The 142803-nt window shown below is 48.1% G+C and overlaps 3 protein-coding genes across 4 annotated transcripts; all 3 read right to left on the reverse strand.

Annotated features, from left to right (window-relative positions):
* Positions 1–4021: 4021 nt before the first annotated feature.
* RNF216 (ring finger protein 216) lies at positions 4022–81811 on the reverse strand. Its single transcript, XM_088527736.1, has 18 exons — positions 81793–81811; positions 67480–67607; positions 66118–66248; positions 65046–65049; positions 63723–64669; positions 61890–61966; positions 57682–57784; positions 56722–56886; positions 55608–55722; positions 55194–55333; positions 54169–54219; positions 53004–53141; positions 51798–51946; positions 51222–51300; positions 14695–14792; positions 12087–12309; positions 4817–4886; positions 4022–4344 (listed from the first exon to the last, which is right to left on the reverse strand). The coding sequence occupies exons 2-18, from the start codon at positions 67544–67546 to the stop codon at positions 4025–4027; spliced, it is 2877 nt and encodes a 958-aa protein (XP_088383862.1). The 5' UTR covers positions 67547–67607; positions 81793–81811; the 3' UTR covers positions 4022–4024.
* Positions 81812–84362: 2551 nt separating this feature from the next.
* SMURF1 (SMAD specific E3 ubiquitin protein ligase 1) lies at positions 84363–127488 on the reverse strand. Of its 2 annotated transcripts, none has more exons than XM_088527738.1 (18): positions 127355–127488; positions 102644–102682; positions 101890–101998; positions 101184–101317; positions 100993–101058; positions 100035–100110; positions 99321–99559; positions 98374–98458; positions 95976–96122; positions 94499–94703; positions 93707–93810; positions 92061–92175; positions 91100–91278; positions 90079–90216; positions 89566–89686; positions 88649–88850; positions 87753–87828; positions 84363–87023 (listed from the first exon to the last, which is right to left on the reverse strand). In XM_088527738.1, exons 1-18 carry the CDS (start codon positions 127407–127409, stop codon positions 86924–86926), a joined length of 2190 nt encoding a protein of 729 aa, XP_088383864.1. In that variant the 5' UTR covers positions 127410–127488; the 3' UTR covers positions 84363–86923. The 2 variants fall into 2 exon arrangements, with proteins under 2 accessions (XP_088383864.1, XP_088383863.1); XM_088527737.1 differs by having other exon boundaries at positions 87753–87837.
* Positions 127489–130449: 2961 nt separating this feature from the next.
* On the reverse strand, positions 130450–138745 carry KPNA7 (karyopherin subunit alpha 7). The gene is made up of 10 exons (XM_010215806.2): positions 138680–138745; positions 137879–138010; positions 137230–137315; positions 135705–135973; positions 135107–135189; positions 133632–133895; positions 133024–133257; positions 132487–132669; positions 131651–131800; positions 130450–130659 (listed from the first exon to the last, which is right to left on the reverse strand). The coding sequence occupies exons 1-10, from the start codon at positions 138743–138745 to the stop codon at positions 130582–130584; spliced, it is 1545 nt and encodes a 514-aa protein (XP_010214108.1). The 3' UTR covers positions 130450–130581.
* Positions 138746–142803: the final 4058 nt, after the last annotated feature.

Raw genomic sequence — 142803 nt, forward strand, 5'->3', positions numbered from 1 at the left:
CCCGTGTGCTTTGTCAGCCCTCGTTGGGAGCACGGCCGCACGGGGCACCTGGGTGGCACCTGCGACCTGGGGTGGCTCTGGGGACTTCAGGTGACAATTCCGGTGCATTGGGGAGGGCAGCAGCAGGTTCATTGCTGCCTCGTGTGGGCTCAGACCTCAGCACGCGACATGAAGCCTCAACGGGGAACTGGCTTGTTAGGGAACCACTTGTACCCGAATCCAACCACGTGGCCGGATCCAACCACACGGCCGGATCCAACCACGCGGTGCAGGGGCTGCCCCGTGAGCACCCGGCACCGCTGCTCGACGCTGCTGGAGCCGCTCGGGGCACTGAGTGACCAGGGGGTCGTGCGGCTGCGACGCAGCCAGGTTGGCTCTGGGGACGCAGGACGGTGCAGGGTGACCCCAGGCAAAGGCCGGCTGCTCCCGCCATCCTTCCCTCACCTGCCTCCTGCTCCTTGTTCTTCACAATTCCTCCTGCCTCCTGCTCCTTGTTCTTCCTCCTGCTCCTTGTTCTTCCATTCTTCCTGCTCTTGCTCCTGCTCCTCCCTGATCGGCAATAGGAGGCACCTGGGGGGCAATCAGGACCCTGCGGGGTTTCCATCTGGGGCCACTTTACCCGCTCTCCCCAACCCCAGGACTCCCAGCCTAGGGAAAGGGCCGTGATTTAACTCTCCTTTCACCAGGGAGCAGCTGCCTGTGACATCCCAGGCTCCAAACCTGCTCCCTGTCCCACGGATGCAGCAAACGTGGGAGCAGGGGCAGCGCAGGGGCTGCCGCCGCCTCCCCTCGTCCCTCCCGCTGCTGCTTTTGCTCCTGGTTCCAGTTCTAGGGCAGGAGCCGCTGGGGCCAGCAGCCACATCCAGGCACCCAGATGGAGTCCGGGGAAAAAAAAACAAGGAAAAACCAACGGCTGCTGGTTCAGCTTTTGGGACCGAGAGGAGCTGGAGCAGCCCTGCCCTGCACCCATCTCTGCAACCCCCACGCTGCCAAGACCCATTTCCCTCCTTTAAGGTCCAAGGATCCATTTCCCTCCTTTTCTAAGACCCAGAGCCTGTATTTATCATCAGTCCCACAAAAAGGAAAGTCCCACATCCCTTCCCCCTCCTTGGAAATAAAAAAATTCCTACCTCTGCAGCCCTGGTTTCCATTTAAAGGAGCAACTGGAAACCATTTTATGTTCCACTCAGTTTTTCCTCAAAAGCATTTGGAACACATTAAGCTTTTACAGGAGGGTCAAATGTTTTTGCCTTGCAGCTCTTACGGTTTCCAGGCGCTGGGGCTGAGCCCTGGCGAAGCCACCGCAGCGGCTGCCGCCCGTCATCGTCGTCCCCGCAGCAGCCGACACGCGGAGGTGAAAGCCAGAGTGCACAAATTTATTTACAAAAAAATCCAAATTACAATATAATACAAGGAGCTTTTTACACACAGAATATTAGAACGGCTTACTACCAGAAGGTAAAGAAAAATATTTTTTTTTTAATAAACCACCTATTTATTTTCAGCTATTGTTATACAAAGTTGCAGAACATGCACATCTTTACAGGGTTTCTTTTAATATAATGCTTTGCTAAGTGCAAATACTAAGTTTCTCTCTCCACCTTTAAGGCAAGTAAAACGGGACACTGCAATTAAACCACATCAAGTACCTGCTGGGAGAGCCACGACCTCCCGTCTCCGTTGCAGGGGCTCCAGGAAGGGCTGCAGGGCCGGGCAGGGCAGGCTGAGCCCAAACGCAGGTTTTTCCCCATTGGGTTTCTTTAAACATGGACACGAACCCCTCTGAGCCCCATGTGTCTGCAGGAAGGAGCCGCCGGGCTCTCCCCGGCCGCGGGGCTGGTTTTAGCCAAAGCTTTGGACAACGCGACGGTTTGGAGCGTTTCCCTGGCACGAGGCACCGCGGGGCCTTGGGCAGCCCCCGCGCCAGCCAAACTAGCGCTTTGCCAGGGATCCGCGGGAAAGCTCCGCTCGTCCGGAGGGGCTGCACCCGGAGCCGCCTTCGGCAAAGGCCCCGCATCCCCGACGGCTCTACCTGCCGCTCCGTCCCTCGCCAAGGCCCAGCTCCCCGAGCTCTGCGTGCACAGACGGACACACGGACGGGCTGAGCGGGTCCAACGGAGCCGCCCGTCCCTGCAGGACGCGGCTCTTCCACGCGGGCTCCGGCGGCACCGGCCCAACGCGGCCTCTCCAAGGGCTCCCGCTACGAGGGCGCTTTCCCCACGTGCTGTTTGAGGACAGGGCTCTCCTCCTCCGACCACAGCTCCGGCCACGATCCCTGCCCTGCTCCCGGCCAAAACGTGACCCTCCTGCTCCCGGCCACCCCAGGCAGCCGCCGGTGCCGGGCGGGATCCAAACCCGGCTCAACCCCAGCTGAGCAGCAAGCGAGAAGCTGCTACAGACTCTGGACTGCTTCCAGAAATAAATTAAAAGGGGGAAAAAAATAGCAGCAAGTGAATAACCACCTGGTTATTAATGCTAGAGAAAAGAGGGAATGGAAGGGGAGGCTCCGCTGGCTGCCCCGCGTGTCCTCTCCCTTGGGGACAGCCCAGCCTGTCCCCTGCCCGCGGGACAGGGCCGCCTGGGTCCATCACCTGCCTCGTGCCCGGTGGCCGCGGTGCCTTGACACAAGTCCCGGGACAGGGAGTTTGACCCGAAACACAAATGAAACCATCAGCCCTGGGTGTCCGTGCCCAGGGAAACGCAGGGGACGCGCTGGGCTGCTCGGCGGGGACGAGCGGGGCAAACGCTGCTCCGCCGAAAACGCATCCGGCAGGAGGCTGCTCCCTCCGGGCCCTTCTCTTCCGAAGGGGCTGGAACGGGCGGCACGGAAACGGCGCGGAAAGGGCCTCGCAGGACTGCTCCTCTCCCAGGCCGGCGCTTCCTGCGAGCTCAGGCAGCAATTCCACCCCCTGCTTCTTACGAGGAAGTTTTTCCCTAAATCCTCACTTCCTAAGCCCAGCGACACTTACGTTTGCCTTTTAACGCAGCCTCTGGAAGCCAACGAAACCAAAATACACCTTTTCTGAAGTTATTAAAAGCAGCGGAAGCAGCCGGCTCCCTAGGGCCCGAGACGGCAGCCGCCTGCTCGGCTGCAGCAATTCTAACTGCAGGAAGGTTCCCACGTGCACAACCGCCCGGGCCGTCACCGCGCCGGTGCCCCGGCACACGCGGCCACGGCGCCGCGATGCTGTTTTGGTGACGCTTCTATCACCGCTTTGAGGACTCCGGGCAGAAACACGCCGGGATCGGGGATGCCCAGATCAGAACGAACCTAAGGCCACGTTTTGGAAGTCGAGAGGCACCCATCTTGGGGAAAAAATGCATTTTGGTTCCCCAGATTTAAGGTGCCTGAGTCTTCTGCTACTTCTGAAAGCCCTGAGACAGAACATGGCTCTGGGCCTCCTACACCGATCCGAGCACGACCTGGAAACAAGGTACTTGTGCAGCTCATGCCTCCCCTGGCAGGGCAATAAGATGTCAAATGTGCTAAATCTAGATGTTTCAACACTTCTTTCTTGCTGGGGAATGGCAACAGGGTCACTGCAAAACATTAAATTATCACATCTCTGAACCTCAGCCTCATGCTGCTTCCCGGGCAGCCAAGTCCTGGCATTTTGTTCCCAAAGGTCTCACTCAGATGCCAGGTCTCCCTTGCCCAAGGGCCTTGACCACGCAGCAGCTGCTCTAGGTGACAGGAAAGCAAGATTTGGGGAAAGCCCTGCAGTCTCGGAGGAACATCCGCATCCCCGTGCTCGCCAGCGCTGCCGGCTGGACAGGCTCTGTCAACCCAAAACCTCTGGATGCCCAACACAGGAAGAGCCTCTTGGAAAAGCACCCCAAGCCCTGCTGCAGCACAGGTTGGAAATCCGGGCTGCAAAGGTCCAGGGAAGCCAGAGCCCAGAGTGCGTGTGAGACGGAGCCGTCCTCCTTGCAGATGGATAACGGGAGCGTCCGAAGCGGGAAGAGGGCTGGGAGCACAGGGTGGCTTCGCCCCGCAGCGGCGCCGAGCGCTGCCGGAACTGGGTCAGAACCGGTGCCGCGGCTGAGGGCCAAAGTGCATGGGCAAGTTGTGCTCCAGCTGAACGTTGATCTGGGGAAAATCGTAGTTCACCCTCATGTTGGGCAAGGGGGGCACGTAGGGAGCAGGGATGGGGCCGATGTTGAGGGGAATGTTGTTGTACATGGGACGGACAGGAGGGAGCGCGAAGGGAGGGTGCACGAAGGGGTAAGGAGGCATTCGGGGCTGATGGAGGTTCTGAGGAACAGGCCTGGGGATGACTTCCACTCTCTGGATCTTCTCCAGGGGCTTATCCACAGGAGGGCCAATGCGCTTGAAGCTGTTCTCTGCAGAGGGAGGAAAGCAAAGAAACAGTCGTCCCACAGGTAAAACTCTCCAGGCTTGGCCCGTGGTCCTAAGCTTGCTGGAGGCACCATCTCCTCCTCCAGCACACGCCGTGCAGCATCTCAACCTGCCCCTCACACCCTGGACTTTGCTGCTCTTTCCTCCTCCAGCCCAGGGCAGGGGCCAGGCTGGCTACTTTCAGCAGCACAAACGGGGAGAAAAAACCTGCTTCTCTAGGGGTGCAGGTGCCCCCTGAATGCCCTGGCACCCCACCACAAAGCACAGGGCTTCCATGGCATGTGGAGAGGAGACCCAGGCCTGCTCATCCCCAACACCATGGGGATGGCCTCGAGCAAGCAGCCAGGCCTGGGGAAGGAGGCAACGGGGAAGCAGAGATGCTCCACGAGCCGGGCACCCTCTGCTCCCCCGTCGTCTTGAGCTGTTCTCTAATCCCAGGTAAAGATCGGGACTTACCTCCGTTCTTCTTCCTTTGCTCCTCTTCAGCCTCTTTCTGAATCTCTTGGATTATCTTCTCATCATCTTCCTACGATTAAAGGTGGATACAAAGTCAGTGGGGTAATTTCTGCCAGTTTCTGCTCTCTTAACCCTGCTGCTGCATTTTCAGCCTGTGTTTGCCCACCCCTTGCGCCCTCCCCTGAAAATGAATTGGGCCAAACATTTCTCATTTGGGATTCACCAATATTTAGTAAAAAGGCAAGACTACAATGAGGGGCTGCAGCAAAAGTAACTTGCACAGAGCCAAGCACACTGCACGGCTAAGAGGCTTAGATCAGCTTTCCAGGAGATCAGTGCTAAAATTCATTGACTTGATAGAAACCAGAGAACAGCAACCCAGCTCCACCCAGCCAAAGAGCTGCTGGAGAGCTGTTAATCTTTTAAATGGCAATAGTCTATTAAATATTTACACTGTGCTAGCACTTCGAGAGGTTTTGGCCCAACAGCTGGAATTAACACAACTTAAATCCTGGCTCTAGTAGCTAAACGGTGCTGTAACGAGGCCATTTAGATCTTATCTAAGCTTTGAGGAGGACATAAATCCCAATGTTTCTTTTAATGTCCATCTAGAATACTAAAAATATTCAAACCTGCTGTGCAAAGAGAACTCAAGGGCAAGCCAGGACCCGAAGGCATCCTCCAGCCCCTCATTTTCTGCATTTTCCTTCAACCCAAGCTGGGACCAAATAACACAGGTCATCTCAGGTGGCTGGAGGCATCTCCAGAGCTTGCATTTACACCACCTTTTACGAGATCAAGAGAGCAGGATGGACAAAGACAGCCTTGGAAGTCCAAGGCAAGTCCTGAGCTGGAAATGCATCCCTAAAAAGATGGTCCTGGACACCAACCATTCACAGGTCTCAGAATTCACAGAAAAAGTCATTCTAGTCTTGGCAGGAAGCCAGGGAATTGCTCCGAGTTGCGTTTCCACATCACCTGCTCCCAAGAATGGCTGTGGAAATAAGTTTCCTTGCTGCAGCGCACGCGACAGCTAACGGGGTAACACAAATTGCACCGAGTCACTAAAGCCACAACTCCCTGCCCGTGCCAGCTGCTTTTGTTGGCCACAAACGCACGGATGGCAAGGGGACCTTCTGGTCTTGGTGGGGCTGCATTTGCTGCTCGGCGTCCATCGGGATGAAACCCGACCTGGCGCTGTCTGCAAGTGGAAAAAGCCTCCTGGACAGCGTCTCTGGATGCGAGCTGGGAACAGAGGCCGGGAACAGGAGCCGCTCGGTGACACTCAACACCCGCACGAGCAGCGAGCGCGCGCGCTCACCTGCGTACGGAAGAGCCCTGGGTCTGCGTCGAGCAGCTCCTTTGCAAGCGCCGAGAGGGGAACGGAGGGAAATTCCAAGCCCTACGAGCGCGCAAGCCTCTGCCTTGGTTTTATTCATCCCCTTTCCACGGATTGCCAAAACCCATAAATTTCTTCCCGAACGCTCTCAATGTGGAAAATATCCCCTGTTTCGCGGAGTGCTCTGGGACTCGCTTGTGCAACGCGCTCCGTGCGCGCGGCTTCGCTGACATGACTAAGTCTAGCCAGCTTCCCACTTCCCATCTCCCGGCCTTGCACATGTCTAGCAGGCAGCCCGGGAAGCCTGCGGAGACGCCCCCTCCTCCCCCAGCAGATAAGGTTTCCCTGGGAGACCAAAGTTATCTTAATCTGCAGAAAGCCCTCAAACCCAATACTTCCCCCTCTTTGATTATTCTTCGAGTCAACGGTTAAAATTAAGACTTTCCAGCACGTGCTTTTCTCCCTCCCCACGCAGCCTGCTTCCACGGACTGTTAATTACAGCCTATCTATCTCCATGAAAAGCGCTCAGGAACAGCTCTTCGGAGCCCGTGCGGCATTTCTAATTACCCTCCTGGTATCACGTTGCTGGTTTCCCTGGCTGGAGAACAAGGCAGCAACCAAACACCCCGCAGCCCCCTGCTCTCCAGCAGCGCTCGCCATGGGTGGCCCCAAAGCTTCCCAGTCCCCCCCTCCAGCCGTATTTTGTTCAAGATAGTTGAGAGGGAGAACAGAAATAGCCACCTCTCCTGCATTATTTCCACTCAGTAGGAAAAAAATGCACTTGCATGTATTATTATTGTATTTTTTTAAGCAATAAAACAGCCCCAGGGGTGCCCTGACTTCAATCTCTGCAGCTCTCAACTTGATGTCTGTCTTAACATAAAAATGAAATTATACTGTCCTGTGCACAAATCAAAGCCTGGCCTTACATTTGGCGAGTCACCAACACAGTTCAATACCTGCAGGACTCAGGAGAGATCCACATCTAGCTGGAATAAAAAAGCTGGTGATACAGGCAAATCGGAGGATAATTTTAGGACATTATTCATGAGCAAAGGCTGATGCCACAAGTTCTGTCTCTTCCATATTACACTGCTATGGGTCAGATTTACAAAATAAGTCTCAGTGCTGCAAAGGTTCCCCAGGTACAACCGTGATATTTTTGCAATGAAAACGTAGTATTTTGAGAAGCAAAGATTGTTTTCTGAGCCCAAAGTGATGAGAAGACACAGAGAGGGATAACGGTTAGAGCCTTCTGCAGGCAAAGCAGCTGCACCAGAACTGCAGCTCTCACTGGTGTCACTGTGGCTCGCGGTTGTGGTAAGAAACCACCTAATGTCACTCGGAGCAGAAGCCGCAGAAGAGCCTGGAAAGCCTCCGTGTCCCCTTTCCTGAGGGGGTTCAAGTCCTTTAGTGAGGGGTCAGGTTGCAATTTTAATGGCTTGTCCACAGGCTGCGTGGATTGAAGGGATCTCTCCTGTCAAGCGAGCGGACATCTTCCTGCCAGCTGCCTGTCTATGGAAAAAAAAAAAGGGAAAAAGCAACCCTCAAACCCTTTCATACCCCGGGGGCTTGGCCCTGGCCAGACTGCCCACCCCAGCACGAGGAGGTGACCTGGTCCCCTTCCTACAAGGGACAGCACAGGGCGAGGTGGCATCGAGGTCCTTCCCGCAGCATCGCGGGGAGGGGGCCCCGCGCGGAACGCACAGGAGATGGGTTCATTCCGTATCCGCAGGCTCAGCATGGAGGAACAGGATTACTCAAGTCTGCTTTTTAAGCAGCAATAGGGGACCGTGTTTGCCCCCAGGGGGACAGCGAGATGCTCTCTGCAGCCCCACCCCGAATCCCGGGAGTCGAGACGCACGTGCCCCCGGGAATGGCTAGGACACGGAATGGCCCTTAGCCGACTGCTCTTCCCTTGCGATCCAAGGATTGCCAAAGGATCTGGTTACATCTCGGGGTCCAGAAGGGTGGTGGTCTTTTTTTTTTTTTTCTTCTTTTTTTTTTCTCCTCCTTTCAGCCATCTCCCATTGAATTCAGGGAATGCGGAGAGCGCGGAGCCAATCGGAGGCGGCGGGCGGCTCCTCCTCGGCTCGCGCTCCGTGAATGGATTCAATAAAGAGCCCGGCTCGTTGCTAAGCGGCCCGGGCACCTTTTCCTGCAGCCAACAGCAGGCAAATCCCAGCCCTGCTCACAGAGAGTGGCGGGCAGCCCCTGGGAAGGGGCAAAGGGAGCAGCGGGAGAACAGGGAGCTCGACGAGTTGCTCCAAGATAACGCCCTCAACTAAAACCTCGGCTGCATAGGACAAAAAGCCATCAATAAAGCTTCCCAAAGCTCTCATTTTATCTATTAGGCTTCTTGGCATCTTCCTTAATAATTAAGTGTTGCAGGAGAAGGGCTGCCGGCCTCCTGGAATAGGGGGAACAAGGGACACGGCAGCTGTTCTGGACAAGGGCTCTTGCTGCCGCCGCCTCCCCCTTCCCGGATTTTTACTGCTCATTTTTCTTCCCCAGCCACACGTGCGGCCACAGCCGTTCCTAATCAACTGGAAAGGATTTGCACGACGCAGACTTGCAGCAGTGGGCAGAGGGGGTTTGGTCCAAATCATTCCCAGTTTCAGGAATGAGGAGAGCCAGGGAGCAGGATGAGAGCCGCGGGGAACGCGCGGATGGGGCATCCGCAGGGATGTGGTGACAGGGGCAGCGCGGGACGCAGGATGCTCAGGGGCTCCAGAGGTTCCGAGGCATTTTAGCAGACGTTTCCCTAGCGCTGGCTTCGGTGAGGAGCGGGAATTCGCCATGTGCTTACGATTAAGAGCACGGCACAAAGAAACCAGATCCAGGGGGGAGCTTCCCCTCCCTCTGCACGCTGAAGTCGGTGTCGGGCACTTCGTGCATTCCCTGAATGCATTTGAATGCAATTGAATCAACATCTTCAATTCACGGTGCTGGGAAGACAGATATTTGCAAACACCTTTTAATGGCCAGTTTCCTGCTCTGATGGCTGTCTGGGAGCGTTTTAAGCTTGTAAAAGATTCTGCAAAAATACCAGTCTCTAAAGCCAAAAGCGAAGGCTGCTCTACAGTATTGTCGATAGACTGAAGAGGAGTATTAAAGCAGAAATAATAACACACGTGATAGCATAAGCTGGTTTACCAGAGCAATGGAAATGCATTAGAGGAGCTGCATCCCGGGACTGGCACAAAGCGGCCGGGGGACACGGATGGGCCCGGGGTTCGTCACGGGGGTTCGGACGCCAGAGGAGGCTCAGCCCTTGAGGCCCGGGTTTGCAGAGGCCGTTCGCAGCCCTGCACCGCGTTGCCGGATTACATCAGCCTACGGAATAACCCGCCCAAGCTATCCCGGCTGCCGAGCGCGCGGCGGGAATATCCGGAGCTCTGGACACGCGTTCACCTCCTGGAGAGCTGCAGGGCACCCAGGGAGAAGCGGGAACACACAGCGATCGCTGCCTGCTTGCCCCACGCTGCAAACACTGCACCAGTGCTTTTTAATTAAAAAAAGCCTGATCACAGCACAGGGACAAGATTCTGATTTTTAACTAACCTTTATTTTGGGCAATTTTGAAGTGTCTGCTTTATTCCCTCAAGATCATCTGAGACAAAGACCAGCAGATGCTGCAGTTCCTACAAGACTGCCTTTAACTTGTTTTTAACCCGGGCTAATGAATAGATCTGCTTGTACATCCTCAAGAATCACTGCAGACTCGCAGAAAGTTTTACACATTTGGAGAAGAACAAAGGTGCCCTGTTTTAAAGGGAACCGAATTCTGCCTTAAGCAGCAGAGAGGACGACCCAGCCGGATTCTTAAGGAAGGCGCAGGATTATCCAGGCCTGACAGGAAGCTAACATCTACACCCACAAAATAAGAACAGACAAGGCAGGGTGACCATGCTGCAGGCCTGCTCGAAGGGGGCGTCCAGCTGAGATTAGACATAAATTCGTCAGAAGCCAGAGCAAAAATGCCCTGTCACCCTATAAAACCCCACGGTTTGGTGCCACGTTGGCCCTCGCCGGTTTTGCACCGAGCTTAATGCATGGAGATGAGTGGAAGCTCCTAAGAGATGGGCTGAAAACGGCCCAGATGGAGACGATCCCGTCTTCCCCCTCTGCTTTCCAGACCTGCAAATCCGCCTCCCATCGAGGCTCGTCCCGTACCGCGCAGCACTGCCCTGCTGCTGCCGCCAACAGAACGGGGAGTTCGAGCAAGGAGGAAACAGGTGTCGAGAGAAACACAGGACCGGGGCCAGCGGGGCCTGAGGGCAGCAGGCAGCTGGGTGGGCACCTTTCCTGGCCAAGCACACGGTGTTTCTGGCACAACGGCCCTTTGTTCCTCTCTATCCCATGTCAAGATTCAAGCCGCCCCGCGCTGGGGTGCGGATTAACCAGGTTAGGAACGGTCACGATCCCATCCTTGCACCCACACTGTTCTCCACTTGGAGCTTCGTGTTATTCTTTGCCCTGCGGGCAGGACAGTCACCCAACCTCAACTCCTCAGCCCACCAAGGCTCCGTCCTCCAAACCTTGCAGCGGTGCCAGCTCGCTGCTGACAGTGGGGAATTTTTCTTTGCCGCAGCATTGGTTAATTAGAGAGCAGGAGAGGGCCTGGTGACAGTGCACTCTTTGTGTTGTTTATTTATTTATTTTTAAAATACAGCATGAGCTTTTTGAGAGGCCTCATGTTTTCTCTGGCTCGGCACAAATGCCATTAGGGAACCCAAAGAGCAGCGCGACGGGGACAAAAGACTCTTGCGCTGCCGAACGTCGGATCGCGGCCTGAGGGACAAGGGGACGAGTGGAAGGGGACGCCGGGGCCGGCATAACCAGGGCTCTGAAAAGCGGGACTGCAGGAATGTCTAGAAGCAGGTGGCTGTTTAGTTTAACCCTTCTCCGTGATAGAATAATTTGGGAATAAAAGAAAGCAAACAGAATCTGAACGTTTACACTAGTTAGGATACCGCTGGGAAATCCCCAGGAGCCTCCGGGTAGAAAGGAGAGATTTAGAGTGGATTTTTTTTTTCTTTATGTAAGCAAAGGACTGTGCACATTCCCTGCAGAAAGACGTGCCGGTAGCAGCCTGGCAAGCTCCACTTGCCCTAGACAAAGGAACGTTGGGAAGCAAACGAAGCTCAGGCAAGCCCCGGGAAGGCAGACTCACATTCACATTGCTCTACATTGCTGCAGTCAGGAAATTCAACCCTTGCTCCTTCCTGGGATTGAAGACCTCTGCAGAGATACTGCACTGGGTTATCCCACGCTCATCACAGCTCCGAGCTGTTTTACAGCTCTAAGTATTAAGTTACTTACTACGGCCTCCCTTACAACCCTCTCTGCATTTCAGCTCTTTGCAAATGCTGACACCAGCTGTGAGCACCAACATAACTTTGTGCTGGGGGCTTTGGACCTTTGACTTGCAGGCATTTTTCTCAGGGGCTCTGTCTCTGCTCACTCTGCACCCTTCAATGTCAGACGAGCAGAAAAAAACCAAGAGTTATTGGGCACCACAAAGACACGACTCCTCTTGCCCTCACATGCAAAGCCAGACCGTACAGCACTCAGCTGCAAAACTAGGAACAAATACCAGGAATCCCAAAGCCTGCTGCTAGCACACGCTCCCTGCTAGCTCTTTTCACAAGCTCCACACCCCGGAGCAGCACACGAAGCACTTCCAACCAGAGACCACATCCAACAGGGACTATTTGCAAAGGAACATCAGTTCCTTGCCATCTGCAGTCAGATGTGACCCTGATGGAACGGGTTTCCAATGCGTTTTAGCCGTCCTGGTAGACAAAACACTTGTGCAGCCTAAAACAAACAGCTTTCCTTTGGTGGGCAGCACGTATTCCAGCGCGCTGGCACGGAAGAGTGCCGGAAAGCAGGGCGAGCCATTCAGAAAATCCCTAATTCCTTACCGTGGGGTCCGTCCAGAGCGAGCACTTGGCGCAGTCCTGGCAGGGCGCCCCGGGCGAGCGCGGGTGCTGGCAGAAGTGGTCGTAGCCGTTGATGGCAGCTCGGCAGAGGTAGCACATCTGGGCACCGCAGCGGCACGACATGCGGTTGCAGCCCTCCGATTTAATGAGGCCCGTCCCACACTTGTGGCATTTTCTAATGCGGGCGGCTGTCATTTTTTCTTCTCTGCAACACAAGAGGAGGGATGAGAATTAGAAGAAGTGTTTGTCTTTGCCAGGCCACGGTAAATGCACTCTTACACGGTGCTTTAACCCCCCTTTCCCCAGCGCACCCCTTTCCAGTCCAACGTTGTTCCAAGGAGGTCTGGGCTCCACTCCACTTGGAGTCAACCCAAGACAACCCAAGAACAAATTAAGTGAAAGAAAGTCAATCACTGACTGCATTCTACAAACTCAATTCTGGTTTCCATGCGAGCCAAAACACAGCAGGCCCAGGCTCTGGTTTGGAAGGAATTTAACCCAAAAGTCAAAGGGCCAAAGGCCACGTGGATGCTTGACTTGGCTGTGGAGAAATACGGTCTAGGAGATAAAGTTCAGGAAAAGCCAACTGTTTGCTGTCATCTGCTAGTTAATTTTATGTTTGGCTGTTGCTTTGGTTACCAAGTTGCCACGACCATGTTTTTTTTTTTTTTCTTCTCCAAGTCAGCCGCAATGCTCTATTATTTTTTGTTGTTAAATTTAAATCAGTAAGTGAAAAATAATCATATCTTTCCCATAGAGACTGGGCTTTTCCTCTCTCTCAAGAGCACGCTCCAGTGCAAGAGCTCAGCTCACAGCAACATCATTTTGGCCCAGAAATGGAGCAAAGCCACGGCCATTTAAATAAAAGACTTAAGAGTATAAGTTGTCATCCTGAGGGCCAATTTTCTGACCACGGGAGATCGTGTTACAATTTAATTCACAACGAAGGAGCTCAGAAACTTGATGACAGAAGAGTAAGGGAACTGCATTTGGACTGAGGGAATAAAGTCCTTTGGCTGGGCTGACCTGACAGTGGGGAATGATCTTCCTTCCTAGCCAGCATCTCCACCCAGCTGCTTTAGCAGGCCTGCAATCCCAGCATATGGATGGGAGCAGATAGGGAAGTATTTTAAGGAGGATCACAGCAGCAACCAGTGCAGCTCCACAAACCGATCTAGCAGCAGAGCCAAAGGAGGAGTGAATAATAAGGCAGGGAAAAAAAATAAAAAGGCAGCTAGAGGTAGAAACCCAGGCTGACCTGCAGCTACACAAAACTTCCATGCCGTTATAGCTGGCATGGTCTGCATCCAGCTGCTTGGTTACATGCTAGGAATGGAGAGGAGAAAAGTCAACTTGAGATTGACTCTGCTCTGAGCTGCAGCTGCTCTTCCCTCCTCTGCTCCACAGGATGCTGCTGATACAGGGCTTCTTTTCCTTTTTTTTTTTTTTTTTTGGAAACTCTGAGCAAGGCAGGAAGTTTGGCCTGAACTCCAGCTGTGCTTCCCTTTCCCTATGCAGGGCTTCAAAAGGAAGTTTTTATTGTATCATGCAGTAAAACTCATCCACCTACAGTAACATTCTGCTAAAGGTTTTCAAACTGTTTTTTTTTTTCTCTTTATTAGGGCCATGGTACTTCCTCCTCCTCCCTCTCACCTCCTTTTTCTATGGGGAAAGGAGTGGCACAGAAAGAAGCCATATCAGGAGTGCAAAAATGTTTTGTTTTAAATTATGGGCTGTGGGATGAGCAAGTAGCACTCATCCAGTCCCAGTGGTAGAGCTTTCCAACCTCTGCTCGTAGCACATAGACTTTAAATCAGAGCAGAACGGATCAGGCAACACAGGCAGGTCCCATTTCACTGCACTAGACATGCAGATCCACGGCTGAACCCCAGCTCGTTTCCTAGTGCCAAATGATTCTGTCATTTACAGCAGCAGTAAGAGATCAGAGTTCAAAAGATTTTATGGAAACACTCAGGATTTCACACGAGTATTCAATTCTGTACAGATTTCTGGAAAAAAAGGGGTATGACTGGTTATGCCAGATACAAATGTACGCGAGAAAAGAGAAAACACATCCCCCTCTACGAAACTAGAGAACAGCAGCTGAGCAAACCATGCCTGAGCACTCGGGCACCAGGACAGATTTTCAATAATAAACCAGTTACTGACTCAATATGCTTCCGTGCAACACCTCCCTTCTGCCCTGACCAAGGGGGAAGCGACACGTAACGGAAAGGGAAGCGACACGTAACGGAGGTTTCTCACTTCTGAGCACGACCAGGTGCCAGTCTGCGAGACACCGGGCTGGCCGCAGAGCAGCCTGGGCTGGTGACAACTCTCCCATGTTCTTGTGTTACCGCTCAGATCCACTGCCAAGTATTTTTCACAGAAAGAAACCCGAGAAGCCTTCCAATCGCTCGGCTCGTATCCCTGGGACCTCCCTGATGGAAGGGAATGACACGCAGGGAATTTTCGGGCTCCATTAGTCACGAGCAGTGAGGTTCCTTACTTCCACCCATCCCAGAGTTTGTCCCGGGCCGTGACAAGTTTATCAATCCCCCTGTTTTTGCCAGCTGCAGGATTCACTTACATGGACGTCCTGTACTTGATGTCATCTTTCTCAGCCAGTTGCTCGCAGGTGAGGTTCATGTGCTCCTTCCACAGCCCCTGACACTTTCGACATGTTTCCTGGGGAAGAGAACACATATTAAAGGAAGAGAAGACCCAGCATATCCTGCAGGAATTAGGGACTGGAGGAATTCCCTTATCTTCTCCCACCTAACCACAGATTCTCATTTTGGAGCAAGTTGGCAGCGCTGTTAGGAGGCCCCAGGAGGTCTGTGCTCTGCTAGAGAGCAGAAGACGGTACAAAATGCCTCTAGAAGCCCCAGTTCAACTAAAATTCACCAAACAACTAGTCACCAGGTTAGCACAGCATGTCTAGGAGGAGATGGCAAGGCTCAAGCCATGATCCTACAGCACATCACCTTCATCTGTGCCCTTGGCAAAAGGCTGGGGCTTCACGCAAAGGGCTGTGTGACGGCGGGGGACAGGAAGCTTGCCACTGCTCTGCAGCTGCATCTGAAATCCTGTTCCACCTTGCACACCAGAAAAAAAATCTATATTCTGCTTTGTTTAACCTCACAAAATATACATTTGCCTACCTAAACTGCTTAAAAGGCAGGATGTGGACAAATGGCCATGAAACTGAGGTGGGATATGAACAAATATTTATGAATTTAACCAGACTGGAAGTAATACCCGAACTAAACTTAGAGCAAGTCCCTGAACTCTCCTGTTCTTGTAAACACTTCAGGAACGTGACAAGCCTGTGTCTGGTGAAGCCACGCGGAGCAGGAGAGCTGTGGAGACGCTGCTGGCAAGGGAACCTGGCTTGGCACTGCAAGGAGAGCTGATTTTTTTTTTTTTGTTTGGCTGTCCAAAGAAAACATAATTTTGTTTTGAGTCAAACAAGAGATTTTCCTTTAATTTGAGGAAGATTAAAAGCCATCCAAATCAAACTTGGAAAAAATACACGTTTCATAATCCAACCGTTTCATCTTTAGAACTGCCAGGACTCGGGCTCTCAAACCCAACATCTCCCTCCGGCAAGAAAGCCTGTGGGCCGGGAAGCATCGTTCCCCCTCCGTGCCAAAGCAGGTCCCCAAAGCCACCTTTGGTCACACCACTGCTAAAAGGTGACAATTGCGCAAAGGTTTTTTTTTGGTGGTCTTTTTGATGGCATTACCTCCCTTTGATTCTTAAGGAGGACATGGGGCATAGGAGATAGGTGATAGAAGCAGCTATTGTCTAATCAAGAGCTCTCCCTGAGGCCCCACATTTCTCTGCCTCGAGCCGCACGCAAGCAGCAAGACCCTTTGATCAGCGCTCAAACAAACACAAGGCCGAAGCTGCCAAGTCGAGGAGGGGCTGCGACGGGCGACCTGTTTGTGTTTGTGTTTGCTGCGAGGTGGTTAACAGCTCGGCCTTTCGCCCACAGGGCCGAGCCCGCTGCGTTTCGGCGCCGCAAGGCCCGGGGCACGGCGGGCACCGAGCGCGCGGGGGCACGTCCCGAGCGCGGGCAGCGCCGCCGCGCGCTCACCTGCACCCACCACGCGCACCCCAAGCAGCCACGAGTTTCAGGGGGCAATAACTACGTCGCTGTGATCAATCCTCGCGAGCCGCTCGTCGCACGGCTGGTTTTCCAAGCGTCGCATCCCGCACGCCTTCGCCTCCCGCTTTCGTTCTCGACGCCCAACCCGATGCTGTGCCAAGAGCAAAAGCGCTGCGTGTCTCCCAAGCACCTCAAGGGTTAAACCATCTCAGGAGTCCTAACGCACAGACTTGCTTTCACACGCCAGCAGCGGAGGCTTAGCAGCTTTTTGCCAGAAGGGCTGGCACTCTTTCCAGCCAGGAGCCTACTATTCCCAATTACCAAACTCCAGGAGCCTCCTTTGCCGCTGAATTGGAGATGATGCCCTGGCGAAGCAGATGGTGCCACTTATATCTCCGCACCGAGCCATTCCCTTTGGATACTACCTCCATCCTTGCTTTGAACCCTGCAGTTATTTAAAAATAAAACATTCTCCCTTGAGCTGGGGTTGCCTTTATTTGTCAAGGGGCATCTTGCACACCCAGGAAAGCCCATTGCTCCACAGCTGAAAGGAAAACGGAGCAAGTAGAGCCAAGCTGATTCCCAACAGCGGTAGCACCCCAGGGTAAGGGGTGTCCCGTCCTCTGGTTTACTAGGATATTCCCAAGATCCTCCCCAGGATGCGCTTGCCGTGGCGAGCGGCAAACCCAAGGAGAGCCCTGCAGTTTGCCTGCCACGTTCTCCCAAAGAAGCCATCTCTGGGGATTCTAAACCATGAATTTCACCCCACGAGCTGCCTGCAGCCAAGTCACATCCTCTACAAAATGGATACCAGGGAAAACGGACAACATGTGTGCCGTTACTGCGGCTCAACGCGGCTTTTCTCCCCGATCCAGCCAAGACAACGGCACATTTTTAACAGTTTCAGGATGTTAAATTGGAGCCTGGCAGACAAAGGCAGAGAGGAGGCCTATGATTCACACACAAATGCAGCTGCTCCAGCGCTGCACCCAAGCACTAAGATCACAGCTGTCTCCCAAGAAAAATGACCTTTTCAATTTCTTCTCTTATTTGAATCGAACCCGCTAGGCTGATGAGGGTTTTACATATCCGACCTGATTGCAATTCCGATCTCTGCACAAGTTCCACAGAGGGCTCTTTTATTGCAGAAACAGCTTTTTGTTTGATAAAGCAGCGTCCTCTGCCATTACCATATTAATTTACCTAAACACACAATGGGATGGCTGATTTTTTGCAGCCAGCCTAGATTATTTCTATTATAAGAGCAGCACTTGGCGCCAAGAGTTGCTACCACAATAGCAGGCAGCCTGGAAATCCATGCGGAGAGGGACCACCTCCTTCCCACCCCCTGGAAGCTGCTCCTCAAACTGCAACAGTCAAAAGCAAGTCCACAAAAAATAAAATCCCATCCAAGGTTTTGGCCAGCACCTCATCTGCCGAGCGCTCTGGTATAACCACACTGGGGAAGCTAACGTGGGAAAGCATATTTTGTTTTAATTTAGCTGCTTTTCAGCTCAAGCACTCATTTCTGGGTGGTGTGAGCTCCATATGGTTCTTTGCACGTCCCTCCTGCCAGGCAGGCCCTGTTCGCACAGGGGCAGCGCGTCCGGAGCCGCCTTGGCTCCGGCGAGCGGTTCCCAAACCGGCACGGATGCGGGAGATTAAGTATCTCCCGCCTGTTACATCTGCCCAGGCTTGGCACGCAGCCTGGGACAGGCCACGAGCGTGCCGGGCCGGGAGAGCCGCGAGGAGGACGTGATGGAGAGGGTGTTTAATCACGCGCCGTAATCTCCTCGCCCCGCATCTGGTAGAGGCAGCGGCTGCGCTTCCGCTCGCCGGCCGACGGGAAGCGGCCGTGATTAACACAAACATGTTTGGGTTCGGGAGGATCCTCTGTTCCCAGGGTCAGCGATGGGCTCTCCGCAGGCCGCTTGCTTTAGCCACGGGCACCTCGATGCTTGGAGGTCCTTTGCGCTCCCGCAGCGCCTGCTGACGAGGGTGAAGAGTTTCCCAAGGGCCTGCGAGCATCCTGGGCACCTCCAAGCCTTGCAGGGGATGCTGCAGCTGCAGAGCACTCTGCACATATTTTTTTGACTCCACCCTCCACTACAAGACAAAAAGCCACCAAACACAAAACTGTCTTCAAGGCTCAGCCCACATATCAAGGAGAAGGGATAAAAAAACCCAAAACACAAAGACCCAACGCGTCCTTGCCAGGCTCCCCGTCCCTCAGGCTGCTGTTTGTTGCCGTTTCAGCCCAGACAAAGGCCGCGGGGACGCAAACATCAGGTGGCAGAGCCGGCTCCGCGGGCAAATCCGCGTGCCCGGCTCTGCGCTAGGAGCAGAGATGAAGCCGTTCACTGACTAAGCACCACGAAGGAGGGGGGAAAGAAGCAGCCCCCACATCCAACAGGCAATCCGTGAGGCAGCCATGGTGCGGCTCGGGGGCGGCTCCGAGCACGGTCCGGCCCCAGCTCTCCATGTGCCGGTTAATTAAATCCCGGTGCAGCTGCGTCCCCGAGGACGCGGCCTTCCCGCCGATCGCGCACGGGATGGAGGGTTTCTCCCCGCGCCCCTGCAAGGCTCGTGCCGAGGTCAAAGCTACGGCACGGCCACGCGGTGCCCGGCGGGACGCGGCGCGGAGACGGCCGCTCCGCTGCTTCCTGCCCTCGGGAAAGCCGCGCGGGCCGAGTCTTACCCCAAAGCAGATGTGGCCGCAACGGCACCGCGGGGCCGGCCCTGCTGCGCTGCGTAATTAAAGAGCTGCAATTCCTGGCTAATGGGAAGGCACCCGCAGCCCTGCTCCCTGCGGCAGGTCTGCGGCTTGCGGAGCCGCGCTGACCTCGGCTAGAGGGGATGCAGAACGAGCCAAACGAGCGCAGTTTTAAGCGGAGATTAACTCTCACGAGCAAACCCCTTCAGGCCCGTTCCTGCGATTTCTTACTTCAAGCTTGGGCTAAACAGACGCAGTCCCGTTCAACCCATTTTGGTGGGAGAACCCTTTTGTTTGTGCGTTTTACAGAAAGGCACCGAGATGCAATGCAAGGAAAGGGGACCCCAGGGCCAGCCCGCTCCATCCGCAGCGAAAGGCACCGCGGCGGCGCGAGGGGCCAGCGCGGGGCTCCGGGCCAGCTGGCAGGAAAGTGGCGCTTGCTCCGGCGCTTCCCGGCCCTCGGGAAGCGGCCGTTCCCCGGGCAGCGCTGCCGCTCAGCGGCCGCCGGCCTCAGCGCACCCCTTCCCGCCCCAAGGAGGGCCCGAGCCCCGGGAAGCCCAGGAAAACCAAAGGAAAACCTCACTCATGGCGGGAATGGAGCAAGGACGCGGCCCCGCTTTAGCCTCCAAGATGTGTCTGTATGGAAACACAAGTGCAGATCTGCAAGGGTGAAGAGTTAAAACTAGATAAGGAAGATTCACGTTCATATCTGACACTTATCAAAAAGGCTGGTTAAAGTTTTCACTGCCAGGTATTAAAGCTAGTTACTAAAAACATGAGCCTGACCAAAAATTCCTCTTTTTTACATGCTAATTTTGTTAAATTGAGCCTGTTGTACTCCCTGCCTTCTTCCTTGATGCTGGAAACCTGCAATATCCATTTGCTTTCAGAAACAGTGAGGGAAAAAACCTTCAAGAGGCAGGGGGGCAGGTCCCACGAAGGTTTGGGCCACCTGAAATTCAGCAACCCCAGACACTCTGGTCCCCCTGCCTGCAAGCTGGGCTTTTCTTTTTAAGCCTGTTTTTAAGCCAGAAGCCCTACCTCTCCTCTGTGCGATACACAAGTCCCAGCAACACATCTAGAAAACCAAAGCAGGCTTTTCCCCTCCCCGGAGCTTGACTTTGAAAGGCCAGATTAACCGCTGTTCTCGCTGCAGTGGCTAGAGATCTACAGCACAAAAAATATAAATATCTGCAGCTTCATGCACGGAAATCCTGCTTGCTGTCGGCATGAGCCCACCTCTGGCCAAGGCAGAAACTGCACTTGCAGGAGAGATGCTTGCTGGGCTCTCCCTCCCTCACTGGAATATAACTGGAATATAAGAGAAATGGAGATTTTTTTTTTTCTGGAAAGGACTGTGCTTTGATTTGAACTTGTACAAAGCTTGAAAGAATGTTGCTATTTGGGCTGTTTTGAACCAAATAGCTGTTTCACAACGTCTTCCCCTCAAGCACCGCAGACGCCTGGGGCAGATCTCAAGCGGGTGGTGCAAACAGGCACAGCAGCGTTTGCATCACACGTGTGACACCAGGACACCTTCCCCCGGAATGAGCAACAAGTTGGTCTCCTAGGGATGACTCTTCCCCTAAAGAGCCGTTTTCTCCAAAGCCGCCCCCCAGCCCCAGCAGCCGGGTGCTGCATTTAGCCTCTTTGCAGCCCCGTGGGCAGTTAAGGAGGGAGACGACAGGACGGAGCAGCTTGGGGACCCTTCCCAAGGCCACCATCCGCCACCCCGAGCCGTCTCGCCGTGCAGCAGAGGAAACCAAGCCGCTCGGTTAACTTATATAGTGGGTTAAATATAGCCCGTGACCTCACGCTGAAAACTTTGCTTAAATTAGCATACCTGAAGTCATTTTTTGTGCTTTACTACGGCAGGAAGCTGGAGAAACAGTATCTGCTAGTCGAGTCCCATATGTAGTTGTAAACCGTGGCTTGTAGATTCGCTAGACTGATAGCAGGTAACGGCTATAAGTTTTATCAGCTGAAGTAAATAATTAAACACCCGCTGGCTAGTTCAAAGCACTCGAGGGCTGAGCACGCTGCATGTCCCTCCTAAATGCAGATTGTTTTACAGAGGAGCACGGCGCTGTCTGTTGAGTCCTCCATACAACCCGTGCAAAGAGGGAGGCTGTTTGCAAGAGCTAAATCCCTAAACTGGGAAGTTATCAGGGCCTGGGGACAGTGGCACTCACTGGGGAAGGCACGTGGTGGAAACGGTGTCAGACTAGATAGGCCCTTGGGTACCCGATCCAGCTTGCAACACGATGTGATTTTTAACGGCTACATCTGGAAGGCCACTCGAGAGGCAGCACCCAAGGATATCAGGGAGGTCGAGGAGTAGCTAAAGCCCCGTATCTCGTTCACGAGCACAATTCACATCGGCTAATGACGCATTGTAAGACTGGGCCGAGCAATGATGACTGAGCTCGTTTTGAAACTTCCCTCTTGCACCATCAGATGCTAAGTGATTTCTGCCCTCAGACAAACCCATAGCACTGCTTTACATGGCAAGAACCGGAGAAAGTCTCTCGGAATAAGCAGACTGGGGATGCCCTGTATTACTCCTCTCTCTCCCTGCTGTTTCCTGTATTTCATGAGATTATGAAAGAATTGCACGAGGAACTCAATTCCAGATGTCCCCTCTTCCATCACCAGGAGCATGGAGACTAGGTTTATGTAACACACACATGAGCAAACCTAGTCGAGGAGAAACCCTGCAGGCAAAACACTCGTTTTAGGCTGACCATAACGACACAGGACCTCACCAAACCAACAGTGCGACAGAAAAACGAAAGCAAAGTAATACCTGACCTCTCCAACATCTCCAAAGTTCAGACCATTTTAAACGCTTGCGTGGTGCTGTATCCCCCTTTACCTGCTCCTCCCCAGGAAAAACCTGGGCTGACAGGAGGAGAGGGGACAACTTTTGTCCCCGGGTTAAGAAGCTCTTGGTTTGAGCTGCCTTGCCCGGGAGGCGAAGCAGCCTTGCAGCTGTAGCATTTAGGGCAGACAAACCGAAAACAGCTCTCTGACCTGCTAACCTCTGTTGCAGCTTGGAGCGGGTCAGGAATGCCAGACATCAACTTCATAGAAGCTGGAACTGACTTCGTTTATTAGCTTTTCATGCAGTACATTTATATGATTCTTAACAATTAGTGATGTAATTACACAGGCTCCTAATTGGTAGACAATGATCTAACTCAGACCCTTACAGCCCCCCTTACTTGTTTAGCTCATCCTTTTAGTTCAACAGCTCTTTTATTCCCTCTGACCTTGGTCTACTTTCTTATCTCCTAGTTAGCACTCCCTTTGTTCTTTCACTGAAACCTGAAGGCTGGAATTGAGCAGGCCTGCTGGGCAGCCATGTACGCGGCTCTCTAGCCATCCCTCTACAATTCCCCCTTTTTCTTTTGTACCAGCAAGGCCTGCTTAGTAGTACAGGACACTTCTTCCTCTCATGATGTTCTGCAGGCTCACACTTCCCACCGCTAGGGTACCAGCTGTTTGCCTGCTACATCTGATGTATGTGAGTTTGTTTCCAGCCAAGGTCTCACCCATTTTGCTGGCACCCATCTGGTTCCAGCATCTGTAATGATACAAGCATACCCTTTTTCCCAGGTTATCAAGTCCAAAGGTCCCATCCATTTTCCCATGTTCCAGTCTCTCAGCATCATCTTACACGGACCCGACTTTACTTCTGTCAGGGCTCCCTTTAGCCCAGCCCTGTGTTTGACCATCAGAGGGACTAGGCTGTCCTGGGGTAATCTCAAAAATTTTAAAACATATTCTGCTCTTGCCAATTTTTCTGCAGGCATAATTCCCAATTCTCCTCTCTTTTTTTTTTTTTTTTTTTTTTTTTTCCCCTTTTTTCCCCTTTTTTCTTTTTTTTTTCTTTTTTTTTCTTTTTTTTTCTTTTTCTTTTTTTTCTCTTTTTCTTTTCCTTTTTTTTCTCTCTTTTCTTTTTTTTTTCTTTCTTTTTTTTTTTTTTTCTTATAGCTGGCATTTCAGCGTTTGGTTCATACGTTCCACTATGTCATGGTCCTCAGGATGCAATAGTATGGTGAAAAAACAATCTTTCAAATCGATTATTAAGATGTCCCAATCATTTTGAAAGGTTCACGATTTCCATTTCTATTTATGTTTGCATAGCTTCAATTTGGTTTCCTCCCCAGAAATTGCTTGGGATTTCTATATATTAAGGAGGCCCCCGCTCCAGTAGCATTGAGGCTTTTACAATTTGTAAGGACTGTTGCAGGTCCTTCCGTGCCAGTTGCACTGGAGCTTGGCCGTCGCTTTATTCTTGTTTCCCATGCTGAAGTACTTCCCTAGTCTCTTTCCAAGGATACAAGTCAGAGTACGGCTCCCAGTCCTCCACTGGTTGGGGGGGGGGGAACGCCATAGTCTGAGTTATTCCTGGCTTTCCCTCTTTCAAATTCTGCACTTTCCTGTTGTGCTTATTCAGCCCTCTCTGCTGATATATATATTACACAATAAAGATCTAAAGACCACACACACAAACAGCACAAACACAATTTCTGTCCAGTGGCACGACCTCACGTAGCTGTGCACTCCACTAGTGAGTTCCACTGTCTCAATTGCCAAGTCCCATCCTCGTTGCCAATTAGGTTGCGAATGGGTTTGGGATTCGGCAATAATCACACAGAACAAAGTGGCTACGGCTATTCAGGTGAAAGCACGTTAAAGAAGCAAAGTATGCCTAATTACTCATGAGGTAATACTTGTTGGCAGGATACTGAGACTGAGTATTCTCTTGAGTTAGCAGATTAGAGGGTTGCTGACAGACTCCCAACTCGGCAGGCGTCCCCGCAGAGACAACGTGGGTCTCAGTGTTAGGAGTCTCACCGCCCCCCCCCTTTACGCTCTGCTTTATCTGTTTATGCCCGGTGCATCCTGCCACGTAGGGCCAGTACGTGCCAGCAGGCAGACCAGGGGGGTGGACAAACTCCGCCTTCAATCACATAACCTTCCCTCCTGGGTGCGCAGGTGCGCATCCCAGTAAATTGTCGCAGTCGTCAGTCTGAGGGTCCTGCCTTTCTCATCTCCTCCCTCTCGGTGTTTTGACCTTCAAATTAGTTTAGAGGATGTTTGCCATTAAGTTGGCTACAAGCCCGGTCAAGCAGCCGCCTTCAGCTGCTTTTGGAGGAGGTCGGCTGTGAGCCTGGCTGAGCAGCCGCCTCCATGCTCCTTATCACTCAGCCTGGGCAGGCAAACATCTTCTTTCTCAAGGTCTTGGATTCTGTTTCGCACAACAATTTTATGACTCTACAGATCATACAAATTTCCACCTTTCAACCATACCTCGTGTCGGCATCAATATACAAAGGATACAACACATAATAGAGATGAACATAGCAAACAGAAACAATAGCCCTAATAACAGTTTCTGTCCTCACTTAAAGCATTACAATTCTCCAACCCCCACTTTAAAAGACAGATCAAATCCCCCTGCACCTCCCTCCTGGCTGTTGTCAAGCCCTCAGCAACATAAGTCTCCTTGATCTCATTCGCCTTCTCTTCCCCGGCCCTCCTTCTCCTTTTTTCAAGGTGATCTAACAAGTCCTGGACCCAGCCGGGCCGTTCTTAGGCACGTTGGGGTGGTCCGGGAGTGGGGGCACAGACAGTGCAGGCGCCACAGGCACAGATGAGGACGCGGGCGGGGGGGGTTGGCAATGGATCTCCAGACACCAGCGGTTTTCGGTGGCGTGGCGGTCCCGTTCCTGAAGTGCTCGCAAAGGCTTTTACAGGTACACTGCTCGCAGCTTCGGGAGGCTCACGATCCGGCGGTGGCCCTGTGATGTCCTTTGGGCGATGGTGGGGCTCAGAACCCCCTCGCTTCAGCTTGGGTCTTTGCAAGTGTCCCTTGTCTCTAGCCCATTTATACAGCTCATACAGCTTCTTCATGCTCACTGCTGCCTCCCTCTTTGCTAATAAGTCCCGCAGCAATTGTACAGCAGCTTCTCGCTCCATTTTGTACGTACACCGGGGTCTCTGCTTCTAGCCCTTCCCTGACGACGTCTTTCCGTCACGGGCCCCAGCTTCTTGCCCCCCAACGCCGTCTTCTCCGTGTGCGCAATCACGGCCGGCTTACCCGCTCCGGTCCCCGTCTTGGTCGGATCACTCGGCTGCACCCGTATGTCGTCCTCCGGAATCCCGCACCGTTGTGCCAGGTCCCTGTTCGGAATCTTGTCCCTGTTCGGAATCTTGTCCCTGTTCGGGCGCCACTTGTTGCAGCTTGGAGCGGGTCAGGAATGCCAGACATCAACTTCATAGAAGCTGGAACTGACTTCGTTTATTAGCTTTTCATGCAGTACATTTATATGATTCTTAACAATTAGTGATGTAATTACACAGGCTCCTAATTGGTAGACAATGATCTAACTCAGACCCTTACAGCCCCCCTTACTTGTTTAGCTCATCCTTTTAGTTCAACAGCTCTTTTATTCCCTCTGACCTTGGTCTACTTTCTTATCTCCTAGTTAGCACTCCCTTTGTTCTTTCACTGAAACCTGAAGGCTGGAATTGAGCAGGCCTGCTGGGCAGCCATGTACGCGGCTCTCTAGCCATCCCTCTACAAACCTCCATCTTCCACATCCTCCAGCATGACACTGAGTCATCTGCCACTCGTTTGCTAGGCTAAAATAAGCTGGTAGTAAAAGCGGAGCCGATGGTCCCTGCTAGCAGCCTGCTGAAATACCCTGGGCAGAAAGAGCAACATGTTCACATTTAAAAAGAGAAAAAAGCAGAACCACCGAGAAGTGCTGCATGGAAAGAGCAGCTTATACCCTCATTTCTAATGCAAACACACCGGCTTTCCTTCCGCGCAGTGTAAACGCTGCAAAGGCTTGTTTAAAGAACGGGAGATACCGGAGGAATGAGCTTACACCAAAACACAGCAGAGCGCCCACACGTCGCTGCTGTTTCCTTTGGTGCCCAAAACACCCGTGGGGCCCAGGCCGAGCCCAGCTGGGATAGCGGCAGCTTCGGGATGGTTTTCCGAGCCCTCCGAAGGGTGGTTGCCAACCCCGGGGCTCCGTCGGAAGCCACACACTTCCCCTGGGCCAGAGGGAGCAGATGAGCCCAGGAAACAGCTGCTCTGAGGGCAAAAAGACACAGGAGAGGGCAGAATGGGAGCATACAGAGAGCCAAGACCTCCTCTTACCTCGAGGAGGCCTCGCAAGGTGGAAAAACACCCCGACCACCTTTGCCCCGTGTGTGTCATTGCTCCCTGCAGCCGTGGCCCAACCGGCACCGAGACCCCCAACGCCAGGCACTGACAGAGCAGCCTCAAAACTGCCGGAGGCCTGAAACGATACAGAAACACCAAGGGAAAAACCTAACAGCTCTAGAGCTGGAGGCATCGCTGCGACATCGGGGCCTACCCAGCTCCCAGGGAAGCCGCTGCGTTACCTCTTCCCCGTGGCAGCGCTCGGCCGACGACTCCCTGATCCACCCCACGCTTCCCACGGGACCTGCTGGCGGCCTGTTCTGCCAGGACGACACGGATCAAACCCAAACGCTGCCGCAGCCTCCGCTCGGTCCTGCTGCCACGAAGGCTCCGCGGCCACGGGAGCCCCACGGAGGGCCCCGAGGGAGGACGAGACCGGCCCCACGGCGGGTGCAAGTCCCTCCTTGTCCCCTAGACATCCAGACTGGTCTAACCTTGACCAAAGTCGATGAGCCGGGACACGCAGCAGTGTTACAAGTGCTGGTGCTGCAATAGCCAGGCTATTTGGGAATAAAGGTTAATTCGGCATAAATGTAAAATAGCAATTAAATTACAGATTAACTGGATTAAGTCTTATAATTCCTTTTAAATCCTTGTTTTTTTTTTTTTTTTTTAAAAAAACTCTCAGAAAAATCCAGCGTTTGGAAACACTTTGCAAAAAGAGGACTGCCATTTCGGATCATTGTAAATTACTCAATTGAGAATAAATTAGCAATCCCAAGGGGAGCTTCTCCTTGCTCTGAAGCAGGAGATGGGCAGCAAGACGCCCTTGCTCCTGCACAAGCAAATGAGACCAGGCAGGAGGCAGGGAAAGCCGAGATAAAAACCAAGCGTCGCCAACACCGAGACATTCGTGTAGTTTCCGCATTGCTAAGGCAGCTCACGTGAACAGAAGCGAGACGGGAAGAAAAAGCTGCAATGCTTTTTGCTTTCTACTCTGTTGCACAACCCCTGCAGAGCGGTTCCCTTTCTGCTACCAACACTGATGCGAGATCATTACTGCTGTTCTCCCCATGCTCCAGCATAGCACCAAATGAGCTTAATTAAACGCACTGTCCAATTTTTTTCATGGCATGACTAGCTGACAGACTAGAGATGTTGCAAGTCTATTTTCTGTAACAGACAAGGAAAAAAAAAGTCTCCAGGGATCTGCTTGAGAAATGACAGTAATTCCTGAGTAGCACCAGTAATTTCTGCTCTGACCTAACCACAAAGCAAAACAAACCCGAATATTTTGCACTGTGCCACTGGTGTCAATTTGATTTCAAGGGGGAGAACCCGGGCTCATTTGGCAGGGGGAAAGGAAGGAATGAGGAAAACTCCTCGTGCTGCGGATTCGGGGGACTGCAGGATGCTTGGAGGGATGGAGTGCAGCCCTTCCCCTCGCTGCAAACCAAGCCGACGGCTGTCGGTACCTTAAATAACATCAGCTTCATCCATTCCCCTTTGAAAAACGCTCTTCAGGTCCCAAATCTGGCACCTGCTGGGCATGGGGTACATGCTGCCTCCCTGCAGCCCTGCTCAGGGCTCTGCTCCGTGTCACGCAGGAAAAAATAAAGCAAAAATCAAGCAGAGAGCACTTTGAACGTACATAAGAATCCAGATAGGATAATCCTAAACAGCAAGCAAAAGGCTGGATTAAGGTTATCATGTCCGTGGAGCTCCTTCTAGAGGAAGGGGTAACACACCCTCAGCCGATACCCAGTCCCAAAGGGAAAAACTCCTGGGACTCCAAGAGCTGAAATCAGTAACTTTGGCAGCACAATGAACAAAGGAAATTTCTAAATACAAGTCTGGCTTTGACTACTTCCCCAAGCCCAGAACTGTTTTTAGACTCTGTATTTATTTCCCTGGGCCAGTAAGCTTTCTGGAGACCTTTCTTAGTGTTGGAACAGGACCTCTTGTGTAAAGATGGGGGGGAAGAGCAACCACAAACACACCACTGTTAAATCACAGCTGAAGAATGTGCAGTTGCTACTGAAAACCATTTCCAAACTGCTTCCCCATGACGTGGGGGAGCATTCCAGCTCCTACTGCCCCGCCAGCAGCCCTAGGGCAAAGGCTTTTATCCAAGGGAAAGGGGCTGCTCTTCCTACAGACAAAAACACAGCAAAGAGGACCTCTTCTCTAGAAGAGGAGCCCCAGTCAGACACCCATGGGTGAAAGTTATTAGAGAAGGGGTGGTTAGAATTAAACACCAGCCCTACAACTCACCAAAGCAGTCTTACGAGCCCATATCCACCACACTGAGTGTCCAAGTCATTAGTTCAAAGGTGTAGGTAGGAAAATAACAACCAGTTTGACCAGGGTATGAACAATCTTTCAATTGCCTGCCAGGGGAAAGAGTGGAGGGAGCTGTAAATGAACCATTCCGTGCAGCTCAGCAGCTCCTAAAAGCCAAGCAAAGCTTACAACCCTTGGGAGAACATCACAAGGGCCTCTCCTAACCAGCTCCTTTCTGTCTCCTTGTCTCAGAGCTAAAGTGCTGAACAGCACCTGGAACTACAGCAGCAGCCAACGGGTTTCATAGGTAAGAAACAAGAGCTGAGCTACTTCTAAATCAAGCAATTTAAATGACTTGCCAAACCAGCCATTTGCATTAAAGTCGTGAAACAGGATATGAAGCACTTTGTAGCAAGAAATTGGAGAGAGGTTTTTTTTTTTTTTTCTTCTTAAGAGTACTTCTAAGTACTTCTAAGGTTCAGATTCACCTAAACGTTTGAAGCCACGGATGATTTGTGAAAGGCCTTTTTGGCTGACAAAGTTGGCTTTTGGCTTCCTAACACCCTCTGCAATTACCACCCAGATGGGCATTACCTGTTCTTAGCTAATGAGTGAAGCCAGTGCCAAGTGTTAAGCACTAAGACCACATTAGCTGCAGTATAAAATGGCTCATTAGGTTCCAGGAAGAAAACTACTCCAAGACAGCCATAAACGGCCAAGATGCTTCACTTTGTAAAAAACACTAAAGAGAAATCAGAAAGCGGCTATCGCCCCTGCTTATCTAGCTCCATCAGCCCATCTGAAAATCATCCTCCGCAGGGCTTGGGCTGGATAAACCTCTTCCCAATAAAGTTAAGGATGGTCACGCTTCCCGATACCCTCTTAAGCCTTTGGGAGGATGTTGCAACTCGTTTATTTTAGCTGAGAATTTACTATGTCGCAAATGACATCCCCACCCATTGAGAGCTGGGAAGACCAGCCCCTTCCTCCTGACCGAGCTCTCGGTTCCACTTCTGACCCGGGATTTTATTGCAAAGGGAAACCAGCATTATTAGCCATAAAAGGAAAAAAGACCCATCTGCTGCATTTCTGCAGAGGAGAGGCAACAATGAGGAACTTCAGCGACTTCCTTAAAACTCCGGAAACCCGGCACGCCGGCCACGGCCGGCACCCCTGGAAGAATTAAAGGGTCTTCTGCTTCCACCAGGGATGCACGTGGGCAAGGACATCTGTGCCTTTCTGCAGTCTGATGTCTTGTTTCAAAGGAAGAAAAACAACAAAGAAACAGAGGAGGAAAAAAAAAGCTGCAAAATTCCAGCCAAAATCAGGCACTCTTCGGAAAACTGTATCCTGGGCTTGTGCCACGGTCCTGGAAAGCTCAGTGAGGGCACTCGGGCTGCACAATGCACTGCACTGAATACACTCCTTTCCAGACAACCTTAATTATGCATCTACTGGAACGCGATGCCTAACAAGCTGAGAATTTCATTTTGATCAGGAATGCATTTGCCCTTTCGGTTGGGACATGTTTATGTTTGCTTAACAAACCCCCACGTCTCTCCCATCTGAGCAGATTCTGAATTCCTGAGCTTCGATGCGGACATGCTCATTCCAAAAATAAGAGCAGCCAGAAGTGATTTTATTCAGGAATAGTAACTTAAAACAAAAAGTAGGAAGAGAAAAGCATTCACTTACCTTTATGCTATTGAACACTGCACTTAGAGACACGTACATAAAGATTAAGGCCAAATGGCCTTGTGCTTAAAATTGCTTACTGGCTGTGGCCGGTGCTGCACACCTTGCATTTCACCTACACTCTGCTGACAGGACAATTTTATTATTTTGTGCTGGTTTCACTTTCAGAATCACATATTAAAAAAAATGCAGCGGTATTGGGGTCACAACCGCGAAACTGATTATGACTACAGAAGAATAAAACATGAATGCGAGCTTCAACAACAAACTTGAAAGGAAAACAGCGCAACGCTTGCAGAACCGGATAAAATCCCAAGACATTTCTCATAGATTTTTGGGAGGAGGTTGCCGATATAGAGGCAACAGCATAGAGAAGAAGAAGAAGGAAAGAAAAGTATTTTAAAGAAAGTGAAAGCAGCACAATTTCTTTCTCAGAAGGCCTCTTAAGTTTCTTCCTTACTGTGGTTGTCATGTGCATGACTGTATGGTGTGGGCAACCCTTACCAGCATCAGTGTCTTGAAACCAAAGACTTGTAGCAAGAAAAAGACAGCAACCCTCAGAAGCTCTGTTCTCAAAAACACTTATTTGTCCTGAATTCTGTGCCACACACTGCGAAAAGGCACCTTTATGAGCTGGCATGGGGTGACAGCTTCGATTCTGCCCGGCAGCTGGAGCGAGCGACTGTACAGACCACCCTACAGTCAGGCCTTTTGATTCCCATCTGCGTGTGTATATGCACACACGTCCCAGGATTGCAAAGAGGATACACTATATTAGAACGAAAACCTTCCCTTCCTGTTTTTGCCCCCAGCCTGGAAGCTCTTGCTTGGAAGGGCGGCCGGCAGAGCAGCGCGATCAACACCATGAACTTTGTCCCGGGTGAGAGCTTCCCTGCAGGACAGGCAGATAGGAACAAGTGTGAACCTCCCCGAGACCCGACCAAACACCAAAGTCAAACCTTGGTTCACCCAGACAAACACCGGATAGCTTCAAGGTGTCTTTGGACACCTTCTCTGAGGCATATTCTTCTCAAAATGGGGTTCTACTCCCTGCTAAGCCAAGCTCAACCAGGTGCTGATGCCCCCTCCTAAACAAGACAGAGGAGATGCCATGTCAGTGACTTCCAAAGCCAAGTGTTTCATGAAGCAAGATCCTAATTGCACATCATATTCACAGGAAAAGGAAGAAAAACAGGTGTGGGACCTCATTCTACTGTTTTCTGATGCAGAAAAAAAAAATAGCTTTTGACATGAGGCTGCTAAAAAAAATCCGTACAAAGTTCTATTTTTACACAGTCACAAGAGTCACTGGATTGCTTCTAATTATCCTCTCCTTCCTTGGAGTTTCTATTTGTGCTGAACAAGACACAACAGGCTACTGCACCAGCGCAATCATCACACATTTTGAATTATAGGCAGCTGGATAAATTTAGGCCTTTCCTACCAAACAGTTCTGGGAGAATGAGAGTGAAAACAGTTTGCTTTGCTGTCTTCTGCACAGCACAGAAATCTGACTTTTTGTCCCCTTCAAAAAAGGGACAAACTCACCAGTAAGTGTCCGATCAGAGTAGAAAACTTCAGATACCATTCTGAGCATGTCTCAAAATAAAACCAATCCCTAACAAGAATTCACACATCAAGATCAGAAATGTTCTGTCTAAACAAGATAACACAGGGATTACTACAAAGCCACTCGAACGGGACGAGGTCAACTGGACTTCACGATTCTTCCTGTAAAAATGTCCTGATAATTTCTAGCTGCCAGTGGACATTTACTTTTCCCCAGATAGTGCAATGCAGAGGAGTCTGCTCTAGGCACAACAGTAATATAAATAGCAGGCCATCTGCACTGTGCTTGGAGTACCAGACTGGCAGCTGTATCTGCACTGGTAAACATACTATCAGTGCATATTCTTGCAATATCTGGGATGTGAGGAGTCAGCGGGGAGCTATTACTGGAACTCATTACCGCATGTCCAAAAATTTGCATGGAAAACTTGCTGGATGCTTACTCATAAGATGCCTGGCTCCTACAGGATATTCTAGTTGTTCCCTTAACCCCCAAGGGGAAGAAGATTGCCAGCATTAATATTTATGTCCCTACTTTCTTTTTTTAAGTGGCTTCACCTCTACTGAACCTAAAATTCATACCATATTTTTGACTAATAGTACTTTGCTTTTCCTTTTTTTTTTTCCCTTTATTTTTCTCTTAAATGATGCTTTCATCTGAAGAGTCATCCCTTGCAATCTGTATTGTCATGGTAACATCTGACTCTCGACTCTGCCCCCAAAATCCATTTCAGAGCCTCCCTGTGCTGCTACCAACAGCTCACAGCACCCTACAGAAACATGAACAACTCCCCTCAATCTCTCCTCCCACAGACACAGTTCCTACTAGAGGGGTATATTTATAGTAGTGAATTATTACTATTATTTTTACAAGAAAATGAAGCTTTACAAAGTCAAATTTCTGTGCTCAGGCAAAGAAACAAGCTTAAAAAGTATGGGGCATTTCCGTACTCATGGGGTATTTCAGTACTGTGCATAAACGTTCTGGTCAAAATAAAAAGACCAGGTTCAAAACAAGTCTGAGCAGTAAAAGAAAATATTTGGACCATGTGCAAGAGGGTTTTGCTGCAGCAGCTCGGATAACCTGATAAAGAGAAAGGGGAAGACCAGCCCACAAAAGACCGTGTTCAAGAACGGGGCTCTGGAGCCCTCTTATGGCAGCTCGCTAACCCTGAAAACCAGGCCCACTTCATAGTATCTCTTTGTAGATGAGGGTGGTTTGATAAAATAATAAAAAAGGAAAAGAAAAAAGGGGAGATGAGCAAGGGGTGCACTGAGGAGACTACGGAGAGCGTTAATGCTCCTGTACCGACGGTTGCTCCATGTGGATTCCCGGCTGCCCAGCACCGTGTGGAGCATCTGGGTTGGTTTTGTGCAAACCCTTCTGGACTCCTCCCCAGCCAGAAGGGTCCAGGGCCACCGAGCCCAGTTCTCAATGGCCCAAAACCTCTGCCCTGCAGATCCTGTGCCCAGGCTGGCTGCAGGCCGCAACGGGCACAGCTGCTGAGCACCGAAGGGGTTACAGATTGCACAGCGAGGAAATATTTATGGAGGGAAGATGCTGAGCTGTGCATGTTTCCCAGGCAAGCCACGGTTTTAATTTACCTCTTGCAAGGCTGTGATTACTTGCTGCTGGCTTTTGTTGAAAGCAACCATTTCAGGCTCACTTGCTCCCTCTGGTGTCCCTAGCTCCGCAGCGGATTCCGAACAAAACACTGAGGAATCACCAGGAATCCTGCCTCCATTTCCTCCCCTTACGGCAAAGGGGTGGCAATAGCTACATACCTGGCCCGGCCATGGTAAGCATGGGTGCATAAATCCATCTCTGGCTGTGACATGTTAAAGATGCTACAAAGGTCTCCGACATGGTGTAAAGCTACAGCAAGAAGGATGTTCCTGCCCCTTCAGCTCTGTCCTTGAGAGGGGTCTCTCTGCCCAGTTTTGCAAAGCTGCGACATCCACCCTTAGGTCCTGCTCCACAGCAGTCTCCAACTTGGTATTCTGAGCAGACAGACATGCTGGCATTAAAACATTTAGTTTACACTGTTTTCTGAGAGATTTTAAAATCAGAAGATCCTGGGCATACTAGATCTGGTGCCTAATTACCTTGGCCCTAACCCTGCTCTTCTGGGAGAGGAAAACACCCTTCCTAATCCCTGCCACATTGCTGCCCAGGGCCCCAGACCTGCCCCACAGCCGCAGAGGGACGAGTTTTCATCCCATGATTAAAGCTGTCACCTCCTACTGAATACTGCCACCCCAGGCACTGAATATTAGATGCCACCTTGCTGCATAGCTCTTCTGTTTCTGCCTTTTGCATCACTTTTCTCCTCCTTGCTTGCGTGTTCCTTCTCCCCTACCCTCATTACAGAGTTGCTGCTTGGTGCCAATGTGGCACAGAAGGCAACGGAGACAACCCTGTTCTTGTTCCCTACTGCTCTTCCAAGCCCATCCCAGGCAGGGTTGCCCTGTCCTTCCTCCCTACACACTCATAACGGAGCAGGGGGATCGGATGCTCTGGGTCTCCGCTTCAAGCAGGCGGCAGCAGCTCACCCAGCCTGGCACAATTCATCCAGTCCCCGAATTAAGGTTTTCAGGCTCTCCTAATGTGTCCACCCCACTTCATGTTCTTGGATTAACGCATACCTTGGAAGGAACCGTAATTATTTGCAGGAATTTTCTGTTAATCTTGCTGTGACATAGCCGTGAGCACTCCTGCAGGAAGGGCTGGTAGGAGATGGTGGGGGTGCTGGAGCTTTACAGAAGATGACAGTAACAGCTCACTGCATTTTACCAGGTGGCTGCCTCAGTGACCTACATTAATCCACCTGGAAAATAACTAAGAAGGACTGACTCTTAAATATAAAGCAGGACGTGGAATGCTGCAAAGAATTTTCTTCCAGATGGTCCAAGTATATTCATAAGCATTTGTATCCAGCACTAAGTGGAGGGTCTCAGAAGGAAATATTTGCACAGAAACGACTGCAGAGCAAGACCTTGCTGCATGCCCACCTGCAGCAAACAATTCTGTAACAAGAGAAGGCAGCAAACTCTAGGGCTACCATAACCTTCCTCTCCACGTACATGTATAGAAACTGCTACCTGAGGCCTGGAACAACAGAGCAGAATACCAGGCTTCAACATGGCTATTCTGGAGTAAAGGCCACAAGTGGAGTTTTCATAGAATCATAGAATGCTGAAGGTTGGAAGGGACCTCTCGAGGTCATCTAGTCCAACCCCCTGCACACGCAGGGTCACCTAGAGCACGTGGCACAGGACTTCGTCCAAGCGGGTTTGAAGATCTCCAGAGAAGGAGACTCCACAACCTCTCTGGGCAGCCTGTTCCAGTGCTCTGTCACCCTCACTGGTAAAAATTTTTTTCTTTAAGTTCCTGTGGAACTTTTGGTGCTTCAGTTTGTGGCCATTACCTCTAGTTCTGTCGGTGGCCACCAGTGACAAGAGACCAGCCCCATCCTCCTCACTGCCTCCCTTGAGGTACTTCTAGACACTGCTCAGGTCCCCTCTCAGCCTTCTCTTCTCCAGCTGAACAGGCCCAGCTCCCTCAGCCTCTCCTCATAGGGCAGATGTTCCAGGCCCCTGATCATCCTTGTGGCCCTGCGCTGGACTCTCTCCTACGCTCCTTTCCATATATTCCCAAATATCACGACATTTGGGCCAAGATCAGCCTGACAATGTTGCATTTCTTACATGAAAAGTCCAGCTCACACCGTATTGCGCTTCCATTATAGGAGGAAAGGGGACACACGGGACACATCACAAGGACCAGGCAGGCACGCTGCTCCCACATGCTGCTATGTATCAGCAAGGGCCTTTCTGCACCACTGGTGGTATTTTTGTCTAAGGGTTTTCTGCATTTTTCTTCTGCAAGCTTCTCCTGGGGCTTTTCAACCAGACAAATTGCAAGGTTGTCTCCCCTGTGGTAGTGCTAATTTACACCCGATGCAATCCTGGGTGACAGCAGCACCTACGGAATCCAGGCTGCCTCTTCTGGCACCCCTGGCAGTCACCCAGCCACGTCCGCTCACACCTAGCGTGGCTCAATCTAGCTGAAACACAGCTTGAAATGATGGGGCTACAGATTGTAGTGATGCTAAAAAGCAGCAGGTTTCAACACAGAATGAAGCTGAAAGGGACCATTAAATTAGGGGTCACATGAAAGCATCTGCTTCCTGCACCAAGAATGCAATTTATGATTAAATCTCAAAGCTATCCTCTTCCTTCTGAATCATGTCCAACTTGAGTGAAAAACTCCAGACCTTCTACCAATTATTTCACAGACTCAAAATCCAGATTTTCATTCAATTTTAACTTTTAGACTCTTATTGCCACCTTTTCTTCTCCTATAAAAGATGTTGCATACTTTTCTGAAAAATGTACATTTATAGATTCACCACATGAAGTCACCCTATCTCTTGAGTTAGCTTTAATTTCTCAGAATGAGACAAAATTTCTAGACCTCAGAATACATTTAACTTTTCCTAAGCATTTTCTAGGACCCTGTTGTCAATCCTGAATAAAAGCCAGCACGAAACAGTTGGTATCACTATTGCCACAATACAGGGAAAAGAATAGGACTCGTCTCCCTGATTCTACCTGCTGCAGCACACAAGTCCAAGGACTACAGCTGCCTTCCTGGTAATTGCAATGTATTTTTTCACTTCTCCACAGTGACGTGAGACACTTCAGGGGAAGTGACCAGCCCAGGCCAAGGACAGCATCTCTAATCAAGCTTGCAGAAAGCAGGAAGGCGGTTCACTAATACTCCAAGCATAAATCAAGCAGGTTATCTAGACAGAAGCAACATGGAATAAGGCATGCAAATAGACCATGGGAATTTCACACCTTCCTGACAAGTGTTTGTGATGAGCCCATTCCGAAGACAAGTCAGGAGGCCTCAGTCTGCTCGGGTGCAGCTGTGCAGTTGCACAACTCATTACACACAAGTGCAGTCCACCCAAAGTGTTGAGTAAACACCCTTCAGTGTTTGCATATCCAAGTTGCCAGGCCAGCTTTGCCCCTTACTCCAACTCCCCAGTGCCTTTGGGCTGCTCCGTGTAGGAGCTGTTTATCCAGTCTCACAGGCAACGAGAAGCTGTAGACATAGCACAGAGACAGCAGGGGTGTGGGTACCTGCAGGCACAGGGAGCGCACTCACCTAACATTTTTGCTGATACTCTCCTTTCTACAGAAAAAAAAAAAAAAACAGCTAAGGAATAATGCTTGAGGTCAAAATAACATCAAATTGGTGTCTAGCCACAGTAACTTCTTGCACATAACAGAATGGAGGCAAAGGGTAACCTGTTTCTCATTCAGCAGCAACTTCACTCCCATTTAACTTTCAAAGCTCTCAGGAGGGAATAGGAAAACTAACAGCTACAACTAATGCATTGCAGCTTTTGCCTGGTCTGGTCATATCATTCTTTATTACAGCTCTATTTTCAGCTGGACTTTATGTTTGCCCCTTGGGGTGACAGAGATTTGAGCCAAACACAGCTTGAGAAAGCATATATCCTTTTACACGCACGGCAACGCAGGGATCCTGCTTCCCAGTTATTCTCCTCTGCTACAAGTCCCCCACACTGGAATTGAAATAACTGATTTTATCCTACATGTTCTAATTCACTTACACATGGAAGCTAAGGGAGGCGGTTGTGAGTGTTGCAATAATAAGAGTTCAAGTTTCAGACGAGGAACCTGATCCACATGTTTCATGAGTACCTGGGGCTTCTCAGTCCTTAGGGGATCGCCTGCATTTCTCCATAAGACCCCTGCTTTTCCTCATTTGCCTCCGAGTTCATCACCGTGCTCGCACCAGGAAAAGGAAAGCAAATACATTACAGATAAGGTGCTGCCTTTTGAAAGGCCACCTTAAGAGCAATTTTCTTTTTATATATTCAAGATCAGCTTTTACTAGGTAAAGGGTTTCCATTACCGTGGACTACTTTGATTTTAAAGGACCAACTCAAACAGCTGTGTTAAGTCTCCTATGCAGGACACAGTTTAGTCTGGCAGATGGAGATGCTGAGTAAAACTCATTAATCTGTTATCACACTCACCCACCCACAAAAATCCCAGTGGTCTGAAGTCATGTTTTCTGACACAAATCTAGAAATCTATAGCTTGTACAACAGCTGCAAGTAGCATAAAGTTCCAGGAGGGAAGAAAAAAAGTATGCTTCATTTGATTACACAAGTAGGACAGATTTATTCGAGAAAAAAAGATCTTTTACAGGAAGACAAAGTCGCCTCTGAAACCATTTCAATGGTTGTTTGTAGTAGAAAACTGGCAAGTTACCTAATGACCCTTGTAAAGTGCCAATTTCTTCCTCTATGCTCCTGAAACGCAAAATAAGGGGTTAAAGCCACAACAAAATATGCCAGAAGTTTTCCTAAAATACCCTAGCTGTGATATACAGAGCAAACTCCTTTAAAAAAAAAAAAAAAGACACCATTTACATAACTTTATTATCCTCCATCCCAACAGCAGGAAAGGCAAGAAACCAGCCTAAAATCAACTACAAAGCTGAGAAGTTGGCAAGCCGTTGTTTGGTGCTAGTTGGTGTTGTGCCTATCTCCATATCTAGAAAGGTTTAATGTGTTCATTCTGGGACACTAAGAGAAACTAAATATAGTAGCAGCAGCCGGCTACTGCTGAACACAAGACCTGGCAAGGGCTCCAGCTACCTGAAAGCTCTGTCCTTCTTTCAGCATGCGGCTCCAACAGCTGCAATCCTTTCCCTTCTTTGGGGAAAAAGATGCCATAACAAGGCACCTTCAGATCTTACTTATATGGATAATTATATATACAAACTTTAGGGTGATGGTAACCTGCCAGCAACATCAATATGACATCCTTGCCCCACTTCTGAGCATCACCTCTCTCTTCCAGGTTGATTTTGAGCAGGGCTGGTGGGCAGGAAGGAGCATCCTCGTTTCACAAGTGAGGAGCCAAGGCAAGACCTCATAGCCCGAGACACTTGGATATTCCAGCACGGCTTTCCAAGGTGGAAAAGCCCTCAGGGTGGGGGAATATGCTTGCCCTCTTTTCCTGAATGGCATCTCTGCCCCTAACAGCCCTTGGATACTGGGCTTTGAGCAGCAACTGGGTTTGAGATGTAGCTCGGAGGCATGCATGCTCCCACCACTGAACGAAAGGAGGTCAAAGCAGCCTCTTTTAAAAAAATAAATAGAGCAATAAAGCATTCTTTCAGATTAGCCTCACAGAGGATAAATCACTGAAGAAATACGACCATTTTATCTTGGTGGCCAATGTTAGTTACAGGGTCCAGCTTTCAGGCAAGACACTGGTCGGTCAGTCTGGATGGCTGAGCAACCTCTCATTGTTAAGAAAAACACTGCTAGGGGGAGAGAAAAAAAAAAGATTTGTTTTTAAAACCATGTGATCTCCTGACAGTGCCAAGTGTGCTTTGTCTCCTACCTTGCAAAGCTTTCCTGGATGTCTTCAGGGCTCCTAGCAACCCTCAGGGCAGAAATACAATGGATTTTATCAGAAGGATGACTTGCTTACAAAAAAAAAAAAAAACGAATAAAAAAATTGAACCACTGCCTCTCATTCCCTAGACAGGCAGCAGTAAGAGAACCTAGGGATGAACCCATAGACACTCAGGGAAGCACTGCTCGCTCGGCAAACTGAGGCATGGTCTTCCCTTAAGCCACTGTTGTCCCTCAAAGCCAAATGCTGATGTGAAACAAGTCAGGGAGGGAGGTGGGTGTCCCTTAAGCCATCCTGGTGGATGGGAGGCATTTGGCAGCGGAGAAAAAGATGATTTGCTACAGCTACAGAAGGTGTGAGACGGGACAGGGATGAGTGGGAAGCATGCACAATGTCTCCGGCTGGAGAGGAGACCAAGAGCTGGACTGAGAATGGAGGAGACCATCTGAAAGCAACCAAATGTTTTCATTCCAGATGTTTTATGAATTCATCTGCTTCAGGAATGAGCCAACAAGCACCTGAGAACTCACATGGCACTGTCGAGGGCACCCTGGAGCCCTCTCGGTCCCCCCAAAAGCATCCGCGGGGCACAGGACCCCAAGTGACACTGGCCGTCCTCCCTCCACTTTATCCTGCAGCTTCCCACAGTCATGGCTGGGCAGCACCTGCAGGTTTATCAGCACCTCACGCTGCCCCCTGCAGCAAGGGGATGCAGTACTTGCTATTCCCAAAGATTTTTGGCAGCTAGGAACTCCAAAGCTATAGCAAAACCCTGGAACACTTGTTACTTGCACTGGTTCTGCATTAGAGATGGGCACTAACCCTGGTGTCTTCTGTTCCTGCTGGAAGCTCTCTTTATATCATCCCTCTAGCCAAGGCTAACAAGCCCGTAAGGATAAATAAAAATGTACAGTAGCCTTGGAATATCCGAGAGCATCTGTCAGAGATAAAGACAGAGATGGCCGCATACGGCGGCATTCAGCATGGGCCATAAGTTTTTATTATAACGAAGTCAGGAACATGATCCTGCTGTTTCCATCACAGCAACACACTGCTGGCACGTGGCTCTTGTGCAGTTTAAAATTTCAGCTTCCAGAGCTCTGCAGGGCGAGCACAAGCGGGGCAGAGGAGGACCACATAAGGGTCTGAATCCCCAAGGACGTCACAGGCACTAAAACTGCTGTTCAAAAGTCCCCATAAACAAACTAAAAGCCTTTTTTTTTCTTCCCCAAACTGCATGCTTAATGAAGACTAGGGCTGATGTGGGCAGTTTAAACCTACCGATCCTGACTGCAGGGGCAGGTAGTGGGTGGAAGAACAACTTTACTTGCTCTTAATCAGCCAGTAAAACAGCAGGAAAGAGGGACGATCTGCAAACAAACCTTCCCATTTGCCACCTTGCTCCTGGTGCCGCAGGTGCCTGCTCAGCAGCTCACAGCTTTGCCAGTTCCAGCAGAAGCATAAAGCTAAAATACTGATTTAAGAGGATCAGATAAACAAAATACATTCTAAGACAGATGGAAAAAAAGGTGTAAGAGGAAGAAGTTGGAACCAAGAAAAAATTTAAGTCATCCCTTTCCAGTTCCTTAATCACATGTTAGGGGACAACCATAGCTGGGAATTTCAATCTCTGGAGCAATTAAAATAAAATTAAATTCAGCAAATAAGGCCTTATGCATTCAAAGCTTCATTAACCTTGTCGCCTTTTAATTAAATAAGTGCACATGAAATTTGGGGCAGAGGAAGCATTTGCCTTACCGAAGGTGTTCGATCTTAACGACAAATCAATACTTACTTTTTAAAAGGAGAATGGGGGTTATAAGCTTTAGACCTCTGCAGTTCCACACCGACTTTATTAAAAGCATGGTAGAAATGACTGCCTATCCCCGGCTCCCACCTAATGGCAGTTCCTGCTCTCCCTCAATTACTCCAAGCTGCACTAGCAAGTTCTGCGTTGGGATCACTTCTGGGTAGCAGATACTCCCACCTAGGGCTAGAGAAAACAGGAGCCAGGATTTAAAAACCTTACACATATTATGATCGATTAGAGACATAAAGTGGGCCAGCTACAGCAGGATAGATTTTTCAACCCACAGAGAAGAGATTAGAGGAGCCAGCCTCTCTTTTAAATACTGTTTGTCGGTACAAAAGACTCGGGCCAGTGCCAAAGGCAGCGTGTGACGAGGACAGTTTAAAGGATAATCTTTGAAAGGGGATATTGTGGAGTGTGGCCAGCCCGAATTTCTGCTCGTGTGAGAGTTACCGCCCGCCCTGGGAAGGAGTCACGCTGCTCGCGCGCGGGCGCGAAGGAAGCGGCTCTGCTCTATCTGGAGGTTAGATGGGCTGCGAGACGGAGCACAAACTGCCCTCTGAATGCCCGTATTCCCCTCGAAACGACGCGACTCGGCGGCCTTGCGGGCACAGGGTCACCCTGGGCTGTGCGAGAGGCTCCAACGCGTGACTTCGCGGGCGGGAGAACTCGCTGAGATGACGCAGGACTATTTGTGTCGTGCAAAGGGCACACCTTTGTCCCCAGCGTGGACAGACCTTGAAACACGCCTGTTTCTGCACCCCGCAAGGCAGCTACAAGGTTCATTGCTGTATCCAAGAGTACGGGACCAGGCTGCCACACTGGGTGACCAGCAATGCTGGGAAAACTGAATCCACAATCCCTTCCCTTGCCTCCGAGAGAAGGTACCTGCCACCTGAGCTGTCCCACTGCGACATGCTCTCTTCCTCCTAGCACTAGCAAATGCAGAAGAGCCTCCCACCTTGCTCACATAGAGCATTTTGCAACGACTCTGCTGGGAGGGCACATACTTCAGTACTTTTGCCAGTATACACTACTTAATTTTGTATCTGTGTTACACTGCTATGCATTTTAGCCATTTTAACTATTTCACAGAAGCAAACAACAAAGACATGTTTAAAGAGATAACTTTAAACTGTCGCTTATCTTAAGTGACAATATATTCTGCAGTAAATGACACTTCCCTTTTCTCACTTGCCCCTCGTTCAAGGAGCAAGCTAACATGACAGCACAAATGTTCACAGCAAGGCCTCCAAGGGATGCCAGGTTCCTAAGTGGATGCTCTGCCCAATTGAGTGAAAAGGCACAGCTCCATTAACCAGAAACAGGATAGACAGGCAATTCCTTATGCTTACAGGAGCCCAGGATCCACAGGTTAATTGCTTCATCCCCAAAATAATGGCCTAATTTTGATTTCATAGTACCCATATTCTTTTATATGGAGCATGGAGAGCTGTTTGTTGCTGTAGGATGCCCTTGGCACTATGAAGGACAATCTGAACGCACAGAGTGTGACAGGCTCTCGCCAAATGCAAAAATAAAGCCAGTCACTAATGTTTCCTCAGCGTTTGACACTAATAAGAGAGAGGCCTTCGCACTGCAGCACCACACTGAAGAGCACATGAATTTTGTGATGCTTGAAATGCTACCAGGCAGAGCACGACAGACCGCTCCATTCCTCAGCTCCGGAAGATTAAAGGTCCATTAACCATTTTACTTCATTTGTAAGCAGCAAACGAGCACGGAGGGCCCACGTCCTGAGCATGCACAGGTAATGCCTGGGGGTGAAGGAGCCCATTTTCAACACAAACCTGCTTGTACAGAGAGTTCTGCTCCGCAGTCCTGATGACAGCATTTCCTGACCCAGTTTTATCTTGCTCCTCATTCCTCTGCTACAAGTAGTAATTAGTAATGTCAGTGTTCTGGCTGGATTGCTACAGCCCCATTAATAATGCAAGAGTAGTAACACAGCCAGAGCAAAAGAAAAGAGGCTTGAAGGTTAAAAGCAATAAGAGAATGGATTTTAGGGGGCACTGCAAGAGCAGGGAGGAAGAGGAGAAGCAGCAGCGGCCCACTGAGATTACAAACCACACACTTCAAAACACATCATTCCTTTCAGGTGGAAATGGTAGGCGAGTCAGTCAGGACTAATTAGAAGATAATATGCAAATACAGAATGACACACAGAGGTGACTTTTACAAAAAAAAGTCAGAAAAACTTCCGTTTCTACCTTCTTTTTCCTCCCAAATTTGATGACTCCCATGTTCGCGTTTCTCCGTTACTCACGTATCAGAGGTCAGCAGTATCCAGGCATCCGGCGCATGACTCACATACGAGGTTTCATTGCGCACAGGAACGCCTGCCAAGACCAACCCATACCTGCCCAGCGACTTCCAAACCTTTAAGGCCAAGAACTAATCAGTTCAAGGTTCATTCTGAGCTGTGACTCTGCTGGAACCACCTAAGATACGTAAAGCCCTGGACCAGCAGCTCAGAATGAAGCTGAGAGCTGCACTCACAACGGGATCAGCTGGAAACATTTGTTCCCTCTTTTCCCAGTAAGCATAGCATAGAGGGGAAAAAAAGAAAAAGGCTTCAGGTTTAGTAATTATTTGTCAGCCATTTCTGTTGCCCATTGGAAAGACACTTTGACAGTTCTCAGCTGCCTCCTGCACGCCAGGAACCAAAGGCAGCTTCACCAGGGCTAACTCGGGTCCGCTACCAAAAGGCCCTCTTCAAGGAGGCTTGTGGTCCTTAATTTTCTTGAGGATTTGCAAGATATTAGCTCATTTTTAAAGGTCGTTTAGCAGAACCGACCAGTCATATTTTCTCTCCCAGTGTTTGGCATTTTCAGCTTCCTAAATGGTGCCAGAACTCTTGTTAGTGATGATGCATGAAGCAAAACACTCTCTCCATTAGTGAGGCAAGATTTACATCACACATCTCTGCTTATCAATTTTATTGCTCAGCTTCAGTGCAGCTCCCTCATTCCCCTAAGAGACTTATTCCACAGAGCCCTTCCAGCACTAAGAGCTCAAATAGGTACCCAGAATGGGTAGAAAAGCAGCAAGCTCACTGAGATGAGGTCATTAAAGAGCAGCAAAGAATGAAGGAAAAGCAAAGAAGAAAAGGAAAAAAGATCAAGTTCAGAACTGCACTGCTGTGTCAAAGGCACCATTCAAGTATCACTTCCTCCACACGGAGGAAGTAAGAAGAGCTGGAGGTTCCCCGATACAAACAGCTTCCCCTCCACTACAATGATATAAAAGGACGAGTGTTTTTAAAAAAAGAAAAGCAGGGCAGCTCTAAGCACGCCGTGACCAAATTAGGAAGCAAACTCAACTGACAGCCTCCAAAATGGACATCATCTGCAGCAGCCTGGTGTTAGCCCAGGAAGTCCGATGACTGTGTCATCTGCTCCAATCTGTTTACGTGAGACCAGAAAGCAGCAAAACACCTCCTGTAACTGCACAGGGGAGGTTATGCCATGGCCCGAAGGAGCAGGCAGGCAGCAGCAACCCTGACACTAAGTTATTCAAAACTTTTCCTGCTGACTCATATCCCTCCCAAGATAACTTTGCCCTGGAAGTACCAGGGTACAAGACAAGGTGTGTGCAGAAAGTCTGGTTTTAAGTGCATATAAGTGGTTAGCTGTGGCAGATGAAGCTGAGGTTAGAGATCAATGATTACTACGACAGGAATGTGAGGGGGAGGAAAGAGAGGGAAGATGTAGCTTCTTGAATAAGGTCAGAACAATGTTTTTAAATTGGCTTGGGAACAGTCTTTTTTTCCATCCTTTCCAACCTCCACTTCCACTGCAGTGGCAAAACATTAACCCTGCTCTGCTGCTCTGCAGATCCAAGTAGCACTGGGCAGAGGAAAAGCCTCAAACTTGCCCAAGCAGCTGTAATTGCTGCTGTGGAAAGCGCCCGTACTCGGTGCCCACGACAGCCCCGGGACAGCTCGCCAGCATCGCTACCTGCTGTGAGGACCTGCAGAAATAAAGGGCAACTTAAGTTACCTCATTGCTAAAGAAAAACAGCACATTGAGCAAAAGTAGGAACCCTCTGTAGAAGGTTAGGGTTTCCTCCTCGATGTTAGGGTGCTTGCATCACTTCATTCCCTTTCTGCCCTGCGTGAAATGCAAGAAACTGGAATAACGCCCCTCGCTTTCTCTTTCAAGGGACCTTTGCCTTTCCTTTTTAAGTTTACAGCTAATGTCAGGCTGCCATGGGCCCCTGTCCTGCCTCTGCTCTCAGCACAGCCACAACCTGCAGGGCTTTTCCCAGCAGCAGCAGTTCCAGTTGGATTAGGGATTGACTCCAGCAACTGCTGAGCTCAAAAGCAGCTGAGGACATTTCTGAGCCAGCATCCATCGCTCTTCACCAGAGGGATCTTATCCAGCCCCTCACAGGCTCTGCCACTGATCCCCAAAGCCGCTGTCTCCGCTCATCTGCGGTGACCGCAGCAGCTCTCGGGATAGCGCTTCCACCCAAGGGTGTCACTGGAGCAGGGAAGGAGAGACCCGAGTGCCGGGGCACCCAGGGGAGGCTGATGTTTCCATCCCAGGTGGAGTCACACTTACAGCTCGTTACCTCCAGACCTTTCGCTAGCAGAGGACAAAGCGAGGAGGGAGGCACAGCACTACCTCTTATGGACCTGACAAAGAGGTATTCACTGGTCAGCAAGCACTGAAAATGCTTTTTCACTGAATGGATATTGCTATATATGGCAGAAACCAAGCACAGAAGTAACCTTTGTTCCTTGAATTGCACTGACTTACATGGTCTATTTTTAAAGAGACTAGCTTGAGTTTTCCTTCAGCAACTTTTTTTCCTCCAACAGACAGATACCCCATTTAATCTGACCTCTTTCCTCAGGTCCATTTCCAAGCCAGGCTTTGCTCTCTTCCTCTGTCAGCCTCATTTATCAAGTGAAGCATTTCCACGTACCTCTGCATAAACAGACCTGACCTTGTGAAAGCAGCAGCACCTGAGCTCCCACCCATGGGCTCCCTGCATCCCACTGCAGCACCACGTTCTCCAGGAGATCCTTTTGTGGCACCCACAGGCACAAAAGTGCTTCCTTGGGGCATTCCTACTACCTGCCCCAAGGAAGGAGGGCAGGTAATGAATCACAGGGCAGGGAGACGCGATCACCCAGAAAACCATGTTCCTCCCAGAAAAGCAACATTTAACGGGTAGCTAACGCTTGCACCAGTCAATATTTGTAGCTGCTCCTGGCCATGATGGAGGAGACACTTGGAAACAAGGCCTGGGATTGCTCTGGAGGTGACACTTTATTCCCGCTCGCTGCCTTTCCTGGAGAGCAAACGAGCTGCCAGCGGCAGCCGTGCCCAGCACAGCTGGGAGCCTCCTGGGAACGCGGCCGGGAGCCTCCTGGGAACGCGGCCTTTTCCTCGAGCCTCCAGGGAAGCCGAGCAGCAGAAAGCCGGGATTGCAAAAGCCGGCAGCGCCTCACGGGCGGATCTCCGGCGCGCAGCTTCGCCCCGCGCGCCGCAGCGGGGACCCGTCACGTGGCTCGGCACACGCGCACGCACGCTTGTACTTTTAAGGCTTTGCTGCCTTGGGAGCGCCCTCCTGGCTCCCTCTTCCCTTCCCATTTGGCAGGAAAGTCCAACGGGGAGTTACCTGCGGCCTCCGCTCACCTCCACGGCACCTTCGCCTCGTCCCTCCCTCCTGCCCATCCGCCGAGCGCAGATGCTATCGGCAGCGCCGCCGCCGCCGGAGCCGATGGCTCCGGCGGCGGCGGCGCTTGCGATAGCATCTGCGCTCGGCGGCTGCCGGCACACGGGCTCCAATCGCCTTTTATGGAAGAAAAATGAATCGCCTGCCCGGGCGCCGAGTGCCTCCGAGCCCAGATGACAGACGGAAACTTGCCATTTGTTGTGGTTTTGGCAGCGCTGCGGCGGAGCGTGTTCCCATGCGCACCGCGCGGTTAGGAAGGGCGCAAAGGCAGCGAGCGGGAGGAGAGGGCTGGCGGAGCCGGCTTCCCGCCCGGGATCACACGGAGCATCACGGCGGCTTCGGGATTGCTCTGTTGGATGAGACGAGCTGCAAATGGGCCCGTGGATAGGGCCCTGTATGAGCATGAGGGCTCCATCCCCAAGCTCCGCCAGGACACGATCTTCCACCCTGCATTTCCGTTTCCTTCTCATCCCAACAAACCCTAAGCCACACTCACATAGACACAGGATGGAAATTTAATCTTGGATTTGGGTGCCAAGTTTAGTGCCATCAAAAACAAGTGACAGGGGTTTGTCATAAGCAGCCGCTGTCCTCGGCTCTGCACGACAGCAGAGAGGTAAGCGCTAAGTGACAACCACATCCAAATAAATATGCCTAAGGAAAAGCATAAGGGAAAAAATAGGGATAAGAACTGCCGCACAGAGACGGGACCACAAGACCTTCAAAATGTTTGCACTGCTGTCAGGAAGCTGACTGAGACACTTCAGCAGCTGGGAAAACATGTTGCAAAACAAGGAGAATTAAGTAATTCTCCATACGCACAGCCTGCACCGAGACGTTCTGTTGGAGCTCAGTTTCTGCAGCCAGACTGATTTTCTCGCTCCCCCGGTGTCGCGCACACCCTGCCAGGTCTCCATGCAGCTTCCGCCCGGCACCGCGGAGCGCTGGGTGTTCGGGAAGGGCAGCTCCCGCCTGGCACCCTGCGACGCACGGGAGGGCACCCTCGGAGGGATTATGGCACCCTCGGAGGGATTATGGCACCCTCGGAGGGATTATGGCACCCTAAGCACATGCGTTGCCACTGCTGGCTATTTGATTACACAAATGTTTCCCTTGCACCCTATAAAACACTCGTAACTGGATCATAGGTGGCTGGGGCTGCCTCATTACCCTGCTCTGACCCAGGCGCAGCTGCTCGCTCCATTGCCAGGTACACTCATCACACGGGCCTTGCAGAACGACCCATTAGCTGCTTTTATAACTTTAAATATGTCATGCGACAATTTGTCGTTCTAGCAAGAAAGGCCACTTGTATTGAAGTTGCTGCAAACTATCCAACACGACTTTTATTCATTTATGTCCTGGATGCCGTGTTAGCACCCTGCTAAGAGCCGTGTTCAGACACAACTTAGCAGGCAGAGCTCCATGCAAGCTTATATCTGTTCATCCTTCACAAGGAAATGAAGGTTAAAAGCAGCTGGGTGCATCTGTTCACAGCCAGCACCTTGAAACCCATCCTAAGTAATTCCAGCAGCCCCAAAAAGTCCCCTAAAACACCACCTCTTAGTCCTGCAAATTAAAAGTACACACAAGGACTGCTTTGGCCATCCTTGAGATGAAAAGGCAACGCAGCAAAAGGTTTAATCCCCCTCACACAGGCACATCAGAGCTCATTTTTCCAGCACAACAGCTCCGATGCCCAGCAGGCATCCTCCTTCCCGACGGCAGCCTCATTAGCGGGATGCACAACGTGGTTCCCAACGAGAGCAGCGGCCGCCTCCTTGGCGCAGCGATCGCTTTTGCATCCAGCCTGCAGCCCAGCCCTGCAAGCTCCGCAGTGCAGCCTGGTTTTTGGAAATGCAGGTGCCTGCGAGGTGGCTGCAGGTTGCAGCCGGGCTGCAAAAAGGGGTTTAGCTCCCCGGCACCTGGAGGGATCGCACGGCATCGGCTTGGTGCTGGATTCCCATGGAAACACCATGGCTTTCCCTCCTCCTTCCCTCCCTCCCTCGCAGCTGGGAGCCCTGCAGCGCTTTGTGCCCAGACTGCAAAGAGGGGAGCAGCGACCGCCGCGGCCGCGAGCGGCCTCGGAACAAAAGCCGAGACTTTGTGCACGATACGGGATACAGGGAGGGGGGAGATGGAGTGGGAATGACTTCCTTTCCTGGGGGCAACAGCATTTCCCAGATACATGAAAGCACTTGCACAGTGTCTAGTCCTTAAGAAATCAATGCGTCTTTCATAGCTGTACCAGAATGGGTGGCTTTAGTGTGGGAAATCTTAGTGATGTGAGAAGATGCCGAGGCAAAACGCGCATCCTCAGGCACGAGGAATCCAAGCCCCGCTTCCACACGGAGATCCGCGCCCGGACAGCGAGATGGAGCCGGCGAGCCGGGAATGCTCCCGTGCCATGGGAGAGCAACCCATGAAACTTCGAGAGCCGGTGCCGGCCAGCTAAGCAAGAGCCCGTTCTCCTCCAGCACCCGCTCGGGTTGCAAATACCCAGGGAATGCCCCGGCGGGGTCGCTCCGACAACCTTTCCCTGGGGCTCACTGAGCTTCTCCTCCAGCCAGCACGAGCTGGTGACATTAAGAGGCAGGGTCTGGCCACGCCACCAAGGTGCTGGCTGCTTCACGTGCTCTTCCTGCATCCTCAGCCTCCAAAAGGGTGACCGAAGCACCTACTGGGGCCCTGCGCAGTGCCAAGAGCTCCTCCTTTACCAGGCCCCATCCACACACGGGCAGAGCCAAAATCAAGGTTTCCTTCACACACTTTGCTCAAGCTCTCGGCAAGATTTACCAGAAGGCCAGGGGACACTGACAGGAGCTCTGGAAGAGGATCCAGGTAACGGAGCACTGGAATACGACAGGAGAACGTCCGCTGTCCCCGCGCACTGGAATACGACAGGAGAACGTCCGCTGTCCCCGCGCTGAGCCTGGAGCTCGAGATGCACGTTCCGACCGAGCCCTTTCCGCGCTTCCCCTCGCTCTGGGTTCAGCTGTGCAAACACGGGAGCTCCCTGCAGGATCACTCATCACTGCCGCGGCTCTGCCGGAGGCACTGCTCGGAAAACCAAGGCGTCCTTCCCGGCCTTCCATGGAGCTCCCCCGGAGAGGAAGGGGCTAGATTAGCCCCTTCCTCCCTACGGGCAAACTGCCTGCAAGCCAGAACATTAACCAGAATGTTTCGATCTGAAAAGAAACCAGGTAGCAGGAATACAAAAGGCCGCTGCAGCTGCAAGAGGAGACAGTGCCACATCCTGCTAGCTCAGTCTGTCATCCTAGGCTTCAAATCCTCAAGTCTTTTAGATTGCTAAAGAGCCCTAAGCGACTCAGCAGATTTTCAGCTAATGAATCAACACAAGCTGTCCAGGAAACCAGGAATCCAGCCCACTGGAATGCTGCAGCCACAGGGAGGGGGGCAAACAGCACCCAAGGAAGGAAACGAAGAGCAGAGGGAAGGAAACGTGCAGCACTGACCCTATTCCCACATTTACTGTGCCATGCTACACATTAAAATATATACATTTTTTTTTACACATTGAAGCATTCGCGTTGTTTAAGCCTAAATTCTGCTCTATGGTGCTGACACTTTGCAAACAGCTTTTTTCCCCCTCAAAAATGGGAAAGGAAAAAAGATCCATTTAAACCTGAACCAACAGTGCCACCTAACGGCACTCCAACCTCCTTGCTCCTGAAATCTGCAGCATCCAGAACTGGGAGTTTTCTCCCTGTAATGGTAGTGTTAGCAAAACATGGCTGGAGATTAAAGATCAAAACCAGAATTGTGCATCTTTCATAAATGGCTTTCCCTCACGGGATATTTTTTCATAACAGAACATAAATGGCATTACTAGCAACTTCAGTTTTTCCAGACAACAAAATTTGGTTTCTTATACGCAGCTTTCCCAATACAGCCAAACAGTGGTATAGCTTCAAAATAAGAACCCAGCGCTTGGGCAGTTACATGCACACTGTCCACACATCCAAAAGGAATTTCTGTGATTAGCAGAAATCTCTGCCAGGGGATCAGCAGCTCTGAATATTGTGTGAGAGTTCGTCCTTGTGGCTAACGCTTTGCACGATGCCCCATATTACTGGTGCCAAGCACTGATACTACGTCAGCCTCTATGTGCTGTTACCAGATGCGAGCAGGGTTTAACACACATTCGAGAGGCTGCGAAACATTTCTGCAAGAAAAACAAACCTGTAGAAGCAGCAGCAGTCAAGCTTCCCCCTTCTGCTCAGCCCTTGGACCTGATGATTCTCATGCCATGGCTGTCAGCAAACTTGAAAAGCACAAAGATCTTCTGCCCTTCCAACGGGCACACTGAGTTCTCCAAACAAATTTTGTTCACTACCAGCCCAATCTGTATTCCAGTAGGGGCTTAAAAGGAAAATGCATCATGCCAGATTCTGCCAAGGACAGCAGTTGAGGTTTGCTCAGCTCGCGTTCTCCAGAGTTTATTAGAAAACAGATTACAATTTGTTTCTGTGCCTCATATACCCTGCTCCCTGTTCACCTAAAGCACTTCTAAAGAGACCGAATGCTGAGGGGGACCCAATTACCTTTCTGCAGCGGGGATTAGGACAGCTGAACCGCTTCACATCGTTGTCCAGGAGAGCTGGGAAGTTACAGAAGGGACACCTGCAGCCCAGAAAAAGATGCTGTTAATTGGCTAAACAAACACAGGGCCAAACAAATCTTTGCAGAAAGGGGATTTAAACAATTATGTGGCTGTTAATAAGGCTGCCAGCCAAACGCCTGCCACAAGGATTTGCCGACTACTGTCTTTTTGCTTATATTTCTTCGTATCACTTCCCTGTTTGCAATCAAAATAATATATGCTCAGCACTGCTTCTGACCATGTGATTTAAGGGATCAGCACGAGGCTGGCAAGTGATGGGGGGAAATCAGCCTTACTGAATTTTAATCTCCTCCTAGTCAATGGAGGACAAACCGTGCTAAACAACAACAGTCACAGGAAAGCAGAAGCCCTAAACTTAAAGGCAGCTCTATGACAGCTACCCACCCCACAGTCAGCACATAGTTACGGTTCCGGAGGGCTATTTTCTAAAACAGAAAGTACAGGATTTCCTCTAGCTCATCCTTTCTGACGCATGTATCCTGCACTGCAGAATTACCTGACAAGCTCATCGGCACAGGCGGCAGCCACCTCCTCCTCAGCTTTCCGCTCGTAGTATTTACAGAGGATGTTCTCTGGAAGCACCTTCTCCAGCTCGCTGGTGGGGAAGGAACACGTGCAGCTCCCTTCCATGCAGCTGAGCTCTGACTGCAAATGGAAGAGGAGAGCTCCATTTCAGTATGTTTTTAGTGACACACAAGACAAGTCAGCCTCCAGAACATTTCCAAACACAGTATTGCAGAGCTTTGCTTGAAGAGAGGAGAGCTTAAATCAACAGATGACTGACAGGGAAGAGAGCAGGGGCTTGCTATGCTATGAACAAGGCTAGTGAGTCAGGTAGATGAGGTCTCAGACAAGCACCCGTAGGAAGTTGATAGCTGGGATTACAGATCACCCGCTTCAAAGCCGCTGTGACCACAAAGCAGCCTGTTACCGCTGCACGTTCCCCACCGGGAGCTGGCACCACATCAGGAACCATATTCTGTTCTTGGCAGTACACTCATATTAAGCACAGCTGTCAGTTTATATGGTCACATGAAATACAGACCCTAGAGTACCCCCAAAAATTAACCCTGGGGTTCGATCATCATAACCCAAGGCAAACGAGCGTGCATACCTCACAGCAGATTAATAACTTTATAGCTCAGTTAAGTAGAAGGATAACTGCTAACTGCTGCTTCCTTACCATTTGGATCAACTCTGGAAAGCATGTCCTGCTAGTATCAGCATTTCTATACAAGATTGAGAAGGTTAGGAATCCTGTAGAGGAACTAACCCTCAAATTAGATTGGGATCACAAAGAATTTAAGGCCAAGCCTTTAGTTAGGAAAAAGACTGGCCAATTTCGCACTGGTTCTCTGTGCAGATAACATTGATTTATCAATGAATAAATTAAAACCAAAACAAATACAACTTGTTACTATGAACGTTATAAAAAAATTCCTAATAATCCATTAAAAGTTGTTAAGCACAGAGCAAGTTAGAGGCCAGGAAGACAGAAATCCTATTCAAAGATCGTCTTGTGAAGTTCTTTGCTATCCATTTGATGGTGAGGCAGACTCCTCAGATGTGGATTTTGTTCCACTCAAACACTTCCTGGGTAAAGTGCAGTTACATTTGGTCTCAGCGACAACACTCTGAACAGCAATGTGATCTTCCAACAGCAATCTGCCCCTTTTCCCCGTGTCCAGGTGGGAATCCTTACCTTCCCAGAGCCAAAGACTGCCTCCTGAGCGTATTTAATTAGGCACTCCTTGCAGAACAAGTGACCATCTGCACACTGCGTTAGCTCTTCAAAGGCGAACTCCCCATAGCAGCAACGGCACTCTATCATCTGACCATCCTGCAGCCATAAACAGACATATTAGCAACATCCCAAAAAATAGCTATAGCAACATACCAACAAACACTGCTGGAATGAAGAAAGAATGCTGTGATGTGGGTACGTACAACTGCAATCCATTTAAAAAGTCAGCATTAATTATAAGAGAAATCCAAGCTATGGACATACGTTATTCTGTAGATAACCTCTTTGGTGGTCGAAGCTCACCATGAGGGAGCAAACTCAGAAACCCAGTTTTAACTAATTTAACATCTTCATGTCCTCCGTAACACATTCCCTCCCTTCTCCTCCAACCCCCAAAGAACACTATGCTTGACTAATCCTTAGCTCACAGGCAGAACCCCTCATGGGTTAGAGGGCTGTACTTGCAAGGAAGCAGCAGAGGATATGCACAATTTCTAGAGGGAAAAAGGAAGATTCAAATCTATTGCCCTCTAAGGGAACATTTACCCATGTGCCTGGACAGAACCTGTCTAGAGTACTTCACTGCAGAGGTAGAGAAGTTTGTTAAGAGTAAATACACTGACATCTCCAAAGTCAGAGGAGAAATAGGCATCAGGAAAGGTAATCCACAGCTGAACGGACCTCTTTCTTCATTTAAAGGGAAATACTTTTTATTTATTTATTTTTTAAAGAGTCCTTTTTGCAAATGAAAATGACCTTTCCACTAGCAGTGCTCCAAAAATAGCCAATCTGTTTTAAACAGCCGTAACGTAGGTAGCAAGAGCAAAACTGGTACAATTCTATGGCAGTGTTTGTTCTGGTCAGTAAAGATGCAGGCAGCAGCTGGCTGAATTACTACAGATCACTCCACACATCCATGCTGCCTTGCTGGACTCAGCTCTTATCCACCTTTGCTAAGAGGCAGCCAACACAGAGTGCAGGCTCTGCTGCCTCGGCACACGCAGCACGGGGCACACAGCCCTGCAGAAAATCAACTCTATTCCAGAGGAGTCTGCAAAGCAGTAAGTGCAAAACAGTGGCAATACCTAAGCTGAACTCCAGGAACCATACTGCCAATACTGACCTTCTGATACTGCTCCTCGTTCATCTGCAAAGCAAGGAGAAAGTCGGCGTGCTGGAAGAGACACATGCATCTGTATTTGTAGAATGCAGAATCCAGTTTTCCATCCCCTAAACACTTTTGCAATATCTCAAGATTTACAACCGACTGTGTTCTGCCCACAGCACCACTCAGCCCAGCCTTCCAATCCATTAAATTATTTCTGATTCAGCTAAAACGGACTGTAGAAGCAAAGGCAGAAGAGCAAAGAACCACGTTCTGGGTTACAGAGAGTCATGAGTTCAGGTTTCTATGGGCAGGCAAGATCTCACTCAATAGGTCTCTCTAGAGAAAGCCCCAAGGGGAACACGAGCTTTGTGTTTAAAAAGAAACAGTCATCTGCTTAAGAGGCAGTGATCTTCAGGACACTACTCCAGAAAGGCCTGTAGCTGCAGAGCTGTTAGTTTGATTTTCTGTTGGATTGTCAGGGGAAGAAGCCACCCCAGGAAGTGCTGCAAAGTTCTGCTTTGATGCATGCACCTCAACACGGGACAAGGAATTTGAGACAGGACTGCCAGCTTTCAAAAGAAAAAAGAGTGGATGGTCTGCCTTGACTAAGTTGTTACTAAGCACCACCTCTGAGCTATAATTACAAGTCTAAAAGCAGAAAAGGAGACTGCTACTTATGGGAGGAAGTAATTCATTAATACAGCTTTTACTTTGTAGCAAAAAAAAAAGTCCAGAAAGGTGTTTTATCACAGACTACAAATCAACATCAGCAGATATATGCAAGTTTTTCAGCAGCAGAAGTGACAGCTATATATTTAAGTAAATACAAAGTTCCTTGTGGCTTTTACCCCAAGTAATTCATTTTTGAAAAAGCCCTACATGTTAATAGCTAGTAAAGGTGCACAAAGCATCAGCTTTTCAACATTTTGTTCAGCGTTTTGACTTCCAAAAGAGACAGATTTCCACACGTAAGGCCAAGACCTCCGCAGTAGCTGAAATCATGTGCCCCACAAGACGGAAGCAGCTCCTACCACTCTCACCTCTGCCATCTCTTTAACTTTCTGCTCATAGAATTCCTGCTCTAGAAGCACCGGCGGGAGAAGCGAGAGCCGGTCGTAGGACCTCCAGTGCCGCCTCTTGTTCTCCAGGAAGAACATCCGCTTCTCAATTTTCACATCACCTAAAACAGTGTTAAAATACAATGAAATGGGATAGCGCAGCAAGAGCAAAGCTTAATCCCTGCCTCCTCTCTGCATTACCAGCTACATAACCTCAGCATTGCAGGCAGCATTGCACCAAGCAGATGCACTGGTGAAGAGCATTTCCAAAGCAGATTCTAGACAGTGACAGACACACAGATGGGCACCAGAGCCCTCTCCAACAGCAGCACTGTCTGCAGCAATCCAGCTCTGCTTGCAGTATCCATACAGAGAGCATCAAATATTGGTATTTACCTTGCTCAAATTTGAAATCTATATATGAAAATTGATTCATTTCTTTCCTCTTTTTTCTTTTCCCACTGGTTTCTGGAGACAGCTCCTGCCATTTCTTGATGGCATCAGAAAAGGCCTAGAAAACAACACACAGGCATAAATCCTTTCTGCTCTCTGGAAGGAAGCAGAGACAAACACATTAAATTAAAGCACTGCATGAAAGCTCGTGCGTAAGAACCATTTAGAAGCAGGACAGCTAGATAACCTATAAAGGCAGGTCTATCTCTCTACCCTTTATCCATCTTGTTGCATTATGAATTTATAACGATCACAAACAAAAGAACCACCTGTTGTTCAGGCAGAGTTGAATGATGCTTTGCAACAGCCCAGCTTATCTCTAACACAGCTGGCGTCCACTCTGATGCAACAGAGCTCGATTTTTTTAAAGCTTTTTTTCTGATGGTTTAGAGCTAGAACCACCTGGTTTTGCTCAATTCAATTACTCAACACTCAATCACTCGAAAGAAAAACATCACCTTGCCCCTTGTTTGTTTTTGCCTTTTGAAAGTTAAGTCTTGGAAAGACACTTAAGCAAGAGAGCGTATCAGAAGAATAGCTCCAGGTCGACAACTTGAGACCGCGTTCACGTTTAGCTTGTTGATACTTGAGAACATGTTTCTGCACAGCTCCATTCCGTTGACATTCTTTTACAAGGAATATATGCTTCATTTTGAAAACCATAAAAATGAGAAGGCCAGCGAGAGACTCTGGCTCCTCTTCAAATGTGGAGTCATTTAAAAACGAATGACAGCAGTTAGATGTCTTAAAAGTTGGCTAGTTTAAACAGTATTAGCAATTATATCCCCTTCAGCATAGGGGGCATTATAGCAGCGTTACGCAGTTTAATGTATGGCCACCATCAACTAGCTAGTGCCTCTAAATTTCCTAGGCCAAAGCACAAGAACAGAGTGCAGGTCTCTTGACTAAATGGACATCAAACACTCTTTGAAAGGAAAGGCAGATCATAGAAACACAACCACACACAAGCAGATGGTGCCCTAAGGCAAAAGACATCACACCGCTCTCCTCCATAGGGGAGGGGGATGACCCTAGTAAGAAGATTTAAATGAAGAACCTTCCGTGTGATTGCATAGTGTCCTTTGAGTTCATGTAGCGCCCACTTAATGTCCTGGCTGCTCAGCATTTTGAAGTCTGCCATAAGGAGGTCAGCTGCTTGAATGAAGCACCGCTGATCAAGTGGAGCAAGTTTGGAAAAATCAAAGTAGTCCACTTTAGGCACCTGAGGGGAAGAATGCAAGAGACAACTGAGAATATTAAAAGGCTTCTACAGATATACAAGAGCATCCCGAACAACGCATCTTTCACAGTCAGGAACTTCTGCCGGGCCACACAACTCATTTTCCATTTTTCCAACCTTGTCCTGAGCATGGTGTGACACATGAAGCTAACTGGTGCACACACTCGTGCAGGGAGCCTGCCCCAAGCTGCACCACCTCATCAATAGCTTCACAGGCTTAAATCTGAGGGATACTTCTCAGAGCAGAAAGAGGTATTCAGTACCCCCATCTCCCAAGTCACATAAGCTTTCTTCAAGTAAATCGAAATAGTTGTATCTGGGAGAAAAATCTTTGTCAAAGAGATTAGGAAAACAGGGGGAAAAATACCAAGAAACTTCAGGGAGAGCCTCAGTTAGAAAGTTAAAAGGCAATAACTAGATGTCATGCAAGAGACTAGATGGCCAAGTGTACTTTATGCAGCACAGGGACCAAAGAGTTCTTAGATCAGTGACCAAAACGAACAAGCCAGATGGGAGGTAGCCAAAAAGCAGGCAGGGTACAGGGGGAAAAAAGCAGAAAAGGCAAACCTGTACAGTAGCAAGACATGAGCCTCTTGAAACCATCTTACAAGCAACTATTGTTATTTAACAGCAGTTTAACGGCACCCAGAGGCCAGCTCTAAGAGCGCAGCGCAGTCAGGTGTGCCACAAATATGCACTAATAGAGCAAGGCAACCCACGCCGAGCTCGGGTCGAACACGGTCCCGGGAGGCGCGCGAGGAGGAGGCTCTCACTTGCCTTGGTCTCATCTTGGCTGGCAAGCAGGCTGGTGCTGGGATTTACAACCACTCTGCCTTCCTCCTTTGGGTAATCGGGATTTTCCAGGAGAAAGTTACAAAGTCTGAAAAGATAAATGTAGTTACTTAAGGATCTGGGAGCTCAGGTTCATTCCTCATTAAGTTTTCAGTATTCACCAACCCAGGGGCTGGGCAGGCAAGATATGATGTATCCTATGAGATCAAGAAAGGTCTCAGGCCAGAGCAAACTGAAGCCAGAGGACTCAGAATTAAGACTGACCTGCTGTATGACAGTAACAAAAAGGAAAGCAAATACATTTGTCTTTCAACGGCTGCACTTATATAACAGAAGTTTGCACACAGCTCTCATGTCAGTGGGAAAACAGGTTCACTTCTAACGTCAGCCCGCGCAGAGGAACACTTCCCTTGCAGTCAGGCAAGATTTGACTTGTCCTCAAGTCAAAGCGCACCAGCTTTCTGCTACTCTGGAATTAATGTTATGAAGACCATACAAGAAAGAACCGCCAGAGCACAGCAGCTTTGAACTCAAACCCAGCTGACAAACGCACCCTTGGAAGAATAAGCTTAAAACCTCCTGCAAAATCTGTGAAAGGATGATGTGTTCCTGCATGTGTTATGAGAAACCCCAAAAGAGAATGCACCCAAGGACATATTTTTGCTGTTGTTGCTGGTACATTTTGAGAAAACACAGACGAAACAGCAGGTGTTACTGGGACATCAGGAGAGAATACGGACAAAACAGCAAACACTGGTTGAAGACGAAGATAAGGACCACCGTATCTCCAAGGAACGGTCTGAAACTGGGCAGCAGGACCAAAACAGGGCCTCTTAGCCAGAACGGGGCCATATATGGAAGTGAGTTACTAGACATCAGGGAATGGACACGGCAAGATGACCACGAAGGGTCTCAAAAGACCACCAGAGACCCCCAAAGGGACAGAGCACGCAGCGAGGGTGGGCTATATTGTAATTAGTTCCAGGAAATACAATGAATATGTATGATCATTCCTAGATTTTAATGCATATGTAGATAATAGATAAATAAAAGCTCTAGCAAACACACCTTAGGGCATGCACGATAAGTGGAGCTGCCCCCTGTGCACCCAGCGCTGCAATAAAGTGAGTGCCTGCTGCTTAATAATACTACATTGGTGTTAAGAGGTTTGTTCCCGGTTTTTGGTGATACACGGATTACAGATTCCAATTTTAATCAAGTTCCAGTCTCCATCTATTTTCACAATAAAGCTGAGACAAAAACACGTTTAACCTGGGCTTACGTAAGGTATGTACTGAGCACAGGTTTATGTAATAAGGCTTGAAATCAGACAGGCATTATCCAGCTCACCCTAGGAACTGCTCTCACCGGAACGATATTTAAAAATAATCATCAAGTTGGAAAATTACATGCTTACTACCCTCTAAATCCAGGACTGCTACGGTTCAATCACACAGAAAACATTTTGTCAGTTAGGTTTGGCTTTACAGAGTGTTTCAGCATGCAGGAGACAAGTAGTTGAAGGAAATGGTGCCTTGCCAGGGCTCTACAGATCCTTCAGAAGCCCCTTTGAAGGGGAAAGGCTGTTGCAGCCTGTTTGAATCAAACTTTCACAGCTTATTCTCAGCTCTGTCACCAACCAGCTGTGCTAGTTGGGTCAAGTCACAAACTGTTCCTCAGTTTCCCCAGCTGAGCATAAAACCTTTCTGAAAGGGGCTATGAGGAGCAATTAACATTTGTAAAACTTTTTGAATGAAAAGGTGCTAGAGGGAACACAGACATAATTGCTGCTAATTTACATTCCTGATGTCAGAAATCAGTCCTTAATTAAGAAATCTGAACTGCCTTGAAGCATTAACCCACTATCACGGCACAATTGCTTTAGCCCTGCTTTTACATTCAAAGCAGAGGCATTTCTTTTTGTTTAATCAGGTATTGACATATTGAACCAGAAGCTTTTGACTGAATGCGAATGCTTCTGCACACAAAAGCTGAATAGATGATACCCTGCTAAGAAGGGTTCTCACATCTTATCCTTCACATCAGTGGAAAGTTTTAAGACAACCATTTCTGAAAACAACAAAGTATCTCCGAGCATTTAACAGCATCCAGCCTTTCCCCCCTCCCTTTTGTAAAGGGTAACTGTTCTAATCCAGCAAAACCAGGACTTCAAGGACCGCAAGTCACTGAAGCTCCAACACAAGGGTTTCAGCTGTGGCACAGTCAGGATGCACTGAACTCTTCTGCCAGTCGTGTAGCTGCTCAGGATTTGCAGAGATGTCAACCTTCAGGATGTCTGAAATCAGTTAAGTGTGTCCCGGGGTGCAGCACCCAGCATTAATATCTGCACCCCAGGACACGGAGGCAGCTAAAAGCCGCATCCCTGTCCAAGCCCAACCAGCCTTATTAATTATATTTCAAGCCTGATTCAGCTTGACGTACCACGGGCATCAGAGAGATCCTGCCAGCGAGGCTGACCAGTGCTTTGACCCATTTGTTCCCATACAAAAGATGCAGTGACAACTCAGATGATAGTTTGGTTAAAGAAGGAAAAATATAGGGAAGAAACCTCTGTCACCCAGTACGTGTGTAACGCACCACTGAGCAGACACTGTAGACAGCCTGGGGGAAGTCTCTAAGTGTCTTTTCATCCCAGTGGTTCTGTGCTGGACAATAGAAAGGATTTCAGGAGCAAGAAAGGAAGGAACACATTAAGGCTGATAGAGACAGATACTGGGATTTAATTCTTTCAGGCTTTGCCAGATCCACCCGGGATACTCTAATGAGTTTCTTCCACACCATCTGTGAGGGATCCTGCAGCTGGATGCCCATCTGTAATGGCCCAGCCACCCTGAGGAACAGCCTAGGGCTCCAGCAGCCTTCCACAACCCCAAATAAACATCCAGTCCCCCGTGCATCAAGCACACAGCACCAGCATCCAAAAGCCCCTCACGTTAAACAGGCCAGCGCTGCAGGGAATGCACATTTGGAAGGAAGAAATTTAAATCTTACACATTTCTAACCAACAAACCCTGCTCTGAAGACATGACTTTGCAACATAGACATCAGACAGCAAGCCCCAATGGATGGGCTCACCCTTAGTTCCCTGCCAGTTAACCAATTTATGGTGCAATAAATAACTGTAAGCCTTACATACTGCAATACTGCTTAATTAGTGTCCTGATAATTGCCAAAGGCATCAGATTGCTACACATTAGAGTGAATTCTCTAATAACCTACACCTATTCTTCATTCTCATATCACACAACTAGTTTCAACATGTTTCAGACAGCAGCAACAGCTGCAGAGAGCACAGAGTTTTCAGGTAACTCCCTCCCCAGCTGGTCCCTTTGCAAATGTGCAAACTTTATCCAAAAGGGTAGGAAGTAGACAGAACCTAACAAGGTAAAGTTAAAGGCTGAATTATTATTTTTTGTTTCTAACATGATTCACAGAGATATCAAATACAATTGCTAACATGGGGGGCTTCTCAAGCTGTCAGCACAGCTGGAAAAGTGACAGTTCTTAAACTTTCCTCTATTGCTTACTTTCCTTCCAGCTCACACTTCTGCTCAAACCAGTCTACTGGCAGCTATCTAGACCCATGAATCCAGAATCTCCTGAAATGTTTGCTCTCTTCTATCTGCAAAGAGTGACTTGAAAGAAAAGCCAACAGTACCGTTGCTACTTAATTAAGCAGAGTATGGAGAAAAAAAATCATCATGCACCCAATTTTATAAAAAAGTCACCTCAATATCTTATCCTATGGAATCTAGCAATAGTTAGCAGAAATTTTAAGTGACATTCTTAAATAACCAAATAATCAGAGCACTTACCAGTGACCTTAACAAAAGCAGAGAAACTGAAGCTTCTCTTCTTTTTTATCACTGAAGTGATGGCAGAACTACAAAGCCAAAGAACTAAGTGTTGCTTTATGCTGTGGATGAATGAGGAGTGATGCACTTCACCCATGAGAAAGCAGCAGCAATTATGTTTTATTGAGGTAGGAGAGAGGAAGAACTTCATTAGAAGGGAAAAAAAAATATATATATAGGCTCTTTGGCATTACCAAGGCAGCACTGACTCCCACCCTTCATATGCTGTGAAAGAGCAGCATTAGCAAGAGGAGGGCTGAAGTGTGACCGTAGCCAGGCTGCTGTGGGACATGCTGTGGCCCTCAGCTCCATACTTACACATTTAAGTCATAGCAGTTCCTGATGCTGATTAGCTCTTCAATATATTCCTTCTTCACGTCAGGGAATCTTGCTTCCTATAGTAGGAAAAGCTAAAGGTTATGTAGGTATTAGAAGAGCTGTGCTATAGCACCAAAGGCAGAAGTTTATATAATTATCGAGTCAGTCCCTGAGACAGAGGCCAGAAGGGGCTTCAGGAGACCAGGTACATCCAGCCACCCTGGACACTCAATCCACTGGCTTTCCTTTCCTCCACAAAAGGACTAACAGCTCCTTCTTACAAGGAGCATAAGCAGCTGGCTTGAAAAACGGTGCAGGGTGCACAGAAAAAGGAGACATGAGCACGATCTACAGCACGAGCAGAGCTAATATTTACTTTCAGAGGACTAAGGAGTTTCAGATTGTCTGCTGAAAGACAACATTCCAAAGCAAAAAGGAGAAAAAAGATACATCCACCCATTCAAAGCAACCAGACACAGCGGTGATAAGGCCAGACAGAAACAAACCTTTCCTGGTATTTCTGTAAAAGACTTTCCAGCACTGACCACATGGAAGGAGCAGCAAAGGGGTGCCCTCTGCTCCTTGGGTTTCTGTACAGATATTGCGGTTGTTGGTGCCAGGTGGTATTTTATTTTGCAAGACTGAACTGGTCAGGGTTATCGAGCAACTCTGGTAACATGAGAGTATCTATCTGTCCATCTTACCAGGGCTGGTCACTGGTCAACAAGGTCTTACTCAAGAAGCACAGGATTTTGCTGGGCTGCTCTCTTGAGAATAAGAACAAGAGTGCTTTCTCAAGCTTGATTTTCACACATAGAATCAGATATGGGATGGGGAGGGATGACTTGAGGGGAGACATGGAACTTCACATTTGTTTAGGGAAAATTATACCTAAAAGCATCATGGAAAGACCTTTCCTGTCTAACAATCAACAAGAAGGGTGCTGGAGGAGAGGGGAGGAGGGCAGACATGTGAGGCATCACTACAGTACCTTACATAGGCCACAATACTCATGTTTGTGGATGTAAAAGGCAAAAGCACCTGCCTTAGGCATTCAGCAACTGTGGCTAGTGCCTCTCTGTGCAGCTTTGCACGCGCGGTTGGAAGCCCCCCGGCCTAGTGGGGTCTGGGAGCACGTGTGCATGGGGAAATCAAACCTGGCATTCGTCCTGCCTACCCTGTGTCCCCTCGGAGCTACTGCTTCGAGCTCCACACTGCAAGGGAAATCAGGAGCCCTGAACTAGGGGAGCTTTTACATGGCCACAGTGCAGCCTGTTGTGGCTGGCAGAGCCAGCTGAAGGTGGCCATGGCTCCCAGCAACATGTCCCTAAGCTTTCTCTATCCCTTTACCTCCACCTGCATTTAGTGTCTCATTTTTAGCTATTTAGTTCTAAACCAGCTGTACAAACTTGCGTAAGAGATCAGCCAGACAAAAAAACATAGATACAGAGTTGGGAGGGAAGTAACCTTTAAGGGAACAGATCTGCAAACAAGTCATTAAGAGCACACTCGTGTTATTTGCCTCACTCTGCCTTTGAAACCATACAATGAATGATGCTGAATTCTGTAGACCCATATCCAGCCCCAAGCCAAATGGTGCCCTCCAAGTTCACCTTCTCTCCTCACTTCTGCCACAAGACAGGCTAGTCCTTCAAACCAAGCTTGTCCCAGAAGTTCATTACTTGCTCTTCACCTTGCACCCATCGGACACTTGGTTGAGTGCAGAGTGTCAACAGGAGCTGTGCTTTGAGCTCACGAAACGCTACATACCTTGAAAAAAATATTTTAAAAAATGTGTACACAGAAGACCAGCAAGCACGGGGGAACACTTACGGTCTCTCTGATGAGCAGTGCAGTGAGGTCTTGTTCCTGCCCAGCAGCTCCTTGTTCCGGCACGTTACCAGAGCCAAGTTCATGTGAGCCCTGTCCGGGGAAGGCCGGACCCGGCTGCTCGTTGTCCATTGCTGCCTCCTGACCTCCCGCTTCTTCTGGCGGATGAGCCGGCTGGGGCGAAGCAGGACCTGGAATCCCATCTTGCTGCGGCTCAGGTCTCGGGAACGCCGGCTCCGGAGCCTCCTCTCCATAGGCCTGCAGAGAGGCCGGGGCTGCTCCAGGCTGTCCCTGCGCAGGGGCACAGCTGTTTGCTGCAGCCCCCGGCTCGCTTTCCGATGGCTGGACACAGGGGCGATCCAACCGGTTGTCCTCTGGGATCACCTGCCCCTGTGTGGGGGTTTCAGCAGCTCCTCTGAGGTTCTGCACGGCCTCTGGCTCCACGTCCTCTCCTTGCCAAGCCTCGGCTCCCACCTTTTCCTCTGCTTGTGGTGGGAAGTCTGCTTTCTCCACATTAATGACACCCCTGTCAGGAGGCTGCAGGTCTGTTTTTTTTGCTGAAAAAGAATTTGGTCCAGGCTCCTGGTTGCTCTTAATTTCAAATCTGGGGCCATTAGGCTCAGAGGGTCCAGGCTGCTGCAAGACAAGGTTCATATTCTCATCCCTGCTTCCTCCAGCACTGTTCTCCACCACACAACTATCCCGATCTCTCTGGCACAGCGGAGCTGAGATCTCATCTTGCAGATATACGTTCCTCAAGGGCCCTACAGCACCTTTAGATTCTCCTTCTCCCACAGCGTTCACACTCTGCCACTGAGCAGCAGGTCTGATGACATTAGGGCGCAGAAGCTGCTGGTGCTTTGGGGTCTGAAAATAAGACAGACAAGAGTAAGCAGAGGGAGCTCCTTTCTGCATATCAGATTCCTTGCTCCAAATGATCTTTTGATCATCTCAAACTTCTGATGGGAAATAGATGAAAAGTGCACTGAGCACCAGGCATAAACCTGCACTCTATACATCTTTATGTCATTGAATCCTCATCAGTTTTACTTCATCCTTTACTTCACTCCAAGTGTTAACAGTAGAGAATATTTGGCAAACTGAGGATGCACAGGACTTTCAGCCTGGAATTCTGAGCTTTTCCCAACCTCCACTCCCAGTAAAATGCTCTGGGAAGTAGGAACTAGCTGACAGCACATTTGCAGCTCATCAATACATTTAAACAGGTAGCAGGAACCTAAGCTCAAAGTGGTAATCTCTGGACACCTTCCTGCTGCTGGCAGGCTGGCTTCTGTAGACAGATAGGTTGTGAAAAGTCTCTGCTACTTTTCTTTTAAAAGGAAAAAAGAAACAAAGACTTCAAAACTCATCTTCTCAATGCCTCTTGTTACTTTAATGAAAACTTCAAATATATTCTTAATACTGCTTAAATGTGAAATTGGATAGCAGCAATCACCAAGGTAAGCAGAAACACCCTGCCCACCTATGTGACTGTCTGCTGGCAGAAAGAGTTTGTCAAGGGGGGTGGCTTTGTAAAGCAACAGCAATTCAAGCGTCTGCAACACCCTCGAAACCCAAGCAGAATAGTGGAACATAAGGGATATGGGTTTAGGCAAAGTTTGTTTCAAGACACATTTTTGATGTTCTATAAAATGTGTATTTGTTTAGAACCTTTCAGCTTCTTGCAGTCACTTCAACTTCATAGTTTCTACCATGAACAGTTTGAAAAGTGCCAGAGCTACCTCTGAAGTTCTAATTCTGGTGAAAACATGTAATTTAAAGAATTAGATTTTCTACTGTGGGAGGTTGAACACACTTAGGACATGGCTACAGGCCACTATGCAGTAAACCAGAATTAAGAACTAGCAGCGCAACAGCCGCTCTGTTGCAAATGCCCACATGAAAGTGGAATGCAGGAGAAGACAGTTGCTTTTCAACCTACTGCATCATACACCCAAAGAATGAGGGGTTAGACACCCACGCAAGACTGCTCGGGATCAGCATCGAGGACAAAAGTTTATTGCAAATAGCAGACAATAGATGTTTGCTACTAGCAGCCTCGTTAACTAGCGCAGCAACTCAAGCAGGCTACAGGTCCTCTTGCAAAGTGCTTCACCTTGCTGGGACAGCATAATTTTATGGAAGCTGCAGCCTTTGAGAGACATAAAATACAGTTTGCCAACCTAAGATTCCCCTGTCATACTCCAAACAGGGTTTGTTTTAGCCAGTTAATTGAACTCAAACCCAGCAAAACGCCATCACTTCAACATTCATTTCAGACATCCCAAGTAAATAAACTCCTGTAACTGGATGTGACCCTGAAGAACATAGATAATAGTACAAAAACCTGCTATAAATGCAGCACAAAGCAGCAAATTGCACAAAAATGAAAGAATACCTCCGCCAAGATGACGACATCATCATCATCTTCCTCACGCTGTGTTTGGGCTGGTGCTTCCAGCAAAGGTAATTCTTCATCCGAGGAATCCGATATTGTGATAAGACCTTCGTCTCTGTGGTTAATCCAGTCTGCAGCAAAGCAGGGAAAGAGAGCGATTTTCTAAAGGTATGCAGAGGAGGTAAAAAAAAACAGCGAAACATCTGAAAAAGTTACATTTGCATTTCAGCAACAGGGAAGTGCTCAAAGGTCCCTGGCTCCTCTTGTATTTGTGGGACAGCCACTCCCCTGTCCCTCAGCCCTCCGAGGGAAGGGTCTGCACAAGCTCTAGCTCAAGAAGCTACAACAGCATAGACATGAGGCAGGCATTCACTACTTAATATTGCACTACTTAATATTCTGCTATTCCAGAACTTGCAGGAGTCCACCTACTGCAAAAAAACAATTTCAATCAAGCCAGGTACAGAGCACCTACTAATTTTTGCAGAGAAGTCATGAACTTTGAGTATCTCAAGGCCTATACACTTTAATGCAATGTGGTGTAGTGGAGAGGCAAGGTCCCCAGTGCAATCTGGCCTCTTCTGAAAGGTGTGACCTTGCAGAAATACCTTATGCAAGACAGAGAGAGAGCCCCTGGCTGTGGGTGCAGCAGAGACCCTGTTATTAAGATGACAACCTTGTCTCTTATGGCTTGTCAAGAGGGAAATATAGATGCTAATGAACAAAACTTCTGGAACGCAGAAGTTCCAGACAGAAACTCAGGCCTTCTGTGCTGAAGAGACTCTATACACCCATGCTTTGTCTCTATGATTTTTGAAGTGCTTTGGTTTGTACTTTACTATGGTAAATCAACACACAACTGTATTGCTCAATAGGTTTAATGTGCACAACTTTGGAGTATTTATTTAGCATCCTTCACCTGTATGGAGAGAGCACCCTGAGCTCCATGGGGAAACGAGCGCCAACACACACAGTCCTACTAGGATAGGGACTCCAAGGCTGCCTCTTCCTGAGGCCCTTAGGAGGCTCAACCAGAGCAGCTGGAATAGCTCTACGTGGCTATGGCATTTCCAACAAGTTGCCTGTCTGCCTAAAGGCAACAGCAACAACAAAAAACCCAGGAGGGGAGGGCAAAATATTTCAAGTGTCCGTTTAGATCGACAGATTTCAACTACCCACAGAAAATCAGGTATAACCTTATTTTCCGTCGGAGGGGTCAGAGATGCTTTGCAGCTCATTTCCAGCAAAATACTTCCAGAACTTTCAGCACTTTCCCATTAACACCACTTGCCAGTTTAATATTTAATCCTACATTAAGAGTTTATATGACAGTTTTGGAGTTACTCAGAGAACAGCACTCACCTTTCCCTCTGTGGCCAGGGAAACCGTGCAGGTGAATTACTTCTTCATTCCCACCTCTCTCTGCCATTTTAAACAGTTGCAGCAGCAGCGTCAATGCCCAGACAGGGCAGTCAGGTCAGCAAGAGGAACTAGAACACAAAATGGAAAAAATCCATGGATTGAGCAACATCCTAATCAGGCTTTTCCACAACTCGGTCACTAGAACACCACTGGGATTCTCCTGACTTTCCTACCACATCCTCTCCAAGGCAATGTTTTTGCTAAAGAGCTTCTTAGAAAGACATATTTCAATTTTGTGTTCTGGCAGTCAGGCACAGCATGGCTGAAGAATGAAAATGGGCCTAAAAACCTTTTATGGAAAACAACATGACGATGCTCATAGCTCTGCAATGACAGGAAGGGAGGAGATGCCAAGGTTTTGCATCCTGGCTGGACAACGCGCTCCTGTAGATCCAAACTCTTCGTTTCCAAGAAGTCAAAACCCGATGCAGCAACCTGCAGAGTGCTGCTTCTGCCACCATCTACTGGCCAGAGAAGCACGAGCGAGGAGGACACTGCACAAGTGAGGAGGACACTGCACGAGCGGCGCCTGGGGCTCGGTGTCATTCACAGCCTCCCTGCCCATGTGCACACAACATCAGGAAGCAGGTCCTGATGCTTCAAAGGGAAAGGCCAACGCTGCCACCAAGGTGCTCAGGCAGCAGTGAGACTGGCAAGAAGCTGAGCTATAAAAACAAGTTACTCGGTGCAGAGGGGTCTTTAACAAACCCTGAATTCCCACTGAGAGCGCTCAGAGGGCTCCGAGCGGCTTCGCAGCTTCCCGGGATGTTGACGCTACTGGAGGCCCTAAGCGTGTGTCTCTGCTCCCACTGCGCTCATGGATGAAGTCCCTTTTACAGAACAGACTTCTCTGCCTTCAGCTGCTGCTTCAAAGATGAGATCCACCCCCCGACTTACGAGACATTCCCCCTTTGATGAGGGTTGGGTATAAACTCCCAGATAGGCCACCTGCTCCGGAACGGAAAAGGCAGCACAACAGGGATCAAGCTTCTCAAGCTTTTGGGACTTAACATTTTCGGCCACCACCTGTTTCTGGGCAGGCACCAAGTGCTGGCTGGAGGCTCCACAGCGGGATTAGGAGATCAGAGGAATCCCTGCAGCCCGCACGGTGTTCCCATTTTCTGCTCCATCAGCCTGGAGCTCCCTGCCCACCCTCGTGCACATCCATGAGGCCTGAGCACAGTCGGATCACTGGAACAAGGCTGCCTTTTTATAGGGAAGTGCTGGGCTCATTACTGGAGCACTGCTGTCTGCGTTATGAAATATTCACTGCTGTATAAGTCAGGAGGAAGTGGCAAGTCTGCCATAAAATCCTGTTAGCTAGTCCAGAAGAGCAGCACAAATTCCTCCTCGGTAATTCTACGTAACCTCCTCCGCAGGGAACAGGATTTGCAGTCTGCAGAGCAAGATTTAAATAAATAAATAAAGAATCAATTTAAAAGCAGAGTAGCTACATACCCAACATCAGGAACTAGTCATCACTACCATCTTCAAAACAGCTTAATGCAAGATAAAGTACAGGTGTAGAATCTAAAATATACAAAAAAGCCAAAGCCAAACCAAAACCACACTCTGCCTGTCAACACTGGCATCCTCGACAGCTTCGAGATAGGAAAACATCCCTGTTCCGCAGAGCCGGGACCGGGATGAGTGAGCCAGGGCTTTCCCATCTGTGGGGCAGAACACTCGCTGAGCGCCTGGAAAAGTCTCTTCAACCACCATTTCTATAAATGTGCCACTGTCCCTACACAAGCCCTGAAACTTCAGAACACCCGGTATCCAGGATGCACCCCATGGATATCACAGGAATATTGCTGCTTTTTAGTATCCGTGTGCTTCTCAGTGGCCACACTTCAGGGAGACGTTTAGACTGTTTCTACCAGGTTCCTCAGCTCCTCAATTTCCTTACAATCAAGGGGAAAAAAATAAATAAACAAAGAAATAAATCACTCTTCCTCTGGATACACCTGGTTTGCAGGAATGGTAGGGAAGCACCGGTCTCTTGTTGCAGGCAGGCAGCTCGGTGGCTGCTCAGCAGCTGGGTAATTACAAGCAGAGCTAGTGAGAATGTTGCCCTTTTTACAGGTCACCTCCCTATTAGCATCATTCCATTTCCCTGGTACTTGTGCAGAGCTCTCGCCCGGTCCTTTCACCCAGAGTCCTCCAAGCGCTGTAGAAAATAGGATCAATGTTGTTCTTGCTATTCAGAAAAGGGAAAAGTGGAAGCACGGGAGGGAGCAGCTCCCAGGGCATGGAGCAAAGCCAGGAAGAGAGCCCAGGCTCCTGCAGATCCGGGCAGGTGGATCCATGCCAAGCACTTCTTGTTTGGTACTTTGCCCAAGGCCAAAGAAACCAGTGCTGTCCAAATCCACAGCTGTAAGACTGCTATAAAGCCAGGGTTCTCCAGGGGCAAACCTGGTTCATCTGGAAAGGGACTTGTACAACCTCCACCTTGAACACCAAGAAAAGGGGCAGGAAATAATCTGAAGAGAAATTTGAGAGCAGACGGTCTGCCCCCGTGTAGAAGGAAGAGATGCACGTACATCAACACAAGACTCGCGACGGTTTAAGCGCAGAAATGTAATAAATAGCACTTTAACTGTAATAAAAGGCAAGGCAACATAAAAAAATAAAAGCCAAACCTGGAAGAAACCGGCAGCGTAACCACTCCTGTTTCAAAGCACATTGCATTAAAAACAAAACGAAGCTGCTATAAAGCACCGCTCACAGGGTAAAAGTCAAGCCTTCACAGAGCTGGTAATTCATTTTGTCACTCCTCAATGGGGAATTCACATTAAACAAATATCTATAAGCACAGGCCAGTTCCATCTAGTGGCATGAATCAGGAATTTATTCATGTTCATTACACTGGGCCGCAAAGAACGTGCGGTAACAAGATCAAAGTTGCCCTAGGGTCCTGCCCTACATAAACAGCATAATAAAAAGCAAAGCAGGTGGAAAGGAGCTACCCCACTTCACACCACCTCAGTGATGCTATTTACAGTTAAAAATAAGGCTACCTATAACTGAGCTCCCACACTGCTATCACCTTCTTTGCAATACAGCCAAGTGTTGGATACAGACAAGAACCAGGGCTTTTTTCTCCCCCCTTTTAAGAAAAGGGGATCTCAGAGCATTCAGACACACGCTTGGCAAGCAGTTCTACCCCCAGTTCAGCACATCCAATGGGATTTGGGACTTGAATCTCTATAGGGTAACAGGATCATGCAGAATTCTCAGCCTGACTTTGAAGCCAGCTGCTGACAGCAAAGAACACTGCAGAAGATGGGATTCTACTAAATTTCCCCTCCATTTTTCGCATTACTTCGTATATTCATGATTTACGCATCCAAGTCATTTCACTGCACAGGCAATAAAATACTTTGTGGCAGGTGTCTCTTACAGCAGGCTGAGGAGAAAAACCCATTAACAGAATAGTTATTGTGGGGAAAAAAATCATGGACCATCAAGGACTTGTGTAACTGTTCTCTGAACTTACCCGATCCCAGGCCGACTGACAGTGCAGGGTGCAGGTTTCCCAGCAAGGTTCTTGCACAAAGTCTATTCTACAAAGTCACTGGCCCCAATAGCTACTACGAGGTGAAGAATGTGCCACTAATAGCTCAAGTGGGTATCTCGGTTGCAGAGATCGCTTAGAAACAAAAATTTCTGAAACAGGTTCAAAAATCCCTAAATATCACACTGCATATTTTTAGTCCAGTCTAAAAATAGCAAGTGTCTGTACTGTGCATATATTTAAACTCCGGGTATATGCAGGACTTTCTTTGTTGCAGTAATTGGAGCAGAACTCAAATGCCCTCCCTCTACTTTACATTTGTGTCAGAACGAATCTTTGCATGACACTAGAAATTAAAGGGACTGCCTAGGAGACTTCCCTCCAAGGGATTTCAATGTATTTTTTCCTACTTATTTGAAATCTTGAACTCCCAAGCACCCAAAATGGGACTAGGCACCAAAGGGCTCTCTCTAGCTACAGCTCAAAGCAGGAGGACTAAAGGAAAAGCACCACTGGGAAGGTAAGAGAATAAAATCCCAACCAAAATGCAGCGGAGGGAAGACAGCAGCTCAAGCTGTGTCAATGACACCAAATCGTGGCACATTTTAGTGTCTTCCCCCCTACATCAACAGCACTGCTGCTCACCTACATTGACAGAAGAGCTTCAGTCCTCACCTCCTGCCTGCAGGCACTTAGCTTGTCTGCTGGTAAGCTGAGAGCAAGGTAAATTTTGGGCTGGTTTCAAAGCGCTAAAATAAAGAGAAGCTACTTAAATAATGCATGGTTTGTGACAACTAGCGACATGAGAAGCAAAAAACACAGCTCTTAAAAAAAGAGAGCCAGGGAAATCAAATAAACCAGCCTCATTGTCAAGCATCACAGAGATTTCGTGAGAGGGCTCATGATTTGCTGGGGGCTGCTGCGTGTGACAGCCATGAGCAAAGCAGAGCCAGCTCCAGAGCTGCCGATTGCACCAAGCAGCAGCATCCCCGGGGAAAATTAGGAATCCCCTCATCACAAGCCCAATGAGTAACGCGTTTGTGCAAACCAGCCCCATCCACTACGCACGAGGCAGCTCCCTCCTCCACGGCTCTACACCCTGCAGAAGGCAAAGCCGGGGGTTACGTTGTGTTTCCTGCAAGAGCTTCCATGAACAGGCTGCTGCAGAGGCCTCCTAACCACCTAAGCTAAGGGAGGAAGCCACCCCAAAAGGAAAACATCACCCCAGAGCCTTGTCCCCGTTCTCCAAGGGATGGGACGTGCAGGCAGGATGTCCCCAACGCTCCTCTGCTCTCTCCCGAGGAGCACGGAGAGGCTCGGGATCGCTGTGGCCACGCAGCTCGGTCCACGCGTTTCAGGCCCATCACATTTGCACGTTACTGCACAACACAGCAGAAGAGCATTTAATACCAGGAGGCGCTTGTAACTTTCAAGGCATTTCCTAAGCATTTAACAGTGCGTCGGCAGCGATCAGCTTAGGTTAACAAAGGATTTTAAGACAGACAAGTGAGCCCTCAGGAGGAGAGCAGGATCCATGATCTGACAAAAAGCAAGGAATAAACGCAGGGGTGAGTAACTCTGCAGCAAAAGAGCAGTAAAACAGTTATATGGCATAAAACATGCTAGAGAATTGATTTCATTATACCAGAGGAGATGAAACATATCATAAAACACCAATTCACCCCTACCAGCATGTGAAGCATTAGGTAAATCAAAACTGAAGGTTACCTCCCTATACATGCACCAAAATGTGCATTTTCCTGCAAGCCGTTAGAGCAGCACCGGGTACCTCTGCAGCGATCCCAGCACTGTAAGTGGTCAGGAATATTGTTCTTAATCACTCCTGAGTAAATCCTGCTACCAAGAACACACTGCAAGACATTTTGATGGATTAATAGGAGATACAAACATAACCGGATGGGAGCTATCTACCCATCATTACTTGTCCCATGAAAGGTGGTTGGGAAGCAGCAGCTGAGGGCTGATTTTCAGGGATGAACTGGAATAGAAACCACTAAGCATGTGTTTCTACACTGCAGATCAGCTTAGGACTTCCAGGAAACATCCTGACTGTGTTTTCCGGACACTTCTAGCTAACTTGATGTTCTTCATTCCATTAGGGTGAGAATATCGCTTAATCATAATTCTTGGAAGTGTTCTACCTCCATTTTTATTATATTTATTAATATTTCAAGTACAAGAAAGAAATTTGCCCAGTTATATCTCAGCTAACCACTTGGAGTGGGACTAGCCTTCCCAGTGATTAACAATTCCTGCTATTTGTGAGCTTGTCTCTAAAAGATAAGATTGTTTAAGATAAGATTGTTTACGAACAGGTACATTTATCTTCCAAGCTGTGGCTGTAGAAATGGGCAGATCCAACTTCTAAAAATTCTTAATTCAGCTCAAAATGGAAAGTTTCTGGTGCTCTCAAGCAACTTCAACTGCTAAACATTCCAGTCTTTCCATGACCCCATCAATTTTTTTGCTAAGTCGCACAGGTTACCACTTTTCCATCCCTAGATTGCTAGTGTTTTAATAAGCAAAAAGCACAATTCAGGTCAAAAGGTATAGGAGCTTCAGGTCACTTATTTGCCACCAAATCAAATTCAGTCCTGAGAAAGGAAGAGTTAAATTTAAAAGTCTGCCTGAAAAGAGGGTTAATGCCATTGCCTTGAGCTACTTATTTTCAGAGAAGGGAAAATTCAAGGCTCTGAGAAGGGAGGAGGAGCTGCTGCAAGGGCTGTTGTTACCTGGCAGATGGGACATACAAGGCCACAGAGCAGTGTCCCCAAAGCCTCCCTCAGTCACTAGGGAAGCAGGTGGAATTTGGCATTTCTTGTTAGAGGGACGTTCAGATCCTGAATCTCAGCACTTGGTTGTGGCCGGACATAACACCCAGAGCCAAACTCTGCAGGCCCCGGAAACAGCTCAGGGGCTATTTCCCAAGACACCGTTTTCAAGAACTGCTCTGATTTTGTGGTAGAAGGGTGGGGATGAGCAGAAGGGCACACAAATCACATCATTTGCTGTTCTGCCTCTTCCAGAGCGAGTTGTGCCTCTAGTTTCCTAGCCCTACTCACACACACTCCAACAAAAGGCAGGAGGAGACTTCTTCCCTTTGAGGAACGCGGTTCTTGAGCCCACCAGTGTCTGAAAAAGGAAGACTCGTGGACCATGAGGAACCACGTCCACCCTACACCTTCCCTGCTGCTAATCCCCACAGGCTTCTCTCCCCAGCAACCCAGAGACCCCCGGAAAGGAACCCGAGACAACCTAGTTGATCTAGGAAAGACTCAAGTGCTCCCCTCATCACTTCATAGCACTCCCCAGGATTTCCCCTCCCTTTTTTCCCCCCAGTGTTTCCTCTTCAAACTGAGTTGTCTTCCCTTTTTTAAAATCCTTTTGAGAGAACCCCAAGTGTCACCTTTAAAAAGGTCTAAGAGAACAAAGAAGAAACCTACTCGAAACGCTGCATTTTGCTATTTAACGAGCTCGACGCATGCCCTTCGGGAGCCTTCAGGTTAGCGTCCTGGCACAGTTTTTCCACTGGAGAGGGATCAAAGAAAGGAATTGGAGGTTGCTGGTTAGAGTAACCCACAGTACCGATGCTCAAACAGATGAGAAACTACCAGCCTGGTCTGTCATCAGCTCCGTTTGCAGAGGACACCAAGAACATGAGAAGAAATGGGCTGCACCGCTGTCAAACTCCTATTAGGAACAGCAGCAAGTGACTAACTAGACCAAAGTCAAGAGGGCTGGAAAGCACCAAGAGCAGCTTTACTGCAGCCACAGCCGCAGGACATGAAAACTGAGAGCTTGGTGGCTTCTTACAGCACCCTAGATGTCAAGTTGCTACCCAGCAGACAAGGCTGGAAACAGAGATCCGCGCTGCGCTTGGGAAGTTACGATCCAGCAAAGCCACAGGCACCACAAACAGACCCGGGAGAGGGTGAGAGGCTGTTGCTTTTTTTCTTTTTTTTTTTTTTAATCCCAAGAAGTTTTGCTTTCCTACATGGCTGAAGTCTGCAGTGAACCTCTCACCTCATTTCAGAGAAGCTGCTGACCGTAATAAGTAGGAGGACTTGACCTTGGGGTGGTAAGAAGTAAAAAATGAGGGAGAAAATATATCTTAGCTATACTTACTGCTGTAGCCCACCTTAGGGAAAAGGAAGGTTTCTATGACAATCCACATAGTACTTTGGCAAGCAAAAACTTAGAAGTTTGCCACCAACCATTCCTCTGCAGCGTGTGGATGTCAAACATCCCGGAATCAGGTGCTTCCAGACAAGGCTGACTTCAACGGTTACCCGTCCTGCTTGTTCCAGCTGTACCTTTTGGAGCCACATTTGAGCCGGTCATCTGCGCTCCTCATAATTCCAAAGGTCACTGGTGGTAACGCGAAGCCAGCACTTGGGGCTGGTTCCCTGCGATTCCTGCCTAACAGACGGTCCCTTTTCCCCCCGCTCAGGCTGGTCGGCTCCTCCTGCATCGAGCTCTGCCAGGAATTGGTCCAGCTTTAAAAGGAAAATCCCTGGAAATGGTCTTGAATCAGATATCTTTGCTTTTCCCACATCAGCTGTGGCATAACTGGGAGAAATCAGATGCTAAAATAAACTGCAAGCGGGGGGAAGATCTTGCTGCTGTATAACAACAGCCTAGGCATGATTAGCACCCGAACAAGCCAAGCTCCTAGTCCAGGATCAAGCACCCGTTTGGGAAGAAGTTTTTACACATTCAGCTGAGGGGCAAACAGGTACCAGGGCCAGCTCTGAGCCACACTAAGGCCCCAGACCCAAGTTCCTTCACAATGAAGTAGATAGAGCTCCCCTAAGCACCAAAGTGAAATACAGACAGAATGCTCAGAAGACACAAGCAGGACTCGAGCACCACGTGCTGCAGTGCTCAATATTGCTGCTTGCTAGAAAGTGCACAAAAGCCACTTTTGCAGCTAAAATCCAGTGCACAGTAAGGATTGCCTGCACCCGACGTGAGGAATGGGAACGCATCACTTGAGTGCCACAGGTGACCAGCTGGTAGAAGATTTTCCAAGCCAGCCAGGGACTGGGTTTATAAAAACAGGCTTCTCTGTGTGCAGGCAAAGCTCTGACCTTGGGAACAACCAAATTTGGAGGTCTGTCCTCCAAGTCAAACACATCCGTGCAGTGGGGCAATGGCCATTGCAAGGGTTAAGGAAAACTTACTGAAATGCCAACAAAGCAAAGGGCTCGTATTTGGAATAATTATACTGCCATATCAAACCTGAAAACAGTCAGATTGGATTCTGGCCAGATTTAGACGTGCTTTATGCTCAGTGTTAACAGAGAGATTCAGGAAATGAGATGAAATTAAAAAAAGCTTTTGAGGACAGAATGAATGTTTAGTTGGTCAGTCATAAAGCAGGGAAGGACGCACTGCAGATTAGTGCTCCGGGTCCAGAAACCTCAGTATTTAGGGGATGACACTGAGTGGAACCATGTCACCTCTTGCACGTGACAAACTACAGGGACCGCTCTGGACTGTATCTAAGAGGACAGACAGGCTGTGAGGGCACTGTTTGCTTGGGGCCACAAGCCTCTGCTTTAGCCACAGCTTAGCCAGACGTCCAGCACGGTTTAAGCCTTCACACAGCAGAATGCAAATTCTTCTGCTGGGTGCTGCAGCAGTACAGCATCAAACAGCTCATTTAACCACCTGGGATGGAGGGTCAGCAAAAGCAGCCCCAAACTGCTAACCAGGCAGAAGCAGGTTGAGCTGACGGCGCTGCTCGGCGCGGTGCTGAAGCCGGGGATTCGCTGCAGCTGATCCAAGGACACCTCCTCTCTGCACACAACGAAGGCTGCTCCGCTACAATGGGATTCCGGTTTAACTGCCCAGGGGACACGAACTATTTGCGCTGGCCAAGTTAATGCCAACGGATCTTGCACGTCTGGTTCATCCGTAGCTGGAAATCCTCCTAGCAGGGGAGGTATAAAATGCCCTGTGCTGCTGATTTCCTGCAAAGGAAAAAATCTCTTTTCCTGCCTTCCCAGCACATTGCTGCTGTCACATTCCTCGTATCGCAAGAGACCGAGCAAGAGCAGGGACAGGAGGGGAGGCTTCTAGGCAGCGTCACCGCTGCTGCAGGCGGCTGTCAGCATCGCTGCCCACCTCACCCAACAGGAACATGAACAACCACCGGAATGCGGCTGGCTAACGAGCACGTTTTGTACTTGCCACTGTCTGGGCAAAAACTCCTCTCACTAACAGCCCTCAAGGACCTTCACAGAATCTGAATGGTTGAGGCTGGAAGGGACGTCTAGAGATCACCTAGTCCAACCACCTTCAAGTGCAAGTGATCTGCAAGAAGCATCAGGGAGCAGTTTCCTCCTGCACCAAACGTGAAAATGCATCAGATCCCCGAGGGAGCATTTGGAAGCAGAAGAGGAAATCAGGTCCTAACTGTGATCCTGCAAGGACTGCAAGCAAGGCACTGCACCTGAGTTTCTCCAGCTGAAATAAGCTGGAGTGCCCACAGCTTGGAGAGAAGGTGTCAGCATTGACAGCACCCTTGCACGAGAAGGCTTCAGATATAAAACACTTGAGGCCATTTTCCATCCCCTTACTCCCGAAACAAAAATTTCCAGCTAGCACAGACTCCAATCACCTTATATTCACAGTAATATCACATGATGTCTCCACGGATCTTGTCCAAATGCTCACCCAAATAACACAGCCTGAAGTGCACCCGTGCAGGGGCAGTGCAGCACCAGCCTCAGCACCAGCCACAAACCCTCCAGGTCACCCGGGTACCTGCAGACACTCCCAGATTTACTCCAGATCCCCGTTTCCGCTCCTCAGGACGAGTGACAGTGGCAGTTGCCTTGCAGAGGCATCACGGGCAGCATGGAAAGGGTCAGGACACGGAGGAATCTGCGTTTCAGTTAGTTTCCCCGACGTGATTTGAGGACTCCAAGCAGCTCTGCCACCCACCTGATGCCCGTGGCCACCGCCAAGCTCCGTGACGACGTGCAGCCCTCATCCCCCCTCGTTAAAAGCTCCTTCCCAAGCCCAACACTTTCTCCGCTTACTCGGACGCTGACGGTTCCCTGCACGGATGCAAGGAGTGGATGGCAAAGGTGCCACTCGACAGAAACATGATTGTGTGATCCTTGAGAATTAAGCTTCCTCGGGGATCATCATGAGTTTAAAACCACTGCAAGCTCTCAAGCACTGACCCAGAAGAAAACCATCGCTCTTGAGATATTTCAAAATAAACATGAAATCCTATAAAAGCAACGTGAAGGCAGCAACAGCTGAGAACAAGATTATCTCAGCTCAATAAAACATTCCCCATTATCTCACACCTCAGTACTTTGGCAACCGTAGCTTATTCAAGCCTCCCCGAACACTTAAATGTCCTTTTCTCTTTCCTCCTCATCCCGTCTTCCCCTCTCGGATCTCCCAGAGCTGAGGACTCCATGGCAGAACTGCCTGAAAACAACAAACCCACCCGGTGCTGGCTCAGCAGCCGGTTACTAGCCCCACTTCACACACAGGACCTCAGTCACCACGTCAGGGCAGATAACGTTGCATCCTGAGCCACTACGAGAACATAACTGGCATTCAAAACACGTGGCACCTCTCCTGGCTTTCACTGAGCACTACTGAAGAAAGAAAGGGAAAAAAGGCACCTTTACTTCCAGGGATGGATCCATTAAGGGTAACTGAAATTACACCTAGCAGCTTGAAAAGCCCACCCATATATCAAGGTGTATGATACACCAGGCTATATTATTATTTTAGCAAGTCCACAGGCTTCTGAGCCTACTGGAGCCTCTCCTTTAAGCAGGTAGGGACAGAGTCCCGCATCTGAATTCAATAGTTTAAACTGAGACTTAAAAATATCTCCAGATCAAATCCATGTGCAAAAAAACCCCAAGTTTCTGCCTCGAAGGATTCACAGCGCAGCGCGAGCGACCCGAAAAGATGCAGCCTGCGGTGGCACTGATGCTACCGGGCCAAGCTGCTCGCGGTGGTGTCAGAAAACACTGGATAACCAGGTCCAAAGTAATGGATGAGAGCCTCTTTCCAGCACTAAAAACACCCCAAGAGCTTCTCTTTGCACTGCCCTGGGGTTGCGCTGCTCACGTTGCTCATCAGCGCGCCCGGGCCGCTCCACCTACTGCTGCTGGGGCCTTCCTAGAGATTTGGGTCCAACTGACAAGCACAGCAGCCACAGGCAGCGACATTCCCACTGCATTCCCAGGCGGACAACGCGGTGGCCTGCCCAGGAATTCGGAGCTGCCAGGCTGCTCCTGCAGCCCCAGGACAGGCTGCCAGCACCTCTGGGGAACGCGGGATGCACCTGGGCACGGGCCGACCTGCCCGGCCGCAACTTCCACAAGCGGCTACTTGACTCCGGGTGAGGCTGCTGCCGCAGAAAGGCGCCTGCAGCCAACAGGAAAACGTTCTAGGAAGGAGAGAAGAGGGAGGGAGGCCCGTTACCAAAACACAGCGCGACAGCCCCGGCCAACGGCACTGCGGGGCTGCAGGAAGCGGGGCTGAACTTGTGCCAAGTTTCAGTATTTGTGTCACAACCTCCTGTCAGGGCAAGTGTTTATTAACACCCAGTCTCACCGCGCAGGGGCCCTGCACACGAGACGTATGAAGGCATTTGCAGCACCCAAAGGCCCAACATGAGGCAGGGGAATGAGACGAGAAGCTCGTGTTAAAGCTGCAAACGCCACAGTTTGATAGCTAAAGCTGCCCCCTCGACTCTGCTAGTCCTGAAGCAACAGGGAGCTACGATGCAGCGCAGAAGGCTCCGGTTTTGCGTGTCCCTGCTCTGGGAACGAGCCCTTGCTCGGGCAGCACAAGGAGCCCCTTGCTAAAGGGCCAGGGAGAGTCTGTCCACGCGGCCGGCGACGCTGCCTTCCCATCCCTGCAGCTCCAGGAGGCATCGATCTGGGTGGCAGAAACCGTGCGACAGAACAAAACACAAGGAAGGACAGAGAAAAGCCAGGAAATAACGGCCTGCTTAGAGGTTTTAGCATCACACCCGGTTCTTTAGCTGCTAGAGCAGCTAGTCAGTGCTTTTCAGCTTGCTGGTTGAAATAAAGCAGGAAGAAACTGCTGTCTTGCATCTTGCTTTAAACCTACCTACAACAACTGCCCTGGGAGAAGGGCAATCAAAACTGAGTTGGGTTCTGACAGCACTCAGCATTAGGCCTCGCTAAAATAAAGATGTAAAGTTTTAACTACAATAGCAGTTTAAAACAATAATAAAATCGGAGGTCACAAGTCAGCAATCAAACCCCAGCCCTTCATTTAAGAAACTGAACTGTGCTTGACAAGTATTAAGAAAACTGAAGAGAAATTTAGACTATTAATTGCCTTTGTATGAAAGCTGTTTTTCACTTAAGTATTTTCCACTAAGTCTAATTAAGATACAAAAACACATTTGAAGACAAAGCATTACGCCTTCACGCAAGAGGAAAAGTCACCCAAGCCTGAGTTCTCTAACAGCAATTATCTGACCAACTACCACTGTGTTTAAAGCCCCAAAACCAGCACATCTGCAAGATGATGATTATTCTTTTAGGCTGACCTTAGTTTTATCAATTCCCCGACAGCACGAGGGCTGCTGCGTTAATCAGCTTCCTTCAGACACATGGTAAAAGTTTGCTAAAACTCTTCAGTCTCAGAGTTTTGAGAAAATGCCCAACCCTCCCTGCAGTCACTCGCTGGAACAAGTGTGATTCCAAAAACAGGAACTCGGAGATTTCTATTGCATAAGCACTGTGTATATTTGCACTTTGAGGGTTCGCTGGCCCTCACCACGCCGAGCCGGCACTCGGATCAACGGAGAAACGGGGGAAGAGGGCGAAGGAGGGATCTGAGCAGATCCCTGAGGACAGCTGTGTTTTGGGTTGCTCTTCCGTGGCAGCGCCCACAGCAGATGCCCGAAGCGTTTCCGTAACGGGACGCGAGGCCAGAGGAGAAGCACGAGCTCCGGGCCGTGTTTTCCGAGGGTCTCCTGAACCTGCTCGTTTGCCCTTTCCCCGGGGACCGTGAACACGGGGCCTGGCGAGGAGGGAGCTGAGGAGCCTCAGGGAGGCAACGAGGGGCCGCGGAGCCTCCTGGGCTGCCACCCGCGCAGGCCCCGGTCCCCCGGCTCCCCCAGGGGGACAGGCAGCAAAAAAACCCGCTGGAGAAGGGAGCAATGAAAGGGACACCGGTGGGAAGAAGGGGGGAACCGGGCAGAGGAACAGAAGGGCCGTCAGTGCCGGGGTGAGGGGCGGACAACGGGGAGGAGGTTAAAGGGAGGCCGGGAACTTACTGAGGTGAGAAGAGGACACCGGCGCGGGGGGAACGCACCGAAGGGGCCCCGGGACCCCGTCGGGGAGAAGGAGGAGCTACAGAAGGGTCCCCGGTTCCTCATGAGGCGAGGAGGGGACACTGGGGAGGGGGTAAAAGGGAGGCCGGGACCTCAGTGGGCTGAGGAGGCGACCCGGAAGGGACCGAGGGACCTCCCCGGGGTGGAGAGGGGACACGAGAGGGGGACAGGGAGTCCGGTAGCTCGGCCGGGAAGGGGGCAACGGAGGCCGGGGCGGGTGGCGGCGCCTCCGGGCCAAGGTCAGGGGGAGGCAGGAGAACCCGAGCGGCCGCGAGAGGCCCCTCCCCCGCGGCGCTTCCCCCTCCGCGGGGAGGGCCCCGGCCCCGGCCCCGGCCCCGGCCCCGGCCCCGCTCCTCACCGGCCCGGCCGCCCCGCGCCGCGCGGGCCCCGCTCCATTTAGCCGCCGCTGCCCGGCTCCTTCCGGCCGCCGCGCGCCACGTGACCACGCCGCCCCGCACCATCGAGAGGAGGAGAGCGGCGAGGGAGGGAAGGGCGGCTCGAGCGGTCCCGTCGCGGCGAACTTACCATAGAGGCGGCGCGGCGGTCCTCCAGCGGGCTGGCCCCGCCCCCGCCGGAGCCTCGGGGGAGGGGCGGGGCCTCCGCGGAGGGGGCGGGGCGACAAGAGCTTTGCGGGGGGGGCAGGTCCCCAATGCGGGGGGGGGGCTGGTCCCCTATAGGGGTGCAGGTCGCAAGGGCGTGCGGGTCCCCATATAGGGGTGCAAGGGCCCTATGGAGCTGCCTTAAAGATAGCGGGGGAGAGGGGGACACCCCCATGGGGCAGAACGCGGCAGCCCCCGGCCCCTTCCCGGGGCTCTGCTCCCTGGGCTGCAAATCAGCCCGTTCCGCTTAGGGGACAAAAAGAGCAATTTTCCCCGCTGGCAAAAACCAACTCAGGCCGCCAGACACCCCCGCCAGGCACCGCAATTAGCTCTATTTGCATCCACGCAAAACACAGCGCTGTGCAGCAGGCGGGCGCTGTGGAAGTCCCACCGGTAAAAAGCTGCCACCAACTGGGCTCTAATATAAGTTACAGAATGGAGGAGCCTCGTGCTAGTGTTTCTTACAGCGTTTCCTGGAATTTTGGAGGGCCAGGAAAAATAAGTTCCCAGGCACAGATGTTTGGAGGAGGCCGGGGGCTGCTCGCGCTTCCTGCGTTTGCTCCGAGGCGGCCGCGGTTTTGCTGAAGCCATCAGGATTTTACATGAGATGCAGAAGCCCGCGGCTTTCAGAGCGGCCAAAAGGACAGGAAGAGAAGAAAAAGGACGAGAAGAGACAAAAAGGAAGGAAGAAACAAACTGAAAACAGGACAAAGATGCAAAATGACAAAAGTAGCTGCAAAGGGATGAGAATGAATGAGAAGGGATGAGATGAGACAAGGAAAGGCACAAAAAGATGAGAGACGATGGAAAAGGACAACAAGAGACACAAAGGGATGGGTAGAGCTGCAAAGGGGCAGCGGAGACAAGTCGCATCTTGTGCCACCCGTCCTCTCTGGGTGCAGACGCACAGGAACGGGGGCTCTGGCCCTTCCACCCGGCCGTCCTGCTGCCGTTTCGTGTCCCGAACGCGGAGCTGGCAGCTCCTGCAGGCTGCAGCGAGCGCTCGGCCAGCCCTGCGCCCTCCGGTCGCTGCTCATGACACGTTGACGCGCTCGGCCCTCCGGTGAGGGCGGCGGAGAAGGGATCGCTGCACAATTCCCTCCTATAGCACGGGACACGGCGCGTGCGGCTGCAGCACGCAGGGATGGCCGGCCCCGACGGACTCGGCCCTCCCCTCTCAGCACTTGCAAAACATCCCTAATTAGAGAAATCAGAGGTGCAGGAAAGCAGCTTCATCAGCATTAGTCTTTCCCTGATGATCATTAAGCAAGTTTTCCTGAAACAAATGAAATGGTGGATAGCAAGGGTTTAAAGTTGTGAGTTTATTGCATATGTAACAAAAATGAACATGACCTCCTGGGTCCAGCCTACTATACAATCACTGTTTATTCCAGCTGGTTCCATAACCACATTAAATAGAACTAGTATTTCTTTAAATACTTTGATTTAGACATAAAATGAAACATTAGTGTACAACTTTCACAAAATAAATCTGCAATAAAAACAGTGGGAAGAATAACAAGGATAGCAGCAATACTTAAACATGACATTACAAAATAATAAATTAAAAAAAATACATTATAAAGTGGTTGAGGAACAAAAATTAACAAATTAAAAACAGATCCATACTGTGTTTCTGGGAACTTGCTGTGCCACACGGCCCTGAACCCGGGCACTGGCTACGGAGGGCACGGCGGCCGGATCACTAATTTACAAAATCTGCTGGATTTCAAAACCACCTCGACTTGAACTAAGCACACACACTGCGGAGCAAACTCCCACGTCACCGTCTGGAGCTTCAAGCAGCCTTTTGGAAACAGGGTCTCGTCTAACGTAATGCCCAAGTTAACGCTAACACTCCGAACAGGCTCCTTTCTTCCCGCTGCAACACGCAAGCAGAGTGGTGGTCTCCTACATCCCTGAGCATATAGTATAGGCTGATGAGCAGTACCAGGGCAAGTCCTGGAGGTCTGGGCCACCGGAGCAGCTTCTGGGTTTGCCTTTAGAACAAGAGACGCGTGGTACCTTGCGCTTCCTTCGGGTCCGATCCACGACGTATCCGTGTACAAGGTGGAACGTGTAATGACAAAACGAGAACCGGACTTTTCCAGGTTATTCTTTGGGCAAGCTTGAGAAAAGATGGACCAGTTCAAATGCTGGCAGACCAAATGGGAACGAACACGCTCGCAGTTTGTGATAGCTGAGCTTACCAGAACAGCCCCCGAAACCTCGGGGAATCGGCGTCTCCAGCCTGGCGAGCGCTCGCTTGCGTTTTGTCCTTCTCCTTGAAACCAGTTGTGAGAAGAACAAATTATCACTTAAACCCATACTACCTCGCTTCTTTATTTTCTCCGTCCATCCAACCAGCTTTAAGGCCTGCCTCAAATGCACGTACAGAATACAAAAAATGTCTTCATCATCACTGAAGTGGCACAAAATTGCAAAGACAACACGATGGGAGAAGTGGTGAAGCCATTTAAAAGAGAACTAAAGTAATTAAAAAGACGGTGCCCTACTCTCGTTACTGTCAGCATGGAGGAGGTACCTTGACAAGGGCTTTTCAATACAGCAAAAAACATACGGACTTTTCAAAACAACAATCCTTGCCTATTCTTATTTTGTGCATTCAACAAAACACTGACCTAGCAAAGACATTAGGGACTATCTTATGTCAACTGGGTCATTGACATAGAGCTACTTGACCTATAGATCTCAGAATCAAAGGCTTTTCTTTACCTTTACCTCGCTTGCTTTTTACAGAGCCAGTTGCGCTGCACGTCGAGCTTGTGCGATAGGATTTTTGTTAGTGGTGGGTTTCAGTATTTGTTTTCTAAACTCCTTTAGCAAAAATTCCACATAAGCCTGCGTGAAGAGGAAAAAAACACACTTTTGGGTGATAATCCATTTCGGATTCTTCCTATCTGACTGGTTTATTGCACATTCAAATGTACTGAAAGGATTAGGTGCACTCTATGAACAGTTGAGACTTTGCAGCCGTTTTGAAAAGCCGGGACAAGGGGAATTTGACTCCTCAGCCCAACACCGCACAGACGGTCGCCTGCAGACAGCTGCATTTTCCCTCTTTGCTGCAGCAGAGTCGCACAATTTCCTTTCCGTCCCAATAACCAGGGCTGCAGAAACTGGTCCCCAAGTGCCAGAAGATTCCTACAGAACACGGGTCTAAATAAGTCTCTCCTGTTTAGTTTTGCAGTATAAGCATCTTTAGCCACCCTGTGCAAATCTCACAATATGGTACAATTTTATACCTCCAATGCAATCCTCGCTCCCAACATCAAATCACAGGAATCATGGTCAATGGAAAAACAAAAAGAGAAAGATGCCAGGATTTTGACAAGTATCTAACTTTCTGTCCTATCACAGTTTAAAGCTATTATCAAATTCAATTAAAAAAAGACAAAATAGAAGTATTCCAGTAGACATCTTCTAAGAACAATCTCTTACCCACAGCTGAATTTCGATGCACTATTCCATAAACATAACATCTGTTAAATGTTTCAGTAATGAGTCTCTCTAAAAATCAGGCCTGCCAAAGAAGAAACAGCCTATACAACCAAGTCTGCTTTACTTAAGTTTAGACATGTTTGATAGATAACTGGGTCTTTCTAAAGTCGTGTTATTTATTAAAATACTGTCTTATCATGGTGTGCAAACTGGAAGAAATTGTTAGTGATTCAGGTATTTGATTTGCTTTTGTTTCCCCTGGGAAGTCATTTTAGCAATGTGTTAGAGAACAAACCTCTTAATATTAGTTTCAGATATTTGAAAAAAGAGCCTTATGTGGCTCTCGAAAAATCTTGATCCCTAAGGAACTGAAGTCATAAGTCCTTCCAATAGCTTTACATTACATTTTAAATGTACTCGCTATATAGTTAGCCTTTTACATTATCCTCCAAATAAACCTTTTCCAAGACCCAAACTTCAGAACAGAATTTTGTTCTGTTAACTTTGCTTTTAGCAATTTCCACGAGAGTCTTGGAATTTCAAATCACACAAACACATCTCAGATAAAACAGTGGCACAGAAATCACAGCTTTGGGATTGAATTAATTTTGTCCTTTGACTCCTCCTTAAAAGGCTTGTCTGCAAGGTACTTAAATATGAACAAACCACGGAAAGCAAATCTGCAGGAGGAAATATTGTTTTCATGTGCAAAACAATTAGAATTTAACCAGGACAACCAAAAAGAAACCATACAACACCATTTAAGCTGTCCCAGATTCCTTCACTTTTCTTAATGTGAGCCACAGTTTTCACTGGGAGCTTCCTGCTAAGGCAGAACGTCATTTCTTTGCCTTTCAGTTAAATGTTACATGGAGTTATTTTCTGCTAGACATTTACTTTTTAAACGGGTGTTTAAAATGTGCAATGTGAACTCTAGTGCCAGTCAGCCACGCAGCACTTGCTGAACTCTACGAGGGCTCAAGCTTGATTTAAGACAAACCGGCCCCGTTCACCTACACCAGCTGCAGGTCCTCCACAAATCAAGCTCATTCTCATCTACGCTTTGATTCTCCTATTAAAAAAAAAACCCACAGGTCACTGACCCTATCACAATATGTGTTACAAATCTAGCAGAATATCCTGTGTAACCAAGGCCAAATGCTGAACTTGGCTGCATTTCTTTTTATGGGGGATGGAGGAAGGCGGAAGGGGTTATTGTAACAAAGGGGAGAAAAGACAGTTGGAAACCACCAACAAAAGCCCCTACCCCCACCCTCATCCACCAACAACGGAAGGGAGACAACCCCGTCCCTAAGTTGTCTAGAGCTCCGACGCTTCAGACAGCTTAGCAGGAAGTTCACAGCAAGCTGCTTCTAGCTTTTGATTTGGTGGTCCATGAGCTAGCATCTGTTTCCTTTGGTTGCTTTTTCACTCCACGGCAAACCCACATGTCTCTTCCACAGCTGTCAACAGCTTCTCGTAAAGCTTCTCGTACGACTCGTAAGGCGGAATGTCAATCCGGTTAAAGCTGGAGGCAAAACAACAGCACATTGCAGCAGATGAGTCTAAAATGTCTCTGGAAAAGGCGATTTACATGGGCTACATGCAGATAAAACTTGTAGAATCGTTGGCAAAGAGAGCACGAGCCACCTTCATGGCCAAAGGAGACCAGCTAAAACAGCCCGTTGAGGCAGCTGGAACGCACAAGGGCTGCGTTTGGGGGCTCGAGGGAAGGAGGGAGGGCAGATCAGCTAGACCTGCTGCCTCCTCTGCCCACAGAAAATTTGTGCCTCTACTGAAGCGGTTTCCTGTCCCTGCTGGAATGTGTCAGATCTACAGGAACTTAATTCTGTGCTTATACTCTACCAATAACCCACCTTTCCTAAATGCTAAATCTGAAAGCTATTTTTCATCATCCTGGATGCAACAGTATGATGACATTTTTATGCGCTTCACATTGCTAGAAGTCATTTATTGGTCAATTCTGGAACACGTGGAAACACATCCTGTGCAAACGCCTCGTTATCCAAAATAATCAACCTTGGGATAGGCCAAAACCACAGATAACACAGAAGCCAAATCGAACTACAAGAAGAGAAGTTAATTACACTGCTACCTGCAGAGCACAGCTAGCAGAGTCCACTTGGATTATACTCCTAACCCAGTTAATCCATAACCAGGATCAACGGAGTTGAGTGTACTTTAAAGCAAGGCGAAAGGAAAGCAAGCTCTGATGTGCAGAGTGTTTTCATCTTACCAAGTGTGGGCCTTCGGAAGGTTGTCTGTGTTTGCATCTATTAAATGGATGGTAAACAGTCTGGGTCCTGCAGCGCCTGTAGAACCTTACAGACAGACATTCTAGTTAATGCACTTCAGCGAAACACCATCCATGCACATGGAATTTGCTACTTATAAAAACACGAGAGGAAATTACAGCCCCAGCTGCAAATACAAGTATGCCACAGCCAAATGTGTGTATCAGCTTTGGAGCTGATGAAGGGATGACAGAAGTGGGGGGCTGCTGATGACAAAGAGCTTGCAGATTACAGTTTGGAAATCAGCCAGGGTTTATGTTAACAAAGCTGCCCCTTCAGAAAAGAGGAGACTTCAGTCAAAGCAGCCTCCCTTGTAAAACAGAATTATATATCTTAATCTGCAAGATCAAGTTGATCGTGAGCCAGACAGAGCATTATCAGGAGAATCACAACAGCCTTGGACACCGCCAGCTTTTCTGATGGCAAGATCACATTTTTTGGGGAACTTGTTATAGAGTCTAAAGGTTTGTTGCCAAATAATGCAGTACAATTTTCATGTGCAAGAAAATTGTTTGGTCAGCTCTATAAACCTGCGTGCACTTACATGCAATGATTTTAACAACATCAGTCCCCACCATTGTAAGAGACTGATGTGCTAATATTGACACCAGGCAAAGTGCTACGTGATGACAGATTTGCCAGCTCACATAGTGACATGAGCTAAAGTGTTCCTCGCCAGGAGAGCTGCTGACAAATGTAAAGCTGCTCTTGGGATCAAAAACACTAAGCAACTGGCTTATCCAGCAACACACTGATATTCTGCTCGGGTCTAGTAAATAGCACACAATTTTTATCACTTTCTTCCACTGCGGATTAACTCGGCCTCCTCGTCAGTCACCTTGTAAAGCCTTGAAACCTTGAAGTGGGACACGTGTCGAGCCCGTCACAAACTGCAAGAGCCTGGCCCTTCTTTCCTCATCAAACGTTTCCACCGCTTGCCAGAACCACTTTACAATATTGCTATCTGCCATGCAGTGCTTTAGACGTGTGTTTGACTTCCAGTCGTTCAGGTCTATCTTATCCAGGCCGCCTATGATGAGCTGTTAAAGGATTAAAAAAAAGTTTTAACATTCAAAGTCATTTCAGGTTTGCTGCTATAATAACATACATCAAACTCTTTAATGAAGTGTAACATTCTTTGCACACTTTAACCTCCTTTATGGTTCACAGAAATGCTGAAGAACAGCTCAGCACAAGAGGTAACTCTCTCCAGTTAAACTGAAATGAAACTTTGGCAGAGGAGTACACTTAACAGAATATAAATTTTCCCAGGAAATTAGAATCAAAAGTTCCTGAAAGGCCTGGTTTTAAAATCTATCTTAACTGAAAAGTACAGCTTTGTATACATACCAATCTATATGTAGTATAATGTGTCTTTGTGAGGGTACAGATCTGGAAGACAGAGTGGCCTCTACCAAGCTACGCACAGCAGCATTTCCCCCACACAGGCTTCTCTGGAGGTGCCAATCCCAACTACCACCAAATCCCACTTAGTTTATCCCAAAAGAGTTTTGGTTTGTTGTACCATAACAGACAACAACTACTGAGCAGTTTGCACCCACATTAGAGGCTCTGACATAGACAGGACATACTGCTGCAACCTCTCTCCCAGATAAAATAGCTGAAAGGGTGGCCATGAGTCCATACACCTAACCACTTTGGTATATAAACTGTAATAACTTGGGTTGTTGATCAGCTCTTGATTACCGGTCATACAGATCACAAAATAGTCTTCTACCTGAATGAAGTACATACCTCGAGTTCCTTCTGGTCAAAAGGCTTTAGCAGATGTTGAGGAATAAGTTCATTAAAACCCTTCTGCAGAGCCAGGAACTGTGCCTCTATTCCTCTCATAAATCGCCAGTTTACATACAGCCTAGAAAATAAAAAATAAGTAGGGGTAATGAGATAGATGGGCTTGGACTTTTTTTTTTTTAATATCAAAGTTGGAAAATACCTATTTTACAGAAGAGCTAGGCTTAATATATACATTTTGGTTTATAAGAAGTGCTTACTAGTTCTTTTTTCCATCAACAGTTAATTCTTGCACCATCAACAGAAAAGCAAAGGAAAAAAAAATCACAATTTAAAATAATCTTCCCAGGTCTTACAGCAGTCTGTTGTGTGAGAATAGTCATGTAATTCCTGAGTCAGGTATTTCCTTCTGAAATACAGATTTCATTAATTCCACTGTATTAAAAAAATAATAATCTGCTCGCTACCTTCTTTCCACTACGTTTGCAGAATATTTTTTCCACTCTGCAATACCTGACATATTCTTTCTTGTTCTCTTCTGTCACTGGAATATTCCTGCCATTTGGTTTGAGTTCATGCTGCAAAATCCTCCCAAAGGCGTTGTGCTCCACACAAAAAGTATGGTCCAAAACTGGGGTGATATCATTCTCTCTGGCAATGAAAAGACAGAAAATAAACCTTTTATTTTTGATATTTAGATCAATCTGAATAGTCATCCAGGCAATTTGTTACATGAATGCTTAGTCTTTGGAATGAACCCAGTAGCTAACCAGCTACAATTCTCCCAACCACTAAAAGAATGATTCTACAATCACTATTTTTTGTATAGTTTAATACATTTTGAAGAGTTCAAACACATGTAATGTTTTTTGTGTTTTTTTCTTTTTTTCTTTTTCTAATCGTGGTATTATGCACTGCTCATAAAGAATTAATTCAGCGCTATCTACACACACACATACAGCAATAAGCCGATTTGCTACCAGGTAAATTCATCACTTAAAAAACTTTAGCAGCAATAATAACATTAAAGGCCAAAATTAAAACTGCTTTTAGGGAAAAAAAATGATGATATTGCAAACCAAAAGTAAAACCTTGCAAACATACCCTGAATGCCAAATCTTGTTCTGAGTAGTATAGTTTTAGAGCAGCCCAGACTAATTCTATTTATTTTCATTTTAATCAAAGTTGGTGCCTGACCTGCATCATTTCTCTTTGAACATGGCCATATTTCCTTGGAATTTTGTCCTGGGTTTGGATTTTGAGGGGGGGACATTCCACCACACCCATGCAACACTTACTGATTTAGTATCTACTTTACAGCAAAGAGGGCTAACAAATAGCTCCATTTATAAAAGAACTTTTCCTCAAGTACCTTGGACTTTTTTAGCACAGAAATAATAGTCCAGTGATTTCGTACAGATCTACCCCATTGCAAGATTTCTGCAAACATTCTCTTCACAGCACTGTCTCACTGCTGCCACATACTCTAACCCCATCTCCTCTATAGCTAGGAATTGATAAATACAGTACTTACAAAATCCAAACTAGACTTTTGTGTAATTCTGGGTCAACGGATTCCAGATCAGAGAGCTGAATGGGTTTCCCCAGAAGCTGTTTGTAAAAGGGAACCGTGAACCCCCCGTTGATATAGTGTCCATGGAACACAGCCAAACCCATTATCCGACCAACAAAATGGAAATAAGACAAATGGTCCTGTGGAAAGAGAGGGGAGAGGATCATGCACCGAGGAGACACTCCGACACTGACATCTTGTGGCTGTATCTGCAAGTACCTGCAATCCTCTGGGCACCGGGAGCCACAATTCCTCCTCACAACATAGCGAGGAGCATTTAATGATTAAACACCTCAAAAAAATGTCTGTGCATTAGCTAGCTAATATATTGGATGCAGGTCCTCGAGACCTTCCAAGAGGTCAAACTCAGGAAGAGAAAAACCCAGGCAATCCAAGAAGACAGGTCAATGCAAACAAATAAGCAATTTATTCTTTGTTTAACCACTCAGATTTTTTTTTAACCACTTTTACAGAAAATATTTTATTTTCTGTAATTTACTCTAGAAGCAGCAGGCCACATGCTTCTTTCAATCACATGCCTTTAATGCTGTTTCTATGCTTCAGTTTTCAAAAATCAGTTTAAGTGCTATGGTCAAGATTCCCCCAATTTATCCTCCCATTTTGCAGAGCAAATTAATGAGCTCTGAAAAAAATCCAGTTGAAAAAAATCCAGCTGAAAAAATCCAGCTGCACTACTATAGAATTGCTGCTGCTTCCTAGGGTCTGCATTGATACAAATCCTCCAGTAAGAAGAGAAACTCCAAACCTTCTACTCTGTGCTACATCAATAGAGGATTCATTAGCACATCTTACTGCACTTCAATGTCTGTTTACTCTCCTGTAATGGAAGAACAGCTGGAGCAAAGAGGATTGCACAGAACCTCTGTTAAAGCAGGTACATTGCTCAGAAGTCAATACTTACGGGATTAATAGAAGAGTCTGGATTGATTTGCAGCATGTAAATATTATCTGTGGAGTACTGGAAGAGCCCATAATAGGGATTCAACATTTCATGGCACAGTAAATACAACCATTCTCTGCCAAAAAAGCAGTATTTTAGAATGATGCAAATTTCACTGATGTGTCAGACAACACAATTATTGTGAACCACCAATATGGTCAGCAGTTTACATGAATTATTCTTTGCAAATAAAATAACGTTGTATTGCCTTAAATTGCAGCCCCTACCCTGAATGTTAGGAGAGACCTGCTTAACAAAAAACAAATTAAGGGCGAACAAGATCTTTTTTCTAAAAGCCTTGACTTTGTACAGAATTCAGATATTTAGAGTGCAAGAGATCTGCTCCTCTGCAACCTTTATACTAAACGGATTATTAAAACAAACAAAAACCTCTCTGTTGATTAAAGCTAGTCCAAACATTGGAGAGGTCTTTAAAAAAAAGCCATTTTTCAGAAAATGCTCAATGACTAGAGAATCTCTGTAACTAATGAGGCCAAAAGGGCCTGAGAGACCAAACCCATTAGCAGTCAGGTATGTTCTCTGAGCTCAGTAATATCCATGGACAGGAATGGAATTGAAGCTGTATCCATCTCCCCTTTATTACTGAAGTTTGTCAAGGAAAGCCAATGCAAGGAGTGCAATGCAATGCTCTGAGAACTAGGAACTTCGGTGCTTTCAAATGGAGCTGTCCTGATTTAAACAGCCTGTTGCCCCAGATGGGCAATTAGCAAAGCCATCAGGGCAGTAAGGATGTTAACAGCAGAGACACTCCGGGTTGCCCTGGGTAAGGCACCTCACAGGGATTCAACTTCTTTCCTTTGTCCAGAGATGAGTTTCAGCAAGATGTCTAGCCTGGCAATGCAGCTGTTGTGGATTTGGGAAATCACCCAGCGAATTTACGAGATGCACCTGAACTGCTCTAAAGAGCAGGGTTTTGGTGGTGGTGGTATTTCAGTCTAGAGCTGTTGTTGGATCTGATGCAACTCCTAGGGGATTATAATTATTTTAAGAGGAAGAAAGGTTTTCAATATTTTAAACTTTGTTTAGGATTAGTTTGTCTCCACTCCTGTTCCAACAGATCACAGATCTGAAAACAAAAAGGAACCTTTCTCATTTTGAAAATCTTTTGATGGAAATCCGACAGTGAATCCAACCAAACTTCCACTGGGATTTACTTTTTACTATATGCTCACAGTTCGAGCTGCTCACACTTTCAGCTGTGAAACAAGATCCTGTTGCTGAGACCTGCATTTTCTGCAATAAGATCAATACCACATCCTGAACAAGCCTTCTGCATTCTCTGAGTGCACAATGGTGCTAAATACAGGGCAACTTTAATTCCAACCAATAACACTCCCAAATCCAAGGTATATAAAAACATTTGGTATGAGCTTTTGACACCAAGAGGGCTGCGAGACACATTTTAAGTCACATCCTTCCACCTTCCAATTAGAAATTTTAGAAAATATTAGAAAATGAATATTAGAAAATGAAGACTGAACCCAAGACCCTCTTGATAAACTAGATCACAAATTACAAAAGCTATAGGCCACTTTAAGGGCAGTTTTACAGTTAAAACAATTTTGGAGGCACAAATCAGATCTTACCTTGCTACTCCTCCATAATCCAGGCCCTCCTCGCCTCGAAATTTTACCATAAGCCTCTTCTTCAAATCTTTCGGCCTCATCTTCATTATCTGACGGTAGGATTCCTATATATGCATATTGTTACAAATTAGACATTTTATTTCCTTCCAATCAAGTCTGTGTAATAATACATATTGTTACTCAAATAAAAAACAATTATTTATCTGGCTAAAGTGCTAATCTAGGTTGCAGCAACACCTCTGTAACATTAGGTGATATCTTTAATTCCATTTTGCTATAAAAGTTTACTGGAAATAATCCATTCCCGAGAACAGCAGAATTCTCAGTTACAATTACCTTTACATGCCTAAATGCAGAAGTGGTAATAACAACCAACCAGATGCCCTTCTATCTAAATTCTCATATGCTGCCCTTTCTAAATGAGAAAAAAAAACATTCAAACTTAACAACAAAACCATGAAAAGTTTATGCAATGTAGCTGTCCTTATTTCGGGCACAGAAACTTTAGAAAATAAACACTCGGAAAGGATATATATACATATATACACACAGGCTTTAGTCCCACAGCATTCTGTATTCAGTGCCTGAACACAGAGAAATTAACTTTTTCCTTACTCTTACTTTTTCTCTAAATTATGCTTGAAAAGCCTGCTTGGGCAACAATTTTTGATCTACCTATGTGTTTGAGGGTAACAAAACACCTATGTTAATAGCTGCTATAATCAGAAGTCAGATTTACTTATCTCAGAAGGGGCAAATGCTACTATTCCTAGCCATATGCCAGTCAAATACCTCAAATATCTCCTCTCTGGACACTTCAATGCGGCAGTGACCAGCTTGTGGCTGCTGAAGGGAGAGCTCATGTCTAAGAACCTTCAGTTTTTGCACCAAGTCTCTTTCGTATCTCTGTGCAGGCAGCTCCTCGCCGTCCTCTAGTGAGCCCTCGCTCGGTGCTGGCAGAGGCTGCTGGCTGGGCTCTTTGAGCTGGCATTGATGGCTTTGAAGGAAAATGAGTTAAATGAATTAAAATGTTTATTTTAGAAGTAAAATAAGACAGGTATTAAAAAAGTGATGGAAAGAATTATATAAACTCCTTCTGAAGCACTTGGGGTGAAATACAGAATTAAGCTGGGTAACTTCTATACCATCATTACCTTTCAGACAGAGACGGAAGGAATACAGACGTTTGCACAAGCCAAGGAAGTCTCAACAATTCCCAGCTTGGCTTTTATGTGGCAATACACAGTCGGAAGACGCTCTTGGTTACTGCAGAGCATGGTCACCAAATGCTGACTGAGCAGTAATTGAAACCGCTGGGGTATTTCTCCAACGTGGAGACAACTTTCAGGAGCGTAACATGAAAAAAGCTCTCTGACGGAAGAGCAGCTTTATAAATAGCAATAATCTAACAACCACTATGAATTTTATTTCAGCTCCATGCAAAAATAAGGCAGAGGACTCGTGACAGAGTAATGCATATTGTATCTACAGCTATTAAGAGTGAAAGGAATGCTTGTCTCACATAGTTACGGCTTTATGCATTCATTTACCCCTATCTATCAGTGCTATATTTGGATTGGATCAATTATTTGTTAGAACCGGAGATTCCCCAGCTGGCGTCAAGCAGAGACTACTCGGATCAAGTCAAGGCTGAGCTCAGGCTGCTTCCAGGCTCAGCTCTGCTGTGTTCAGCTGCCTCTGCACGATACAGAGCTTGGGCTTCCCAAACCCCGCTGCAGCCAGGCTGGCTGGGCAGAGCACCAGGCTCCGGGTGGCTTCACGCTCCTCTGATCTGCAGCATGAAGGCAGTTCGGGTCTAGCAGAGCTAGCACAAAGCTCAGCTGCGAAGCCAAGAGGCCTGTGCTGAACCATCTGGCAGAGCCTCTACCTCACAGCCCTGCATCTGGGCTCCAGAACAACATATTAGATCCAACACAGATCACAGAAATTTAGTGGAACCAGCTTAAGTCCTGTCCTGTGTGGAGATAAACAAGTCCTTCCCTACACCAGAGCTCTGCAAAGCACAGTAAAAACAGTTTTGAAGAGCCTGTGCAAAGGCAGGCAGGTCAGCTGCAGCCAGCACAGGAGACTGAGGCTCAAAGCCTCACTAGACCTACCCAGGGACCCATCCAGATGTGTCCATTCCCCCAGATCCTTACAACCCCATTCCAACCCCTCACAACTCCCAAAATGCACTTAAAATTAGATAAAATTAAACAGTTTAAGAATCCATATTTGTGATGAATTATTTATCATGCAAGGTCCTTACTTCATGATGTGATGTAGTCTTGGATCTGTGAATTGTGTGGTTCTGTTATTATGATCTACAAAATATATTCTTCCTGAAACTGTACTTCTAACTTCCCAGCCTGGAGGCAGAGGTCCAAGTTCATCACAATTCACACTGTTAAGGTCTCTAAGGAGAAAAGCAAATAAAAGCTTAAAGCACTCTTGAAGCTAGATAAAACCAACTTATTCAGGGGATTGGTGGAGTGAATTTGGTGCTGTGTGATTCTAGGCTATGAAAGGCTTAGGAGGAAGGACAGAAGAGCTATTTTTATGCTATCTTTTAAAATCCTCAGTCTAAGCAGTACAACTCCCTACGCATGCACTGTAAATGGATAAGAAGATGATAAAACTGCAGAGCACTGTCTTTGAAAACATTAAAGCCATACAGCTCAATATGCATCATGGCTGTAAAAGGAGGAAAAGACAATTTTACATATCAAAGATTTCACACAAAAATTCCCTTTAGCACAAATGTGATCTACATACACAAAACTGAACAATTAAGAAATCAAGGCCTCTGCATCAACCACTGGCCATGCAACTGCTTAGCTGTCTATGCAGCTAAGACATGAAAAACCAAGATGACCACATGGTAAGAGCATGTGAAAAGAAAAACAAACTAAAGAGACACAACAAAAACCCCATCTCCAGTTAGCAAGGTCAGAATCCTAACTTTTTGACTGGCAAATCCTTCAGGGTAAGCATTGATGTGTTCAACCCTATCATGCTAGATAGTTTTAAGAATCATTCTTCAGAAGTGCTATTAAAGGTATTCACTTACTTTCAGTTAGTGTTTGAATTCAATACACAGGACATATTTACACTTAGGGAATTTCAGACGCTTAAGGTCTCAGGTTATGGGTTAGACAGAAAAAGTGTTGTTGTTAAGTGAAATTTTCTCTAGACAGCTGACACTGGCTTCATCTGTTATCCAGGGTGGAAAATGCTACTCTATACATTTTCTTACCTAAATGAAACTACTCAACATCAGCATAAAACAGTAAACTGAGAGGCTTTACAAGAGGTAGAAAACACTTGTACACCAAAGGCTTCATCAATGTCAGAGGCAGTACAAGCTGCAAGGAATATGCAGGGAGACAGACGGCCTTGTTAGGCTGCTTAAAAGGAGATTATGATTGTAACCATTTGTTTCAATCAGCTGTGCATCTGAAAGTACTTTAGACATCTTATTACATCAAGTTTTAACCTATATCTGTGCTAAATTGCCAAGGTTATTTTTTTGCACTGCAAAAAAGTATTTTTTCCTCCTGCAAACTGATGGGAGAGGAAACCACCTTTGACTAAAGCAAGACAGTGCTACCTGGGACCCGTGCTGCATCGCTTAATGTTCCTGATCCTGAGAGCTTGGCTCTAAACTCTTACATATGTAGTGAGAAGAATCAATACTTCTTATTAGGCCAACTGGCATAACTGGAAGAAGAGACAAGGTTTTGGGCACACAGAGCTGACAAAAGTGACCCAAAGAAAGGGCATCGTCATTTCTTCTTGGCTACATCAGCTAATCTAACACCAGTGACTTGTTCTCTCTACAAACTTATCTTTCATATCCCTGCACATCCTGCAGTTACATCAATGGTCTATCCTACACTGCTTCATTATCGTTTTGCTCGTATCCTGTACCCCATTAATCAATAATACACAGAGCAGAAGCTGAAGAGTTTCAAACTTTGTGTTTTTCTCCTGAATCTGGCATGCAGGTGGCCCAATGCAACAGCACAGGTTCAGTTCTGCTCAAGGAAAGCAACCAGACCATGGGCACAGTGAACCGATTACCTGCACATTCAGTTTTAAAGAGGCTTTGCTGCATAAAATCATGCAGAGGATTCAAATCTTTCTAACTCAAATCATTGGTCCATAACACTATTCCGGGTTTTAGGATGACGAGTAACTGCTGCTTCTATACAAGTGGGCTCTTTTAAAGCAGTGGGCATTTTTGAAGTTACCAGTTCAGTATTCAGGAAACAATGATCTCAAGGTAGTAGTCACGTTTTCCTCCAGTTTGCAGTTCTCACTGTTCTCACGCACAAACATTTTAGGTCAGAATCAGAAAGATCAACTTTATCAAAAATAAAGTCACCTCAAGATTTGACAAGGAATTTGAAAAACGGGATCTCCGGAAGGGCTATGTTTTGTTGTTGTTGTTGTTTCTCTATGATTCACAAGTAAATGTTTTTCTTTCAAGCAAGAGTAATCCTTAATGTTTGGTGAAAAGCTAACTAAAGAGATTCAAAATTATTCCATTGCTGGTATCACTTCCTTTACATTTAGACAAGCCATTTCATCGATTTTTCCTTTTAAAGATTCAGCTTACTGCAATACATAAAAAAGATACCTGCTCTGGAACTATAAATACATACCGTGGTATCCTGGGGTCATGCCAAGTGCTAACTCCAGTCTGTGTGTGCAAAAAATAAACCTGTCCCTGTACCGTTGTCCTTTGTTCTACAAAAGGGAAGAAAGATATGGTAAATTACAAATCTGTAAAAAAAAAAAAAAAAAAAAGGAATAAACAGTTTATTTAAGTCCATTAGCATCTTATTTTGTCAGAGCTAGGAGAAAATACTTGAGCTACCCCATCTGATCTCCTGCAGTGTGGGCTACTTTGGCCTTAAACACTTATGTCCTTCACACACTTGACTGTATGGATCAATTTTTTTGGCAACTCAAATCTAATATCAATATGTTCAAATTTGTATTCAATGTTTTAATCTGTATTTCTACTTTTAGATTTTGAAGCAACCCAAAACTCAGTTCTTGATTTCTTTACTCCTAGATGTGGCATGCTCTTTCCCAAGATTTTTTTTTCTTAATCTTATCCTCCTTAATCTTCTTCCACACTACCAGCTTCCTTGTTGCTTTTTTATTTTCCTGCTCTTTCCTCAAATGTGGACTCAAACCTACATGACATGCCAAGGGGGAAGGAAAAAATAGCATTACTGCTCTAGTTTAAAGAGCTCTTTACATGCATTACTGCTCTAGTTTAAAGAGCTCTTTACATTCGCTCTCCCTGGATACGCAGCCAAGATTAGCAGTGAATTTTCTATAACAGCATCACAGCACAAACTCATGTTTAATTTACCATCAACCTCTCAGCACATCCTGGAGTAGCCAGCTGCTAATTAGCCAGTCTCAAACTTACATCTGCACCGCTTAACTCCTTTCCCAAATAGCAGGCTATTACAGGTGCATCAATACTGCATGTTTTAACAAGTAAACCACACCTAGGTATTAAAAAGAGAGATTTTTTTTCTTGGAAGCCCTTGGAAAAACGTGAACAAATGGTGCAGTGCTGGAAAACTCTTACCATAGCCTTCCGGGAGGTCAGGCGACTGGTGGCCGTGCGGCCTGTTCTGAGGGGTCTGTGCGTGGCCTCGGACCTCAGGCGTGCGCAGACGCTGGGCCTGGAGCCTCTGGTCTTGGCTGGGGGATTCCACAAAGCGACAGTTCCCCCCGCCCGCGGCCCCGGTCGTGTCCGTGTACGGCGCCGGCTCCTCCATGAAACAGCTCAGCGGCCTTCCCGGTCCGGAGTCTTCATAAACCGTTCTGAAAAGAGAGAAACTTCAAGAGTTTCCATCACAGAGAAGGGAATGCAGAAGTAGCAAGTTTTCTCTCTCTCCATTACTGCAAGTACAGCAGCTTTTAACACAAGATATGCCTCCTTCTGATACTTTTATATTCTACACACTTGTATAAGCTGTACACTTTTATGTCTTCAATTTCTTGGCTGTACCAATTCTAGAAGCACTGGCACAAAAAATATCAAGTCCTACCTAGTTTAATTTATCCATATACCATTTTTCAGACAAGTATCCAGCATAACCTCAATATCTGTTACATACTCCCAGACAAGATATATTAGTCACACTGATGTTAAACATTTCTCTTGTGTTCATTTCATTGCTATCTTATATATATATATATATATATATGTATATATTATATATATATATGTATATATATAAAAACCTTTATAAACTCTTTTTTTCCTCTAATCAAGTGCAAAGAAAGCAATCCTTACCCTTCATTCTCCAAAAGCCCCCGGCAATCTACTACAGAACCTCCTGTGCCTATCCTGTCCCGCGTCTGTAAACTGACTGAAAGAAGAAAAAAATAAACCAAAATTAATAGGAAAAGAATGAATACGCCTTAAAAATAAACCAAAGCCCACCAATAATCATATAAGATGAAATATTAAGGAACACTATAAGCTATGCGTGACAGCAGATCGTTTATCTGCTGTCCCCTTTATAGCCACAGAGCATTTTTCATTAAAGCATGGGGGAATAGAAAGTATGGGCATCACCAATACCAAAATTCAGAGTCTTTTCTGGAAATTACCAAATATGCCAGGATTCTACATGGGTATTTCACGTGGATCCAGAAAAGTAACCCTAAAATTATTCACCACTAGGCGTCACCATTGTGGTGACAATTTGGGTTTGGCCAAGCACATGCATATAGCTCTCTACTGAAAAGAGCTATTTTTCAGTGAGGTAAATTAGGGATATCACAAGCAGTGCCAACAGTGACAAAACCTTGCTGGAGTCATATAGGCTACGCAAGTCAAAGATCAAGAATGGAAAAATAAAAAGAATAAAAAGAAGTTCAAGAATAAAGCAACTTGCAAAATGCCTCCGGGTGTCATTACACAGGTAACATGGTCAGCTTGGCCTAAATAAACAGCATTAGCGCTACATGAACATCCTCCAATCCAAAGCTGCATTAGAAGCCTGGCCAAAATCACTCCTGCTTTCTCGTATCATTTCCAATTATCAGCAGAGAGAAACCCAACTCCTATACAGCAGTATGACAAAAATTTTCAGGCAATGTAATTTAGTCCCATGACATGAACAGGACATTACTGGAAAGGTGTATGGAACAAGAACTGACTGCAGAAAGGTTTTTTGTTTTTAATATTGCATTTTTCTGAACTGCATAAATACCTAATATGATGAATGTTTAACCTATATTCTTACCCACTATTTGGCCTCGCACAGCATCAGTATCTGTGGGGTTTAGTTTGCATAGATCCAAACGCTGGTCTGCAAATGAAAATTGGAAACGTCAAGAAAACATGGGAAGGGTGGGAAGAATACTCTTCCCTGCTCAAATAAATACATGGCACTACAGATCCTGGCTGACTGTGTCAGGTAGGAACTGCTCTTACATCCAGTATCTTTTAGCCTGCTGATGGCGTTGGAGAGGAGTCGGACGCACCCCAGGAAGCCAGCTCCCTGCTTCTTGTGGATTTTTTTATGGTTCCATACACTGATGGTTATGGAATCGGTTTTCCCAACGTATCTAGAACAACATACATTAGAAGATCAACTTTAGGAAAAAAAAAAAAAAAAAAGGAAAAAAGCAACTCTTTTAATCTACACTATTTAGGTTTGACTTGGTAAAAAATCTGATCCATTTTAGTACACTGGTGATGCTGAGCAATTTTAAATAAAGAAGTGCTCAAGTCCGAATTGGTGTTATTAACGAATTACAGTGCTACACACAGCATGTAAAATAGATATTGCTGCAGCACTAGCTAACCACAGACAGCCTCGTTAAAAGTTGTGTGGTTCATGAGCTAAAACTTTTTGAAATTTGTTTACAATATTTTGAAGAAAATAAATCAATACAACGAAGGCAGTATATATTAGCAGCCTGACTTCCCTGCTCCAGTAGAGGTTGTACTAACCAGCTGCACCTAACATGCAAAGAGGTGCTTCTATAAACAAGACAGGTACCTGGTCATGTGCAGGTAAATTTTTGTTACTGCAGAAACCAAGTGTTCTCAGCAAATGTGATTTTGCTACCTTGGCATTTCATTTGCTACCTAACTCTCTGGAATATTTTTATTTATGGTTAAATGAACAACTCACAGATCATAATGCTGGTTCCATTTGGGGTCCAATGTGTTCTTCACAGTGTCAGTTGAATGGCACTGACCTGATCCATCAACAACTATTTTTGCAAATGGGTCAGGAAGTCCTGTGGAAGGGAAAGGGAAAGGAAAATAGGATATTTCTTCTTTTTGTTGTTTGTTTCTTTCACGTTAATCCTATCATGAGCTTCTGGGGAAGGGGAAAGGATTACTCCAAATGACAGTAAAGTTGCTACTAGGCTAAAAGTATTTTAGTAAAACCAAAATACAGAAATGAGCTCCTAGATAAGGGGTAACGTACTTCTGCCATACGGATTTGTATCTGTGGGCAATAGCAGAAGGTTTTAGAAATCCAGGCTTGCAAACTGGTGGATTCCACACATTGAAGTGACTACACGTGCTGGGGTTGGCACTTCTAAGCAGTCCTTGGCGGAGCAATGAGCCTGCAGCACTGGGACATGGGACACTTCCCTCGTGCCCTGGCTGCAGGACGGATGCTCCCGGCCGCCCGCACGGAGCATCGCGAGCAGCAACCTGCAGCCTGCGAGCAGAATTTAGGAGCCTCTTGGCCTTCCCAAGCCTGAGATCTCTGCTGCTCCAGCACAATTCAGGGCAAGGCAACTTCGTACGATAACGCAACGTTCTTGAAACATGCAAAGATGAAGCGCAGAAATCGAGCGGTGACCGTAAGCCACAATTTACAAATAAATCCGATTGATCAAGAGCAGAAAGAGCAATCGGGAGGTACTTACTGAAGAAATCCTTCTTTGCGAGATTCTTGGCACATAATACTGCAAAACAAAATGTCAGATAAACAAATCTTAGAGAATTAAAAAAAAAAACCATCTTCCCAGCAATCACAGCAGGTCCGATGATACCCGATCTTAATTCAGAAAAAAAGAAACAAACATTAAACGTGAGCATCATTTTCGTTATTTGCAATTGGAATATGCATTTACATAAAGAGCTTAATTCCTTCCAAAAGCTGCTGCTTTTGTTCTATTGTTACAATGGACATAAGGCTGAATGAACATCCTTTTTTCATCAATCCTCCCAGTTTTCCACGCCAGCTAAATGAGAATCTGGTTGCTGGTTCAGGACCATTTTGGACTGTGGACTAAACAGGTCCTGAACCAAGACTGCTGCTGCAACGTGACCCCTGCCATAAGCCCGATTTAATGAAGCGCAACCTGCCACTAGGTTCAATCTTTGCATACAGAAGATGAGTGATAAAAAAACAGTGTTAGAGGTGGGCACTAAACCAGCTGTAAGCAGTTCTCAAATATAAAAAAAAAACTGAAAAGACTCCATTTTAGAGAATGCAGCAAAAAATATTCTTCTCATCAATATTTTTATTTCTTTTTAGAAGGGAAACAAATGAGACATCATTTCCCCTCTCTCCAATCCTCTAAACAGCCCAGTAGTTTAACTAAAAACTAGATCAGGAAGCTCACATCAATCTCCATTTCTATTAAGTCTATTACAAGCTGCAAGCCTGAGTTTGCTTTTCAATACGGGCTGCTCAGAGCAATCTCAGCAATTCACGTTGTTCAGCATCCATTAAACTCTAGAACAGGCCAGGAAAAATAACTGCAGAGCCAGAAATGAAAATGTTAGAGCTCTAAGTTATCTTAAACTGGCATCCAAGACAGGAATATAACTATAAAAGAAATACCTATTTTCAAAGTAGTATTTTTTTTCTTCTCCGACAAGCTTGGATCTCTCAGCACAAGAATGAATGCTTAAAAAATACTGAAAAGGACATTTCACATGTCCCATGGCGCTCGTCTCCATCCCGCCTGGTCCCTAGCAAATTTTTGCTCAGCCTCTCCAGGGGTATTTACACATGGGCACAAACTCTGGATTAGGGCAAGGGAAGAAAGAGCAGCACAAACAGTAGTAGAAAAAAAATAGTAGTAGCAGAAAAAAAAATAGCAGTAGAAAAAAAATAGTAGCAGAAACACGAGGGAAAAAAACCCTCATTTTTACACATCTACTAGAATTCAGCTGCTCGGCTCTACAGCGACGCTCCCACCTTCTAAAATAGCTCGCAGAATAAAAACCAGCCTACACCCCAGGCCAGCAAACAGACCAAAGGGGGCTCTTGCTTAACCCAGATGTTTGGGGAGAAAAAAAAAAATTTTTTTAATCCTTTGTTTTACTAATAATTAAAGGAGCTGCAACAGGAAACTATTTTTAGAAGGGATTAAAAAGTCCTCATTTCTTTCGCTGGCAAACTGCATAATCGGAGAAAGCTCCTCGTGCACCGCTTTAACGGCTGGCCGAAAATGAAAAATCTGCAGGGCCCCGGCAATTGCATTGGGACTAAAACAGGATTACAGAATCACCGCCAGCTCCCGTGGAAGCAGAACAGAGCAAAGTTTAATTTTCACTTACAGTTGCAAGGGATTGAAAGAATAAAAAAATGCCAGGAAAACACCAAATACAGGTAAAATTAGAATTTGAGTGCTTTGATACTAGCTAAAATTAATTTTAAGATTTCTGTTTGCAGAGGAGCTTTTCTTAAAAAAAAAAAAACAGAAAGAAAGAAAAAGAAAGAAAGAAAATAATTCATGCCACCTCCCATCTCAAATACTAACACATTATTGAGCTGGAAAACTCTTCCACCTGAATGTGAACTATCTGTTTACAGTCCAACTTTATAAATATTACATTTACTCTACGTTTCAGGTGTGCTTTTTGGAGCTCACTAGCAGCCTGAGATTTTACATTTATTACTGAAAAATTATATTCTTCATTTAATTCTCTTCCCTTTGTCAATAGCTTTAGGTCTACTCTAAAGGTGTACAGCTGCCAATTCTCCCATTGCAGCCTGTGAAACCCTCAATTTTCAGTTGCAAAAATTATTATTCTTCCAAGTAAGAAAAATATTGACACAACAGCCAGTAGCTGAAAGAAACTTTCTGGAGAGAGCTTTAGAATGGGGCTGCTCGAGACGGACCGTTGCCTTTGCTCCTCTACCTGCACATTAAAGCTGCCGAAGCCAAAAAATAATTTTTAACGGCTGGAAACCCGTGGATTTCTAAATTCCAGCAAAGAAACAGGTGACAAAGGTCAGTGACGGGAGCCTTGGACAGGAAACGACGGCGGCGCCGGGCAGACAGCCCTTCCCTGCTCTGCAAAGCTGGGTCGACGCCAGATTTTCTACTTAAATGCAGCCTCTGAGGGGACTTTGTGGGACTGCAAGTGCCAAGTGACTGCTGCTCCCGCGGGCCTGAACCCCCGGGATTCGGCCTGGTTTAGCACCAAGGGCTTCCAAAGTCTTTAATGGCATTGGAGGTGCAGCCAGACAGACCCCACACCAAGCTGTTTTTGTCCAGTCCAGCTTTTTGCGGGGTTTGGGCTTATTTTTCTGGGTAATGTTTATGACTTGGAAGCAGGAGAAATCTCCGTGCAGTTGCTGTAAAGCTGCAAAAGCTGCTAATTCGCCAGGCTCGGCCATTTATATTCTGCCTCCTGAGAGGCAGCCGACCTGTTCCAGCTTGACCGAGTATTTGTTTATACGCGCTGGGAATTGCTGTGCAGCACTAAGGAATTTCTTTTAATATGGCAGATGCCTCCCATCCCAAGCACTGCCGAAACAATGCCTTTACACCTAGATTATAATATTTATAGAGGGATGGGAATGGGTTTTTTTATTATGTTTTTTAAAGTACCTGACGTTATTGAGATAATTTCAAAGGCCAAATTAGGCAGCTGGGGTAAAGCCTGGTGCGAGAGCGTATTTGGCAGGAGGCAAAGGACGAAGCCTTTGACGCTGTGTTATCCACCCCGGGGACGTCTTCAGCGCAGACGTAGGTTGAGTTAGTCGAGTGGATCCTGTGCCAGACCCTGCTTGTCCAGCCGGTCCCAAAGCAGCCGTGAATCATCCGCAGCCGCTGCTGGAGCAGGATTATGGAAAGCACCGAGCGGCCGCTCCAGCAGCGAGCGGCTCTCGCTGCAGCAAACCCCACGTTTTCCCAAAAGGAGGCCTGGGAAGGCAGCCCGGACAAGGAACCGTTTCAGACACCCCCAGGGAAACGGAGGCTGCAGAGCAAAGTCCTGGCGGGCAGGTTCCCCGTCCCGAGCCGTCCGCGCTCGAAGGCGGCTGCTGATCCGCGAGAGGCTCCTGCAGCCGCTGTCCCTCCGTCTCCATCATCTCCATGCACGTTATCCCACAGCACATCCCACCCTGCGGCACCGCACTAAGTCACCGCAGACGCTTCCAAACAGCACTGTGTAAAATCGATGTGTTTTGGGGCACAGAAGAAAATACAGGAATAGAGTGGAAAATGCTGGGTAGGAACAGGATACTTATCCTTCAATTCAGCCCTTGATTTTGAGGAAAGGAAAACAGCAGCATATCCCCATCTCCCTTCGGAAAGAGGGAAGGTCATGCGGGAAGCTGCTGGCAAATGCACCTCTCAGCATCCTTGGCCTTTCCTTCTGCGACTCCAGGTTAATCATTTGTGCTTGTACAAATATGTCGCTGGATTCCGGGATATATTTGTTTTACCTTTCTGGCAGAAGGTAAACACAAGCCAGCAGGCTGATGACGTAGAAAGGGCTTTACTTAATATTTACATCTGTGTGGACTGTCTTTTATCAGAAAGATAGGTACCATAAGTTTATCATAAGCAGTAAAAGCATCGTGGGTTGGTTTGCTTGAAGATAAAAGCAAAAAGTGACAACAATTAAAGTTTCTTTAGGACAAGAGGAGAAGAAAAATCTTGGTAGAAAATAATAGGCAAAAGCGAAGCTCACGCACACCATTTAGAAGTGAAATGGCTGCAAAGCAGGTCCAATTTGATGCATCTCCGTTAGGGAAACATTTCCGAAGGTGCTTCGAAGCCTCCCTGGCCTAGACCCGTAAACCCAGTAACCTCACTATGACTTGGGCTCGTTCTGCTTCCGATATATCACAAGAGCCTCCTGTGAACACTGGTTTACCGGCCGTTTTTCAAAGTAAAAATTTGTCCATTTGGAAAACCAGTTTTCAGAAGGCTGCGGAGCAAAACAGCACGTTCCAAGTGTAAAACATCCTCCCAGGCCAAGCGGGCAAACATCAGCTGTCTCCTACGTGCGGCTCCTAAGCCCCAAGGTCCCGTGGCCCTCAGTGAAAAACGTTGCTGGATGTGTTCTGGGAAACCACTTCTCAACCGAACCAGCTCCGAGTATTTTCTGCGGAAAATATTCGGAATGCCACAAGCCACCCAATCCCAGCAGCCGTTAGGAGTGATTCAGGGCATGGTTCTCTGCTGCACACATAACCCCACATGAGCCTTTAGTGCAGATAAACCTCTGTTTTTATTTCTACAACTAGGCAACTCATGAAGTTTTTAAGTGTTTTGTTTTCTTAAGGCCGACAATCACGGATGCTTGATAGCATGCAAGAGAGTTTAATGGAAAAGGAAAGCTCCCTAAAAGCACCAAGTGTGTAAAAACGCAGTCTCTCTGCAGCTAACCACGTCTCTGTACTAAAATACACCCTTTTATTCACCAATTGAAGTTTAAATTGTCACCACAAAATCCAAGGTTTCTATTCTAGTCCTTTTTTTTCTGTTTGTTTTAAGAATAGTTTTGGTCTTTCTCTGACTGTCTGCTTCAGACCTTGAAATGCATAAATCCGCTGACGGCTTTAACTTTTCAGCAAGCAAATCCAAACCACTGCAGTGCTTACCATTTGCAAAAAAAAAAGCCAGCCATAACTAAACTCTTATATTAAATTTACCAAATAAAGCAATTTAGCTGTATGCAGCTAATTTTATAAATGTGTATACACAGACATGTACATCTGAGTGTCCTTTGTTAATAATCTCAGCGCCAACAAGATTTGCAACCCGACACATGAGCCCACAAAACTCCCCGAGCTCCCCAGCCTTCAGGGGCAGCCTACATCATACCCTGACATTTGAAGGCTCTGCCTGAACTCGGGCTAAATCCGAACTTGACTACAAGATTAAAGCAATACTTCATTAAAAAAAAATCCCTCAATTCTCAAAGAGTTGCTGGATTTGATACATGAAGCCTTTTTGTGGCCCTTTTGTGTAGGCTGCAGAGCAAAAATCAAAGCCTCTTTTCAAGGCTTGCTTTCCTTGTGGGCTGGAAATTGGCTGCATAGAGGCACTTGCAAACACTAGACAACTTTGAAGAGATCTTCAAAAACCACACACCCAGAAAAACTCATTTTTATTAGCTCATTAACATGTCATTAAAGATTCTACCTAACCAAGAATAAAAATGCAGTCCTACCTAAGCAAAAAATCATCACACTTAAGACGGAGTTCTCATAGTGCAGATTAACATCACGTTAACAAAAGAGAATGTTTTCATCTCCAGGATGCCTAAAAACTGCTCAAACTGAAAAACCTCCTTGGGCACCGACCAAGCTGCTCAGTTTATTTATGAGCACAAGCAAGGACTGATTTAGCCTGCATTAAGGTAAATCATCAACTGGGATTACATGCCACAGAGGACAAGTAAAGCAAATTTTAGAAGGACCTGACTGAGATATAAAGCTTGGAGAAATGCTAAGAGTTATGGATGCAGCTGAAGAACTTTGTAGGATGAAAAAAATAGGGAGATCAATAGGAAAGTGAATTAATGCTGATGTATGGAAGCAGAGGAAGGCAGGCACTGGGAAATCAGCATACCCATTACCTTCCTACTGACTTTTCTCAATCTTATTCTTCCTCTACTCACCCATAACAAATATTTGCTATGAAGGCAACCTCCCAGGTTAAATGTTGCATTCAGCCCTAGCTCTTACATCGCAACACGGGACACTGGGGCACTAGTGAGACAAGAACCGGCCAAGCATCCGCTGCCACCGAGGAAAGACCCCAGCTCTGGCCTGCCCATGTGCTTGGACCTGCTTCCCTGCAGGTCATCTCCCAGCATCATGGAAGGTCAAACATATTCCTCAAGAACAGGAATTCAAGAGCCAAGGTAGGTTACGTTATCTGCGTTTTATGGCACCCTTTCTGAAAGGCAGCCACATGCAAAAAAAAAAGCTGTGTCTACTGCACAATATTACCAGAGAAAACATTAGGAGGATATAAAGTCATATGGCCACTGTATGGTTTTTAAAAATCTGTTTTTCCGTCCTACCAACATATCTGCCAGAGCCACAACCCAATGGAATAAATGATTTTGTAGAAGGAGCTTTACCAAAATCCCTCAGGTTTTTGCTTTGCACCCCCAAATCATATCCAGCTCTCTGAAAACACAGGGTACCCACAACCTCCAGCTATGCTGGTCAGCTTCTACATACGCTATCAAGTACGAAATAGAAATATTGAGAAAGAGCTCAAAATTTATGAAAGCCACAGAGGTTACTAATCTATTCCCAGTGCAAACTCAATCTCATGGTTGACAGCTAAACAAAACAATTTCAATGACAAAATTCCTACCGCAGACACAAAACAGCATTTTGCCCTTAGTCCAGACATTGTTGTGCAAGTTGTCGTTACTGGGATCAATGCCGTTCTGGATTTCTTCCCTTACATATTTTGTATTTTCAGCCATTGGACTATTCACACTTGCACCCAATAATTTGTGTTTTCGAGCGTTTATCAGGATGGGCTTCTCAGAGCAGTTTGTGCATCCTCGTGATCGCATTTTGAGAGCCCGACGGGCGCAGTGTGAGATCATCGCTGTCGAGTTCAAAACATGCCATGAAACTATGGAGCACAATTTTCTTTAAATTACATTAAAACTGCAGAATAAATCCTTGTTGAAATCTTAATACTTAGTTACCCAAGTTACCCAAGCACTGAAAAAGCATCTGGAAAAAAATTCCTAAAGCATGAAAAACATGTTCCTCCACCCACATGCGCTCATAACTCAGATTCCAAACTGAATTTTGCAAAGATTGCCAAAAATCTTTAGCACTTGGGAGTTTTCAAAGCACCTTTTCCAAACGTATGGTAACATCAGCATGAGATAGGGCTGTATTCAACCCCACGCTGCACCCAGGTACAGCTGGGAAGCAAACTCCAAACCCCAGCTCCGCTCGTACTCCTACCACGCTCCCTGGTTTCCTGGAAACAAAAGGTGTTTCTAGTTACATCATGAAGTCGTACAGCTTGGTTTCTCTGCAAATGATGGAGGAACTACAGTGAATTACTAATCAAATGGAAATAAATAAATGAAAATCCCCAATCCTCTAGCTGTGGACACAAAACTGTGCTCGTTTTCACTACTACGCAGGCAGAAGTTAAGCTCCAAATGCTTCACGCGCCTCTTGAAGAGCACAACAGTCTTCTGCTAAATCAGCTTTTAATTCAAGTGCTTTTAATTTAATACACCCCTGATCTCTCTTTTCCCAAGTTATACGTATAAAGTGGTAAACACCTTATTTTCCTGATCAAAAAGGAAGCTTACAAGGAACCTTGCATGCAGCTGCCCACTTGGTTACTAACCCACTACATAAGAGGCTTTCCAAATAAACCTCATGCTCAATAGAAAACACTCAAATTTCATTTCTTCTCCTTCCCAGGTATTTTCTGTGCTCTGTTTCACAAAGGGGCTACCTGTCCCGCTACAACAAGCGTATTTTCTTATAACCAGCTGGTCAGATTCGGGTTACTGGAGTACATGTATGTACCAACAGCAGCTGCTTTTCCATAAACCACCACCCAACTGATGAACTTTGGAGGCCTTACAAGAGGATGGTCATTCCCTGGGTCCAGCGGGAATCTGCGCAGCCGCCCTCTCCTGCTTTATTAACAGGGAAAAAGTATAAAAGTATAAAACACCGAACCTGAGGAGCAGACGCCTGCCCTCCCACCATTGTCCTTTTCCACGTGCACTTTGGCCTCCCGCAAAGTATTTTCTGTTTCACAGAAAGCAGAACAAAAAAAATCCAACCTTCTTGTTCCTACAGAACACGTAAAGCCAGCGAAAGCAGAAACCTCAGGATTGAAAATCTTGACAGAGTTTGGCTGCAGGCACCAAAGCCACATATTGATAGAAATACTAAAATGCTGTCAAATGCTAAAAGCTCTAAAAACTTCTGCTCAAAAAAGCAGGCATCCTAAAAGGTATGTGCTGCATCTCCAAAGAGTGGTTGATATTTACAGTCCTTCATACACAGGTAATATCAGCGTTCAAAAAACACCAAGGCGAATGTGAAACACTAATCTGAAAGAGGAAAAAAAATGCAATTTAACATATTCTTAATCTCAATTTAAAAACAGAGACTTGCTTTTTTCCATCTAGAACCAATATTTAGCTTTTTTTGATACTTACTGCAATTAAATAAGGTACAAAGTTAAATTTAGGGGCATGAAAATTTCCAGCTGGTCTGTTTGAATAAATTGGACAAAATTAATGCCTGGTTTTCATCAAACGGTAAGTAGATTGTGAGAGCTCAAAAGCAAGAACATTGTTATTTCAAAAATGAATGGCGTTAAGTCATGTGTAAGTTGTAAACTATGTAAACTATTAGTTAATCCCACAGGGGTTTAAATGTATCAGTAGAAGAATTTTAGCTAAACAATTCACATGGAAAAGGGCCTTAAAACTAAATACACAGGTTTGATTCTGAACAGAGTAGGGCTGCTCAGCTCAATGCTGAATCAAGGCTGTACAGTGAACCAAGGAAAGCAAGAAAATCGATCAAGGATGCTGCTGAGGTTGAAGTAAGTGCTGCCAAAATAAGGGAAAAACGTGCGTTAAGAAATAACAATTTTTGCCATAGTAATAGTTTTTAGAAATGCTAATAAAATAAACCCTTATGGGACATTGAAGAAGCCACATTTCCTCATGCACTCTGAAACATTAGAATGAAGAATTCCCAATAGAAGAATGCCATGCAGAAAGGATTTTAGCCTATAAAATACTAGGCAATTAGTTCTTAAAATATTAGAACAAACCCTAGGACACTCAGTGCACTGGCTGGCCTTCAGCTCTTTTATTCTAAAACTAAAATTCATTTTTGCATTTCTTTAATAACCCCGTAACAAGCAGCTCCTGGAAACCTACTGCAGTGAGTAACACTTACCAAGTACCCTTCGAGCATTAATATAACCTCAATGTTACTGCAACAAATTCCAACAGATGCTGGAGGACTTTTCAAGAGGCACATTCTACACCCCCAAATTTTGCTTTGCGAGTAAGCGTAAAGCATTCTTTTTAATCAGTGCACCAGCACCATATCAGTGCTTTAAAACTATATACCTCCAGCAATAAATGCCTTACAAACTTTGTGTAATTTCTAGAGTATGCAGTTGTTTTCCATGTTCATATTTTAACCAAAGTATGTTGAGTGCTTTTTGGCATGTTTAGATAGAAATGTAAAGAATCTCAAGTCTTGTCATACAAAGCTTTTCAAAGCTGTGGGCCTCCTTGCCAATGAATTTTTTACATGCTCCTACAGCTTTTGCCTTCTTGATTTGCAAATCTGCTGCTCCTGACTTTTCGTGGTGAGCGTGATAACAAACAGATGAGGCTGGGCAGGACTTCCTGAAGAGCCCAAGAGTCAGCTCAGATCTAAAATTAGGATGTGGAAGTCAATGTTCAGTGCAGAGTTAACAGTGTAGGAAAGCCTAGAGGGATGAGTTCGCTTTGTCCTGGGCTACCAGTGCACGGACAGCCAAAAGCAGGACCTGCTGGAGCTCCTTCCTGGGCGCCGCTTCCTTCCCCTCGCTCAGTGGCCTCTCGTTACCAACCTGTGGAAAACGAGCACAAGGATCAACATGACTGAGACAGGGTCGCATGGAAGCGTCACAGCCTCGTGGCCCATGATAAGTGCGAGTTTTGATGCTAGCTTGGACCTTAGTATCAAGAGATAAGTGCTCTTAGAGTCTGGCAGGGAAAAATCATAAGATTTCCCCAGGCTCGATGGAACTGAAATATCCTGCTTCTCTTGCTGAGGATTTCCAGGATACCTGCAGTGCTTAGTGAAAAGTTTTAGCCTCAGATCTTTGTTGGGTTTCAGCCCATCTTTATACTGAGCTTATTACAGTAGAGACTATTCCCAGAAAGCACCGTCCTTTCTTCTCCCCACGTTCCTCCTCTGCGAGGGAAGGCAGCTTGGTCTTGGTTATTTGCCTGGGCACGGCCAGACCATTTGTGGTCCTGGAGAGGATGGTCCTTTTGGCAACTGGAATGAAGTCGGTGTCCTGGATAGAGCTGTAGGAATTGCCTCATCATCAGGCAAACACATCCACTCATCCATTTTATCCACTGCCACTTTGTATTCAATCTATCAGGTCCCAGACAATCAAGGAGACTCATGCAAAAAAGCTGAAAAATAAGATGCTGCTGAACATCCCATTTCAAACTGCAGAAGTGGTTCAAAGGGATAACTGAAGTACTTTGCTGCAAAACAAAAATGACTTTACCAAATCAGGCATGAAAGCTAAAATAAAGGTGTAAAGTTTAAATTCAGGAAGAGGAAATAAAAGTTTTGTTCACTCAACTGAGCTTCCTGGCATCGCTTCTGATTTTGAATAAAATACATCAGCTGTTCTGGAACAGCGTCTTAACTCCTGACAAATGTGAACTCTGAAAGTTTGGGTTTTTGGTTCCTGGTTAACCGGTCCGTTATGATCCCCTTCAGGACATGCCCAGGACGTTGCACCCTGCTCTCTCCTTTCCCTGTGTGTTGATACCCAATGTCCAGCGCTCTCTGCTCAAGTTCTTCTCCCCTCCAAATGCTGAGAGGGCGGGAAGCACCGACGTGGCTCTGTCTGGCCCTCGCGTTAGAAGGTGACGGTGACAGGGACCACAAGCCGGGCCCTGCGCTGGCTCCTGCAGCGGGACAGCCACGGGAGCAGGCAGGGACACTGGGATGTGGCGGCTGTGGCAGAGGGGCCAGGAGGAGGAAAACAGCCTCAACATGGGGTTGCTCCGAAGACTGGAATTACAGAGGTATTAACAGCTCTCTGAAGTCAATTTTTCCCCATTCATTGGTGACACACGTGGTAAATCCCCTACAAGCACCGTGGGTCCTGCAAGCACCTGCTGAAGCTGCTGCCACCGGTTCTTGCTGTGGCACGAGAGGCACCTGCCAGTGTCCCAACCCGGGAGCACCCGCAACAGATACCCGAGGGCTCCGACGCGCAGGGGGGAAAACACACCCGGATCCTATGGCCCTGTTAACCAGCTCCTAAAGCATCGTGGTCTTCCAGGGGGCTGGCAGGGGCATCGCATTAGAGCGGCTGTTAGGAAGAAACTGCACTTTTAAAATAACGAATCACTCGTCGTGCTTCAGTATAAAGATGCAGATCGAACAGGCATTTGCTTCCCAGCGAAGGAGCCGAACGGATCAATGCGCTCTGGTTCAGGGCTGGAAGAAACGCTGATCATTTGGAGAGGGAGGGAATGTAAATGTTATTCCTGCCCGACTCCCAAGAAACGGCCTGGCTGGATGTGGTTAACCAGTAACCACTCGCCTGCAGCCTCTTCTTCCAAGCAGCGCTTCAGAAAGGCTCAAAGTTCAGCAGCTCCACGCTCCGTATCAGTGTCACCGCTCACGTCCACAAGCAGAGCTGCCTTCTTCCCTTTTGGTACTTTTAACAAAATATCTAATTCTCGTGTGACCCACGAGAGGCACAAACCTCGGAGGGCTGAATGGCACCAAGCAGGATTTCATGAAAAGGAGGCTTTTATTCCAAATAAAGCCGTATCAGCCTATGTGTTACTCCCTTGTTCTAATTATATAGGACAGCATCTATTTAAACTGCCAAGTTAATGACTTCAAATTTGATCAATAGTGTCTGTTTATTCAGCCTAGCGCTACCGGCGGTCACCAGGGATGAGCGGCAGGACAGGCCGCTTGGAGCAAACGCACGGCCCTTCCTGCACCATCCCATGGCATCCCCACCGATCCCGCTGCATCCCCACCGATCCCAAGGGCAACATTCCCAGCCGAGCTGCGAGGCGGGAAAGGAGGGAGCCCAAGGTCCGTGATGGTCCCGTATGGATACGAGCCGTTCCTTTGTAGCCATAAAACATTTATCCATATTATTCTGCTAACAACCAACTTGTGGCTTCAGCGAGCTCAGGCATAGCTAATATTGCCGCGAGCGAACGGCTCCAGCCCTTATCTTGTCCCATCTCACTATGTTAAAGATTTTACGTGTGTTTTCAGATTAAGCGTGGTAGGACATGGCAAGAGGGCATCGCGGAGCCTCCGGAGCAGGGAGGGCATCGCGGAGCCTCCGGAGCAGGACCCGCAACAGCCCTGACTGCCGCCGCAGCCACCACTGAAGGACGTTCACGTTGCACGGGCTGCAAAAGGCTAAAACCATCCGCTGAGGAGCAGGACCACGAACATTTTTGATCAACATCCAGTCGAAAGATGGAGAAATGTTTTAATTACAGGCAAAGAGAGCAAAATAGAGATGAGAATGAAAAAAAATGACGTGGCATCCATGTCATGTTTGAGCAAAGATTTTCTTTTAATTATAAAATAAAAGCTTGCTTTGCAAAGTCACTTTTTCACCAGTGAAACTTCCCGCAATTTTCTAAGAGCAATTTCCAAGCGATACAGTCACAGACCCCCCATTTCTAAGCCCCAGTGCCTCTGCAGTCGCAAAGCTTGGGATCCTACGGAAACACTTGATTGCAGCATTCCGACCAGGATGCTATTTACGATTTCCTCAACATTTATACTTTCAGCATTTTGTCTGCAACCATGTGTGCAATTTTCCTTGTACAAAATGTCAGTGTCCGTTACATCAATAAATTATAATCCCACTACTGCTCCGAGATACTTCAAAGGAAGGGGTTATACAAGCAAACCCGAGCTCGGATGAGACAATGTCAGCCTCCTGCTACACTGCCTCAATACGTGTCTTTCATATTCAGACATATTACTCAATGCAAGTGACAACTCCGGGTTGCTGGATCCTACGCCAATAAAACACGAAGAAGGTTCTCCTATAGGAAATACTCTTTATATCAAGCCACTATATAAACACAAAGTCTAAAATTTAATACTTACAAATCCCAGCTTGGGAATGCTCTGCTCGGCCAAAGCCAGTTTGCTTTCCATTTTAAATTGCCTAAGTGGATTCAGTCCATTACATCTCACAGGGGTGGTTAGCAGGGCTGATACTCTGGATAAAACAAAACACGCTATGGGAAGGGCCTCAGCAGGACTAACCTGCACCGGATCCATCTCTGCGCTCCCGGTAACTCCGAACAGCGGAGCCCTCGGAGTTCCCTGGACAGCATTACAGAAAACATCGCTCCGCAGTTCGTGACACAGAAGCTCCCAGAAAGATCTATTTCTTCACATTTTCAACCCAGGGAATGCGTTTGCAAAGAGAGTTATTATCATGCTTTGTTTGTGGGATTTTTTTTTGATAAAGTCATTCTTATTTATCAAACAGTCGAGATATTAAATCCAAGCCTTTTGCTTACACCCATGCCATTAACAACTCTCAGAGCCAGGAACCTGATATGGTCCCAGCATAATGACAAATTAGTAAACAGAGCCAAAAGAGGGCAAAATTTAATAAACAATTTTCATAAGAGCAATGCCTATAAACAACAGCTCTCTCCTCACTCAAATAAGCTACGTGGCATTAATTGGAAGTGATAGCGCTGCTCTTTTAATTAAAAAGCCGCCGGTAGGAGGTGGAGGCAGCGGCTGATGCTGCGAGCGACGCGCGCAGGATGCAGACGAACGGCTGCGCGAGGAATTAGCACACAATTCCATTCCGGTTAAAAAGCAAAACAAAAACCCTAAGTCAACACAAAAGCGCATAAACCGTTATTACGGGGGCTCGATAAAGACATCTGGGCGGCTGCCTCCGAGGACGCTGCTAAGCCCACTCACGGAGGAAAAAACCACCCTTTCACTGCAATTGGTCAGTTAGAAATTTAATTAAGGAAGCTTGATTTGCCTATTGATTTGGGCTGCACTTTATACGCACAGCATCTCTCCCCTTCCTAGGGCAGGGCTCGTCCACCCTCCTTCCAGGCTTTTCCTGTCTTTGCAATTCCCTGGGCCTCGGCCGGAGCAGGGACGTGGCGCTGATGAACCACCAAACACAGGATTAATTAATACTGACCTTTGTGAAACCTGCAGACTCGCCAATGACCATCTCTGCCTTTGTACAGTTTGACCAAAATCAGAGGAAGACCTCGAATGTTGAGAGGTGAATGAAAGACACGGTCATTTCTTTCAAGCCTGGCTTTCTTAGGATCAAATTTAAACCCATCCGCTGAGTTTATTCACCAGCCTGGCAGTGGACTAAGGCAGCAGTCGTCCAAAATCTGCAGACGGGCCCAGCGTGCCAGATTTCACCGCTGATTTGCGGAATGACCCAAAGCCCAGCAAACTCATTAACAGTAGCCTCCCAACCTAGAAGAAATCCCAGCAAAACACTCATTGAATCTCTTTTCCTAGGCTTTTAACATCTTAATTCCACCGCCCTCGTGCTTGTAGCCACCACGGGACCCTCGTGCACGTCTGCACTACGTGGTCCTTTGATTGCAGTTATATAAAAAATATGTACTCTGCATAGGCACCAGGGAGCAGGACGGCCCTCACCACCGGCAGCTGCTCTGACGATACAGCTGCCTCCGCACGGGAACGTCACAGGAACGAGCAGGATGTTTTGGTTGTACAGACTATCAAAGCGAAGCCAATTTATGCAAAGGCTTCTAGTTCATTTACTCATCAGTCTTGCAACAACTACATTTCAATCCCGTTTGCCTTCCCGGCGTCATCCCGACACCGCAGAGGAAGCCGATTCCTTCCCGCCGTGCAGAGGTTGCTCTCGCCACGCACTTGTGGCACTCGCATCCTAAGGCGACAATAAAAAAGATAAAGCGGCGCGACTTTCCGATTGGGCTTTAATTCCTTCTTTGATCAAAAATAGCTCTCGCGTGTGCTGCAGTTCCATTTGGAAGCAGCACATGCAGACTTGATAAGCATCCTGCGAAGGAAATGCCTTGAATTGCAGACCACTTAGAACACATTTTCCCAAGCAAGTTTTTATACATTTCCATTTGATGGGCAGTTTGCTACTTGCTCTTGAAGTTTAGCAAAACACTATTTGTAGACAAGTCAAATTACTTTTGTGACTGAACAAAACCCAGAAATCACTTGCGACTCAGCAAGTCCAAGCCAAGCAGTTAGGGTTATATGAAAGTATTATTTATCCAGTTACCAGACCAGATCTTTCCCACTCTAAGGTATTTAATTTTAGAGTAAAGAAAACAACACAAGAAAGTGCATGCTGCTTTCGTTTGCCTACATCCCATATGAGACCAGGTAAAAGCACTACTAAAAAAAGCTGCTGACAGCAGGAGTATTGGAACTGATTACATTATCCTAAATAGATTTTAAAGGTTGCATGCTTATGTCTGTCTGGCCAAGTGATTCTTGCACTTGAGCTGGTTTACTCTGCTGTAAGAGATGGATCTATAAATGCACCTTGGAAAAGGTCTATTAAGAAAACATTATTTCCTAAAAGTCTCGGAAGGGAGGAATACAAGACATAGGTGCTCATTTTATGACACGTTAACTGTGCATATGGCATATAATATTTTAGATAAACAATGATTGCACAATACAGAGCATTCAGTCTTGCAAGCAGGCATTTATTTATTCCTATAACCTGTGCTTTTGCATTAGCAAATTTAATGCTACAGTGAATCATGGGATCTCTGAGAGAGTGCAGGGCCTGAGATTTGAACCTAGTCGTTTCACTGCTAGCTCAGTAACGTCACCTAACCACATCACATGTTTTAGCCCTCATCTCTTAAAGGGGGGACTCCCAACAGCAGTATTATCACTCTTTAACTGAAAACAATCTCAAGAGCGGTTAAAGGCACCAGCAGATCATGGCTTAAACACAGTTCGCAGAAGAAACAGCTGGGAGAGGGAAAATAGGATACACAGGACTCTGAAAATAACAGAAGCCTCATTCCTGGCTTTTTCTGTTTTTCCTTAACGCCCTTCTTTTCTGTTCTTCCTGATATTATTGCTTTAACAGGATATTTACAGATGCACGTAAGGTCAACGTGCCCCTTGTAATACTTAGCTTGACAGCTACCTGTCTGCAGCCATTTGTAAGAAAGAGACACAAAAGAGATTGCTTGGATTTTCTAATACAATCTAATAATGCTTAAGTAAATATAACTCTGAGAACTCAGGAAATTCACCAAAGTATTCTTTGCAAGGCAACTTCATCATCATTACCTCACATTCTATGCAACTCCAAACTAAGGTTTTCAAACCTAATGGATTCTCTCTTAATGCTAAAAATACCCAGGAAGCCGCGCTCAGCAACGAGCTCTCCATTGATTACACTTGCACTTGCAGAATATTAACACCCCTGCTTTTAAAAAATCTAAAAAACACATGCTTCTAAAAACGTTTCCACAAGGAAAACATTTTTAAAAGGCAGCTGCAATAACAAAGGACAAAACTCGCGCTGAAAGTACAGGGATTGCTGCAGACCTGGAGCAAAGGGGGACTGTTTGCTGTCCTAAACTCTGCACTTCGTGGTCAGAGAGCTGATGGAAAGCAACAGCACAAGCCCTATCCTCACTGGGTTTTCATATGCAATCTGGGCTTTTTTTGCTCTTGCTATTCATTGAAGTGAAGTGGTGAAGCACAGGCATTTCAAAAGACGTTTCCTTCCCAAGAAACTTTTGGGGGGGTCATACGTCTTGTGCAGATACAAAAATATCAATCACGGGGATTGCATTTTCTCTTGTGATGACCAGTCTGCATTGGGGGTGAGAGAGAGACCACGTTCAAGGTTTCAGAAAGGAAAACCAGGACCATGAAAAAAAGAGGAGTTCAGGCTGATGTGAACAGTTGCCTGAGTTCAAAATAAATAAGGTGGCATTGATCTTAACTGAATCTTTACCTTTCTTGAAAGGAGAAAAACATCTTGCACAGTTTTTAATAAAATGCCCTGGAAGTTACGAAGCTTAAGGAAAACAAATCTGTGCTATTAACACATGCAGATGTAATTTGCTATCTTGTGAAATTAACAAGAGGTGGAAACTTTAAATTGGTTAGAACACATGCATTTTATTTTAGTCTAATGATTAGAAGAAACAAGCAGATTTTTAGGGAAGAGTAAAATGCAGGCATATGAAAAGGTTGAGGAAAGTGTTATTCCTCCTAATTCACGCATACAAAAAAAAATGCAATTTTACTCCAAATAATAAAATACAGAGAGACGGATCTCATCAACTTATAACTAAAACTGAACGTTAGCGAGGAAATGCAGGAATACACAATATTCCTCAGGCATTTTAGCAATCATTAATATTTGAAGTTAACACATTGTGCTTTGCAGCACGTTTTTAAATGAGAATTACGAACTAACGTATAAATAGAAAGCTCTTATGCCTAATTCCACTAGATTTTTCATAATTTTTGATAGCTACTACAATGGGGCAAGGCGTAGGCCTGTGAGCGGAACCCTTTGGAGCTGCTCCTGCAGCGGAGGTGGCCGCAGCTGGGAGCGACGGAGGGACACGCGGCCACCGCCGGGATTGTCCATTATTTTCCCCTCGCTCCGAAACAATAACGGATTGTTTTGCCCACAAACAGAGGAACAAACCTTCCATTTAAAGCCCTGCTGTTGCATTCTGCTGGCCTGCATAATAGCATCAATATTCCTCCAAAAAAAATACAAAATAGAAAAGGCAGGAGGGTTTTTCGGGGGGAGGGCAGGCGAGCAAGCCGCGCCGGGCCAGCTGTATCATCCACTCCGCGAATCGGGCAGCCCCGGGGGTTCTGCCTGCTGTGCTTAGTGTCCTTGACAACAAGCCAGTTTGAATTCTGGCCTTTAACTTGACAAAAACGACTTGCCGAAGAGGAAGGCATGGAGCTATTACAGCCCTGTGGAGAGATCCTCTGGAAAACAGCACGCGGGCGGCTGCTGCCAGCGCAGCCGGAGCGTCACCGCAGCCACCCGCCTGCTCCCGCTCCCCAGGGGCTCTCGGGGCAGGCGCCGCTTCAGAGGGAGAATATCTGAAACAAAAACGTCCACCCTGTTTAGCCCTCAACTCCCACTTTGGGGTTTTAAGGCTCTCATAAGCATGACACAGAGGGAAAACGGAAAAATATTCATGGGGTCTTGGCTCAGAAATTACCAAATTTCCATTCGAATAGATGCGGAACAAAGTTTAGAAGAGCTGTAGTATCTTAACCTGTTACTGAACTACTGACTCTTTAGCAAACATATATGCAGGTTGCTTCTATTACATTGAGGCTTACATAAATCTTTCATAAATTGATCTATGGATAAATAAGCTCTAGCAAAGCTTGCTGTGTTAAGAAATTGCTACTCTAACCTTCCGTTTCTCTGCCTGCAGTCAATGTCCCCTAAGCGAGGGCAGCATGTGCTCATACCTGAGCTGGTCCATGTCCAGCATCTTAGCTTACATTGTTAAAACAGGTTTGCACTGAGAAGCTGGATGGACCCTGGTGCAGCTAAAGCAGGAGCATGCGCTTTCTTCTGCCTCTTTTCTTAAGATGGGTGATAATTTCTGGCAATGGAGAGACAGAATAGCAAAGAGAAAACATCTTAAATCATTGCAGCAATATCTGTAGGAACTCATTTGTAAGCATCCATTCTAGTAATGCAGCAGCACCAGCAGCAACATGAGTGTTCAGTATCAACTAATTACATGTGTAACTTCAGGCTTTCCAACATACACCCTAAAGAAGGTTGGCTGATATCAACGTAAAAACACTTAAACTCCCTCCTCTGCAGTACTGCCCTCACTGCTAACAGAGGAGGAGGAGGCATCTGGGTGGCAGCAGAAGCACCACGGACTACGAGGCCTTCACAAACCACATACCCTAAAGCCCTGACAGATCTACACTAGGAAAACTACCATGGTGGTGCTCGACAAGTAACTCTAAATTTAAGACCCCAGTGGCAAAGAAACAGGGGACAAAAAACTCCAACATAACATCCTCGTTCTGGATTGTTGGTATAAAAGGAACAAGCAATTTTCACTCAAATGACAGCAGCACAAGGTTCTTCCACTCTGGGAAACTAAACCGTCATTATGAAGCTGTCGGTTCCTAAATGTGAATAATCAAAGCACTGATTCAGATAAAAGCTTTCAACGGCATTTCAGTATTAGGTCCTTTACAAAGCTATGTTTTGACCATTTCCAGAGGAACTGCTGTAGAAAAACATCCCAAGAGTCATCCCTAGTGGGCAGAGGGTAGGTGGGAGCGGGAGGCAGAGTCCTGTCTTTTAGCCTATACTCTCCCCCCTCACATTTTATACCAATTCCTCCAATGCAAACTTGCTACGCACCCGTTCAACTGACCCTTTATCTGCCTGCCACGCTGCCTCAAGCAGCACTGCCCACACCAGCAAGGCAGGCAAGGAAGTATATAACTCTAGAACCATAAATAGCAGCAAGGAATCCAACCAGATTAATCCACCTCGAAGTATGTCAACTGGACTAGCTTCAATTTGGGCAGCAATCCAAGCCAGCTGCCAAAACACACACTGCAACCATAAACACTTAGGTGACATATGGATGGATGTCCCCACTCTGCCACCCACCACCCCTTACCTTCAGCAGGCTGCAGAAATCGCTGGTCTCGTTTTATTTATCTGCAATGACAGTTTTAGCAGCTTCTTAGCTGCTGTCAGGAAGAGGTCGACTGCTCGGCTACATAACGTCACAACCTCAAACTGACTTCTGCACTAGGAAATAGAAAACACTGTCATGTTACCACTGAATTGATGCTTAAATTCCCAGCACAATGAGTAAGATGCTACAGAATTTTATAAATATGATAAAAATGAATAGAGAAATAGATGAGAAAGTGTGGGTAATAGGGAAGTAAAAAAGGAAGTAATGGTTAAATAGTTGCACAGTCACATCCCAAATTGCATTTCTTTGCACCAGGATGACATTCAGGCAGAGAAAAGAAAGTTTCGAGTTCAGAATAAAGTAGTTATTGTTTCTACTTTCCCTGCCTGAAGGGAATATTCAAGCAAAGCCCTTCTGCAGAGTGAATTTACTTCCAGCAGGACAATGGTCCTGGCACAGCCCGGCCTGGCTGGGAGAAACAAGAAAGGAGCTTCGCTGCCCACGGCCTCCCGGAGGAACCGGCTGCTCCCTGCGCTCCCAGCCTGGCAGCACAAGGATGCAACCGGCCTGCTGGGAAGGCTGCTCTCTAGCCCTCCCTGTGAAAGCAAAACTTCTGCTTTAGTTTTTTAAGCCTCCCTAGTTTAAGGTCCCAAGCCTCTTGCCATCCCTATCCAAGGGCCTCTGAGGAGCCACGAATTTACCTTACACGAAGCACGAGCGCTTTGCTGCACCCAGAGGCAAGGGAAGCACCGAGGCACTTGCCCAAGGCTGCCCAGGAAAGAAGAAGCTTCGACCCGAGGTCCAGGCCAGAGCGCGACCACAGCAGCGCCAGGCAGCTCGTTCCCAGGTCACGGGGAATAAAAAACCTCCTTCCCACAAGAAAACAGCGAGCGTTTCAACACGCTCCGAGCTCAGCAGGCGAAACGGGAAGCTGCTGCTTCCCGCCATCCCCTCCGCTCTACAAAACCAGCCCAATTTAAGTTCTTCGTGCTGGCGCAGGCTGGCCGAGCAGTCGGCCATCTCGGCCTCCATCCTTCTCCCGGGCCACCCCGAGCGCCAGGACTACGCTGGTCTGTGGCCGGGCATCTTCCTAATGGAAGAACACAAAGCTACACACAGCCTAGGAAGTATTTTTACTTCTGCTAGAGCCATCCCTACACAGACGCTCATTGTTTCTGAAAATAGGACAGAAAACCGTCTAGGTCACCAATATTAGCATTGCTATTGATCAGCCAGTTAACTGCTGCATCGATCAATACTACATTAGTCATGAAGGGAAAGGCAAACATACCAACATGTGACATGCTTTTAAAATTTGCCCTTTTAACAACCCTAAGTGTATTGCTTTTGAAGTAATGCAGTATTTTACTCCATAGTTGAAGTCACTGTATTCGTTACGTTTCTCTCAATTACAAATGACTCTCTGCAGAGTGACCAGGCGCCGCTCGTCGAGAAGCTCCGTAGTGCTTGAGCTCAGCAGAGCGCAGGGAGGCCTCGTCTGCAACGCGCAGCAAAGCGAGGGAGGGTTAGGGGTTTGGGACACTTCCATGGGGCCCTTCCTGTGTCACCACCAAGCGCTTTGGGCAGGAATCAAACCCGTCACCAACAGCCCCCTCCAACCCTGTTGCTTATTTCATGCAAACTTCCAGCTCCCGCACGTGGTTGCTCGTTCCTCCGTAAGGCTAAACCCTGAATTTTCCTTCTCTTCGTGACTGAGAGGACTCTCACTCAGGTCCTGCTGTGACATCTGTTCTGCAAGAACTGAGCCCTTGCAGCCACCGCTATCCTGGCCCATCTGAGGTGGCCCCTCAATCCCATCTGTGTCCCAAGCACTGAGGAGGCACCCGCAGAACCAGCTTCATGAAGGCAACCAAGAGCTGGGCTGTAAACTGGCCAATGTCGTTGCTATGGGTTAAAAAGAATCAAAATACAGATCAAGAAATGCACTTTTGGGGGTGTATTTTTTTAAAAACACACATTTTTTCAGTGACTCAGTTTGCAAGGAAGCCCCACTGAAAACCTCTCTGATGCAACTGAAACGATGACAAACTGCAGCTCCTCAGACCTGGCCTGCTAATGAGGAACACATTCGAGCTGCAGCTCAGGCAGATGCTTGGGGATGGTTATTTGCAGCCTCCCATTATGCCCATTTATACCAACTGCTGCTTTTCTGCTAAAGAAACTGGTTTTGCAAGGAGCCCTCAGAACAGCCATCTATTCACATTCCTGCATCCTGACCCTTACACACAAAATCCTCCTCCTGCTCCATCTATGAGATGATCCATAAAGTTAAAGTGAACGCTTTTCCCTTCCAGATCTCTTCCAAATTTCCCAGATCTTAGAAGCCAGCCAACTTTTAATACCTTAGCTAAGACACAGGAAGGGAAAACCCAAACAAGCAAGCAAGCAAAAAAAAAAAAATATTGATGAAGTCAGCATACAACTCTGTGCCTTTTTTGGTAAGGATCATTCGATGTTTCGCCCACCTTTTCGTTATCTTTCCAACCCTATCTGCCACCTAATCTGCAGGCCACCTGGAAGAGGAGCGGCTCTGGTATCTGGCACAATGAGACTGCAGTTTTCCCCCTGTACTTCTGGGTGATATAACAGCATGAGCAAGGAGGATGCAAGCCCTGGGGTTGACAAACCCTTTGGAACTTCCCCAGGGGACAGTGACTGCAGCAGCAAACAAAAGGTTTTAGACAAAAGCACATCGTTTAAAAGAGAAAAAAAGGAGGTGGGGGGAACGCTCTGCAAAGGTCCCTGGGTCTTCGAATCGCGTTTCTCCCCAACCCAGAACATCCTCCATGGACTTCGCATGCCCTATGGGACTTAAAATATCATCTTATTATTTCCTTCCCTTTTTTTTGAGATGCCAGTCACCGTGACACTACCTTGGTGACAGTACGGAGAGAAAGAGACCACACAGTCAATAGCAAGTTTTATCTCACGTTGCCTACAACCGCTTCAGGAGACAAGGCCATAAATATCTTTGGCTCCTACATCTCTGGCAGTGGCGAAAACTCCACTGGAAATGCGAGGAACTTTGCCTGGGCTTTTGGGGAAACTCCGATATGAGGAGACGTGACCATGTCCGAGATCCGGAGAAGACAAAGTCATTTAAATGTGTTGTCCAACTTACTTGCTCTGGCTGGGCTTTCTCATTTTTAAGCAGGATGCACCCATTGCCATTTTCCTTCACTATGACTTGTATCAGGAGAGGCCTGACACCCACCACACACACCGCAAGATCACTCCTGATTAACACCAAGAGAGCCAGAACTTTTATCCATATTCACATAAATAAAATAATCCCACATGATACTAATACAAACACCTTCTCGGTGCACAAGAAAAGAAAAAGAACATCTTTAAGAAAGCACGAAAGATGCCACCACTGCTCACCTGCAAGGTAACCTCACAGGCACCCAAACCAAGCGGCATTTAGAGATATTCGCAGTAGTGGAGAACAGAAACGACCGAAAATCGCAGGCAGCACCAGGCAGCAAACGGTAACAGAAGCAGCTCCGCGTTCCCTTCATCTCCCGTCTCCAACAGCCCCATGGAGCACGGAACGAAAAGCCACGCTCTCCTCGGCCGTCCGAAGCAGGTAAGTTGAGAAGCCACTTTCCAGAGAAGCCAGGAGCACGGCCCTTCCTAGCGATACCAAAGCTAAACCTCGCCCAGAGCAATTTATTTTCTGATTAAATACAGCAATTTTTGGCACGCCACCCAGCTTGCAGGCTTACAGAAACAGAAGATATGATTGAGCAAGCTGGAGATTTCTTCAGTATGGTTCGGGGCAGCGGGGAGGAAATATATGAGCAAAAAAAAATCCACAGTTATTCTACAAACTAACCCTTTGCTCTATTCCAGTAAGTGTGCAAAATGTTCCCAACTAAGAGGGAAGCACAGTGCACACTAAAAGCAAAAAAGCATTTTAGGCAGTGTTTATTCTTTAAGAATCAAATCCAACATTAAAGAATATCCTTGTGTTCAGGAGGAGGGCCCTAGGCACGGCACAAGTTACTTATCTTGCAATGTTTCCATTTATTGAGTGGCATGAAAATAAGTTACGGTAACGACTACTTTGAGGCTTAACCCGGAGGAGCACAAAATTGCAATTTGGCATCGAACGTCGCCCCAAACCCCCTCTTTAACCTTCTCACATCGGTGCCACCAGCTTCGCCTTTTCCCCCCACCAACTTCAGCCTCCTGCAGCAAAACCAGTGCAGAACCCAGTGAAAACGATGGAAAAACAACAGGATTTTGGGGTGGCAGCCACGGCCGCCCGCGTTACCGTCTCCTCTCCCCATTATTTTCTCATTCGTCGCCAAGGCGCCCGCAGCGACATTGGGGACCCACCGGTGGCACCGGGGACACCCTCGACGCGGCACCTGTTGCCCGGACTGGGCCGACGGTACCGAGAATTGGGGCAGCAGCATCAGAGAGGGCCCCGTGGGGCAGCGCTCCCGGTGTCACCGGGAGCCCGCGGCGCCAACGGGCCCGTCCGCGCGCAGGGAGCGCGAGCCCCGTCGCTGCCGCCCGCCGGGGGACATGGCAGCCGAGGGATTGGGCTGAAAAAGGAGGGAAAGGGTGAAGGAAAAAAAAAAATAAAAAAAGGAAGGAAACAAGGCAGGAGGCGCGGGCGGCCCTGGCAGAGCCCGGCCGGGCAGCGGGAGGGCCCGCGGGGAGGCGGCGGGCAGCAGAGCGGGGGCAGCGGGCTGCGCGTTCGCCGTCTATCATAAACGTTTATTTATCCGGGGGATGCGTGTGCGCCGGGGCGGCCCGCCAAAGTTCGCGCGGGTGGCGGCGGCCTCGCCCCCTCGCGGCGCCCGCCGGGGTGGCCGGGCCGGGCCGGGGCCAGGGCCGGGGCCGGGGAGGCCGCGCGGCGGCGGCGGCGCCGTTACCTGTGAGGCGGATCTTGATGCTGGAGCCGTTGCGGCGGGTGCCGCTGTTCGACATGGCGGCTCGCGACGCCGGCTGCTCAGCCGCCGGCTCCGGGCTCCCCCATGCGGGCCCCACCGCCGCCGCCGGGCCGCCCTGGCTGCGCTGTCGCTGTCGCTGTCGCCGCCCGGCCCGGCCCGGCCGCCCAGCGCGCCCTGGCGCCGCCCCCGCCCCGCCGCCCGCGGCAGGGGGCGGTGCTCGGCGGCGCGTCAGCACGTCGTGCGTCTGGCGTCAGCGCGCAGCGCGGCGACGCCGCCATGATGGGGAGGGCGCAGAGGGGCAGCGCCCCTGGTGGCGGGGCGGGTGCGGGGTGACAACGGGGTGACGTGGGGACCTGCAGGGATAGCGGGGGGTGAAGGGCTGAGCAGTGCAGAGGGTGGCATAGAGAGGTCCAGAGAGTGACATGAAGGTGACAGGGGGTGACATGGAGGTGGGAGAGGAGTAACATGGGAATGACACAGAGATGGCATGGGGTGACCGAGGGGACACAAGGGTGACATGGGAATGACAGGAATGGCATGGGGGTGATACAGGATGACAGAAGGGAGCGTGGGGGGACAGAGCAGTGTCAAGGAGGGGGCCCTGGGGGTGCACAGAGGAGGTGTAGGGGAAATGGTGGCCTAGGGTCCCCACAGGGGCAGAGCACGTCAGGCTCCTTCTGTTCCTGCCTGCTCAGGGTGGAGGTGCCCAGCGAAGACCTTTTGGAGTCCCCCCAGCACCACTTCCACATCAGAGCCCAAATCCCTGATTTCTAGGGCTCTTCGGAGGTGGCTGGGGGTTCCTGGGGCAGCAGGAACCCAAGAGTTAGGAGCAAAGGTCCTTTTGAAGTCCTAAGTGTGACCAAACAAGCCACCACCAGGGCTTTAATCTGAAAAAAGGAACACGCTTATTGGTGTGTTTCAATGTAGGAATGAGCACAGGCCACCCCTCCTGTGCCACAGCAAGGTACAGGCACCCGAGCAGGATGAAGGTGGCTGGGGCTTCACCAAGAAGCCAGCATTGAGCTGCTCTGAATCTGGAGCAACAACTTTCCCTTCTTGGCAGAGCCACCACGAAGCAGCTCCCCAGCTCATCCTGTATCTCCACACCCAGGGAGGGGGAAGGACACAGGGAGAAGCTGGCGACTCCAAGTCTCCCGAGCAGGGCGCTAAGAGGAGAATCACCACGTTGGCTCTTGCCTGTGCCCGGCTGCGGCTAGAGGAGAGTGGCACCCAGAGGGGAGGCGAGCAGATGCCCACAGGTAGCTCCCACACCAACCAAGGCATTTTCTCTCCTGGGTTCTCCAGGCTTCAGGGGCACTATCCCATGGTCAAGCAAGCAGCAGTGCTCCAGGGCTCTCCCAAGCACCCTCTAGCACCCACTTTCCCTGGCTCACCTCTCCAGCACCCCCAGGTAAGCTGAAAAGCTGTAGCTCAGCCCTGTATAGGGTGGTCCAAGTCAGCAGATCATCAGCAAATGCCAGCGCTGCTGCCCCAGCAGTGCTGGAAGAAAGTCCTAGGTGCCTGTTCCACCTTCCCTTTCCCCTGCCTTAAGCACAGGGCAAAATCCCACGCTGGACCCCACTCCAAAGTCAGCACAGCCCTGCAGAGCCCAGCTCCAGCCTGCGGCTCCATTTACACTGAAGAAGCACCTGCCCTGGATCCTTTGTACCTGGTGAAATCCGAGTGCTGCCCAATGCTGTGTCAGCACCACATGGCAGGAAGGTGCATGGCCCCGAGCTGGGGGGCCTCCACATTAACTCCTTGCACAAGCACAGGCTTTTCACAGGCAATCCTTTCTGTTACACATTCAGGAATTGCCTTATCCCACTTTTAACTTAATTTCTTGGATCCCAAACCATAAAAACAGAGATTACTTTGCAATTCAGGAGCTCTGCTGCTATAATATTAACCATGAGATAGCAGCCCTGGCTCCTCCAGTCAGGCTTATGTACCCCCTTGGAGGAAGGACCAGCCTCCACTGTGCAACTCTTTCTAGGGAACTTACCACCTGCTAAGAACAAATTCACCCCAGAGCTTCTTCTCCCAAGAACAAAACTGATATAAACCCTGGTATTAGCTCAACTGTCACACGCTCCCCAAGGAGGCATCCCTGAAGCACCCAGGGTCTACCACAAGTGGAAGCTGACAAGATAAAAGGAATGAAAGCCTGTACAGCAGGGGACAAACTGCTACCCCACATACCATGGTGACACTAACAGGCACCCAACACTGCTCAGGATGGAGCTAAGCCCTTGCTGAGGGCAAGTCCCCATGCTTGAAGCTTTGCCCTCCACACTGCAGCAGTAGCACTTGAACAGCCACATCCAAGAGCTTGTTCTACACGGCTGCACAAAGCTGGCAGCTGAGCTGCAGGGGAGGGAGAGCAGAGCTTGGTGGAAGCCTCAATCTGCAGCCTGACTCCAGCCAGGGGCTGGACCACAGAGCCCCAGGGCAGCCCTTCAGCCTCCCTCTGCATTCACAACACTGATGCTGCAGGGAGGGGGCTGACAAGACTTCTCCCAGGAAGAAGGAGTAAACTTAATGGAAACCTGAAATACTGGTCCCTTGGTCATAATGGGCAGTCAGATCAATGGACTTTAATTAGCAGAGAACATCTGGGAGACTGAGGTGGGAGGAAAATTAGTTCCCCTTCCAATAGCTGCCTCCAGCATGTCCCTGTTTCCAGCAAGAGCAATGTTTACTCAGCAGATCCTTTGTCTAGGCCCAGCTAGAAGCAGGAAGTACCACATGGATTGCGTGAGAGATCCAGCTTCTCCTGGCTTTTCTTCCTCATGCTAAAAGGATTTCCTTTTGGGAGAGAAGTTTTCACCTCCAGCAGAAGGCTGAGACAGCTCTTGAATAGCTTTTTGAAAGCTATATTTCAGATACTCCAAGCCTAGAAGTTTCATGACAAGCATGAACAGTTATGAATTGGATAGTAACAACCTCTTTTTTAGCAGCTTAATTTCTCTAACTGCCCAATTAAGATTATCTGCCCTTACTCTTAGTCCAGAGGACATACAGGGAAAAAGAAAAATTATACTATTTGAAAAAAAATAAAAGACAAGAATTACAAACCCCAAACTTTTATTTAGTGATAAATTTCAAAAGTAAAAAGAGACTTAACAACTATGCTTCTCCTGGTCTGGAGATCCAAGCTCCTACCAGCCACCTCCACCTATTGCTCAGTGCTCTGTAGTGCTTCAGCTTCAGAAGTTGAAGTCTCGCTTTTCCGAGAAGTCCAGTTGTCCATCTTCATCACTCCCAGGCTGGAAGTCCGTACTCTCCTAGAAGGAGATTAGGTGACCCTCAGTTGAAGGTTCTGCAGCTTTATAAGCCTCCCTGCCCAGCAGCAGCTTACAGTGTTATTCTTGTTTAAACAAGAAACTCGTTAGAGCAGCAGAACAGCTCAGCTTCCCACTCTAACAGGGCCCTTGGGGACCAGGCCAAGCCCTCCTGCTTTTTCCAGCACATGCTCTCCCTGCAGCTCAGAGGGAAGCAGGGCAAGGCCAGAGGCTCAGAGGCCAAAAGCAGGGAAGGTCAGCTGGACAGCAGAACCTGCTCAATTTGAGTAGCCAGGCTGTAACAGCAACAAGCAAAGACTGCTTTGAAGACAAGCAGTTTCAGAGCTGTAGCCATGTCCTTGTGCTAGACAGCTCTCCCCACAGCCTCCCTGCAGGGCAGCCACAGGGCCTGGTTCCAGCCAAAGAACCAACACTGACACTTGCTCCCTGCTCCTGCACTTCCAGTCTGGGTCCAAGATCAGAGCCATTAAACTTCCCTGTTGTTTCCCCCCACCTGGGAGGTCAGGTCCGAGCATGGCATCGACATGAGTTAGAGGACTTGTTTCCAAAAGGCAGCTGATGCCCTATATTCTTTTTTTTCCAGTTCATTAACATGGAAAGGTCAGATTACCCCAAAGCAACCTGAGCACGGTTATCAGCTGAGCAGGAGGCTTCCATCTACAGTGGCAAGCCAGCTCAGCTCCAAAGGAGGAAACTTCTCTGTATTTGGTATTCATAGCAGCAGCTGCAGCAACTCCAGCTGATGCCACTTTAAATTCCACAGCAAGATGCTATCAATACATCCATTTCTGTTGTGCAACTAGTCAGCTGACTAGTCAAATGAGAGCTTTTACAGACCATCATCATCTGGAATGAGCTGCAAGAAACCTACTCTTGATATGGAAGTCTATTACCAAGAACCTATTTCAGCATCTCTGTTACATTCCAGTGTGCAATAACTCATATTTGAAGATAAACAGGGAAAGTCACATACCTCACCAGCAAAGTACTTCTCTATGATACTCAGAGCAGCTCGGTAGACCATGTTGTTGTCATGGGTTTGCAAGGCTTCAATTTTCTCCAGACCATCAAGCTCTTCCACTAGCAGACACAGCCTTTCAGTCTCTCCCAGCTTCTCAGCTGCCTGTGACATTAGGCAATCAAGGGGCAAAGAAAACCAAGTTCATAACTTACCTAAGATTATTTACTGTAAACCCCAAAATAACAGAGGCAAGTTTGACTATAGTCCCTGCTTTTTTTCCTTATATTTTGGGGTTATAGGAGACATCCTAAGAAGCTACTGTGCAGATGACATTGTCTCTGTGGGGAGAACCACCTTGTGGCTTGACTGCTACCCAAACAAGCTAGTTAAAGTCTCAGTTACATCTACACACTGAGAAGCAGCAGCAGGTGACCTGCCACCAAGTATGTTGGTTGCAAAAGCCATTTCACAGGTGCCACAGCACCAGAGAAAACCAGCTCCCAGGTGAGGAGACTTCAGTGACAGGGAGCTCCACATCTATGTAGATATCCTAGATCACTTGATTTCTCTACAGTGGGATTTCCACTAGACCTTCACTTCTGTACAGCTTAGAATTAGCATATATCATGTTTTGCTCTCTAGAGACAGACTGAAGCTGGTAGGTTAATAAGTGAAACACATTAGGCTCCCAGGGGGAAACAAGAACAGGTTAGACAGTAGCAAGTCCAACTGTTACTCTTGCAAGATCAGTAGTGTTCTAGCCACATGGCACAAGCTGAACACTCGCACATTGCTCCTTTGGGGATAGGATGCAAGACACAGTATAAGAACAGGAAGCAAGATCTTACCAGGAAGAGATTTGCAATCGTATCCAGGATGACCAGGATAGTCTTGCTGTCTTTGGCCGAGAGTAGGTTAAGCAGAGGTTTGAGCACCCCAGACTGGACAAGTTCCACCACCTGCTCCACAGTACCTCCCGTTGTGAAGTTGGCCACAGCCCACACAGCCTCCTTCTGAGCTTTGAAGTCTCCCTGAAAGAGCAGCAGGGAGGGGGATGCTAAAGCTTGAGAGCTCCAGGAGGAGTATGAGATGTCAGATGAGCATTAGCCATTTCTCTTTCTGTTCACTTTGGACTGGTCCATCCAAGTGCTTTGAGGGCTGGGGAGGCACCCGACAATTAAGAGCAGCTCAGAGCCATGGTTTCTGGCTATGAATTCTAAATATTCAGGGTATTCCAAGCTTTTTGACAACTTGGAAGCAGACATCACACTCCCAAAACCACCTCAGAGTGCACTGTGCTTCACCTCAAGTGAAGCATTGTGAACTGACTCTCAACATTGCTTCTGCAACAGCTGCATGCACAGCCCTGCTCCCCTGCCCCTTACCTTCTCCAGCAGCTCCACAAGAGGTGGCAACAATCCACAGGTGATGAGCTGCTGGATCTGCCGGCAGGGCCCTGCCGCAATGTTACTGAGAGCCCACGCCGCTTCCTTCTGTATCGTGGCCTTCGTGTGCCGCAAGAGCCGGGGCAGGGCAGCCAGGACACCGGCGTTGATAGCTGCCTGGGTCTGCTCATCCGTCCCGGTGACTACATTCCCAATGGCACGGAGGGCTGGAGTCTAGACAGAGATTAGAGCAGATGAGAATCCTTAGCTCAAGGGATACCTGCCAGAAAGTCTAACAAGATCCCCAAGTGCCTGATCCTTCAAATAAGGAGAGCAGAGTGGATGATTACCACTGCATTTACTGACCTACTGTCCTCCTCTTTTGCTCTAAGCAGCTTTGCATTCTCTATCCAGTCTGCTAGCCACAGCAAGCTGGAACAGAATTAACTGGACCAATAACTGAACTAATACTGCAGTTCAAGACAGCAGCATATTAGCTACAGACAGTAAAGAGACATTTCCTTCCTCAGATACACTTGTGCCCTAGAAAATAGAGCACTCTCATGTTAAGGGACCAGATACTGAAGGCTGCCAGCTCCATGTCCTACCAAAACAATCAACTCCGTGTCAGCCATAAGTTCCACCAGCCTTGGGAGAATCCCTGTATCAACCACAAGTTGGATGCGGTCATTGGATCCATCAGTCAGATAGGACAGGGCCCAGCAGGAGTCCGAAATTATTTCCTTGTCTTCGTGCTGTATGAGGCAGATGAGGACTGGCAGCATCTTCTTCACTGCATGCAGGGGAGGGTAGGGATTCTTGTTCCTACAGAGGTTTGACAGTGTCCACGTGATGTTCCTCAGGAACCCAATCTGAAATACAAGGGAGTCTCATAAGATCTTCCCTAGCTCAAACTCACTCATCTAATGAGTCCTGCAGAGGTAGCATCTTGCTTCTGCTCCCTACAACTTAGACATTATCAAGTAGCCAGTATTACAGAAGCCTTCCCCCAAGATATAAGTAGAGAAGGCTGACAGAGGACTTCTTTGGAAAAGAGATGAAATAGGTAAGCAACTAAGACAATTCCCTACCTGCCCCCAAAAAACAAATTCAAAAAAACTTCAGGACCAGTGACACAACAAACTGCTATGGACAAAGGTACCAAGCAGCTGGGTCTTTGGGACAAATTAAGATGACTCCTTGTGCAAGATTAATTCTTAATTTTTAGTTTTTGCATTATTAGATAATCAAATCTCAAATGCACCCTCTTCTAGAATGGTTAAGAGCATCTTTTAGGCAGTTTATCCTAACAAGAAGGAGGCACAGATGCTGCAGGAGAACAGTGGCAGCAAGTCTCAAAAGCATCACAGCTACCAGCCTGCATGCACAAGTTGATGTTTTTGTCCTGTTTCACAGGGCTCCCTAGGAGACAAGGGTGAGTCAGGCTAGAAACAGCAGCCAGAAGTTTTAACATCTTCCAACATAAACTCTCAGAAAGCCTAGAGGGCGTTTACCTAACACCACCCTAAAAGGCCCTAGTTCTGCTTAGAGAAAGCCTAGAGCTCCCACCACACCCATGATGGGACACCTGCGAGCATCAGCACCACTGGCAGCATCCCACAGATTATCCCACCCATCTTCTGCTTCCCTGAAGATGTCCCACTCCCTCCAGAGAGGGAGTAAGCTGTGTGAGCCAACACCATTGCAGAAAGGTCAGAGGACAAAACCCAAGCTGTTCATAAGCTACCCCAAGAGCAGCAGCAGGAGGCTTGGAGGACAAGTTCAGCCCTTCCAGATCTGCTGCACCAGTTGTGTTGGGCCCCTGTATGCCAGAAGTACCCTGAATGGAAAAGCTAAGGCTAGAAGTCATCACATTGACTGGACAGGCAGCTTGCCTGCCTGGCACCCTACACTTAACATTTACTTCAAAGAGGAAGGATCCTTAACAGCCGTTTAGGACGAAGTCTTATTCCACTACACAAACAGCTTGCTCCTCGTAACAGTGAGAGGACAGGTCATCACGACTCACCCATCACCCAAAGTGATTAACAAGTTTTAAGTTAAGAAAATAGAGAGTATTTACTGGAGTTACAGGTGACACCAGAGCCAGCAAGGGAGGAATCACATTGCAATTGATAAGAGCATCTCTGTACAGAGGACCATCACCTGTATAGATGAAAAAGGTCATTTATTGCATCTACCCAAATCACAGTCAGTATCAAATTGAAGATATACCTGAAGCCATTGTGGGGACCAAGGCTCACTTATTGGCCATACAATTTAAAATATTCTGAAGTGTGTGTGTGTGTGGGGGGGGGCGGGCGGGGGGGAAGGGGAACACTACCAGGTAGAGATTTTATGGCAAGTTTGTGCTAGTGTAATCAGAATAACCCAGCAGACAGAATGATCCATTTTATTTTCCCTGGAGAGCATGCAAGGCCACTGAACAGCTAGGGACAGTGGCTCAGCCATCCCAGCAGGAACAAGATTCCCTACGAGGCTCTTGCAGAGCTAGCAGTGTCTCCAAGGTTGCTGGGCCACACAAATGGCCTGAAAGTCTTCAGGAGCAGCAGCAGCAGCTTGGAGACAAGGCTCATGGTTCTCATCTTGTGAGGAAGAGCAAGATTTAGTGCCCTCTGCAACTGGCTGGGCAATAGCCCTTCCCAGGCCCACAGACCTACCTGCTATATTGCCCAGTGCCCACACAGACTGCTCGCTGATATGCATGTGCGGGGAGGACAGGAGGTACACGAAGGCCGGGATGGCACCTCCTTCCACCACAGCTCTGGTGTGCTCCGAGGTGCCGGACGCTATGTTAGTCAGGGCCCAGGCTGCTTCAAACTGCAGAGCAGCGTTGTCCGCCCGGGTCAGGAACTCAACCAGCCTGGGGATAATCCCCAGTTCAATGATGTGATTGAGAGGTGGGTCCCTCTGCCTGGACAGCATTCTCCTGCAACAGACACAGCCCATTTAGTGGCCTACAGTAGACCATGATCCTGCTGTTAGGTAGGACGTTCTAGCTTGCAAGGAAAGCAGCACTGAGCAGAGATGCTAGTTCAGCATCTTATAGCAGGAAATGCTGTCAGGTGTTACCATAGATTCTTCTTCAGAAACCTCTAAGAGACTGAAGAAACAGCAGACTGTAAGAGTGTACTACTTAACATGTCCTTCTGGAACCAAGAAAGCAGGACTGCATATACCTTGTCTTGCAGGGGTTATTTTCATAAGACTGCAAGTAATCAAGTAACATGCAGCCTGTAGGCTGTAGCAGGGAACAAGCCTGTTTGTGTTCCCCAGATCAGGGGTTTTGCCCAGACCAGAGATCCCCTTTAAAAAGGGTTTCACACACTGCTTTTCCTGCTGCAATTTAAGATCCACAATCCTCAACTCCCTGCTGCTGCTCTTTGCTACTTCCTGCCTCACACAGGCACAGAAGCCCTTGCAGCTGCCAGCTTGATGGGATCAGGGCATTGACATAGTCAAAGAAAGCCAAGAGAAATATTTTCAGCCAGATCTGCTCCCCAGCCTTTGTTCCACAGCCGGAAATGCTTGTGCTGGCAGAGGGTAGTGTGGAGGTGTAAATCAGTGGCTTAGATCTGCTTTAGTGCCAGCACTGAAGATCCTGCGATGGTGCAAGCCTGGTGTGCGCTGTGAGGACACCCCAGGCGTATGCAAACTTTGCCCAGGCAGAAAGCCAGCACTGTTCTGTATGGCGGGTTAGCAAGCTAGTCATGACTTGTCCCTTTTTAGGAAGGGTTAATGTCAACCAACCCTCAGTAACACCCTCTGCTGCAGGGACTTCTGACCTGTTCTCTAGGGCAAGGGGCTCCAGTCGCCCAGAACTGTGTCTCCACAGCCATCAGGAGCAGCACTGGTGCCCCAGCACACACAGACTGGAGCTATTGTAGCTCTTCCTTGGGTGTCTCTTGCTGCATTTGCTCAGTGTGGGGAAGGCAGCAGCAGCCTCACCTGGTCCCTCTGGAGGGAGATCCGTTCTGCAAGGTGGGCAGAGTTCCTCAGTCCCTGCTCCCACCCAGACAAGAGGCATCTGCTAAAGGGGTAACCTGTGTTCCCAGGCTCCATCCCTGTGTAGTTTGCCCCTCTGGATGGCAATTCAGAGAGAACAGAGCACCTCCTGCCTACCAGGCAGCTCTGTATCAGCCTCATCTCCCCCAGCACATAGTAGGGAGCAGCCGGGCCACATACCTGGTTGCCTGCGTCGCCTGCAGCTGTAGCTCAGTGTTGCTCCCATTCACAGCTTCGACTATTTCCTCCAAGGACATCTGAATAATCTGTGTCATGGAGAATGATTCAGAGTCAGAAGGCAAGCCAAGACTCCCTCCAGTTTCATCTCTGCACTCAGTCAGCTGTCTAGACCCTAGTCAGCCACCACTTTCTATCTAAGCAATGTCTATTCTTTATGCAACACAGTTTCGAGATGAGGCAGAGGAAGAGAACCCACAAAAACCTTCGAGGCAACTAATCCTTATAATCAAGCATGGAAAGAAAGTCACCACCACACTAATAGGCCAACTAGCTTGCTAATTACTCCTCTCTGCACATGGAGCCAGACCAGAGGCTTGCCAGCTCCAGAGTGGCTGAAAGTCAAGTTCTACCTGTCATCAAGGAAGCCACATGACATGTTTCCATGCAGAATAACCCAGAAAGAAGGATAGGCAGTCTGAAATGCAGCATCCCAAACACTGGACATATTGATCAAGAATTTCACTATTAATCAAGTTCTGCCCAAAAGACTTGGGTGATTGGCCTAAATGTACAGCTTCTCAATTAACATTTATTCACCAAGCTGTGCATTGTAACAGCCCTGTCAAAGTGCAGAAAACCTAGCAATTACCTCCTTCTTCTCTTGACACGCAGAACTTTCCTCTAGTGGAGTGATGGAAATACTTCTGCGCTTGAGGATTTGCTCATCCTTCTTGGCCTTCCGAAGCTCAATGTTCACCTCCACTCTCTGCCTCCTCATTGCCTAGAAGGGGACACGCACCACCTAATCTCAGCATCTGCACCACCCAGCCCATCAGCTCCTCACTCTGCTCCAACACTCAGCCCAGATTCCCTATGTGAGGGATGTAGGACCAACATCTGCTCTCAGCTGGTTCTATGGCCTGGAGGGTTATGTAGGAGATGAGGGCAGTTTCACTTAACTACCTCCCATCCTGGGGACTGGATGAACCTGCAGACATTTTTGTTTCAGAGGTCAAACTGCTGAATCTGAAAGGCAAAGACTCTCCCTCCATTCTTGCTTAGAAAGCAAGCAGGCAGATCCTGCAGGCTGATAGGCTCCCGGCCTCCTTCCTGCGGTATTGATCGCCATTCAGTGCCCTTGCAGGTCATGGCAGGACCTTCTCCTCCTGTTCCTCAGGATTCAGGGGCTCAGCTCCCAGCTGCACCTCTACCCCCCTAGAGCCCAGGCTCCCCCCACAGCACATGTGGGAGCTCAACATCCCTGAACATCCCTGTCCAAGCAATCCCTCCAGCCAAAGGGTCTGTCCCCTCTCCACCTTTACAGCCTGTACAGCTGGGTTGGGAAGAGGGCTGTGACACTGCTCAGAAACCATAGCAAGAAACCAAGGAAGGAGGAGCCCGTGGTCAGCTGTGTCCTCACACAAGGGTCTGCACAGGAGCCTGTACTTACAGCCACATCCTTGCCTCTGTTCTTGAACTTCCTCATGTGCTTGTCTTGCTCACTCCCAACTGGCATCTTGACACCAGATGTGATCCAGTTACCAGCCAAAAGCCTCTGCCTGCTTTGGGGGTTGAGGACAACAGTGTTGGGTCACGGCCACACCAGCAGCATCCACCTTGGCCTACAGGACCTGCAGGCCAGGGTGACCGCTGAGCCCCTTTCCTACTGCTACAGAGCCAGGGAGAGGGCTGCAGGCCCTGGGCAGAGCTTCACACACTGCAGCTGACACCAAAATTGAGCCCAAAAAGGAAGCACAAACTACCACTTAACAATACCAGGCCATGAAAGCCATGGCTATCACTATACACACACCAAACAGGCTCATGAGAGGAGCAGAGCATAGATACTACCAAGTACCTGCTCAAATAGGCTGTCCTTAAACATGCCCAGCATCTGATCACACACAGGCATGATCACTGCAAACATCTGCATTTCCAAGGAGCCTCTAAGAGCTCCCCTTTCTTCACCTTTCTGAAGGTGGGCCTGGCCTGCACCCTCCACCATTCCCTAGCACAGATGGGCAGGGAGCCCCAGCAGGGACACCAGGAACATTAGCTTTATCCCCCCAACACAGCAGCCAGGCACCAAGGCCACTTCACAGGCTCAGAGCCAGGACAAGCCACCCCTTGACTCAAGCCAAGTTCCCTTCATCAAGGCACAAAGCCCTCAAGTATCCCTTCCTCTTCAAGGGCTTCTCCAACAGGAGACATGACAACACATCACCATAACCTCCCCTAAAATACCTCTTTTCAGGTACCTTCTTCCAAAGTACCAAGCACAGAGCCCAAACACCAGCTACCCCCAAAGACCTGCTCCACAACCCACCCCTCACAGCAACAGGCAACAACCCCAACACACCAGGAGCACCAAGGAAGAAACCACTCACCTCAACCCCCTCTCTACTGCCCCCAGCTCCATCCAGCCCTTTTATCTCCCACCAGCTCTCTGCCCCATTGGCTGCTCCCAGGCCAGGATCTTTTCCCAGGCCATTTGATTTTCATGGAAGCACCTGGGTGCTCCTTAACGAGGGGCAGCGGAGCCCTGCTCTCACCTGCCCCGTCCCTCCTCCTGCACTTCGACAACTTGGCCCCTTTTTGCAGCTGATCCTCTCATCAGCAGGAGCCATGTTTGCAAAGTGGCTACGGAAAACAGCTCTTAAAATATTTAATTAAAGGCTATTTTGTGTTCTTTACCATTTTTTTACTACAAGGGGAAGTGCAGGAAGGGCAGTAATGCAGGGGGGATCAGAGCTCGCTGGGGGACAGTGCAATAAGGTTGTTCTGGGAATCCCATGGGAGCGCTGGGGTGGGCGGGCAGGAGCGGATCCCAAGGTTTGCACCCTCTGCCCTTACCCGGGAGCACAATTTGGGCCTTTACAGCCTGCTAACGGTGAGAACTATTTTCAAACTAATCATATGAGTTATAGGGAACAACTATTTCACTCTTCTGCCATTTCCAGCATGGAAATACTTGTGAAAATACACTATATGGTACCCATGCTGCTTTAAATCATCGTTTCAAAGCCCAGAAGGGTCAGGCCAATTCTCTCTTTCAAGGCAATTGAAACAAGTTGTAGAAAGCTTTGTGGGGAAGGTTATTTTGAAGGGGCAGATGAGGGAAGAGCTTCAGATGTATCTGCTGTTTGTGGACATAAAGAAGCGAGCTGGGCTATTCCTGAGCACTGTGCGTTTAAGTCTCAGGTGCCGCTGGTTGCTTTCTCATGTTTCTTGGCTGCCTGAAGCAGAATTACATTTCAACTGCATTTTAATTCAACCGAATCTGGTGCAAAAGTTATTGTGCACCCTCTAATGTTGTTTCCTGAGTGGTTTGTTTCAGTTAATTCCTAATCAGCCAAAGCTAAATCAAAACAGGCCTGGTTCAAGCCCAAGTAGATGGGTCCCTGCAACCTTTCCAAGCAGTTTAATTAAATTGGCTTAAAATCATCCTGCAGGCTAAGCGAGGGCAGCCGCTCGCGCGGCGGCTCTTTCGCCACGAGAGCTCCCTCGCTCGAGGTGCCGCCGGGTCCGGGCGCGTTTCAGGGCTGCGGGAAGTTTGCTGTTCTCCTGGGCGGCTCTTCCTGCCCTTCCCGTTTCCCCTGAGCCACCAGGTACCATCAGGGCTCTCCGGGCTCCGTCCCTGCCGTGCGGAGAGGGAGAGGAGCCGGGAATGACCTCGTGTGGCCCCATCAGCCGCCCCGCGCGCGGCAGCAGCCGCTGACGGCTGCTCGGTTCAACCTGCGCCGAGGACACGGGCACGTCGGTATCTGCCGAACGGGAAAGGGGACAAGCGCTGGGGGAAAGAAGCGTTTCGGTCTCAGCGTAACGAGAGGGTATCACAGCTAATGGAGAGGAAAGGAGATGAAACCCGAAATCTGCATGACGGCGTCCCCTGCGCTCAGCGCTGTGTGCTCAGGCTGAAAACCCGCGGCGTGACAGCCGCGAGGAGCTGCGCGGGGCGCAGGGCTCGCTCTGCTGCCGCCCTTCTCCCCCGCAGCCCTGTGTCAAGCGTCCCGCTCTGACACCGCCGATTGGCTGCGCTGCGGCTGGTGGCACATTCGGAAACATCAGTTTTAAGCCTTGAGATGGAAGCGGCTTTCCCCTCTGCTGTTTTTTCATGTCTCGTTAGCAGGGTTGCTGGGTCCTGCCCAGCAAGTGGCCGGGGCTTCTCCGCAGCGGTGCCCGAGGCTGCGGCGCCGTCGCACGAGGCCGTCTGTGAAGGGAATCCTCCCCCGGTGGAGCCAGCGGCACGGCCGGGATTCCTGCCAGCGCTGCGAATGCCTCCTCTCCAGCAGCACATCTTCTCACTCGGCTCTAATGGAGTCCATTAAGTTAACATCCGCTAATTAATTTTGTTGATTAGCTGCAGTAATGCAGAGGAGTGTCAAGCACGACTGAGCCCGGCCCTGCTGCGTGGTGCTGCACGAACACTTCACAGCGGAGCCCGCAGAGCCCCGCGTCCCGGCTCCGGCGATGCCGGCGGGGAGCCGAGCTGCCGGCCGCGCTGCGGATGTACCACGGAGCAGGCGAGCGACGCTCGGGGCTTGGTGCTGGGCAGCTGCACTTGTGCCTTGCCCCGGTGCAAATCAAGTGAAACGATGCTTGATCCCGCTCCGGTCGCTGCCGGGGCTGTTAATGCACTGCGGAGCGCGAAGACGCTTGAAGCCTCCACGTGCACTGACCCAGGGTGAGGCACGAGGGTGCCCGATGCAGAAACACCCTCTGCGGAGCCACCTTCGCACCAGGGGACACTTGGTGGATGTGGGTCACCCTGTGAATGCACCTCACTGGCTTCTCCACTGGGGCTGGTAAATCTGGTGAATCCTGCAAGAGCTTCCAAGGCCGTTTTGTGCCCACCCAGAGTGACTCCTGCACATGGCAAAGATGGAGCCTGGAAACCCGGCGTCCTCCTTCCTCAGTGCGATGTGTCCTGCTGGTCCGTGTGGCCCTGCAGCTTGCAGCAGCTCCTCACAGCCACCTCCCCACCGCCATGACATTCATTTCACTCTCTTGTCCCTGTGGCCACCGCAGATCCGAGTCGAGCTCGGAGCTCCACAGTGTCAGACGCCAAAAGAGCAGGTAACGAGAGAGCCCCTGTCCCCTGCCGTCTACCTAGCCAGGACACGCAGAAGGGAGTTACTGTTATCCCTGTCTTAGAGCTGCAGATGGGTTTTCCAAGGCTCAAGCTGGCGGTTGTTACCCCTAATTTGATGTAGCTGCCCCCAAAGTGACCCTGCTTTCCTGTCCCTCCAGGGGTGCAGTCCCCCCTACACGAACCTCTGCCCCCGGAGAGGGAATCCTGTCTCGGCAGTGGCTTCATTTTCTCCCAAATACCTGCTTATTTGGCAGGTTTACATGCATTCCATCATTACCAACTCTCTGTGGTTATGCGCGTCGCCATGGGACGTCTCCATTCCTGCAATCCTAGCTCAAGCTCTCTAGGACTTTCCCTAGGGTTGAGAAAATACACAATTCCCATCTGATACTTGTATGCGGTAATAGGGAGCAGAAGACTCATCCCTTTGTGTGGTTTTGTTCAAGGCAAAGTGGTCTTAAGTGTCTTTTTCCTGCTAAGAA

This window comes from Tinamus guttatus, unplaced genomic scaffold, assembly GCF_059628265.1.
Source record: "Tinamus guttatus ecotype Peru unplaced genomic scaffold, ASM5962826v1 Tinamus_guttatus_pri_ptg000291l, whole genome shotgun sequence".
Classification (NCBI taxonomy): domain Eukaryota; kingdom Metazoa; phylum Chordata; class Aves; order Tinamiformes; family Tinamidae; genus Tinamus; species Tinamus guttatus.

Bases quoted from the DNA above. Each gene is read 5' to 3' on its own strand.
- KPNA7 (XM_010215806.2), bottom strand. From the start codon at position 138,745: ATGCCAGTTGGGAGTGAGCAAGACAAGCACATGAGGAAGTTCAAGAAC. The intron at 135,190-135,704 runs GTAGGTCTGTGG...TCATCTATACAG, and splicing joins GGCACTGGGCAATATAGCAG to GTGATGGTCCTCTGTACAGA. The intron at 131,801-132,486 runs GTAAGATCTTGC...CTAATGTCACAG, and splicing joins CGATTGCAAATCTCTTCCTG to GCAGCTGAGAAGCTGGGAGA.
- RNF216 (XM_088527736.1), bottom strand. From the start codon at position 67,546: ATGGCAGAGAGAGGTGGGAATGAAGAAGTAATTCACCTGCACGGTTTC. The intron at 53,142-54,168 runs GTCAGTATTGGC...TTATGGCTGCAG, and splicing joins ACGAGGAGCAGTATCAGAAG to GATGGTCAGATGATAGAGTG. The intron at 4,345-4,816 runs GTAAGTCCCGAT...CTCCCTCTGCAG, and splicing joins GCAAAGGAAGAAGAACGGAG to AGAACAGCTTCAAGCGCATT.
- SMURF1 (XM_088527737.1), bottom strand. From the start codon at position 127,409: ATGTCGAACAGCGGCACCCGCCGCAACGGCTCCAGCATCAAGATCCGC. The intron at 101,059-101,183 runs GTAAGAGCAGTT...TTTCATTTGCAG, and splicing joins CAGGCTAAAAGATACTGGAT to ACCAGCGTTTGGATCTATGC. The intron at 92,176-93,706 runs GTAAGATCTGAT...CTTTTTTGGCAG, and splicing joins GATTATGGAGGAGTAGCAAG to AGAATGGTTGTATTTACTGT.